Below are 121,929 nucleotides of genomic sequence, written 5' to 3' on the forward strand. Positions count from 1 at the left end.
AAACCATCAAGCCGTGAAAAGACATGGAAAAGCTTAGATGCATATGACCGAGTGAAAGAAGCCAATCTTAAAAGGCTACATACTGTATGATTTCAACTATAATGACACTCTGAAAAAGGCAAAACTATGGAGACAGTAGAAAGATCAGGGATTGTCAGGTGTTGGGGGGAGGGAGGGATAAATATGCATAGCATAGAGGACTTTTAGGGCAATGAATCTATTCTGTATGATGCTATAATGATGGACACACATCATTACACGTTTATAAGACCCGCAGAATATACAACATAGGTGATGAAGATGTGTCATTGTAGCTCATTGACTGTAGAACATGCACCACCCTGGTGGGAGATGTTGGTACTGGGGGGCTGGTGGGGGGCAGGAGGTCTATGGGAACTCTCTGTACTTTCTGCTCAATTTTACTGTGAACCTAAAACTGTTGTAAGAAATAGTCTGTATAAATAAATAAAATTAAAAGAAAGTGACGGGAGAAACCATACCTATAGACGGAAATTACAGCCTAATTTTAATTGAACTGGGGAATAGGCAAAACTGTTGTGATCTGGTGGCAGTGGCAGGGGGCAGTAGCAAGATAGGTCCCTGGCCGTAGAGACGATGTTAATGTGGTTTGACAAGAAACCATAAAGGGAGAACACGGGGCACCCACCCCTGAGTGAATGAAACCCCCTGGGGTCTCGTGAAGGGGTCTAAGATGCTGTGTGAGCAAGGAGTGCCTAAGCCTGACAAATCTGGTTCTTTGAAGGAACCGTGACTTTCCTCTGAAGTTACAGACGGAAAAGGGAGACAGTGAAGAGAAGAAGAGATTAGGGGAACAGAAACTTGAATGGGACTGGGTCCTTAGAACTATACTAGAGAGCAGAGAAGGGAGGTGCAGGAAAAGAGTGGGGGGAAAGGCAGAGAGTAACACGCGGGAGACCGATTTTAGGTCTGTAGTCCTACTTTTAGAAGTTCTGAAAAGAAGGATAGATTATATTAGTATAGAGATTTAATTATCCAAGCAATCTTGTAAAGTGAAAAGACTATTACGACATTTCATCACATGTAAGATGTCGATTATTGAAAAAGCACATTATTTTTGGTGTTATAAAGAAAGACAAAAGCTTGCCAATTAAACTGTGACACTGTTCTGCTTATCCATTGCTGCGAAGCAACAAGCGAACTACCCCAAGACTTAGTGGCTTACTACAATCACCATTTGGTGGTTTCTCCCAGTTCTGTGGGTTGACTCCGCTCACCTGGATGACTATCCCTCGGGGGGTCCCGTGTGGTACCCTCAGATGTCAACTGGCGCTTAAGGCGTCGGAAGGTTTGATGGGCTGGACATTTGAGATGGTTCCCTCACATGCCTGGAAGTTGATGTGAGCTGTGGGTGAGGAACTCAGCTGGGGCTCTTGAATGGAGCACTATGTATGGCTCCACAGGGGGCTGCTTCACAGCATGGCGGCTGTGCTCCCAGAGAGGGCATCCCAAGAGTGAATGAAAACACCCAGGGCGAAGTCCGAGGCTTCTTACCTTGTGACCTCAGAAGTCCCAGGACAACACTTTGGCTGCCTGCTGCTGGGCCCCAGACTGACAAGAAGAGGAGTTAGATCTTCATTCTGATGTGGGGAACAGCAGGCACACACAGGGACGAAGGGCTTGGCCCTCTCTGGCTGCCATGGTCACTACCTTAAAGGTTGACTCAGGAGATACACACATGGGTCATACAAGCCTCTCAGTGCTCTGAGATATCATTCATCTCCTTGAAGGGATTTGGTAATTTCTCCCACTTCTCATTGTACTGCTTGGTGAGTGAAAGGCAAGACTTTCGCATGGATCGCAGTACAGAATGTAACACAGCTTTCTTGACTGTGGGCATCTTCATTTCTTAGGATCTGTGAAGCAATTGGTTGTTGCTTTGCAAGAAGCCATAGAATTGTGAACATAACTGCAGGGATGGGATCGTTACATGGTACCAGTCAAGGATCAATCAGGGAAGCAAAACCACCAAAGAGCAGGGAATAACATAACTGCAGGGATGGGATCGCTACATGGTACCAGTCAAGGGTCAATCAGGGAAGCAAAACCACCAAAGAGCAGGGAATAAGACCCTGCACGGATCTGGGAGACACTGAAGAAGCCAGGGCCCAGAGAGGGAACAGGAATCAGAGAAGATTCACCAAACAGCCCACCTGAACACTGGTGCAGGAGGACAGGTTGAAGCTGTCGGCTGGCTACGGAAGGGGGCTGCTGCAGAATCTGGGAAAGCTGTCACCTCTGAGTGTACTCATGCTTCTGCAGGGCTGAGCTAAGTGTCTCGTGGTAGACTGGGGCTGCTGTTGGACTGGACAGCTTGTCAGCAGCAGGGAGAAAAAGACAGGAATGGAGCTGGGAAAGCAAAGAGCGGGCTGGAATCTGCAGCCCCCTCGGCATCTGCCCCTCACTGCATCTGACCACAAGGGCCACCTGACAGTGATGGCAGCTTCTTCGTTTCTGTGTTTTAAATGTCATGCAGAGTCCTCTTTTGGTAATTTCTAACCTGAAACCTCACAGGTTTAGAGATTCTAAGAAACATACTTCCAGCTTAACTTGATACAGCTCACTGCTCATACACGAATATCAAATCTACACTCCACTGCTCTTTTCTGGGCTTTTCTCCATGCATGATGACTTTTGGTTTCAGTGGTAAAAGAAAGTGTTTTCTCTTTCTGAAGATTTTTTTTAAATGGCAATTTAATTCAACACAGGTAGTTCCAATACAGATATTATCAACCACAGTGATGACTATGAACAGCTGTGACCAAGTTTGCACATGCACAGGTCATGACAACAATGTCACAACTGGCTGGCCGTGTTTATGAGATGCTGTCAGCTGCAAGGCACATCTCACTACAGAGACATTAAAGTGTGAGAAATGTGCATCTTTATGAGTTATTATTATTTCCATTACTTTCATTTACAGGTGAGAAAATTGAGAAACAGAGTCTAAGCAACTTTTGAATTAAGGAAGGTGACAGAAAGATGGATATCACAGAACATTTTATCCAAATTCTTCAATTTGTAGATAAACAAACAGGTCAGAGAGCTTAAGTGTCTTGTCTGTTTTAACATAACTCGGTCAACATTGAGTCAGGATGTAAATCTTTTATTCCAAGGCCAGCTACTGCATTTGCTTGTATTATACTGACTATAAAGCACAGAACCCAAGTTTTGATATGGCTTAACACAGAATTTTTCAGTTTGTTTTGATGATGACTCATGCTAAGAATTACATTTTACTTCTCAGCCTGATACACGATACATAAATAAATACATAACTGAAACAAAAGTTTTATGAAGCAATGTTAACACATCTACACATTATATATTCTAATATTTTCTGATTTGGGGGTAATTCTTTTTAATGTTAAAAATATGCTGGGTACTTCCACTTCCGGCAAAAGAAGAGAGCTTGTTTCAGACCAATCTTCCCATTGAGAAAGAGCAGGAAAACTGGAACAAATATTTGTAAGAGATTTGATTGCCAGAATAAGAGATATCAAAGCAGTGAGGACTTGAGGGGTCAAGATCCCAGAGAGAAGGGAAACCCAGAAAGATGAGCCCTATGTTTGGTGCTGCACCTTCCATTGAGGCAATTAATTATCTCCAAGTAAAACTGCCGCTCAGAGACTGAAAGGCTGAGCAGAGCCTTTGACTGAGGCTGGGGCAAAATCTGATGTTAACAACACCAAGGAAGAGGGACCATGGTGAACACCCCAGATTTTCAGGTGAGACACTAGAAGTGAGAGTGAATCAGAAATAGACCAGCTCTCATAAGTGCTAAAGTTCAAATCCGCTCAGTCCAAAATTATTTTAAAGTCATCCACCCCTTGCCCAATTGCTTGTTCCAAGCACAAGTAAATGGAAGCTGGCATATTGCGCCTCAAAATATTTTTCATACAAAATGTGAACATTCAATTAAAAACTACCTGACGTGAAAAGATATAAGAATAGACCAAAAGCCAAGAGAAAAAAAAAATCACACAATAGAAACAGTCACATAGGAGATACATTAAAATAAGACTTTAATATAACTATGATATATATGTTCAAGAAGTTAAAAACAGTATGGAAAATTTAGTCCAGAGAAATGCAAACTACAAAGGATAAAATGGAAATTTTATAACTAAAAATAATGATTCAAGGAATAGGTTTAACAGCAGATTAGACACACCTGAAGAGAGAAATAGTGAATTGGAAGACAAACCAGAAGAAAAATAACTGAGTAGGAGTAAGAAAAGACAAGTGGATTTTAGAAATACAGAAAAGGAAACAAAAGTCATATGGTTTATAATATATATGTAAATTCAGTTGAAGAATTAGAAAAAGAAGAAGAAGAGGAAGAGAAAGAGGAAGAAGAAGGGGAGGAGGAGGAAGAAGAAGAATGGGAAGAAGAAGGAGAGTGGGAGGGAGAGGAGAAGGGGAAGGGGGAGGGGGAGAGGAAGAGGAAGAAGGAGAAGAAGGGGAAATGGACCTATAAAAAATGTTTTAAGATATAATAGCCAAGGATTTTTCAAGCTGAAGAATAACATCAAACAACTAAGGTAAAAAGCTCTGTGTAACCCAAGCAGGATAAATACAAAGAAAGACACACATAGGCAAGTCATACTCAAAGTACTGAAAACAAAAGACAAAGTCTTCAAAGCACATAGAAAAAATCAAGATATATTTCCTTGAAAGAGGCAATAGTAAGACTGACAGTTGATTTTTCCCCCAAAATAATGGCACTAGAAGACAGTGTCATTAGTCAAATTGCTGAAAGAAAATACTGCCAAGCTAAAATTCTAAGCTTGGTGAAATTGACTTTTAAAAATAAAAGTAAGATAAAGATATTTTAAGACACACACACATAGACACATACTGAAAGAATTTGTCACCAACTTTCGTCCTACACTAAAGGATATATTAAAGGGAGTCTTCAGGCCATAAGCAAGTGATCTCGGGTAGAAGTTAACAAAGGAAAAAGAATGTAGATAAAGAAAAATGAACTATTACTCTAACAATAATAATGTCTGGTAGGATTTCAATATATAGAGATAGAAATAAAAGACTCAATAACAATAGCATGAAAAGCAGAAGTGGGATAAATGTAGCTAAAGTGTTTTAAGGCCTTTGCATTATCCAGGAGGTGACAAAATTAATGACTTATATTTTAATGAGTCAAGGGTGTATATTTTTTTTGTCTTCTTTCTTTTTTTAAAATTTAATTTTATTTATTTATTTTTATACAGCAGGTTCTTATTAGTTATCTATTTTATACATATTAGTGTATAGATGTCAATCCCAGTCTCCCAATTCATCCCACCCCCCACCCCCCTGCTTTCCTCCTTTGGTGTCCGTACATTTGTTCTCTACATCTGTGACTCTATTTCTGCCTTGCAAACCAGTTCATCTGTACCATTTTTCTAGATTCCACATATATGTGTTAATATATGATATTTGTTTTTCTCTTTCTGATTTATTTCACTCTGTATGACAGTCTCTAGGTCCGTCCATGTGTCTACAAATGACCCAATTTCATTCCTTTTTATGGCTGAGTAATATTCCATTGTATATATGTACCACATCTTCCTTATCTATTCATCTGTCGATGGGCATTTAGGTTGCTTCCATGACCTGGCTATTGTAAATAGCGCTGCAATGAACACTGGGGTGCATGTGTCTTTTTGAATTGTGGTTTTCTCTGGGAATATGCCCAGTAGTGGGATTGCTGGGTCATATGGTAGCTCTATTTTCAGTTTTTTAAGGAACCTCCATACTGTTCTCCATAGTGGCTGTATCAATTTACATTTCCACCAACAGTGCAGGAGGGTTCCCTTTTCTCCACACCCTCTCCAGCATTTGTTGTTTGTAGATTTTCTGATGATGAAGGGTGCATATTAATTTAAGATACTCATTAAAGGAATAGTAAAAGAATGTATACCCCAAAACTATTAGATGAGGATCCATGGAGTTACAAAAATGCTTAAACAAATGAAGCTAAGGAATATAATAAAAATCAAGGACCATGCACAGCAAGTATAAACTGTCTGGGGATTCACTTAACAAAGAACTCACAAAACCTACACAGGTAGACAGAACTTCTATGCTCTTGTGAGTATGTGAAGGATCAATTCTACCCCCAAAATCAGTAAATTCATTGCAACCCTAATCAAAATTTAAGCTGACGCTTTTCATATATTTGATAAACTTATTCTAAAATTTATGTGGAGGAATAAAGGGCCATGAATAATATAGTTGACTTTGAAAAAGAAGAAAGGGGTGATTTGCCCTGCTAGATATCGAGGCACAAGTTATGGTAATAGAAGTCGTCTGTTACTGGCCCAAGAACAAACAAAAGGCATCAATGAAGCAGAAAGGAGCGCTCAGAAACAGACTCTTGAGAACGTAATACATTTCAGAAACGCTGTCACAAATCAGTGGGAAAAGGACAGACTAACTCACTAGCGACATGAAGAAAATAAAACTGAACGCTACCTGATATTATAACTACAAATAAAATTAATAGAAGACAATGTTAGTGGCCTAAGAGGGGAAAAGCTCAAAAGTACAAACCATAAAGCAAAAAAGATTGGAGGGTTTGATTGCACCAAAAGAAAGGATTCCTAGTCAATGTAGGTGGGATGCCATGGACAAAATCAACAGATTAGGAGAAGATACATGCAGTATCTAAAGCCAACAAGGGAAGATACCTAGATTAAACAAGAGACTGGCAAATCAGAAGGAAAAAGAGAGAACCCTGGTTGAAGAATCAGCACAGAATATGAACCGGCAATTAACTGAAGGAAACATGAAAGGTAAAGAAACATGTAAAGAGATGGTAAACCATAGTAATTAGAGAAATGTAAATTGAAACAACCGTAAGATCTCACTTTACACTCAGCACATTAATACAAATTAGAAAGGTAGGGGGGAAAAAGGAAGGTAAGAAAGTAGAGAGAAAGAAATATTAAAAAGTGTAACAAAAATTGTAACGTAATAAATTTAATCCTACACATATCAGCAATTAGACACTAGACACTTCAATTAAAAAAAGAAGATTGGCAGGCTTCCCTGGTGGCGCAGTAGTTGAGTATTTGCCTGCCAATGCAGGGGACACGGGTTCGAGCCCTGGTCTGGGAGGATCCCACATGCCGCAGAGCGACTAGGCCCGTGAGCCACAACTACTGAGCCTGCGTGTCTGGAGCCTGTGCTCCGCAACAAGAGAGGCCTGCGCACCGCGATGAAGAGTGGCCCCTGCTCGCCGCAACTAGAGAAAGCCCTCGCACAGAAACGAAGACCCAACAGCCCCAAATAAATAAATTAATTTAAAAAAAAAAAAAAAAAAAGAAACAACACCTTTAAAAAAAAAAAAGATTGGCAAGTTAGGTTTAGGAAAAAACTATATGCTGCTTATAAGGAATCACTTTAAAGAGCAGGCTAGAGGCCTTTGCTGGTCAGCTGAGCCATGGCTCTGCTACCCGGCCCTCCAGGGCTCTCTTTTTCCTGACCGTTTTCCAAATCTTGTCCTCTGCCGTCTTGTGGATTCCGTGCGCCCCTATTGTATTTCCAATAATCCCATTTTTGCTTAAGGTAGCCGGACTTGTCATCTCTTGGTTGCAATAAAAAACTCTGATTAACGCATTTCTAGAAGTCTGGCCTTTGATTCCTAAGCTAATAGATACACACAGCCCCGCCCGCTGCCATCCAGAAAAGAGAATGTGCTGATTTCCCATTCTTCTCAGTCTGATATCAGAAAATTGAAGGGGTAGTCAGTGGGGCCCTCTAACTGGAGAACTCTTCTTAGATTAAAAAAAATTAAAAAGTCCTATCCTTTTATTCCCAGGAGGTTCTGTTTTGGTTCAACACACTCAACAAAATGCCTGGACCCATTTACCTATCACTAGAGAAGAGTCTCCCTCTAACTCTCAGACACTCTGCTCTCCATGTCTGAGCTATGAACACTTTGTTCTATAGCATCTTCATCTTATTTGATTCCCCCCTGCCACACAGACACACACACACACACACACACACACGCACACACACTTATTTTGAACTGAAGAAAAAACTGTCAGCTCCAGTTTCAAACCAAAAACGTGGTTCTACTGAGCAGGGACACCCAGCCCAGGCTCCTGGGTGAGCTTGGTCCCTGACTGCAGCCTGGGGTGGGCAGGGGCGGAGGGTGGGTGACTGTTTAATTGACAGGTTGCAGAAGGATGGTCTGCAGACAGAACATGACAGCCAGCAGTGATGCTACGTTTGGACTGAACCATGTGTTTTGTTTTAGCAAACAACTAAAAGCACATTTTAAAAATCTAGATTTTTGACATCATGACAAACACAAAGCCCATGGAGGGGCATGTCATCGCCAGTTTGCCTCAGTCCTCAGTGCTCTCTGTTATCACCCTGCACTGAGGCTGGTGTCAGCTGGTGTTCATCTGTCGCTCCTGTTGTTTCTGAATTAAAGGTGGAAAGAGCCATTTGTGTGAAGAAGAATGGGGAAGAATATATTAGCAGGGCTGCCTAGTGGCTGGGGAGTCTGTGCCGTGCACAGAGGGCAGGAATCAGGCTGATAAAGGGCCCTCACTTGGCCTGCCACACCGTGCCCTGGGCACTGGGCTGCACCCACCCCAAGGGGGATCATTTTCTAATTTGCTCAAAGACTTCATATAGGCTAGCTGAGGCAGGGCATATATTATATACAATGTATACCTGTGTTGAAAGGGTCAGATTCAGCCTGCTTTGCTTACGTTGCCTGGTCAGCTCCTGTAGACATCTGAATTGGCAATCCTTGGTTTATTTCTTTTACTCCTACTGTTTCATAAGCTACAATTTCACAGGATTTTCAAGACAATCCAGAGCATGAGGAAACATTTCCCACCTAGGCCTTGACAAGATGATGCCTTTTTTCTTGCTACAAATACTCTAAACAGATTTTGATCCTCCCCGTCCCCCGTCCTTTTTATCCTCTGGGTTATCTGCTTACTAGAATATTCCATGCTCATTCCCATTTCTAGGCCTTTGTCAGTGCACTTTCCCCATCTGAGGTGAGCTCACCATTCACTACACCTGTCCAGATCCTGGCCACTCTAAGGTTATAGTGGACATCTATTTGTTTTGCCTGCAAAGCACCTTTCTATGGAAGTGGTATGGGGGACACTGTGGTTTCCACCCCAGACTCCCATTGCAGGGCCCATGTATCTATATCTTAGAGTCTGGAATGTCAGCTGCTGACAGCTCACAGCTGCATCCTTCCCAGCCACAGGGAACAGCTTTGCCCAGGGTCATGTCCCCTCCCAGGGCTGCCCTGCAGCAATGACCTACAGAATGATACAGAATTCCCTGAAGGGTCACCTGAGGCTTCAGTTGCAGCTGCAGGGTGGTGGTTTCTCCCTCTGCCAACCCTTCCCTCTTCACCCCCCAGGTATCTTTGCTGAGAGCACCTACAGAAAATCTTCAGCACAGGGTCTGGTTCTGAGTCTGTTTCCAGAGAAGCCCATCTATGGCCATTGGTACCAGCAGTGGTCGTAGGGAAGTAAACTCTTTAGAGTCATTTCAGTGGGACTGTAGACTTGGATCATTCAGAGTGCAGAGTTGGCACAAAGATACCGTCACCAGTGGTAGGAGAAATGTGGATAGGACTGCATGCTGTAGAGGTGCAGCTGTTATAATTTTCACCAGTGGCAAAGTGGGCCGGGATCCACCAGGATGAAACAATGGTAGCAATAAGGACTACGAAATTGGATGGTTGTTGCTAAGTGCCCTTGATTCATTGATGAAAGGTAATGACAGTCAGGGTGATTAACCATCAATTCAGGGCAAAATGTGAAAGTCAAAAAGTTTCTTTGCAGCATTTAAGGAAACCTTAATCTCTTATAGCAGGAGGGCAGACGGAGTGGAGGGCCAGGCTCAGAACCAGATCCTAAAAGTAGAGGAGCTTCGGAGACATTTGAGTTCCCACCCCCAGGAGGTCTTCTATACCAAGATCAAGGCCTTAATGGGGAAGGAATAGACCTCTGAATCTTGGAATGAGGGTTTCTGGGTAGATACATTTGAGAGCCTTGAATCCCTAGGCCCCCCTGAGCCAGCTGGTCCTGTAGAATCGGTTCATTTCCCCTTCTTAGAAGATGACTCCACCTCTTGTTCAGAGATTGTGCAGGGTCCTCAAGTGAGTTGGTATCTTCTAAGACACTGCTTATCTCCCTTAAGGTCTACTCCACCTCCCATCCTGGTAGCCAGACAGATTACAGGAGTCAAATCCCAACTCGGCCCTCTTGATGGGGTGCTGGGCCTGTTAAGGGAAGAGGGGGACAGAGAAGCAGCAGGGTCTGGCTGACGTGTTCCTGCAGAAGCGGGAGAGTGGATGCATGGCATGGTGTCTTGAAGGTGCTCAGTCAAGGGGAGACAGAAGATAAAGTTGAGTGAAAGGTTGTTTATTAGCATGGGAGCTTCTCCCGTGATAGAGGATTAAGCGCCCTGGAAAAGATCCTGGGAAACTGTGCTAATATGTTGCTATTAGATTTTTGAAAGTTTGGAAAAAGGGATGGCTCATATGAATCGAAACAAATGCCAAGGCTTCTTTGACAGATCGTAGAGGAGGGCATCAAAAGGCTCAGAGACGTGGGCGTGCTAAGATGGACAGACTACGTAAGGCTGAGAACCCAGAGCTGACTCTGTCCTGTGAGAGGCCCGGAGGACACCTGTTTATCAAGACCGCAAGGGTGTCCTTGGGAAGGGGCTCCAGCATTGCTGAGAAGCTCAGAGAAGGCATCCTCTGTCTGCCAGGGTTGATGGTAGCAAAAGGAATGATAGGATCCTGAAATAATAGAGGCCAGAGGGTAATAATGATCCATCAGAAGCAAGATGGGCACAGTTATCACAATGAAAGGCGAGGCTGAATGACAGCAAGGGAGCTGACGTACAGCAAGCTAAGGAGCTGGTTATAAAACACGGGCTTCTCAGAGGTGAGATAAATAGGCACCTGACAAGGGTGTGGCTTAGCTTACGGAATGGAAAGAAAGCAAGGTGGATGATCAGAAAGGCCAAGGCAGCGGTCGCGATAGAAAGTCAAAATCCTTTGCCCAGTTTTGGGGCCTGAGCCAGTTCTCAGATCTGGAACCCAGTGACTGAAGGAGAGACAAAGTCTCTTTGAGGAAGGGTACTTCAACAATGTAGCAAATGTGTTGGATAGTAATTACCCAGATGTATCCATCAAGGTGCTGAAACAAAACAGAGCCTATAATATAATACAGTACAATATAATACATCAATAATACAACATAATACAATACAAGGTAATATAGCGGGGAGAGGGAGAGAGAGATCTGAATTCATCTGCATGGATTTCACTCATGCAGTTGCGGTGGTTGGCAAGTCTGAAATCCATACGGCAGGCCAGCAGCCTGAAAATTCGGGAAAGAGTCGATGTTGCAGTCTTGAGGAGAATTTCTTCTTCTTCACGCAACCTCGGTCATTACTCTTAGGACCTTCAATTGATTGGCTGAGGCCCACCCACATTATGGAGGGCCATCTACTTTACCCAGAGTCTACTGATTTCAATGATAATCACGTCTAAAAAATACCTTCACAGTAACATCTGGACTGGTGTTTGACCAAAGATTTGGGCACCATAGCATGGTCAAGCTGACATATGAGATTAACCATCACACCAGACCTTCTCCCAGTGCGATCTACTGCCATTTACTTGGATACTGTACATTGAGGGCAAAGGGAATTCCCAGCCCTTTCAAAGGTCTGGATTGCCATTGATATCTGGGGTCCTGGCCCTGGTATGATTTACAGGGGGTCCATCAGGGAGGTCATTTTCTTGGTTCCTAAACGAAAAACTGGAATGGACATTCTTGGTAGGTGGCAGCACCCTCAGATTTGTTCTTTGGCCTGTAAGCCGTAAGGTATTAAAGTAGGAAAGGCCAAGGAGAAGCTCTAAACCACTCCTCCCCTGGCAAATGGTAAGGCAATAAGTAAAAACAGAATGCCACATTCCATGGATTAGAGCTAAGTTCAGAAACATAATGAACGCAGGAGTGATGGTTCTGTGATAACCCAATGAACCTCACCAGTCTGGCCTCTGCAAAAATCAGTGGATCATGGCCAATGACAGTGGGTAATGAGAAACCTAACCAAGTAGCAGTGCTACCTGCAGCTGCTGTGTTGGATGTGATGTCTTTGCTAGATTAACCTCCAGCATGTGGTATGTGGCCACTGACCTGCTGAGTGAGTTCTTGTCCAATCTATTCGGAAAGGATCAGAAACAGTTCATGCTCATGTGGCACAGACAAGAGTGTCCATGTATGGTCTCGCCCCAGAACTATCCTAACTTTCCTGCTGTCTGTCAGAATGTAGTCCAGAGAGATCTGGACCATCTGGACATTCTACAGAGTATCACATTGGTCCACTATATCAATGGCATAATGTAAAATAGACCAGATGAGCAAAAAGTGGCATTGGAAGACGAGATGAGTCATTCACTCCAAAAAGTGGGAGAAAAATTGTGTGGGGATTCCGTCCCCTCCCACACTGCAGTGCCCTCCAAAGTAAGAGACAGGCGATTACATCTCATGCCTCCCACTGTTAAGTAAGTACAATGCCTGGTAGGCCTCTTGAGCTGGAGGCAGCATAGTCCATACTTTGAAAGATGCTCTGACCAATTTACTGGGTAATATGGAAGGTTACTAGATCTGAGTGGGGTCCAGGGCAGAAAAGGGCGCTGCAGCAGGCCCAGGCAGAAATACATGCAGCTCTGCTGCTTCAAAAGACCCAGATACCAAAGCTATCTGTGGTGGGAAAGGATGCCTTGTAGAGTTGATGGTAACCTCAGTAGGAGAATCACAAGGCAGACCTCTAAGATTCTGGAGCAAGGCCATGCCACCTATACAGAAAACGGTATACCATTTGAAAAAACAGCTGTAGGCACTCTATTAGGTCTTGATAAATGGAGACCTGCCCATCCTGAACTGGATTCTGTAGACACACCAAATCGTAAGGTCAGGTGGCTCAGCAACAATGCATCAAAATGTGGAAATGGTACATCTGAGACTAAGCAGAAGGAGTGTCAGAAGGTGCATGTAAATTGTGTGCACAGGGAGCCCCAACCTCCATGGCATCCATCACTTTTGCACTGGCCTTGCCTCCAGCTCACAGTGATGGCTGGATGGGAGGTTCCTTTGTGACCAGTGGAAAAGGAAATATTGAGCTTGGGTTGTGGATGGGTCGGCTTGTCAAAAATAGATCGCAGCTGCACTGTTTGGAGGTGGCTCTGAAGTAGCCACTGAATTTCTGAAGGGCTAGGGATCCAGGCAGCAATACCTGGTCACCCAACTATGGAAAAAAAAGAGGCTCAAAATAAGCATAGACTGAGACTCATGGGCAATTGTGAGTGGCCCGGCTGGTTGGTCAGGGCCTGGAAAGAGAAGGATTGGAAAGTTGAGAACAGGGACGTCTGGATGGAACCATAAGAGAACATCACCCATTAATGCCCACTAAAGAGTATCCACCTTGGGAAAGGCTCCAAACAAGCTAGGCAGAATGACTCAGCAAGTGTAAGTCAGCCACTCCAGAGCTGGCACAAGGGCCAAGTGAACAGAGTAGCTCCGCGGCACAGATGGAGTTTATACACGGGCTCAACCGCAGGAGCTTCCACTCACCAAGTCTCATCTAGATACCACTACTGTCGAATGTCCACCCTACCAGCAGGGGGCGCCAACACTGAGCCCTGACACAGCACCATCCCTTGAGGAGACCAACTCTCCACTTGGTACAATTGATTTGAGTGGAAGGACGTACATTCTTCCGGGTTTGCCTTTCCTGTCCATGGGACCTTGGCCATTATTTCATCCATTTACAAAAGGATCCTGTAAATGTTATTGCAGGCCGAGGGACTTACTCTACAGAAAAGAAAGTGTGGCCATGGGCAAAAAGAATCCACTGGTCCTGTTACATCATCACCCAGAAGCCACCAGCCTGGGAGAGAATGCATCTCAAAGATGCAGCTTGTAGATGACACCCTGTGAGGGTGGGATCATCCTCCAGGATGCATATATAACCTAAATCAATGACCATATGGTGTTGTGTTCCTTTGGGACTGAATAGGAGTAGCCACACTTACCAATACTCTCAGTGACCACTTTGGGAGTTTGGGCTTCCCCTTTCCATTACTTTAGGGTCTGAGGGCAAGGGAAAGAGTCACCATCCTGGCAGGGATTGTTGATCCCAGTTGTCAGGAAGAGGTAGGACTGGTGTTGCACCAGAGAGCAGGGAAGAACACGTTTGGCATTCGCGTGATCAACAGGAATCTGTCGGTGCTTCTACGTCTGGTTTCAATGGTAAAGGGCCATCAGCAACAATGGCCTGAGGAGATTATGGTAACCAGGGTCTCAACCCCTCAAGGATAAGGGTCTGGGTCATCATGACAGGCCCCGGGGCAAGGGTGGGTTAAATCTAGAATGGGTAAAGGAAGAGACGATGTAAGTATCAGTTATAACCTCAAGAGCAACCTACAACCTTCTCTTGTAAATTTCTGTCAAAACAAGACCCGGGAAAATTCTGGAGCAGCTGTTCCCATAAGGGACAAATTCATCATAAGAAGCAAGTAGGTCTGAGCCGTGCAAGGGGTGGACAGTCCCGTGTGCTGTGGTTCCTGAACCCAGTACCCTCTGTAGAGACAGTGAACCCCTTCCCTGATGTCTAGGAATATCAGAGGCTGTGTCCTTCACTGGGCATGACCCTCAGCTTCAGAGATCTGAAGGTTGCACCCTCTCCTAGAGAAAAGGCCCAGAACAATGGGGACATGGGGGCTTGGCCCCCTTGTCTCAGCTTGGGACAACTCTTGTAATCGAATTAGGTCATACGGACCCCCACTTGGGTCCTAGCCTGGTTGAGGTCCCCTGCCTCGGTGGGGAAGGTTCTTTTACCCTTCCGGTTTGTGCAACCAAAAGCAAAAAGCAAAGCTGATGCAGTGCGAGCTTTATTCAATGGCCAGTGGGAACTCAGCTCACAAATCAACTTCTCACCTGGGGAAAGATGAAGACAAGATTTTAAGGGCAAAATTAATGAGGGGGAGGCATATGCCTTGGTTTTCTGGGAATAGGCAGGGTTCTTGGAACTGGAGTGCCACCTCTTTTCTGCCCTTTTATGGTCCTTTGGCATCTGGGTTGGAAGCAGGTTGAACCATCGTGGTGCAGACAGGCAGAGATCTTAAACTGACTGATTGGTGGTGAGGAAATAGGGAATCAACATCATCGCCCTCTGGTTCCAACGTGCTCATGGGTAGCAGTTAACTAACTTCTTCCACCTGGTGGGAGTTTCAATGTCTGCAAAACAGCTCAAAGGACATGGCTCAGGAGGAACTAAAGGTTCTTGGCTTTGTTAAATAACTATTATTATTATTTTGTCTTGCTTGACTATTTCCCTTTATTTTTGCATTTTCTCATTTTTCTGATTAAATTTATTCTTTGGGACTCAGGGAAGGCCTTAGAGGCTAAAGTTTTTCTACAAACAAGAGGCAGGTGGAGGACATGGTGGGGGCAGTGTGCTCTGTCCAGGAAGGCCCCATAGGGTCCTGCTTGGTTACACCCTCAGCTCCAGAGCTGCCCGGAGGATCACCTGAGCCTCAGGTGGAACCACTGCCCAATCCTGCCTTGTTTCATCCTTACAGGTGTGTCCCAGGAGCTGTCCAATAAGCCTTTGCATGCAGTTTCCCCTCACAGCATCTGTTTCCAGACCTTGGGAGGGACCTCCCCGCCAGCTGCAGTCATGGCTCTCACTGGAGCCAGCCACCAGAGCACCCTGACCCTGCTGGCCCAGGGCAAGGTTGTTGCCTCCCACTTGCGGGGAAAGACAGTCTACGATAAATGAAGCAAAAATTAAAGAAAAAGAGTCTTGATTTAGTCACTATGGGGGGTATCCCATAGTGCTCTAGTTCCTTCCTTCCTTAGATATATTTGTTTAGTTTTCTCTGAGTCTTGTAGGGGGCTTGAGGGCTTTGGGGTTGATCAAGGAAAAAAGTATGATTAGGAGAGGCAGTAATGCACAAGCTTTATTGGGTGGTGCTCGGACAGACGGGTTGTGTGGGACAGGAAGCATGGGACCACCCAGAAGGGAAGTGGGGCAGGGAAATTTTGAGAAAGAGCAGGTTGGAAGAGGGGGCTCACATATCTAGGTGATGTCGCTCAGCAGCCCAACCGGGTGTCTCTGGCTCAGCAAGCATGAAGGCCCCCAGCAGCTTGTCTTATAACCACAGGTTCTATCGGACCAATGGCCAGCGATGTGGGATGAGATTCCACGGGGGATGCAAAGCAGGCCATCTCTAAATGGCTAAAAATGTGCTCCTTTGGACTATTTTTAAATAATCAGATGTATAAAAATTTGAGTTTGGTGTCGATGGACTTTGAGCTAACAGGTCTCAGCCTGCAGTGAAGAAATAAACAGCCTAGGGCCCAACACACAGGGCATCCTTGGCTCACGTATGGAACAAGCCTGTACGGTCCTAACTATCCTTTTAAAAACATACCCCTGGGACTTCCCTGCGGGTCCAGGGGTTAAGACTTTGCCTTCCAATGCAGGGGGTGCAGGTCTGATCCCTGGTTGGGGAGCTAAGATCTCACAGGTCTTGTGGCCAAAAAGCTAAAACAGAAGCAATACTGTAACGAATTCAATAAAGACTTTAAAAATGGTCCCCATCAAAAAAAAAAAAAATCCCCAAAATACAACCATTCCCCTTTGGTGCTCCAGCCGGTTTGAGCTGAAGTTCTGATAGCTGCAGTCAACTATTAGGTCCTGACTGATACAAAAGCCTAGCTTAAGTCTTCCTGTCTTTATGAAGCCGTGAATGAAGATTTATTCCCCTCCCTGGTTGCTCAGGGCAGTGAGCTCACACCGCCTTGGCACTAGGGTCTGCCTTGCATTGTTCTTTCACAGTTTCATGTTTTGTCTTGCCTGGCCTCTCTAGCTGGTTAGCTCTCTGAGGGCAAGGCCTGGCCCGATGGCGCACTTTTCTCAGGGCCCCGGGGCAGTCAGAAGTGTCCCCTTCCACCTCCCCGAAGGCCTCAGATTAGCCAGCTGGGGACGGGCTTTACTCACAACAGTAGAGATGTGAGATCCTGAGCTGATCCAAAATGCTGCCTGAGTCACCAAGGCCCTCCACGGTTCTTGCCCTTTCATGTATCTTCTTATCGTCAGTTCCTGAGTGCTCACAGATGTCTGGGACTTTGGGCCACCTGCCTTGTTTAGCCCTCTTACCAGCCTGGTACCACAATCAATCAATTGTAAAAAATAAAGCCTGGATTGGGAATCGGGGGTCCTGGTTCTGGTCCTGGGGCTGTGTGGCCTTGGACAAGTCTCTTGGGTCCTCAGTACCTTGGTTTCCCCACCTGCAGCACTACTGGTAACCACGAACATGTGATCCACGCTTCCCATGTGTCGGGCACGGGGCCCGGACTGTCTCGTGTAACACAGCAATGTGATATGAAGTCGTGAGGACCCCTGGGCTTACGAGACGTATGCAACTTGCCTGAAATCACATGCCAGTAACTCCGAAGTCTGCGGCGAGGTCTTGGATGGCCTGCCCCTCGAGCCCACACTGTCTACTGACAGCTCTACTGTCCTACGTTCTCCATCTGGGCTCACTCAGCTGCCCTGTCTCCAAACTCTGCACACGGTTTCTGCCACCCAGCTCCCAAATGCCCTGATTGCCTGAGAACCTGTCTGGAGTCACGACATTCTCATTAAGCATCAGACAAATTTGTGAGATTTCAGGCAAATCACTGTGTCTGGACTTCCTCACAGGAGACTTAAAACATTAAAGAGGCGATGTTTAAAATGGGTTTGGGGACTTCCTGGTGGTCTAGTGGCTAAGACTCCACGTTCCCAATGGAGGGGGCCCGGGTTCCATCCCTGGTCGGGAAACTAGATCTCACGTGCTGCAACAAAAGATCCCGCATGCCACAACTGAGACACAGTGCAGCCAAATAAATAAATATTTTAAAAAATAAATAAATAAAATAAAATGGGTTTGGCTACTTGCTTGCTCCGTTGAGGAGAGTGTTATTTCAGGGAATGGATCTGATTGCCACTTTTTGCTGCCTGAGGAGGACTGTTTAAAAACACATGTAATGGGGCTTCCCTGGTGACGCAGTGGTTGAGAGTCCGCCTGCCGATGCAGGGGACACAGGTTCGTACCCTGGTCCGGGAGGATCCCACATGCCGCGGAGCGGCTGGGCCCGTGAGCCATGGCCGCTGAGCCTGTGCATCCAGAGCCTGTGCTCCGCAACAGGAGAGGCCACAACAGTGAGAGGCCCATGTACCACAAAAAAAACCAAAAAACAAAAAAGAACCAACACATGTAAGAAAGATGGTTGAAAAAAATAATGAGCAAAATAAAATGGTTTTTGGAGATGCTGTGGAGAACAGAGCTACAGAGCGTCCAGAATCACTGTCATTGATTTGCTATTTGCTATGTAGTTGTTTCTCTCTGCCCCATCCATTTCAAGCGGGTGGACGCATGTTCAGGGAGTGCCAGCGGGGTTCTGGGTGGCGGGAGGTGTTGGAAAGGGCTGAGCTTTCTCACTCAGCAGCAGGGTCTGGGGAGCGCAGCCAGGGAGGCTTAGTTTTGGAAGATGCATCGGCCCAGCAACCTCCTGAGTAGGTGAGAGGATGTTTTTTTTCTTTTGAAAACGCTTTTTGTTTTTTTTCTTTTACATCTTTATTGGAGTATAATTGCTTTACAATGGTGTGTTAGTTTCTGCTTTATATCAAAGTGAATCAGTTATACATATACATATGTTCCCATATCTCCTCCCTCTTGCGTCTCCCTCCGTCCCACCCTCCCTATCCCACCCCTCTAGGTGGTCACAAAGCACCGAGCTGATCTCCCTGTGCTATGCGGCTGCTTCCCACTAGCTATCTATTTTACGTTTGGTAGTGTATATATGTCCATGCCACTCTCTCACTTTGTCACAGCTTACCCTTCCCCCTCCCCGTGTCCTCAAGTCCACTCTCTATGTCTGCATCTTTATTCCCATCCTGCCCCTAGGTTCTCCAGAACCTTTTTTTTTTCTTTTAGATTCCATATATGTGTTAGCATACGGTATTTGTCTTTCTCTTTCTGACTTACTTCACTCTGTATGACAGTCTCTAGGTCCGTCCACCTCACTACAAATAACAACTTCGTTTCTTTTTATGGCTAATATTCCATTGTGTGTATGTACTACATCTTCTTTACTGGGCATATCCCCTGAGAAAACCATAATTCAAAAAGAGTCATGTACCACGATGTTCACTGCAGCTCTATTTACAACAGCCAGGCCATGGACGCAACCTGAGTGTCCATGGACAGATGAATGAAAACACTCTCGAATGCCTCCGTGCTCCAGTTGCCCTGGAGCCGAGCAGCTGCTGCCTTTCAGAGGAGCTATAAATAGGCCTCGCCAGTCTGAATAAACAATGCAGCAGAATAAGCGTGGAGAGGGCCAGGTGTGCTGGGCAGCCTGACTGTAGCTGGGGGTGAACGGGGCCTGGGGAGAGGAGAGGGCGTCCCAGGCCCAGCTCCCCAAACCCAAGGGGGCCCCCCGGGGGAACGTCAAACAGGAGCCTGGGACTCTGATGCCTCTCTGCCTGAGTGAAAAGCGCCAGGTGGAGGGACGGCGCTGTAGCTATACTCAGCCTGGGTGTGACAGCTGCCGGAGCTGCTGTCGGCGCCTCTGACCCGAGGGGTCGGTGTGCAGTGGATACGTGCGTCGGCTCTCTCCCTCCGGGCTGGGCGTGCGCGGTGGCCGCCTTGGAAAGGTGCCCTCGTGCATCCAGTGGCTTCATCAGGGGTTGTGATTCTGAGTGTTCTGAGCCGTAGGGGTGAGTCCCTTTCTGGCAAAGATAAACACAGGACTACCTGAGGCTCGATGACCAGGGATCCTGACTTGGAATGTCGACACTTCCGCAGCCCCTGCTTCTCCCCTATGCGTGAGCACCTGTTTCTGTTACCATCAGGACATGCATGTTCTGGACTCACTGTGCTCTCTTGCATGATGTGAGAAGCTAACAACTTGTTTTGGAGAGCTCGCTTCCAACCCAAGGTGACCTCAGCCCAGGAGACAGAGGAACGTCGTGTCCCGAGGTTGGGCCGAGCCCTCAGGGAAGTCAGTCCCGTTCGATCACGTCCATGCCAACCTCCCGCCTGCTTCTTGGGGGAGCCCGGGGACAGCCGGCCCCAGGGGCCAGAGCTGTGGCACAGTCTCCCAGTCCCTCCAGGCCCGCAGGGGAAACGTGATAGAGCTGGCACTGCCAACAGCATTGCCCAGGACAGATGAGCATTTTTGTCTTCCATTTCCACAGATCTCCTGTCCTGGACTTTCTACCACCCGTGTGGAAAAAGACGTTTGATTTTCTGAAGACGTGGACTCCGTAAAAGCCCCTTCAACAGAGCAGCCACATGTATGATTCCAGGTCTGGACTCCAGGTTTTAAAACCAGAAAAATGTAGGTGGGCACAGGGACAAGCTCGGGCACGGACTTGCCCTTTGCTGCTGTGACGTGAGAGTAGTGGGTCCAGGGTGGTTTCTGAAATGAAGCTTGGGGAGCACCCATGGTGACAGTTAGAGGTCATGGGGGGATCTGCTGCCTCTGCCCCCTAACCTGACCCCCTCGTCCACACGGACCCACGCCAGTAATTGGTGCTTGTGTTGTAGGCTGTTTATAAACACGTGGGGAGAAGAGAAACCCGTCTCTGGCCCTGTTTATGGTCGACGTCTTCCTGGAGCCATCTTCACAGGGTCTGGGAAAGCTGCGAGGCCTGTGAGTTCTCTAACTAGTTGTAATGGGAAGGGTTGTTTGGGGTGAAGGTACCCCTAGAGAAATAACAGCTCTCTGGCTTAGACACATACTGAGGTGTGATACCAGGTCTTCCCGCAGGGTTTGTCTGGTCAGGTCCCTGTTAGGAGGGAAACAGACAAAGGACACAGAAGGGGCCTGACTGTATCTGCCCAACCCATGTCCAGCCAGGGTCGGCCAGCAGATTGACCCAAGGGGTACCTTTGGTCAAATTCTAAAGTCGCTGTTCCTCACTGGCCTCCAACCAGGTGGGTCAGAGTAGGCTCCTGCAAACATCCTCGGACCTGAAGGACTACCCGTGAGGACCCCCTGCCCATGGCCCCGGAGGAAGCTCTGTCATCTCAGAGGAGTCAGCTAAGCCCAGCTTACGAAGTGCTGCCCTAGACGAGACAGCGTGAGACACCGGGGGTAAAGCTATGCAGGGCTATCCAAGCGAGGCCGATGCTGACAAGGTCTCCGTGGTCCCGAGCACGCGGCAATATTGACTTTCACCCAGTGTGCCCAGACAGCCGCGGCGCAGCACGTCATGGGATCAAACGAGGCACCCTCCTCGCCCTGACCCTGTCGCCCTCAGAGTCTGGACCCATCCATCCTTCTGCTTCTTTCTCTGCCATTTCTCCTCCTGAACGAGACCTCTGCTGCCCTAGTCAGGTGGATGCATTGCTTAAATTCCTCACACACATCCCATTGGCTTTTTCCCTTTGCTCACACTCATTTTTCTGGTTGGAATCTCCTTTCTTGCCATCTCTACCTAGTCAAATATTCAAACGTCATCTGACTTACTCATCATATTGATTCACATCTGTTCTGTTTTCATGGACTTCTTACTTTGTGCCAAGAGATTTACACATATTAATTCTGGTCCTCTCAACAATCCCATCAGACAGAGATTATTATTCCCACTTTATAGATGAGAAAACCAAGTCCGGAGAAGCTAAGTAACTTTTTGAAGATCACACAGAACTGACAAAGCTGGGGCTCAAATATATGAATAAATTAATGAATTAATAGGAGTCTGTGCTGCCAATAAGCAAGTGAAAAGATGCTCAACATCCTTAGTCATTAGGGAGATGCAGATAAAAACCACAATGAGATACCACCTCACACCCACTAGGATGGCTGGAATAAAAAGCACAGACAATAACAAGTGTTGACAAGGTTGTGGAGAAATTAGAACCCTCAAACATTGCTGCTAAGAATGTAAACTGATGCAGGCGCTTTGGGAAATGGTCTGGAATTTCCTCAAAAAATTAAACACAGAGTTAACATACGGCCCAGGAATTCCACTCCTAGGTATATACCCAAGAATTGAAAACATCTGTTCACACAAAAACATATTCTTGAATGTTCATGAGATCATGATTCATAATTGCCCCAAAGTGGAAATGACCCAAATGTCTGTCAGCTGTTCCATAGATAAACGAAGTGGTATATTAGTCAGCCACAAAAAGGAAGGAAACCCTGACATACGCTGCAACATGAATGAATCTTGCAAACATTATGCTGAGCAAAAGAAGCCAGTCGCAAAGGACTACATAGTGTAATAATACCATTTACAAGAGATGTCCAGAATAAGCACATCTATGTATAGAGAAAGTAGATTAGTAGTCACCAGGGGCTGAGGAAGGGAGAAATGGGGAATCACTACAAATGAGTATGGGGTGAGGGAAATGTTCTCAAATTAGATTGTGGTGATGGTTGCACAACTCTGTAAACAAACTAAAGCCCATTGACCTGTACACTTTAAAAAGGTTAATTTTATGGTATATGAATGTATCTCAGTGAAAAAAAAGAGTCTATGCTACCTGAATTCGCAGAATCATTCATCAAGCATTTTTTGAACACGTGTTATGTTCCTAGAATAGTGTGGCCAAAACCTAGCACATAGTAGGCACTTTAAAATATTTGTTGACTCACTGATTGGGTGTCTGTGCTTAGCCCTAGGAATAAAGAGATAATGAAGATGTGATTTCCCAAGAAGCCATAAACATTACATATCGTATTATTTCATTTATATAAAATTATATGAAATGCAAACTGAACTATAGTGATACAAAGCAGACCAGTAGTTGCCTGGGGATGGGGAGGAAGACCAGAGAGGGGAGTGGGGGAGAGATTACAAAGAAGCACTAGAAAACTTAGGAGTGTTTATTTATCTTGATTGTGGTGATTTTGCGTGTGTGCGTGCGTGTGGTGAGAATGCTTTTATTGCATCTCATACTTCTGGGGACATGTTTTTTCCCTTTCATTTGTTTTGAGATACTTTTAAAATTCCCTTTTGATTTCCCCTTTGACTCAGCAATTGTTCAAGAGTGTGTTGTTTAGTTCCCCTATTTGTGAATTTTCTCCTGTTCTTGTTGTTATTGATTTCTAGCTTCATTCTGTTGTGGTCAGAAAACGTACTTTGAATGATACAGAGCTTCCTAAATTTGTCAGGATTTGTTTGGTGACCTAACGTGTGATCTGTCCTGGAGAATGTTTCATGTGTGCTTGAGAAGAATGTGTGTTCTTCTGCTGTTCTTTGGAAAGTTCTGTATATGTCTGTTAGGACCATTTGGTTTATAGTGTTGCTCAAGTCGGCTGCTTCTTTACTGATTTTCTATCTGGGTGTTCTATCCAGTATTGTAAATAGAATATCGGAGTCCCTTGTTATTATTGTATTGCTGACAGTTTCTGCCTGTGGATCTATCTATATTTGTTTTATATATGTAGCCTATGAGTGTCTTTCAGGCTACGAGTGTCTTTAAATTTAAAGCGAGTCTATAGTAAACAGCATATCACTGGATCTTGGGTTTTTCTGCCTGTTTGTTTGTTTTTATTTTTAATCTGTTTCAATCTGTTCAGCCACTTTTGATTGGTGAGTTTAATTGACTTACATATAAAGTAATTGCTGATAGATGAAGACTAGCTGTTGTCGTGTTGTTATCTCTTCTTCATTTTTGAAGGCTAATTTTGCCAAGTATAGTATTCTTGTCGGGCAGTTTTTCCTTTCAGTACCTTGAATATATCATCTTACTCTCTCCCGTCCCGCAAGGTTTCGGCTGAGAAATCTGCTGATAGTCTTCCGGTGGTTCCCTTATCTGTGACAAGTCACCTTTCTCATATTGCTTTCAAATTTCTCTCTCCACCCTTGACTTTTGACAATTTGATTATAATGTGTCTTGGTGTAGTCTCCTTTGGACTGATGCTGTTTGGGACGTTTTCAGCATCACGAATCTGATGTTCATTTCCCTCCCAAGATTTGGGAAGTTTTAGTTATTATTTCTTTAAATAAGCTTGCCCCCTTTCTGTGTCTCTCCTCCTTCTGGGACTCCCAAATGCATCAATTGGTTCTTTTGTACCAATAAATCTCATGGGCTGTGTTTACTCTTCTCACTCTTCTTGTTTGTTTCTTTTCTCCCGACTGGATAATTTCCATGGTTTCTCTTTGAATTCGCAGACCGTTTCTTCTGCCTGACCGAGACTGCTGCAGATGCCCTCTACTGCATTTTCCATTTCGTTTGTTGAATTCTTTAGCTCCAGAATTTCTGTTCAGTTCTTTTTTTTTTTTTTTTTTGCGGTACGTGGGCCTCTCACTGTTGTGACCTCTCCCATTGTGGAGCACAGGCTCCGGACGCGCAGGCTCAGCGGCCATGGCTCACGGGCCCAGCTGCTCCGCGGCATGTGAGATCTTCCCAGACGGGGGCACGAACCCACATCTCCTGCATCCGCAGGCGGACCCTCAACCACTGCGCCACCAGGGAAGCCCCCAGTTCTTTTTTTCATGATTACTATTTCTTTCTTCAACTTCCCATTTTGCTCATGTTCTGTTTTCCTGACTTTTCTGAGTGTCTGGGTTCTCTTTGTAGCTTGCTGAGCTTCTTTAAAACAATTATTTTGAATTCTTTGTCAGGCAATTTATAGATCTCCATTTCTCTGTGGTTGGTTACTGGAAAATTATTGTGTTCTTTCGGTGGTGTCGTGTTCCTTTGATTTTTCAATCTGTAGTCTTGCATTGCTGTCTGCACATTTGAAACAGTGGTTATGTCTTCCAGACTCTATGGTCGGGCTTCCATGGGGGAAAGACCTTCACCCATGGGTGGGTGTGAGGGCACCAGCTGGGTGGGGTGCAGCAGCTCCAGCTAAAGGAGGTGCTGTGGTGGCTCTGGCTCCAGGGGAGTGCAGTAGCATAGACTCTGGGGAGCTCTATCAGCTGAGCCACATTAGTGAAGGCTGCAGGGGTCCTCAGCGGCCAAGGCTGGGAGTGTCTGCAGTGGTGGTGAAGGCTGCTGGCATCCTTCTGCTCCCCTTTTCTTCTACGAGGGGTAGTCACAGCCAAGGCTACCCCTCTTGGTCTTGGGATTTAGGGCACAGACGTGCAAAGTGGCTGCAGAGGTCCAGGGCATGGGCACGTGGAAGCTGGCAGTGGTGCCAGGGTCTGTATTCCAAACACTTTTGAGTGTGAATTTTCTTTTCAGTCTACCTATCCTGCAGAGAAATGCTCCTATAGGAAATTATTCACTTGACAGATGGAGAGATAGCCATAGGCTTTTTTCCTTAACAACTTAAAGCCCCGATTAGCAATGTGCCTTGGAGAAGAGTTTCCTCCTCATCAACACAATATAGGCTGTGGATATGCACATTTCTGTGAGTGATGAACAAAGTTTCTAAAATAAAACTCTGAAATAAGTAAGCCATCATAAATACTAAGATTAATTTTATGAAGCTCCCTGGAGTTGTTACTCTCCTGGAATCTGCTGATGGCACCCAGAGTGAAGCCTTTTGTTCTGCTAACTTTTGGTTAAGAAAATCTTGTTATCCATTTATAATGCGCTTCACTTGAATAGGGTATGACTCAGGGCCTCCCAAACTCACACTTCCCACGTGGAGCTCAGCGTGACATTCAAAGTAGTTAACCATCAGCAGGCGCAAGTAGTAACCAAGCATACAGACACGAACCAGCACGCCGTGCCGGTGCGCACCAGCTAAATGTCACTGCCACTTAATGTTAACCTCTCGCCTCACTTTTAGGCTCAAAAGGTAAAATGATTTCACAGATACCAAAAGGCCTTCACCCAGAAACTCCTATAACTGCAGTTGTGCACGTGAATTATGGTGTTGCATTTCTAGAAAGCTTTGCCTAAGAGAAAGGATAAAGTAAGTGGCAAAGTCATAGGCATTTTTGTTACAAAAAATTATCTCACTGCAAAGTGGCTTCCTATAATAATGAGGTACATGATGGAAAATTTTGTTGAAAGGAAGAGTAAAGTAGAGTTGGTGAAAATTACTTTTTATTCTATTTAAAACTCATTTTGTTTTGTTCAAATATATTTAAAACATTCGCAGGGAAAATAACTGGTCTCTTTGGTTAATAACTGGAAAATTAACCAAATTTTGGAAAATAACTTGTCTCTTAAGGTTAGCTGCCTTAAAGAAGTTGCAAGTAGAAGCAGTTTGGTAAAATGTGAGGCCCGTAACTTAATAAAGAAATCTTTCTCAATGTTAAAATAAGCATGATTTGGTGGTGGGGGAGATTGGAGTGTATGCTGGGAGAGGAGGTGAGACAGTGATTACAAAGCGGGGGATAAAATATCTTGCACACACCATCTGTGTGTTGTGTACAGCAAATGCTGGGATGAACCCTGAAAGCAACCCACAGATTTCCATGTGCATCATTACAGAGTCAGCCTAGTTTCATAGTGACTTCAAAGTAGGGGATCAAATGTGTGATCATAGCTGATTTGATGCCTCCCTGTCCCTCCTCAACTCAGCCCAATTCCAGGCCAGATGAGGTTGTGAGGGTGAGCGGACTTGGCAGAGGTCACGTGGCAGCTGTGATTGGCATTTTGCAGGCCGGAAGGAGCCCGTATTCAAGGGTGAGACAAGACACAATTTTGGAATTAATGATAATTATCCAGGACATATTTCCTCCCTTTGCGATGGACATTCCTCTTCAGTTTTTTGACACTGACCATTTATGCTTGTGCAGTACAGGGCTAACTCAGCAGCTCTGGGGCTGTTCAAACCCTGCACCTTCCAAAGAAACTAGCTCCTGACCGGCTCCTGGGAGATGAGCTTCAATTCCTTGGAATAGGCTGCCTGATAAGACCGTTTCTGTGTACCTGAAGCTTTGAGCCCCGCCATATAGTTTATGCTAACAGTGTGATTTCTGGCGGGGTCCTTGGGCCATGCCATAACCGTTTGAGCCCTGAAGTAGCTGGAGACTGAGAACTAAGTTCAGCCCTGTGGGCGTTCCATGCTTATGTGCCAAAACCCCAATAAGAATGCTGTACCCCAAGGCTGGGGGAGCTTCCCTAGTTGTCAGTGACCCACACACGTTGTCACACATCTTTGCTGGGAAAAGTAAGTGGTATCTACACAACTTCAGGGGGAGACGACACCTGGACCTTGAGCCTGGTTTCTCCTGGATTCCATCCCCTCACTCCTTTTCCCTTTGCTGGTTGTCATCTGCATCCCTTCACTATAATAAACTGTAACTGTGAGTATAACAGCTTTTCTGAGTTCTCTACGTCTTTCTAGTGAATCACTGGCAAAATTTCTATCCGAGGGTGGTCCTTCTGTCTCACTTGAGGGTGGCCTTAGGGACCCCTGACCACAATGTTGTTCTCGCACAAACCCAGACGATCTTCCTCCAAACAGCCCCAGGCTGTGAAATACATTGCCCTCCACTCCCTTTTATCAAACTTGCACTCCTTCTAGCTGATCTCTGAGTCCTGAAAAATCCAAGACGAGCACCTTCCAGGCCCAGGGTTGCTCTTGGCCAAGCAGTCAGAGTGACAGTGGGTACTTTTGTGATGGAGCCTCATCTCACTCCCAAGTATAATAGTGTGAGGCCGGGGCACTGTGTCCCCACGATGTCCACCCAATCTGTCAGGCAGACAGCTTCGACTTTGATTTTCTAGTTACACTGAAGTCTCACCTCCCCTGCTGAACTGGAGCCCAGCCCTAACCACCAGAGAATGGTTAAGGCCCAGACCATGTTCTTACTAGTTGGTTCCCCTCTGCCCTAGAGCTGGGCCCTCTCCTCCGTGTCCCCAGGGGCCCCCAGGCCATCAGGGGACATGACCACCCTGATCCAGGTTCTGGCCTAGTCCAGTGCCTCCAGATCACTGCTGTGGTTGAAAGCAGCCCAGACTCCCTCCTCTAAAACATACTGAATCAGGGGGCAGGACAGACTAAACCCCAAAAATATATTTTCCAGCCGACTGTCATCCTTACCTCGGCCTCCACCTATAGAGGACAAAGCACTGTGTCCTTTGTTCCTGGAAGACTTGGAGCTCTTAGCAGGATGTGAGTGTCGTGTCCAGGCTCCATGCAGCTCACTTCCTCGGCCACCTCAGGCCGCCCCTCCCCTTCCAGCTGAGGCTCGACTCCCACTAATCATTCAGATCCCGGTTGATGTATTAATAATTCCTTGGGGGAACCTTTCCCGTGCCCCAGTCTAGGTCAGGTGCCTTTGGTCTATGCTGTCATAAAATTATGATCTTTTCCTTCCAAGAGTTCACCTGTGTTTGTAATTACTGGATTAATGTCTCTCCCTTTGCAGACTGGGCTCCATGGATGTTACGTCCCATTCTGCTTACCATGTATCCCAGGACTTAGCAACGTGCCTGGGCTCAAGACATGGTTCTTGGACTACATATGAGGTCTCAATGTCACAATCACCTTGCACTTTAAAAAAATTATGACAATGTTCTCTTCCAGATACGTAAACTCAGTCCTCAAGACCTTTTGCTCTTGTAACTTGGTCATCTGTTCGCAACCTTCAAAAAATTAGAGGAGTGATTGGTTGCCAAGGTAACCCATCTATAACTGGGAAAAAAGTAGCCCTGCAGGAAACAGATGTGCAGGCCTGTGTGGATGAGTCATCCTTCTCCATGCCTTTTCCCTCACCGTAGAAGGGAACGGAGCTAATTCTGGGGAGCTGCGTGGACAACTACACAGAGAACCAGTTCTCCTTGAAAAAGTGGCTGGGAAAATTCTGACACGTGCTACAACATGGATGGACCTGGAGTGAAATAAGCCAGACAGAAAAGGACACACACTGTAGGAGTCCACTGATATGAGGTACCTGGAAGAGTCAAATTCATAGAAACAGAAAGTAGAACAGTGGTTGCCAGGGGCTGGCAGGGAAATGGGAGTTGCTGGTGTGTAGTTACAGTTTGGGAAGATGAGAAAGTTCTGGAGATGGATGGTGGTGATGGCTGCACAGCAATGTAAATGTACTTCATGCCACTGAACTGTACACAAAAAGAGTTAAATTGGAAAATTTTGTCATATATATTTACCGCAATAAAACAAAAAACAAGATGAATGAAGAGATCTTTCTAGTTAATCAGGAATTCAGAGGAAGCAATTGATGCTTTCTTGTTTAAATACTATAATCAAAGAAGTAGAAATTCTGTAAAGACACACAGTGGGAAAACATGGCCCATGAGCAACAGATAGGGGGTCTCCCTGTGACAGGTCGAGGACACTTTGGTCCCGTGCAGCAGTGGCTGAGGATCGAACGTACTCATGTTTATTTAATCCTGTCCCGTAAAGTGTGAGGGAAGAGTCCCTGCTTCCTTTGGAGCGTCTCTGTCAGTGTTCCGTATGTCTCCAGGCTGTACATCGAGAAGACCAGTCAACATGGTGAGGAACGCTTTCCCAGATGCTGGAGAAGGGGAGTGGCACATGCACAGCACCTGCCCCGCACCTGCAGCCTCTTTGCTCTTCATTAATCCTCAGACACAGGAAGCACACCCGCGACCTATCTCAGGAAGGTTATGAGAGAGAAGGAACTGCCTGGAGGTTACATCTTCTAAGAGGCAGAGACAGATTTAAATCCACCTGTTGCTCTCGAGGGCGGCCCCCTCTGAAAGGGGCAGCACGGGTCTGGCTTCAGCTTTCCAGACTGAAGTGTGCTACAACCCCCTGGGGTCCCCTCCCCCTCCATGATTACATCCCAGACACTCCCTCCGTGAAGGATGTTGGCCCTTTCCTTGGTTGGTGATGTGGGATCTGTGTAATCCTGGAGATTTCCTGCAAGAGGAACTCAAATGCCAAGAGGTTGGGCTGAATATCCCCAGTAAAAAGGGTTCACCGGGAGAAGCTAGAAGGGAACCCCCCAAAACAAACACATTCAAGCAAAAGGCAAAGTTCCCAGCATTGCACCAAGCCCTCCCTTCTCTCCGCCTAAAGTTCTCGCCAGGCTGTCAGGCAATGCAGGTGGTGACGGTGCTCAAAGTGAGCTGCCCTTTGGCAGGACATAAGGTGTGGCATTTGGGAGAAGCGGGCTTCCTCCTTCACGCAGGGCCCACTTCAGAGCGCCTCTTCCGGCATCCAAACCCCAGGTACAGTGATGTCCACCCTAACAAGCGGCATCATACAATCCCCTCTGATTCTGGAGCCAGACGCGTCATCACCTTCCTTAAGTTACTCCAAGATCCCCAAAGGGCCACGACTTCTGGCAGAGGGGACCTGATGTAAAGCTCCGGAGCCTCTGTTTCTCCACCATTGCTCTCCAGAAAAACCCGTGCAGATGCTGTTTTTTTTCCAAGCGAAAGAAAGGAGCTGATTTGACTAGACTGGGGAGAAACGTTGTGAAAACACGTCCGGGAACTTCCTGTAGCGCAGAGGCTGGATGCTGCCTCCTGGAGGCCGAAGGCTGTCGGGTGGCGGCAGCTACAGTTCACGTTGTCTCGGCATCAGCAGGGAGAGAAAGCAGGCGAGGAAAGCGGACCAGAGCCCTGGGCCGGGCGGCCGGGTCAGCGCGGGTGGTGGCTGCAGACAGCTGGGTCATCAGTGAAGGGCTGAGATGGTCAGGAGTCAGGGCTGGGGCAGGCATCCGGGGACCCGAGGCGGGGTGGGGCCGGAGAGTCTGCGGGACGAGGCAGCGTGCTCGTGCTCGTGGTGAGATGGGAGGGACTTGGGATCACGCCGAACTGGAAAGCTCCTTCGTTGTAAAAAATAGCAAACGTGATAGATGCTCAATGTCAAAAATCCAAACAACAGAGAGGCGTGAGCGTGAAACTGAAAGTCCCTGCCTTCCTTTTCCAGCAATTTCCCTCTTCTCCCCGGGGATGACCACTGTGTAAATACACCTCTCTGGTCTTTCTTCTAGGTATTTGGAAACACGTAGACTTCAGTCTTCCAAATCAGATGTCATATGAAATGCTAGATTCCTTTATTAGTATTCTAATCAAGTTAAATCTGAATCCAAGCCCCCATCCTCCATCACCGGGGCTTTCCCACTCCAGAGCGGCACAAAGATCCCAGGGTCCTGTGCCAGCCGAGGAGTTATCAGCTACTGTGTGAGCCCACAGGGTCCCTTGAGGTCCGGAGCCTCTCCGGATTCTGTGCCTCGTTGGAGGCTGGGACACTGGCGTCTTTGACAAACAGATACCGGTTCCCTGGGTCCAGCCCCACAGGGCACATCAGGCTCTACCCTCACTGAGATTTGCCATCCTGTGGGCAATATCAAGTTTCCCTCTGGGCCTAAACCCCTACCTCCTGCTGCTTTTTAGTTGGAGGGATATCTCTGTCTTGTTCTTGCCTCTGAGGAGGCATTCTCTCTCTCTCCCTTTTCTTACCTTCAAACCGCGCCCTCGTATAATCTCTTCACTGAATGGGTTGACTTCTAAGAACCTCTGTTTTCTACCTGCAAAAATCACTAAAGCAAGAAATTACCAACCGTCTAAGCGCCTTGAGGAAGGGAGTAAACTGCAAACAATGCACAAAATAATAGAACACACACACAAATATTACAGGGTTACATAAATGGGTCCCACTGTACATAATAGTCTAAAGCTTGCTTCTTTCATTGAAGAATAGACAAGACATATTCCTTTGCCAGTATATTTAGATCAACATCTCCTTTTTCAAACAACTGAGCAGAATAGTATTCCATGATTTATTTAGCTATTTCACGCTTAATGGAGATGTCAGTTTCCCTTAAGAAAAACCCCACATTATCAGTGCCATACTTGTACACATACCTTTAAGTGCACATGTACGTTATTTCTCTAGAAGAGAAACTTAGAAGTGGAATTACTGGATTTACTGGATTGGCGGCATATGATCTTTATATTTAAATAAATATTGCCAACTCCTTAAACATACTGAGCCAGTTTATACTTCCACGGGTTCTGAGCACACCTGTTTCTGTATCTCCTCACTAATCCTGAACCTTATCAGTGATTTTCTTTTTTTGCAATCCATTTTGTGGGTGAAGAATTGCACCTCGTTATGATTTTGTTTTGCATTTCCCTAATTACTGGAGAAGTTGAGCATCTTTTGAAGCTTACTGGCCACGTCTATTTCTTCTTCATGATCTTCTCCTAGCTTTAATCTATTAGTTAAAAAAAATTTCTTTTCTTATTGATTCTAAAGAGAATGCACTTTTCTAATTCATGAAATTAAACCTTTGTCTTAACGTAAGTTACAATTTTTTTAAATTCCAGTTTGTCATTTATCTGTCAGCTTTGTCTGTGGTTGTGATTCTGACTTAACTGGTAAAGGGTAGGAAAAGTCGGTAAACATTGCAAAACTGCATAAGGTAATTCCAATCAGCCAGGGTTGAGAAACACCAGTGCAGAGAATAAAACACACAGGGACAGGGAACCAGAGAAAGCTTCCAGGTGTAGCTGACTTAATGAGCAGTCTTAAGTCACTGAGCTATAAACATGAGGCCACTTTTATACCAGCCCTATAGCCTCCGTAGTTTTGCCTTACTTTCCATTTCATTCACCATACGGAAGCAAAAGGGGACGACCAAGTTTCTCTCCAGCCGGACACCCTTCAGTGGCACCGCATTGCCCTTATAATAAAATCGAAACTTCTTCCCCTGACTCCGTAGGTCCTGCATGATCTGGCCCCTGTCTATTCAACTTCATCCTAAGTCACCCCCCGCTTTGCTCTCATCAGCCATTTCTTCCTGCTCACTCAGGGCCTTTGCACCTGCTGCACCCTCCCTTCCCGACTCCCGCCCACCTCTCACTTGCACGGCGAGTGCCTTCTCCTTCTCTCTCCTTCACAACCCTTCAGAGATGTCTAAGAAGACTACCCCACCCCCTTCTCTACTCTGTGCCCTATTTATTTCCTTCACAGCCTACCACGACTTGTCATTATTTAACGCACTTGTTTATTTTGTTTGGGAAGCAAGTATTCCCCCCGACATGGGGACTCCATGGGGGTGGCCACCAGGATATTCCACTGCCTGGCACATTTTGTGGCACATAGAGGTTGCTCCATCACTGTTTGTTGAGTGATGGAGTTACAGCACGGCCCCCCCAGTGTTTCCTCCAACTCCAGCCCCTCCCCTTGGCATAGAACAACGGCTGAGGAGAAGAGGATGAGGGCCCCCCCCCGGTCCCCAGGTGTAACTTGTGCTGACACTGTCCTCCCCTATGGACCGTGCCTCTTGGTCTCCCAGGTGACTGATGTGCTGGTGAATCTCGACAGCTGGTGGGTGCCGGGGCCTCTGCTCCTGCTTGGAAGTACCAGAGCTCTTGCCCTCCCTGCCTGCCGCCCTTGACGCCCACTCGGCAGCACCTGGACTCCTCTGTCTTGGACAAATAGCTCCTCTTCTGGCTCAACATGGCCTCCTTTCACCTTCTGCCCATCGAAATGTGGGGAGTGAAGGGAAGGTGAGAACGTTCCCCAGAGGCATTTTGTCTCCCTTCGGAAATGGACTTAAAGCCCCAACAGAAGGCAGGTATGGTCCCCCCTCAATTTTTCCATTTCCATCACCACATATCTAGGAAGACCCTAGGACAGTTCAAAGGACCCAGATGCCAGACCTTCACTCTGGTCTTTTCAGAAGCTTTAGACCCAGCAAGGGGAGGGGCGGGGCTCGTGGTCTCAGAGGGAGACACCCCACGGTGCTGTGTTATGGGCACAGGGTCTGCTCAGCCTTGGAGTGCTATCATCCTGTCACTTTAGGTGGCTTAACATGCCAGCCTTGACTGCAACAAGTTGTCACATCTCTTTACAGTGACAGCCTGCAACCCGTCCGTCTGGAAAACAGGAATTTTACATCCAGGTGGATGCTGAGAAAATTGACCACCAAGTACTGCTGGCCACACCTGGCCCGGCGGGAGTTCTTGACTAGGAGATGGCATTGGTGGGCGATTCTACACGCCGCTTCCAGGGGACCACAGACAAGGTTGTGGGTATGATGACTGGGAATTTGTCCCTTGACCTGAGGCTTTTCCTGTTCAATCCTGGGTCTTCTGAGAAGGGCATACATATGAGAGAGCCAAGGTTTGCCCTTTGGGATGTAACCTCTGAAACTTAATCATTCCCCTTTTACTGAAGCCCAGTAGATTTCCTGGTATAACCCACAAGGCTCCCTAGTCCCCAGGGGACAAAATGTTAATTACCTGGAGAGGCCCTTGGGAATATGGCCTTTGTACTGTAGTGATTAGTATCAGTCACTTCAGCTTTTTTCCAATTCTAAACTGTCACACAGCCTTAGGGGAGCACAAAAGAAGTGTCACCAACACACCCTGTCCCTCCTACACTCCTATACCACCACCTGCTTAAATCTCCCTTAGATTAGCTACTCTATAGCCCTTCACTGGGGCTCTGGAGAGGGTCCTAGCTCGACCTACCTTTATCCTGTGCCCCACTGTGAATAATGGCGTCACTCCCAGGCCCCTGCCCCCCAAATTCCTGGGCTCCAGCGGGTCATGGAATTTATTGTTTTAAGCCTAGATTCAGTGCTCTGGCTTAAGGCTGAAAAAAATTTTTTTCATCCAAAATAAAAATAACTTTATTGAGCCTCCTAAAATGCATATCATTTCAATTGAATTACCTATCTTATTGAATAAAGGGATTGAAGGAGAAATCTGGGAATGCTCATTAGCCACTAAAATGTCAAAGTTCTGCTTTCTGCGAGAAGCAATAACGAGGAAGCAGTTTTTCTGGGTTTCGTACAGAAATTAGCTCTGGACTCTCCCAACACTAGGCTGACTGGTGATAGCCCTTTACTGCTTTCCCTGTTCTCTCTTTTTTTTACTTGTATTCTTATAGTTTTTGCTTTTAATTTTTTTAATCTTTATTGGAGTATAATTGCTTTACAATGGTGTGTTAGTTTCTGCTTTATACCAAAGTGAATCAGTTATACATATACATATGTCCCCATATCTCTCCCCTCTTGTGTCTCCCTCCCTCCCACCCTCCCTATCCCACCCCTCCAGGCGGTCACAAAGCCCCGAGCTGATCTCCCTGTGCTATGTGGCTGCTTCCCACTAGCTATCCATTTTACATTTGGTAGCGTATATATGTCCATGCCACTCTCTCGTTTTGTCACAGCTTACCCTTCCCCCTCCCCGTGTCCTCAAGTCCATTCTCTAGTAGGTCTGTGTCTTTATTCCTATCTTGCCACTAGGTTCTTCATGACATTTTTTTTTTCTTAGATTCCATATATATGTGTTAGCATGCGGTATTTGTCTTTCTCTTTCTGACTTACTTCACTTTCCCTGTTCTCTTGGCAATTACATCCACCCCCGTGGAGTCAGCTGTTAACTGACGATGATGGCTGTGATAACTCCAGTTCCTCAGCTACAGCCCAAACCTTTCCAGATCTCCACGTGGATGTCCTGTGGAAACAACTGCTCAGCATGTCCAAGTGACCTCATCCCCTAAGCCTTTGGAATCTGCCACCATTACAGCTGCTGCCTGGGTTCAGACCCTCTACCCTGGCATCCTTAATATCTCTCTTACTGTACCCCCCCATACGGCATTCTAGCCCCTCGATTCCGCAGCATGGTGGGTGTCTGTGTCCTCCCTGTTGTCTCCTCTTCTGCCAGGAGCCCCTCCAGGCTGCCCAGGACCCCCATGCTCCCACGTCTCTGCCCTGGGTCACAGTTCACTTGTCCAGGGTGGGCACACAAGGCAAGCTGGACCACCTGGACTCCTACTCCAGGATCCAAACTGGGCCACAGAAAGATGATTTCTGGTGGAGGGAGGTGTAAGGATGAAACTCTAGAGAATTTCGCTGCCATGAGGAGGAAATGAAGCCAACACACAGAGTCAGGAGGTGGAAAATCATCTCGGGGGTATTTGTATTTTTGAGGCTCAGATACATCCCTGCCCTTCCTTGGTGTTTGTAGGTTTGTGTGTTTGCTTGCTTTGGGGAGGAGAGTTTGTTGTTACAACAAAAAGAGGACAGAAATGTCTTATTTGTCCCCCGTCTGCCCCCTGCCCCAGCACCTAACACAGAGCCTGGCACGTATTAAGTACTTGAGTAGCATTCTCAACTGCTTGTCTCTCCCTCTAGGATAAATCTTTGAAGACATAAAGCCGAGTCCTATTTGTACGCCCTGCACCAAGCACACTGCTTGATACATAGACAATGCTCAAGAATGTTTACTGCCCTTGTCTTAAGTGCAGGAAGAAACAGCTGATGTAGAGTAGCGGGGGGCTGTGATAGAAAAGAGGGTTGACCTGGAGCAGTATTTGATGGTAGAATCAACCCACCCCGATGGGACAACATGGGTGGTCGGAACAGAGAAAAATCGGCAGATCTTCTGGTTTCTGGCTGCCTGGCTTTGGTAGCTGTGTGGATGGTAGCACCCTGCAGTGTGTAGAGAACACAGGGGAGAAGCATGTTTCTTCTTCTTCTCTCAAGGTCGCCTGTGCTTCTCTTTGACCCCAAGGAATTTTCCAACACTTCCCACTGTGCCCCAGGGACGTAACTGCAGCCATCCTCGCGACAAACACCCATGAATACCTGCTGTTTACAACACAAGTAGCTATTTTTGGATTCCTGTCGGTTAAAAAATATAGCCCTCACATTCCAAATTATCAAAATTCTAAAAATGAATAAAGTCTTCGTATTTAACTAAAATTTTTACTAGGAAATAATGGTTTTTAATGTGAAAGTTCAAAATTTTATCAAATGAATAAATTCAATTAATTTCATGCACTTAAGATGCAGACTCAGTCCCTGAGAGACGGGGCTAGAGATGGGACTGCAGGCACGTGAGGGTGTGGACAAGTTCCTGCCACCGCATGGCTATGATTGAAACCCACAATTTTCCTGCTTTTAGAGAATAACGAATCTCCCTGGGTGTGTTTTCTATCTTTGTTTCCATCTGTCATTTGGGGTTCTTTGGAGATAAGTCAAGCTACCATCTCATATGGACAGTATCAGTGCTAAATTGAAAAATAATCATAGGCTGAAAGGAAATTAAGACTGTGTCAAGGTGTGTGTGTGTGCGTGCGTGCCTCTGTGTGGTGAGAAAGAAAGAGTGGACCAAGGAGAGACATCCTAAAGAGAGACTCCCATTTCCCAGCCACTTGTGGAAATCTACGTCAGGTCACCTGGGACCAGTTGTGAGTTATGGCCTTGGGCAAAATTCCTATATGCAGTCAACAAATGAATGGGTGGCACCTTGAGATGGGTTGGCCTTAGCTGAATCAATGTCTGATATGGCAATCTTTCCTCAGACCAAATTCCCACTGAGGTTCCTAGGTGGGAACTGACCGAAGGAATGGATGGATCCTTGAACTTCTCAGTCCTCTCATGTGTTCATTAAATGTTCATTTAGTTAAAGAAAAGACAATATTCTCACAGAGTAGCTCTTTGCATTATGATGAAAGTCTTGGTTTGTAGGTGTTTTCATATAAATACGAAATGGCTATTACTTTTTATTCCTGAAATGCATATTTAACATGCAAGCTACAAAAGTTAGAAAGAATATTAAAGTAATATTTGGGGGGGTTGGTGCCATGCTTTGCTAAGGTTAAAGAGTAACTCTTTCCTTCCCTCCAATTTTGAGGCAATTTTTAAAACCCTCTATGGCATGTAGCTGAACTCAAGCTGCCCTTCTAAGACCTGGAGACCCAGAGGCTAGAAACCAAATTATTTTTACCTTAGAGAAATGAACAATCACACAGGTGCACAAGGAGCTTTGTATAAGGATGGTCTTTGCAGCATTTATTTACGGTAGCTGAAAACAAACAGCAACCTGAAAGCCACATAATTGTAAATCATAGGGGAATGGCTAAATAAACTTTGACTTATCTGTGCCATAGAACACAACAAAACAGTTAAAAAGAACGAGGTGGAGCTCAGGCACTTATTAATAAGGACCCAACTCTAAGACATAGCAATAATAATAATAAAAAACCCATACTGAACTCTTTTACACTATTGGTGGGAATGTAAATGATTCCTCCTTGTGCACCTATGTGATAAGGAAAACAGTATGGAGGTTCCTCAAAATATTAAGAATAGATCTACCATACAATCCATCAACTCCACCTCCGGGTATACCCTCCAAAAAATGAAAGCAGGGTTTTGATGGGATGTGTGCATGACCATGTTTATCACAGCATTATTCACAATGCCCAAGATATGGAAACAACCCAAATACCCATCATCGGATGAATGAATACAAATGAGGTGGGTTATATATACAATGGAATATTATTCAACCATGAGAAAGGAGGATATCCTTATGACAGCATGGATGGGCCTTGAGCGTATTATACAAAGAGAAATAAGCCAGATGGAGAAAGACAAGTAGTGGATGATATCACTTATATGTGGAATCTAAAACAGTTAAACCTGTAAAGAACTGAGAGTAAAATGATGGATACCAGGAGATGGTGGGGAGAGGAATTAGAGTGATGCTGTTTAAGGTCACAAACTTATAACGAGCAGTAAATAAAACATAGAGATCTAATGCACAGTATAATAAACATAGTACTCTTGTACTATAATTATGTAATGTGATAAATACCCCTATATCAGCCACCATACTACAATATATAAATGTATCAAAGTAACACTGTACACCTTAACCTTACACAATGTTACATGTCAAATTTATTCAATAGTAAAACATTAAAATAATGCATACTATTTACATTAAAAGCACACTTACACACGTAAAACAATACTTTATAGTTTCTACGTAGAGGAAGGTCTGTAAAGGAAACCTGATAAACTGATAAAAGACTCCCTTGGAAGAGGCAGGGGCAGAATTGGGATTGAGAATGGTGGTGACAGGGGAGTTTAGCCTTTTATGTAATGTTTTCATTTTTCACAAAGAAACTGTATCCATATATTATTTATATAGTTCAAATTTAAGCCCTTGTAAACAATCACAGTATTACGAGGTTAAAACATTTATTTCCTGCTTTGGTCTATTTAGCCAACCCTTAATATTGTCCTAAAACTCAGCGAATCTTCTCCCTGAGGCTTATTTACTCCAGAGGTTCTGTTGTAGCAGAGCAATGGGAGAGGAAGGGTAAGCAAACTAGACTCTGAACTAACTTTCCACGTGGAATAAAACAGTTCAGGAGGGCTTCCCTGGTGGCGCAGTGGTTGAGAGTCCGCCTGCCGATGCTAGAGGACGCGGGTTCATGCCCCGGTCCGGGAAGATCCCACATGCCGCGGAGCGGCTGGGCCCGTGAGCCATGGCCGCTGAGCCTGCGCGTCCAGAGCCTGTGATCCGCAACGGGAGAGGCCACAACAGTGAGAGGCCCTCGTACGCCAAAAAAAAAAAAAAAAAAGCAGTTCAGGAGAAGCCAAGTCATCTTCAAGGCTGGGTCTTCCCTCCCACAAGACTTCCATAAGGTGACACGGGAGACAGCTTCTTCCTTGCAGGTAAACATTTCAAGTACTGATCTTTTGTATATTTCAAATCTCCAGACGGAGGAACAATTGGCCACATTACAGCAGAATGGAAAATGCAGAGACATCCTCCTGGGTGTGGGAAGCAAAGGAGGGAATGGAAGTGAGATTTGCAGCACCGGGTGCCAAGCTGGGGGAACGCCCTCAAACACCTCGGGCCCCAGAACAAAGTGCCGATGTGTAAGCTTTCACTCCTCACCAAGAAGAGGGGGCCCCAAACCAAGGCCCCTTCTTTATGAGAGATCTGACCCCTTAAAGGTAACCCTATGTGACTTTTAAAGTAAACAGATCTGTTGGAAAAAGTTTCTCTGCTGGATTTGCGACTTTTCACCTTGTTTTCATCAGAGCTTGTCAGGAGAGTTCAAGAAATGCTGAGAAGGCAATAGAATTGAATTTTCTGTGACAACCACGGAGGACAATACCTGTCTCAAAACCTTGAGTGACAGTAGGTGATGATATGGTGGAAGACAGGGCATTGCTGTTAGCCAGGCCACTGTACAGACGTGAAGGCTGAACTGGCTGGAGCAGGACGTACTTCAAGGAGATCACATACAACAGTAGTTAGAGCAAAAACAGAAGCAACGGTAGCAACAGCTAACATTTAGTGAGCATTTACTGTGTCAGATATCGTGCTAAGTGTTTTACAAATATTTCATACAAAGCTGGAGAACTGGGCTTCCCTGGTGGCGCAGTGGTTGAGTGTCCGCCTGCCGATGCAGGGGACACGGGTTCGTGCCCCGGTCCGGGAGGATCCCACATGCCGCGGAGCGGCTGGGCCCGTGAGCCATGGCCGCTGAGCCTGCGCGTCCGGAGCCTGTGCTCCGCAACGGGAGAGGCCACAACAGTGAGAGGCCCGCGTACCGCAAAAAAAAAAAAAAAAAAAAAAAAAAATTAATAAGCAAGCAGGGACGATTCTGGGAAGATGTTGGAGCAGGAAGCACTAGTAATCTGACTCCCCATCAAGACAATAATTTCACTGGCAGAATCTGTCTGATATAACTACTCGGGAACTCCGGAGTCTCTTGAAGGCTTGCAACTTCCAGGGGAATTTCAATTAATTTCAGTCAATTTCAGCTCTCAGCACAGTAGCAGCTGCCCATCACCCACCTCCACCCTGCGGCAGGCAGCTGTGCAAGTGTTCGTGGAGCAGCCTGCCCAGAGCTTGTGCGAGCCAGGCTGGACAAAAGGGACCCTGTCCTCCAAATATTGGGGATGTGTGCTCTCGTTGATGACTGCTGCTTGTGATTACAGAGGTGCAGACCAAGCAGAGGCAGCCATTGGTATCCCTCCCCTCACTGCTTCAAGCTCCTCCCCATTTGGCTGAAGTGACTTCTAGGGGATTTTAAGGGCCCTTCCTTTTCTCCCTTCATTTTTCTCTATTTTCCCGTTTGGGAGCCATACATTAAAGACTAGGACATTCAAAAACAACTCCGTATCTGGGGGTGGGGGGGAAAGAAAGAAAGAGAAAAGAAAAGAAAACAAAACTCAAGACAAATAATGAGAACAAAAAGAAAAACAACAAGGGCTTCCCTGGTGGCGCAGTGGTTAAGAGTCCGCCTGCCAATGCAGGGGACATGGGTTCGTGCCCCGGTCCGGGAAGATCCCACATGCTGGGGAGCGGCTGGGCCCGTGAGCCATGGCCACTGAGCCTGCGCGTCCGGAGCCTGTGCTCTGGAGCAGGAGAGGCCACAACAGTGAGAGGCCCGTGTACCACAAAAAAAAAAAAAAAAAAAAAGTAAAAAACAAAGAAAGCAAAAAACAAGAAAACAACCAACCAAAAAAAAATGCCCCCAAACCAAAACAAATAATAAAAACAAAACTAACAACAACAAAAAAAGAAAAAAAAATAAATGAAAAATAGCAAAGAGAACAGGAAGCAAACACACAAAAATGACAAAAAAAGAAGATAAAAATGAAACAAAACATCAAAGAAACCAAAACAAAAGATAACAGCAAAAAAGAAAATACAAAACAAAAAAAACAAGCTAAAAAGAACACATAATAAAATAATAATAGAAAAATTAAAATATATTTAAAAATGATAAAACCAAAAAAACCCACAACAACAACAAAAATTCCCTGGGGCCTCCACTATCAGTGTCCTTGACCCCATGGTGAGCTACAGCTAACCACCACCTCCCCAAGAGGCCCTCCAAGGCCTCTACGTAGGTCTCTGGACCCTCTGTGTCAGCCCCACCTCTGTGTGCATTCCTCCCACCACTGTCTGCTCCTGAAGCCGTCCCGGAGCACACGTGCCTGAGCAGGCGGCAGGGGCACAGGCATCGATGGGCATGGCTGTTGGGGCCGGAGCAGCTGGAGGAGGCTTTCATGGGGGCTGCTCATGGGCCTACCTGGGCTTGTGCAGAGGGAGCTTTGGTGGGGACAGTGCTCAGGCCCCCTGGGGCCTAGGTGGGCAGGAGAGGCTTTGGCTTGAGGGGCAGATGAGGCCGCTCAGGAACGCACCCCTGCTATTGCCCGTGGAGGCTAGGGCTAGCGGGTTGGGAAGGGCATCACAATGGCGGTCCTGCCCCTTGCACACCACTCAACCATGGCGCCTTGCTTCTATGGTGGCCCGGGCTTCCTCCACATACCTTCCTGGCTCTGGAGCTCCTCACTCCCGTTCTCTCAGGCTGTCTCTTCACCACCAGCAGCTGACCCCTCCCTGTGTCCACTCTCCAAACCCCGCTTTCCAGAACCCAGCCCTCCTTCACACCAAGAGACACAAGAATCAGACTGGGTGCACAGGGCTGCAGCAGGGACCATGCACACAGGTCTTATTCTGTCCTGCCTTCCACAGACCAGTTGCTGCATTCCCCTCTGATCCCCCAAAGGTCTCTCTCTGTCCCAGCTGATACCCGCACCATGAGGGGGCTTTTCTGAATGTGGATACCTTTCCTCTCCTTCAGCTCCTCCCCAGGGGTGCTGGTTCCATCTCATTTCCTCTTTTCTTTTTTTTCTTTCTTTCTCCTACCCAGTTGCATGGGGATTTTTCTTGTCCTTTTAGGTGTCAGAGGTCTTCTGCTAGTGTTCAGTAGGTGCTCTGTGAGAATTGTTCCATTTGTAGATATATTCTTGATGTACTTGTGAGGAGAGGCAAACTGCATGTCCTCCTATTCTGCTATCTTGACTCCATACATGAAGCATTAGCTGTAAATCCTCATTCCAAGTTTTGATCAAGATGTAGCAATGAGATTTTGGACCACATATTGCAACATGTGCAATCATTAAAGGTACTAGGATCAGCTCATTTTGAATTTAATAAATCTTTTAATAGTTCAATGCCAGAGTTTTTCTACATGCAATGCCCACCCAATGTTACTCAGCAAGCAGAAGGCAAAGCCAGGATTCAAACTCAGGACCTCTGATTCTCCCCCTCGGGATTTTGCCATCAGCCTTTCCATGAAATATGTGACAGCAAAGATTTAGAGGCTAGGAAGTCCAAGAGCAGAGTGCCAGCATGGTCAGGTTCTGGTGAGAGCCCTCTTCTGGTTGCCGACCACTGACATGGTGGAAAGAGTCGTGTCTACTTTTTGTATCAGGGTAACGTTAGCCTTGTAAAATGAATTTGGAAGACGTCCCTCTTTTTCTATTTTTTGAAGAGTTCTAAAAGAATTGATATTAATTCTTCTTCAAATGTTTGGTAGAATTCACCTGTGAAACTGTTCCTGGACATTTGTTTGTTGGGAGGTTTTTGATTACTGACTCAATTTTCTTACTATTAATAGGTCTGTTCAGATTTTCTATTTCATCAAGATTCAGTCTTGGTAGGTTCTATGTTTCTAGGAATTTATCCATTTCTTCTAGGTTGTCCACTTTGTCAGGATATGATTGTTAATAGTAGTCTCATGATTCTTTATATTTCTATATTTCCATAGTATCCGTTGTAACATCTCTTTTGTTTTGGACTTTGAGTCCTCTCTCTTTTTTTCTTGGTAAGTCTAGCTAAAGTTTTGTAAATTTTGTTTATCTTTTCAAAGAACCAGCTCTTAATTTTATTGATCTTTTATGTTTCTAGTCTCTATTTCATTTATTTCTGCTCTAAATAATTTTTGTTATTTCCTTTTTTGTACTAACTTTGGGTTTCTGTATTTGAGACATTTTTTGTTTCTTGAGGTAAACATTTACTGCTGTGAATTTCCCTCTTAGAACTGCTTTTGCTGCATTCTGTATATTTTGGTATGTCACATCTCTATTTTCATTTGTTTCAATGTATTTTTTAATTTCTATTTTGATTTCTTCTTTGAACCATTGGTTATTCAGTGGTGTGCTGTTTAATCTCCACATATTTATAAATTTTCCAGTTTTCTTCTTGTAATTGATTTCTAGTTTCATACCGTTGTGGTTGGAAAAGATGCCTCATAGATTTCAATCCTCCAGTTTAAATTTATTAAGACTTGTTTTGTGGCCTAACATATGGTCTATCTTGGAAAGTGTTGCATGTGTATCTGAGAAGAATGTTTATTCTGTTGCTTTTGGATGGAATGTTCTGTAAATATCTGTTAAGTCCACCTTGTCTAATGTAACATTTAAGGCCAAAGTTTCTTTGTTGATTTTCTGTCTGGATGATTTATCCATTGATGTAAGTGGGGTACTAAAGTCCCCTACTATATTGCTGTATATCTCTCCCTTTAGGTCTATTAATATTTGCTTTTTATATTTAGGTGCTCCTCTGTTGGTTGCAAAATATTTATAAATGTCATATCCTTTTGCTGGATTGACCCCTTTACATCAAGTAATGCCCTTCTTTGTCTCTTATGACAGTTTTTATTTTAAAGTCATTTTGTCTGGTATAAGTATAGCTACTCCAGCTTTCTTTTGGTTTCCATTTGCATGGAATAACTTTTTTCATCATTTCCCTTTCAGTCTTTGTGTGTCCTTTCATCTAAATGGGTTTCTTATAGGCAGCATATAGATGGGTTTTGGGTTATTCTTTCATATGTATTCTTGTTACTAATTAGCATCCTTTCTTTTCAGCTTAATGAAGGATCTTTAACATTTCTTGTAAGACCAGTTTAGTGGTGATGAACTCCTTTAGCTTTTGCTTGTCTGGAAAACTATTTATCTATTCTTCATTTCTGAATGATAACTTTGCTGAGTATTCTTTAATGGAATGTTTTCCTTTAGCACTTTGAATATTTCATGCTACTCCCTTCTAACCTGCAAAGGTTTTACTGAAAAATATGCTTATAGCCTGGCTGCTTTTAATCCTCTTTTTTTTTTTCCTTGAATTTTGAAATTTTCATTATAATGTGTCTTGGTGTGGATATCCTTGGATTACTCTTATTTGGAGCTTTGTGGGCTTTCTGGATCTGGATGTCCATTTCCTTCCCCAGCTTAGGGAATATTTTCATCCATTATTTCTTCAAATAAGATTTCTTCCCCTTTCTCTCTCTCTTCTTTTTATGGGAGCCCTATGATGTGAATGTTCATCCATTTGATGTTGTTGCATAAATCCCTTAAGCTATCTTCACGTTTTTCATTTTTTTTCTTTTTGCTGCTCTGAGTGAGTTCCACTGCCTTGTCTTCAAGCTGACTGATCCTTTCTTCTGCTTCATCTAGTCTGTTGTTGAATTCCTCTAGTGTATTTTTCAGTTAAGTTATTGTATTCTTCAGCTCTGTGACTTCTATCAGATACTTTTAAAAAATATTTTCCATACCTTTTTTGAAGTTCTTACTGTGTTCATCCATTCTTCTCCTCAGTTCAGTGAACATTTTTATGTCTGTTACTTTGAACTCTATCAGGTAAATTACTTATTTCCATTTCATTAAGGTTTTTTTCTGAGGTTTTATCTTATTCTTTCATTTGGAACATATTCCTCTATTTCTTCACTTTGTTTGACTCTCTGTGCTGGTTTCTATACAATAGATGAAACAGTTACTTCTCCTAGAAGTGAAAGTGTGGCACCATGTAAGAGATGAACCTTGTTGTTCAACCCTGCCCCAGCTCTTGGTTGTCTCTCAAACCTTTGTGTTTTTCCAACCAGCCTATTATATTTTTAATAGCTCCCAGTAGTTGAGGATGTGCTAAACCTGTCAGTGTCCTAAACGGGAGGACCTCAGCACCTATATTCAGGCTGACTAGAAAGCAGACTCTTAGGCATCAGCTTTTAAAGGTATGTAAGTATATACAGTCTTGTGGGACCACAAGCTTAAGCCCTACTGGCCACTGGAGCCAGGCAATCTGCCTTGGGCAGCAGTTACAGAAATTGGGGCTCTAGATGAGTATATAATCTCTTTGCTGGGTAATACTGGTGAGCTGGGGCAAGGCAGAGAGATGGCACCAAAAGAACATCCACAGTCTATGTTCCTGGAGAGCAGCTCCATATGTCCCTAAATGTGTGCCAAATCTGAAGCCTGCCCCTCCAGCTGAAGCTCCAAGATAAGCAAAGAGACCTCCTTCACTGAAAAACTGTGTAGTATGCTTCATTCCGCTGTCTGTGCAGTACTCTGGGGGCATATCCTGCCAAGAACTGTCTCTTCAATTGCCACAGTCTTGTGGGACCCCAAGGAATGCAAGCCCACCTAACCACTAGAGCCAGGTGATCAAGGGGTGTTATTTGGGCTGCAGCTACAAACACTGGGGCACCAGATGCATAAAAACCAGGACACTAGACACATAGAAAGCTTCCGCCCCATCCCCCAGAAGGCAGTGGTGCTCTGGAGTGTGGCAGAGAGTGAGTGCAAAGATAACACCCCCCCCCAAGGTTTCTGGAAAGGATTTCAATAAGCCCCTAAATGTGTGTTTAATTATAATCCTGCCCCTCAGGCCACAGTCATGGTGATCAGCTAATAGACCTCCTTCAAAGAAAGACCCAGCTCCTGGGTCTGCTGCCTCTTGCTGTGCCCTGGGGATGATAGTTGTTTAAGAACTCTTTCTCCATTGGTTACAGCCCTGGTGACCCTTTAGTATAAACCCTGCTATCCACTAGGGCTAGATGTACAGGTGTCCCCTGACAGCAGTCATAAAATCAGGGCACCAGACAAGGGTATGAGTGCCTTTCAGGTGACACCAGTTATTAAAGTTCCATGGGACCAGGAACGCAAGCACCCTCAGCCTCCAGAGCCAGGAAATAAAGTGGTGTCCCCTAGGACACAGCCACAAGAATTGGGGCACCAGATAATACAATAATAAACTATCAGAAAGAGAAATTAAGGAAACAATCCCATCTATAATTGCATCAAAAAGAATTAAATACTTAGGAATAAATTTAATAACTACATGACATTAATGAAAGAGACGAAAGAAGACACAAATAAATGGAAAGATATTCCATGATCATGGATTGGAAAATTAATATTGTTAAAATGTTCATGCTACCCAAAGCAATATACAGATTAAATGCAATCTTTTTTCTTTTTTTTTTTTTTGCGGTACATGGGCCTCTCACTGTTGTGGCCTCTCCCGTTGTGGAGCACAGGCTCTGGACGCACGGGCTCAGCAGCCATGGCTCACGGGCCCAGCCGTTCCGTGGCATGTGGAATCTTCCCGGACCGGGGTACGAACCCGTGTCCCCTGCATTGGCAGGCAGACTCTCAACCACTGCACCACCAGGGAAGCCCTAAATGCAATCTTTATCAAAATTTTAATGACATTTTTCATGGAAATATAACCAAAAAATCCTAAAATTGTATGAAATCATAAAAGACCACTAATAGCAAAAGCAATCTTGAGAAAGAAGAACAAAGCTGGAGGTATCACACTCCCTGATTTCAAACTATATCACAAAGCTATAGTAATTAAAACAGTATGGTATTGACATAAAAACAGACACACAGATCAAGGGAAAAAGGTAGAGAGGCCAGAAATTAACACACACTTAAATGGTCAATTAATCTATGACAAAGGAGTCAAGAATATATAACAGGGAAAAGACAGCCTCTTCAATAAATGGTGCTGGGAAAACCGGACAACTACATGTGAAAGAATCACACTGGACCACTTTCTCTCACCCTATATAAAAATGAACTCAAAATGGATTAAAGACTTAAACATATGACTGAAACCATTAAACTCCTAGAAGAAAACATAGGCAGTATGCTCTTTGACATCAGTCTTAGCAATATTTTTTGGATATGTCTCCTTAGGCAAGGGAAACAGAAGCAAAAATAAACAAATGGGACTACATCAAACTGAAAAGTTTTTGCACAATTAAGTATTGGGAAAATGAAAAGGCCATCTAATGAAAGGGAGAAGATATTTGCAAATCATATTCCTGATAAAGGGTTAATATTCAAAATACACAAAGAACCCATACAAATAAACATCATAAAAACAAACAACCCCATTAAAAAATGGGCAGAGGACCTGATAAGTCACTTTTCCAAAGAAGATGTATGGATGGTGAACAGACACATGAAAAGATGCTCAACATCACTAATCATCAGGGAAATGCAAATGAAAACTACAATGAGATCTCACCTCACACCTGTTGGAATGGTTATCAGCAAAAAGACAACAAATAACAGGTGTTGGTTAGGATACGGAGAAAAGGAGTACTTGCGCAGTGTTGGTGGGAATGTAAATTGGTGCAGCCACTGTGGAAAGCAGTATGGAGTTTCCCCCAAAAAGTTAAAAATAGAGCTACCGTATGATGCAGCAATTCCACTTCTGGGTATTTTTCTGAAGAAAAAAGACCACGAATTCAAAAAGATATATACACCCCAATGTTCATTGCAACGTTATTCACAACAGCCAAGACATGGAAGCAATCTAAGTGCCCACCAATAGATGAATGGATAAAGAAGCTATATATATATATATATGTATATCTTCTAGTTACAAAATGTCTAGTTACAAAATAAATGAGTTGGAATAGAGTCAATTGTATAACATTTTATGGTGACAGATGACTACTAGACTTATCATGGTGATCATTTTGTAATTTATAGAAATATTGAATCACTATGTTGTACATCTGGAACTAATGAAATATTGTAGGTCAATTATACTTCAATTTTAAAAAACTGACAAAGTCATCTAAAGCAAGGAAAGTTTGAGAAACTGTCACAGCCAAAAGGAGGCCAAGGGGACATGACTACTAAATGCAATGTGGCGTCCTGGATGGGGTCCTGGAACAGAAGAGGGGCATTAGTCAAAACTAAGGAAATCTGAATAAAGCACGGAGTGAGAATTAAGGGTACAGGAGAGAGGTAAGAAATCTGAAGGGGACAGCTGGCCCCTGCAACCCAGGGACAGGTGTTCAGTCTTTATTCTTCGGTTTTCCTGCTAGTAAAGTGGGCGTAGTACTACCTACTTCAAAGGATTGTTGCAAGGACTAAATAACATGAAAGTGCCGCATACTCCATGAATATTAGTTTCTCTCCTCTCAGAATCTTGTTCAGTTAGTCCTTCTTTGTACCTCTCAGGCCTGATTTATTCGTATCAGAGTTTGGGATCAAGGCTTCATTTCATTCATTCATTCAGCATATTTGAGTGCTTACTGTTAGTTACTAGCCCTGTGCTCGGCTGTGGAGGTACAGGGGCAAGCGTCTGGAGGGCGTGCAGACCCAAGTGTGATGTGCGCTGTGCTGTAAGGGGCGACAGGGGGCTGGGGGAGCACCTGCACAGACCTCCACGTCTCGGACCCCACAGGACGGGAGGAGTGCGCAGGCCAGGTGAGGGAGGCCAGCACAGCCAGAGTGGGAAGATGCTGGGTCCGGTGGAGGTGCAGAGGGAGGGGTCCGCTTCAGGCAGGGCCTCCGTGAGGCTTTTCAGGGAGGTCAGCCCCACGATCCCCAGCTCAGCGGTGGTGTGGCCACACTGAGACAGCTCAGTGCACACGGAGTCTGGGCTCTGTCCTCAGGCCCTGGGGAGATGCTGCGGGTTTCTCAGCAGAACGTGTGTGATCATATTGGTGTGTGGTGGATGCAGTGTGAGGACTTGGTCACGCAGGCTGCGGCGGGGGCGAGCAGTTAGGACGCTACTGTAATGACCTCGGCGCGCTTCCACGTGACCTGCCCTGGGTGACGGCATGGAGGTGGCACAGAGGCAGACTGGACAGGTGCGCGGAGGAGAGAAACACCAGCGGTTGTGATGGATTAGATGGGACAGACGAACACCGGGGAAGTGACCTGGGCCACCAGGGTGGCCATGGATGAAAGAATGGATAAGGAATTGTGTCATATATTTATAAAACAATGGGATATTACTCAACCATAAAAGAGAATGAAATCTTACCTTTTGCAACAACGTGGGTGGACCTTGAAGGCATTATGCTAAGTGAGATAGGTCAGACAAAGACAAATTACATAGGACCTTTTATATGTGGAATATATATACACGTATATGTATGTGTGTATATATATGTGTGTGCATACATATACGTGTATATATATATATTTTTTTAATATATATACATGAAAACCAAACTCATAGATACAGAGAACAGATGAACAGATTGGTGGTTACCAGAAGCAGGGAGTAGGGGATGGGAAAATGGATAAGCTTTTGTTTTTTTTACTTTAAATAAATTGCATCTTAAAAGGGGGGAGGGGACATTATCGACCACTTACTCTCATGGTTTTCACTGCAAATCTTGCAGTTTTGGGTCCAGTTAGATAGAGAGAGAGAGAGCTAGAGATAGAGACATTAATGCACACACACATATATTTACCAAAGAGAGACAGAGAGATTGATTTATTATAAGGAACTGAGTCATGCGAGTAGGGGGGCTGAGAAGTCCCAGGCTCTGCCATCTGCAGGCTAGAGACCAGGAGAGCTGGTTGTGTGATTCAGTCCGAGCCCAAAGGCTTTAGAACCAGGGGATTTACCAAACTATAAATCCCAGTTTGAGGGAAGGAAAAAATGAGATGAGATGCCTTAGCTTGAGCAGTGAGGAGAAAAGGGGTGAATTCCTCCTTCCTCCACCTTTTGTTCCGTTCAGGCCCTCAACGGATTGGACGGTGCCCAGTTGCACTGGGGAGGGCCGTCTGCTTTACTGAGTCCACAGATTCAAATGCTCATCGCATCCAGAAATACCCTCACAGACACACCCAGAAATAACGTTTGATCTGGGCACCCCATGGCCAGTCAAGTTGACACATACAATTAGCTATTGCAGTATAAGTATATATGTATATGTGTAAATATATATATATACCTATCTCTACCTACATATACACACACAATATGAATACATATACTGGGTCTCAAAGTAAAACTTATTTCTTACTGTTAAAAAACAGATCGAGTTAAAAAACAGAAAGCCGAGGAAATCCTGACATAGCCCCAGACAAGAGGGGCCAGGGTTTTCTGTAGCTCCCATGACACCAAGTCCACAGCCTGGACTAGGTAGCACCCTCTTGTGTCCCTTGGGGAGGGAATAAAGAAGAAAAGAAAGGTCATGGAAAGGGTTTACACTGGGTCAGTGGATGGTGGTAAGATTCATTTCACATTTTAAAAGATCACTTTGGCTGCTATGTAGAGAACAAATAGAAGGAAGGCAAAAATAGAAACAAATTATTCTTCAGTATTTATGCAACACCTGCCCTGTGCCAGGAGATGGAATAACGAAGAAAAAGTTGCTGCCCCCCGTGAAACTTCCATTTTAAGAGGAGAGCCAGACAATAAGCAAAGCAATGTACATATCTATCAGGGAAGGTATGTTAGGGAGCATTCTAAGACAGCCTTGTGACAACTGTCCCCTTCTGTTATAGGTCTTTTGAGAGTGGACAGAATCTAGGACTTCCTTCTAACCAGTAGAATTTGGCAAGGTAAGGGGCTGTCACTTCTGTGATTACATTATATTATATAAGACTGTGTTTTTGCTGATTGGAGGGAGAGGCCCTCTTGCTGGACTTGAAGAAGCAAAGAGATGTGTTTCAAACCACCTGTGGAGTGAGCTGTGTGGCAGAGAACTGCAGGCAGCCTCTAGGAGCTGAGGATGGTCTCCACTTAAGAGCCAGAAGAAGGCCCCCTCCGCCTCAAATCATACAGGTCCAAGGAAATGAATTCTACCAACACCCCAAGTGAGTTTGGAAGAAGACTCTTCCCTAGTCGAGCCTTCAAATGAGAATGCAGTCTGGTCAACATCTACATTTCTGCCTTGAGTGAGACCCTGAGCTGAGGACCCAGTTAAGTGTGCCCCGACTCCAGGCATACAGAAATTATGAGACGATACATGTCTGCTGATCAAAGCTACGAAGCTTGTAGTCATTTGTTATGAAGTAACTGTTAAAAACAGGACAGTAGGCCCCAAATGGAGTCGCTTATGCTAAGCCCCATGTCACCAAACCAAAACAACTTAATTACAACGTCTGCTCTCCCTGAAGTGGAATCTTAAACCAGTCAGTCAGGAATCGCGTGGTCAGCACTAGTGAGGTCATCTGTCCGATAGACCCCTGCCCTCCCCTAAAGGAAAGCCACCTTGCAATAACCGATCCCATTTTTGCCTAGAATAACTTCCTTGTTCCCGCTCCCTTCTGCCTATAAAAGTCTTTTACTTTGTACGGCTCCTCGGAGCTCCTTTCTATCTGCCTGGTTGGATGCTGTCCAACTCGCAAATTGTTGAATAAAGCCAATAAGAGCTCTAAAACTTACTCCGTTGAATTTTGTTTTTTAACACCACAGAAAACTAAATCTGAAGGCCCTCATCCAGGGCACACCGATGTATAAAGGCCGGGAAGTTCCAGGAAGACCAACAAAGAAGACTGAAAGGGACAAAGTGGACACAAAGGGAGAGTCAGAAGCGCCAGGTGCACACAATATAATCACATATAGCAAGTTTAAATAAATGGACTGCCTGTCGTTTAGGACCGACAGGTGGAGTCATATGAGACCTGAGAATTAGATCCAGGGCCACTGGATTTGGCCCTGTGGTGGTTATTAGTGACCTTGTGAAACACCTGTGTAAGCGTGGTAGCAGGGCCAGAGCCTGACGGCAGTATGTGAGTTTAAAAAATATTTGAACGGGAGCAGTGGATATGAAGAGCAGCGGCAGAGTCTGAGTTCTGTTTTGGAGGCAAAATCAAGATAAGGGAAAGGGAGGAATCGTCCAGGGGGCTGAGGCTTTGGCCACTAAGCAGGTGGGGTTACCAGGGAGACTGGGAGAAGGCCAGGAGGAGGAGGAAGCAGGTTAGAAATTATGTTGAAAGTAAGATGGCTATTGTGTATTCGTATGGAGCCACGCTGTGGGCAGTGGGGCATACGGGTCTCAGCTCCAAGGAAAGGCCAGGGTTTGAAGTACTAACTTCAGTTTATAGAAAGTACTTCAATCAACGACACTGGATGGAATCATCTAGAGCAGTGGTTCTTAAACTGGGGGCTGAGGGTAGGGGGGTTGTTGCAGGGCACGTGCAGAGACACTTTGGGATGTCATAGCTGAGGGAAAAGGTGCTAGAGGCATCTGGTGGGTGGAGGTCAGGGACGTTGCTCAACACCCTACAGGGCACAGGACGGCCCCACAACAAAGAACAATCCAGTCCCAGGTGTCAACAGTGCCCAGGTTGTGCAACCCTGATCCAGAGAGAACACGGCTACAGGAGAAGACCCAGGATCAAGCTCTAGGGTATTTAAGAGTGTAGAGGCCAGTTAGAGAACAAGGGTGAGAATGAAAGTCCAGATGGAGGGAAGAGAAACCCAGGACAAGAGGGCACTAAGGAGAGAAGGGGACGTGAGTGCCTGGAGCCCCGAGTGCCTCCCTGTGCTTGCTAAGAGAATCTGTGCACCACTGCAAACAGTTCTAGGTTGACGCCTGAAATTTTTCATCACAAACTTTTCATCGTAAGTTTACATATTCTTATTGATTAGAGGTTGAAATATTAAACATTAAAAAATGAAATAGGAAAGGATTGACTTAATTGAAATAAAATTTTCCTGTTACAATTTGAGTTTTTAAAAATACCAGCAACCTAGTTTTCTACTGTATCATGTACTAAGCCACACTGAATCTGAAAGAAATCAGTTGAAATGCTTGTTTGTGTTTTTTCCTATTGTATCTGGAAACATCTTAATCCCTCAAAACAATAGAGTTGAAAAGAATCAGTGTCACTGACCCAAACTGGTTCTGCTTTTCTGAGTTCACAGCCTTTCAACATTGGCCCAAATGCCCTTTTTCTAATGCTAATTTTCAACCTTAACTAGAAGGAGAGGAAGCCCTAAGGGTGGGAGTCACCAAGATTAACCGCTGAAGGAGGTTACTTGAGATGAAACCAATATTTCAAATTTGGGGTCACCCCAAGGCACACGCTGTAATAAGATTTGGAAGGAAGGGGGTGTACTGCTCTCTTGTAAAGTGAGAGAAGGAGAATTGTGATGCCTGACTTGGGCATATCAGGTTTACTAAAGAGCATTAGAGGAGTAGAGGATCTGGAAATGGACTCCCTTAAAGTGATCTGTGCACAGGATTCTTTTTTTTTCAGTTGAAGTATAGTTGATTTACAATGTCGTACAAGTTTCAGGTGTACAACACAGTGATTCAATTATACACACACGCACACGCACATATATATTACATATACATTCTTTTTCAGATTCTTTTTCCTTATAGGTTATTACAAAATATTGAGTATAGTTCCCTGTGCTACACAGTAGGTCCTTGTTGGTTATCTATGTTATACGTAGTAGTGGGTATGTGTTCATCCCAAACTCCTAATATATCCACCCCCCCTTTTCCCCTTTTGTAACCATAAGGTTTTTTTTTCTTTCTATGTCTGTGGGTCTATTTCTGTTTTGTAAATAAGTTCATTTGTCAGATGCCACATATAAGTGATATCATATCATATGATATTTGCGTTTCTCTGTCTGACTTCACTTAGTACGATAATCTCTAGGTCCATCCATGTTGCTGCAAATGGCATTATTTCTTTTTTATGGCTGAGTAGTATTTCATTGTATATATGTACCACATCTTTTTTTCTTTTTGTCTGCCCTGGGTCTTAGCTGCAGCATGTGGGATCTTTGTTGCCATGTACAGGATCTTCAGTTGCGGCTTGTGGGATCTTTAGTTGTGGCATGCGAACTCTTAGTTGCAGCACATGGGATCTAGTTCCCCGACCAGGGATCGAACTCGGGCCCCCTGCATTGGGAGCACAGATAGCCACTGGACCACCAGGGAAGTCCCTGTACCACATCTTCTTTATCCATTCCTCTGGCGATGGGCGCTTAGGTTACTTCCATGTCTTGGCTATTGTAAATAGTGCTGCTATGAACATTGGGGTGTAAGTATCTTTTTGAATCGTAGTTTTCTCTGAACATATGCCCAGGAGTGGGATTGCAGGATCATATGGTAGCTCTAATTTTAGTTTTTAAAAGAACATCCATACTGTTCTCCATAGTGGCTGTACATTCCCACCAATGGTGTAGGAGGGTTCCTTTTTCTCCACACCCTCTTCAGCATTTATTAATTGTAGGCTTTTTGATGATGGCCGTTCTGTCTGGAGTGAGGTGATACCTCTTGTAGCTCTGATTTGCATTTCTCTAATAGTTAGCAATGTTGAGCATTTTTTTCATTTGCCTGTTGGCCATCTCTATGTCTTCTTTGGAGAAATGTCTATTTAGATCTTCTGCCCATTTTTATTAGGTTGTTTGATTTTTTTGCTATTGAGACTGTATGAGCTTTTCCTATAGTTTGGAAATTAATCCCTTGTCAGTTGCATCGTTTGCAAATATTTGTTCCCAGTCTGTAGGTTGTCTTTTTGTCTTGTTGATAGTTTCCTTTGCTGTGTTCACAGGATTCTTTAGAGAGTTTTCAAGTGCATGTTACCCTAGTTGGGCAACCACAGGTATAGGCAAACATTTTAGAAGTTATACTGTGAATGAGAAGATGTTGGGTCAAAGGAAGCTTTTTGTTTTTTTTTAAAGATGGAAGCTGGTTTGTATGCTGATGGGAATGCTCCCTTAGAAAGGAGACGTTGATGCTAACTCTGGGCGTGGAAGCCTTGAAAGGGTTGGAAGGAATGAGTCCTAAACACAAGGAGGGCCCCCCTGGTGAGAGCTGGGAAATATGCTCCCCCATAATAGTCTATCACGGCTCTTCTCCATCAACCTGCTTTATCTTTAGCAAACACCCTCTTTTTCTTTGTTTATGGTATGTTTCTCTGATTACAACGTAAACCCACGATTTTCCTTATTGTTCATCCCTGAATTACCAACACTCAGGGCAGTACCCAGCACACAGTGGGTGCTTAATAAATATTTGTTGAATAAATGTTAAAAAACAGATTAAAATGGGTACCGATGCCGCTCTAGATTTTATCTGATGGTGAGGATAAGGGAATTCCTGGCTAATTTGCTTTTATTTTCTCCAAGTTGACACTAGGCATGAGCTGAGAGTGACGGGCGGGGTTAGGTGTTGAGGCAAACCCCTAGGTGGGAAATGGTCATTTCCATTAGAAAGGAAGCAAACCACTGGAGAGAGAGGGGAGTCTACAGTCAGGGCTGAGCATCTGTTTGAGGTCATGGTACAGCAGGTTGGCTCAGTTGTGTGAATGATTCCTGGGTGTCTGGCCTATGCAGCTGGCATCTGGTGAAGCCATTTATCAAGAAACAAAATGAGGGAGGATAAGCAGGTCTTTCCGAAAAGATGATGAATCAAGAGTTGAACGTGCTGAGTTTGAGGCACCGGTGGGACATCACCGTGAAATAGCACAGGTAGGTGGTCCGTTACTTGGCCATGGTGGGGAAGAAAGAAGTGGATAGTGGGGAGGCAATGGGAGAGGAGCTGCCTTGTGGGTGGGAGCTGAAACCAAAGGCATAGTTAAGATCACTACAGGAGAGGGTAGCACGGAAGAGGAAGGTTAACTGAGCCTGGAGGAACACTGATGGGAAAGTCACATCATTGGTCATGCATGACAATGACAAAGCAGGTCACAGCTTCCCAGGGCCAGATGCCAGGTCTGGAGCCTCATTCATTCCCCACCTCTGGCGTAGTGCTGGCCGCACAGAAGTTAATTCTAAAATTCACCCTGATTTGATTTCTCTGCACTTTCATTTACTAGAATCCTATCACAGCTTATTATCTGAAATGCTGCTAGGGGAAAGCTTTTTTGAAGGTAAAATTATGACTTTCATACAAATATAAAATGAACACTTGTAAAGATTTTATTTAATTCATTAATTAACAAGGAAGTCAGTAAGACATTACCACCACTCCAAGGGAGAATCCAAAGAGTAGACACATAAACAAACAAGAATGCTTAAAAGAATTTGCTTTTATAGATGCAAATAGATGCAAAACTGGATTCCTCCAAAGGAAAGAGGGGGTCAATTGTGCTTCCCATGGACAAAATTCATTTGTATAGCTACAGATAAGAATAATTTGCATTGATATCAATTATCTACAGTTTACAGGATTGTCCATAGCTCAAAGACAAGGCACACAACACTCCCACAGAATCGGCCCAGAAGGGTGTGCTAGAAAACACCTATGTTTCCTTTGAAGACTCTATATTCTTTCACGTTTATTTCAAAGTCTTTCATGTTTTTCCCTATAACGTTAAAAAAAAAAAAAGAGTTATCCTTACCACTTTTATTAGTTGGGTCTGTTACAAAATACACATGGAAGAATACTCCAGTACTACCATACCCAAACATGGGTACTAATTGATTAGGGAGATGAGGCTAAATTTGGGATACCTTAGGATTAATCTGTCTCTTAGTTAGAATGGGAAATTCTAAGATTCAAACCAAACCACCTCAAATCTACTGTGGAACGTAGTGGGATATCAATCAAATACAGAAGATGTTGAAATGGTCCTGTGAGCTCACTGCGAGCTTGCCAAGTTGGTTGGAGGCCTGGAGCGTGATGCTGGTTCCACCCCCGCCCCTGCCCCAGCCCATGCCTGCCTTCCTCTTGGAATGGAAGAGTGTCAGACTATATACGTAGCCTTCAGTTCAAGCATATGATCCATATAAAAATGGAAAGCCTCCTCTCCTGCAGTAGCGAACAAAGATGACTCCGGTTGCTGTTGGAAGCTTTCGCTTCTCTAGCACGACAGTTCAGGAGGGATCAGAAAGAAAGCACATTGATGATTACTGGAGAAAATGCTCATATGAATTCCCTGAGCACAGTATTTCTCTTTGCAAATTTTAAGTGTTCCATGGCAAGTCTGCCAAAAGTGTGAGAAGTATAAATAGGGAAGAGTGGGAAGGAAAAATGGGGACCTGTCACGACGCCACTGAAAATAGGGAACTAAGAACTTTCCTGAGATCCAAAGTCAAAGGGGGCTAATATTTACTTGGAGTAGCAGGCATGAGCTTTAGCATGAAACGAAAGGCAGAAGAGTGAAATTAGGGAATAGAAGAGAGAAACCTGAAGATAGAAAATTGTGTCAAATTGAAGTCCTGCTCTTACAAAAAGTACAGATCAAAGAATGAGGGAAAAGGGGACTTCCCTGGTGGCACAGCGGTTAAGACTCCATTCTCCCAAGGCAGGGGGCCCGGGTTTGATCTCTGGTCAGGGAACTAGATCCCACATGCATGCCGCAACTAAGAGTTCATGTGCCACAACTAAGGAGCCCTCGAGCCGCAACTAAAGAGCCTGCCTGCTGCAACTAAGACCCAGTGCAACCAAATAAATAAATAAATATTTTTAAATAAAGGAGAATGAGAGAAGAAAATTAGGATACACTGACTGCTTATTATGTCTTGCACTGGTTAGGAACTTTATATCTACTTTTAATTTAATCTTTCAGTTCCTATTTCCTATGAAATAGCTATCTCACTAAAGACGATATTCAAATGTTTAGCAGCACAGACAATGAACAAATCAGAAGCTGGACAGAGGACCCCTGCTGAGCTAGGCCTTAACCCTTCATCAATCGGCTTCCCAGGTCACAGTAGGGATCTTGGGAAGGGCTCAAGGCAGCAAGGGGACAGGAAGCAGGCTCTAGACAAAGGCCACGCACCAACATTTGCGTGAGTGAAATGATGTGTACCAACTGAACATCAGCTCTGAGTGACACCTGTCCTCTGGGCAGGTTCAGGCTTAATCTCCATCTTCACTTTGTCCTTTCCATGATGCTCCACTAGCATCAGGGGTCTTCTCTGCCGCTCCTGTAGAGGCCGGAGATAGATGGGCTCCAGACTAGACATTTACAACCGGCCTCCAGTTCACACCTCCTGGGGTGAGAAGAAGATGGGCCGCAGGCCTACTGTTCACTACCAGCCTCTTATTTACATTTCCTGAGACAAGAGACAAATGGGCTCCTGGCTACGTATTTATGACCAGGCTCCCGTCTGCATTTAAAGACCTGCACTTTGATATAAGAAACAACAACAGGAATAGGGTAGATAACTGGACATTGGACACTTTTATGGCAGGAGGAGAGAGGGGCTAAAGCCTGTTAAGAGATCAAGAGATCACACATTTCCCGTCCTTGAGGCAAGGGAGACACTACCCATGCCCTAATGGCCTCATGGGGTCAAAAAGGCAGGGGTGCCAGACCATAATAAGTGTTGCCTTTGCCCATGCCAGGCGCCTGTGCGATGAAATCCATCTTGACTGAGGGGTGCATGCTCACCTAGGGGAGGGTCCCAGGACAAAGTAGCCATGGGGTCAAAGCAAGACGATTAGCCAAGAAGGCAAAGACCCAGAAGACTGACCCCTTAGAAAGGATTTAAACTTCCCAAAGGCATGACTCTCCTGACTCTCTCGCTGAGTTCTCCCGTGCGTCTTTCCGCATGTACTCTGCTTTTCTAATAAACGCTTTACTTTCCTCTATACCTTCCTTCTCCTTGTCAGATCCTTCCTTTCAAGGTAGACAAGGACTGGGGGTTTAAATTCTAGCCGCTGGCCCCTGTGGTCTAGCGCTTAGGATTCCTGGTTTCCACCCAGGCGACCAGGGTTCAATCCCCTGGTCAGGAAACTAAGGTCTCGCTTCAAGCCGCTGCTCGCTCACTGCTGCATGCGTCCAAAATCACGGCGGGCAGCACTAGGGACCCTTGTTCTCCTTTACCCCCTAATCCCTTCAGCATCCCCATGATTAGCATGCCAGCCTGTATAAATTTAGGTTCATTTCTTTACTAAAGGCCTGGGAACAATTTCAGAAGGCAATTATAATGAAGGAAGGAAAGAGTTCAAGTTCTAGTTCATTTAGACTTCTAGAAAAGGCAGGGTTTCCCAGACATTTTTACTTGGTCTACCCAGCACCTTCCCCGCAACCCCCCATCTTGGTGCCTTGGTTAAGGGTGTGGGCTTTGCAGTCTGGGCTTCCTGGGTTTGCAACTGTCACTCAGTAACCTCGTGGCATTGGGCTAAAAGTCACACCTCTCAGAGCCAGTATTCGAACTGGTGATTTTTATTAGGTGTGGTGATGGCATTGGGGGCTTGTAAGGAAGTATCTTTTTTCTTCTTTTTCTTTGATGTGTAAACAGAGGTATTTGGGGAGCAGGAAATGATGTGGTGTTTGCAATTTGTCTCAAAATACATTCCAGATGAAAAACTGGGAGTGGTAGTGCCGCGGTAGGAGAAAACAGTTGATTGTTGAAGCAAGGTGATGAATACGTGGAAGGGGGTGAGGCATCTTGTGCTCTCCAGACTTTTGTGCGCGCTTGAAAATTTTCATAAAAGGAGTAAACAAACCAAAAACAAATAATGAGCCTTTCTGGCTCCACATTTTAAAAAGAATAGCAGGATGTACTTTTCATGATTGCAATTTATTTTGATTTTCCAGATATATCCCACCTCTCATCCTATCCATCAGCTTCTCTAGACATTAGCAGGGAACATTCCCTTTGACAAGACTTGCCAGGCCCAGTGGTAGGGAGTATATTGTTTTGGATTCTATACCTACATTTTAAAAATGTCACGAGTTTCCTATTTGCAGTAACTTGAATGCAAGTGTCTTATCTTAAGGTGTTGCTTTCCTCTGTCCCACTCCTTCCCCCCCCCCCCGTAGGCTTGCCATTTCTTTTTTTTCATTTTCCTACACCTTTATTGGAGTATAATTGCTTTACAATGTTGTGTTAGTTTCTGCTGTATAACGAAGTGAATCAGCTATATGTATACACACATCCCCATATCCCCTCCCTCTGGAGCCTCCCTCCCACCCTCCCTATCCCACCCCTCTAGGTGGTCACGAAGCACTGAGCTGATCTCCTTTTTAAGGACTATTAGGGGTTAGCGTTATCTCCAAGGAGAAAATAGCCTTGGGAGGAACAGCCTACACCCTGGTGTATAAAGGCAACGGGCTGCTGGAAGGAAAGACGTGGCAGGGTGAAGAGTGTTTACTGAGGTTCGTGGTTAGGGTTATCAGGGTCTCACGGAAAAAAAAGAGAAATGAATCATCATCATTTGATCATGGTATTCACAGCCGGAGGGAGGGACAATGGGAAAAAGAGAAACACAAAGAAACCGTCAAAATAAAACTGGGATGTACGAGGGCAGGAGGAGGGAGAAAGTCTGAGAAACGGGGGGGGGGGGATGTAATCGCACCGATACTGGCCACAAACACAAAAATTTGCCCATTCCTGGTTTACATTAAAAATGAATATGTATGCACATGTATTTGTCGGCTGTGTCCCGACTAGGCAGGTGATGAGGCGCTCCTTTAAGAACCTTGAAGACCCAAAGTTGCACTCAGACCGCCCACCTGGATCCGAGCCCAACCCTGGACCTGAGAACCGAACGGCCGACTGCGGCCGTGGCTGTTCCCTCCGCCCTGGAAGGGCTTGCAGGTCGATTTTTGTCAGTGGATCGAGAGGGAGCCCCGGAGTCCTCCAGCCCGTGCTCTTAGCGCTCAGCCCCCGCCTGGACCGCCCGGTCGGAGCCGGCCCGAGCTGCAGGGCCGCCCTCCGCCGCACGGGGGCAGCAGCACCTGCAGCGCGGCGGCGGCCGTCCCGGCGCCCCTCTTGGCGGCGGCGGGCGGAGGCCGGCCCGCGGCGCGCTCGTTGATTGGCCGCGGCGCGGGCGCTGCCATGTTGGCGGAAGCGGCGCCTTCTGTACCGTGGCTGCGGCTGCCGAGTCCGTGCGCTCAGCGTCCTGTTCCCTCGCCTCTTCCGGGTCTCGGCGCTGAGAGGCGGCGGCGGCCGGCGGGATGGAGAAAAGTAGGATGAACCTACCTAAGGGGCCGGACACGCTCTGCTTCGACAAGGACGAGTTCATGAAGGTGCGCGCTGGGGCTCCGCTTCCCGAGCCGGCGGCGGGGGGCCTGCCCTCCTTTCGCTCCGGGGCCTCCTCGGGCCGCGCCCGTTCCGGACCGGCCCCCGGCGGGACCTCGCTGCTCCTCGCAGTGGGTCTCTTGGCCTCAGGTGTGGCCGGGGCACCCTGGAGAAAGCACCACTGTGAAATCGTGCGTAGTGAGCGAAAAGGCCTCGAAGTTGTGTGCCAGTGGTTTTGAGCTAAGTATAGTAAGCCCCTGTTATTACCCGACCCCGTTAGCATGCAGTGCAGTAGGATTGCCAGTCCCCTGGCCGGACAGAAGCTTGTTGACCAGCGCCTTGCGCCTAAAAGCTCAGTACTAATGCATTGACCAAATCTCTGAACCCACGTCCATACCGAGGGATCAGGTGGGGGGGAAAGGCACTAAATCGAAAGATTTTCCTTAACGTTCACCTAAAGCTTCTGAATGAGATATTTAAAAGATGAGAATCTTCTCATTTTGTTGCGATACAACAAAGCAAGCTATTCTCTTTTTCTAAAGTTGCCCTACTGCTCTTTATAAGGTGACCTCGAAGTTGGTCTGCATGTCATTGTAGGACATAAACTTACATAAACAGAATAGCAATATAAACCGAAAACATTTTATGGATAATAAAGGTTCATCAGGCACAGCCTTGAAAATATCCAAGATTTGAATCAGAGCTAGGAGGAACTTTGCATACCTATTTGGTGTAACCCTCTCGGTCTGTACTTAAACTACCAAGAAACATATTTATGTTTTATATTTAAGGATTGGGGGTTTTGATACCACTAAGTGGCTGTTTTCAGTGTTAAAAAGATAAACGTTTTGGCTCAGTAGACGCTAAACTTTTAAGGAAGTGAGTGTAAGTCCCTTACTGTTCTTTTTTGATGACTTTAAGTCATACTATGTTTTTTCTTATTTTAGGTTCATCACTCTCTCTCTCTTTTTGATATTTGCAGTCAGATCACATCTCTGGTTTTTAAAAGTATTTATATCTGTTTTCTTTATGGCTGAGCAATATTCCGTTGTATATATGTACCACACCTTCTTTATCCATTCCTGTGTTGATGGACATTTAGGTTGCTTCCATGTCCTGGCTATTGTAAATAGTGCTGCAGTGAACATAGGGGTGCACATAACTTTTCAAATTATGGTTTTCTCTGGATATATGCCCAGGAGTGGGATTGCTGGATCATATAGTAGTTCTATATTTCGCTTTTTAAGGCACCTCTATACTGTTCCTAAAAAAGAACGAAATAACGCCATCTGCAGCAACATGGATGGACCTAGAGATGATCATACTAAGTGAAGTCAGTCAGACAGAACCACAAATACCATATGATATCACTTATATGTGGAATCTAATTTTAAAAAATGATACAAATGAACTTATTTACAAAACAGAAAACAGACTCACAGATCTTAAAAGCATACTTATGGTTACCAAAGGGGAAACGTGCCGGGGAAGTGATAAGATGGGAGATTGGAATTGACATATACTCACTACTGTGTATAAAATAGGTAACTAATAAGGACCTACCGTATAGCACAGGGAACTCTACTCAATATTATGTAATAAACTATATGGGAAAAGAATCCAAAAAAGAGTGGATATAAGTATAACTGATTCACTTTGCTGTACACCTGAAACTAACACAACCTTGTAAGTCAACTATACTCCAATAAAAAAATTTTTTTTAATGTGGTAAAAAACAGTATTTCCATCTGGATTCTCTCCAGTGTGGCCATATCATTTTTAGTATGCGGGGCTGTCTAGACCCAGGAATAATGTAATGTACTCTTGTTCTCGTACAGTGGTGTTTCTGCTAAACCACGGGAAGGAAGAGCGTAACTTGTCAGGGATGTGTGAAAGGGACCGAGGAGTGAACTTGCTGATCCAGGAATGCTTTGTTCCACCCCCTGGCTGAGAGCTGCCCTGGAGCGAGGGTAGAAAGAAAGACCATGATGAGAAGAGGCGCACTAGAAGAAGAAAAGGCACAAGCAGAGATCAGGGGCTTTGTTCTGACTTCTGATTTCAGGAGTCTCAGAATACAGAAAACTTAACTTGTCCAACTTTTGCCTTCTTCAAGGCTTCCTTCAGGCTCAGTACCAGCATTCTTTCGGACTTGCTAGCCCCACCATGTTTCTTGCTCTGAGATGGCAGAATGCCTTTGGCAAGAGCAGCTTCAGAAAGCAGAAAGCAGAAACCTCAAAATATAAGTTCTAAAGTAGAACCTGCAGTAAGGAGAGGGCAAACTGGGAAGGTGGCTGGAATGGCCATATTCTTTCATGGCTCCTAAGCCTCTGAATGTGCCCTGCAATTTGTAGTGCTAATAAATGTGACCACTTCACATGTAGAAGAAAAATACCTAGGACAGCTATCCTGTGTTAAATGTTTTTGATTTTCTAGGTGAGACCTGGAGATAAAGGTTATTTGTGATCTGTGTTTCCTTCAGAGAGACATTTTATAAGTTTTAGTTCCATGGCAGAAATGGTGGGTGGAGAGCTTGCTGTCGGGGTTATATTTCTACCTCTGTGTCTCATTCAGCACATTTTGTAATTTGTTCCTGTGGGAAAGTTAGGGAATGTCCTATTTGCATTAGGAGAGTTGAGATTACTTGAAATCCAGTCGTTGGGTTGGAAACTGTGTCATTAGTCTGCCACACATGACGAGGGCCTGTTAGGACAGTGGTAGCAGTTGCTCACTTAATAAACAGTCATTCATTGATCACCTGCTTTGTGTCAACCAGCAATCTAGACGGGATAGTACAAGGGTACATAAGATATGGTTTGGGCTGTTGAGTATGGTCACAGGAAGACCACCGTGTGTGCTGAGAAACTGGACCTAGTCCAGAGAGGCTGGAAGGCTGGCCAGGAGTGAGACCGGAAAGGTAGGACGGCAGCTGCCGTCACGTTTAAAGCAGGAGATTACATGGGCATGTCTGTTGCATTGGAGCAGCATTAGAGGGCGCTGTGCCACTGGTTACTTCAGGTTAATATCGGATTCCAGCTCAAGGGAAAATTGTGTTGGATTTGAACTGATGAGCTAATATTTTGATACGGACCGTTCTTGCACATGTGTTTCAGTCCTAACTCAGTGCCTTAGTGGTATCTCAGACCTTTAGGAAAGTATTTAATAAATTCTTAATAAATAGCAAACTACCTTTCTGAACACAGAAAAAAAAAAGAGGCTACTAAAAAGTTATTTCAGTGGTCCTTGTGAGATCTAATGAGAAAGAGGAGGGGACAGATTTGTGGAAGATGGAGGTGATCAAAAGACAGGAGTGGCAGATGGAAGAATCACTTGGGGCAGAGGTGGTGATGACATCATACCGTTAGCTTCGTCACCTTGCAGAAATCTTTAGCGCGCGTTGATAGTCAGCTATCAGATGAAATATGACCTAAGATCTTGGTAGCAGGGAGAGAAAGTGGCCTACTAACAAAGATAAATTAGATCCCTTTACCTAGGAGTGCTGTTGGAATCGTAGCTTTTCCCTTCTAGCCCAGCGTACGACTTCGCTTCCTGTTTTATAGCAAAAATAGTGTCATCGAATGGGAACTCCTTCATCTTGCTGACGATGACGGCTCATTCTTGTATTTGTGCCCGTTCTCTTTCTCCTCCTCGCCTGTTATGTAGAGGGGTTTTCCTTCCTTCCTTCCTTCCACCCATGCTTGGAGCCCAGGCCCTCCTGCACTCTCCCCACTGGCTTTCAAACACTCTTGCTTTAGTCTCTTCCCCTTGACCCTCCTGCCTCTAGTCTGTCCTGTCACACTCTTCCACATTACAGCCAAATGCTCCAGTTGTTGTTACTTCCTTCCGTGCTTTTCGGCCATTTGTGTGTCTTCTTTGGAGAAGTGTCTGTTCAGCTCCTTTGCTCATTTTTTAATTGGGTTATTTGTCTTTTTATTGTTGAGTTGTAAGAGTTTTTGTATATTCTGGATATTAGACCCTCATCACATATATGACTTGCAGATATTTCCCACCATTCAGTGGGTTGTCTTTTCACTTTTTTAATAGTGTCTTTTGACACATAAAAGTTTTTATTTTGATCGCGTTCAATTTTTCTGTTATCTTGATGCTTTTTGTGTCATATCTAAGAAATGACTGCCTAATTCAAGGTCACACGGACTTTCACCTGTTTTCTTCTAAGAGTTTTATAGTTTTAGCTCTTCTATTGAAGTCTTTTGATCTATCTTGACTTAAATTTTCGTTTATGGTGTGAGGTTGGTGTCCAAATTCATTCTCTTCCGTGTAGATATTCTCTTGTCTTAACATCAGTTGTTGAAGAGACTCTTCTTTCCCCATTGAATGGTCTTGGCGCCCTTGTAAGAAATCAGTTGACTATAAATGTATGGGTTTTAAGTTCTTTCTTTTTAAATGTTTAGGAAATCTACAGTGTAAAGTAAAACTATTTCTGATGAATGAAATGTGGCAGTTGTTACATACCACTGAGTTTGGGGTTGTTTGCTGTCATAGCAAAAGCTGCCTAATTCAATATTCACAGATGTTCTAAGTAATTTAGTCTTGTGCAATGCAACGCTTGTTTATCTAAGAACAAATATATAATTGGCAAGTTGAGCGCTAATATTACCTAATAGCATTTGTTTGTGAGAGTTGAGTTATATGATTTAGAATGTCACCATGAAGTTCATACCTGAACTTCATCCATCTGAAGTTCATACCTTCAAAGATTATGTACTCAGGCAAGCAGAGTGCTCTGCACAGTCATACAGCTGGTTAACAGCAAGGCCAGGATGTCAGGCTGAGGCCTGCCCACACGTTCTTGCTGCGATTGCTGTGTAACTATGGATGTAAGGTGTTACCTGGGGTCGTCTCAAGCAGCAAAATGTCTAGGCTAATTCTGGCTCTAGGTAAAGAAGCAGATGGTTTTCACTAAGTGGCTGTGAAATTACAGTTTGGTAAGAAATCCTCTTATCTGACACTATCAGAGCAGGTGTTTGGGTGATTAATTAAGAAAGTCAGTTTTTAAAAGTACTCAAGGGATGGTGCTTGAGTCCTTAACGTTTTATTTTCAATCATACATGTGTACATTTATTCTCCATTGATGTGGCACCAAGCTCTTTTCTCTGAAAATTTGTCTGCTGATTCGATTTCTAGATTGTCCTTTAAGTCGGATGAGAACCCTAAGGCATCTGCAAAGAATCTGGTATAGGATCCTCCAAGATTTGTATGACCCCCCTTCCCGCTGCCCTACCTGGTTCATGGTCATGTGATAGATAATTGAGTAAAAATTGTCTTATCAATTTCTCAGTATCGGGTCTTCACAGAGCATCATAGTTTTCATGAAAACAGTTATCTTCTTGCACTTATATTTTGTTGGTTTATATAATGTTTAATAAAATTTTGTAATTTTGATGATAAGTACAAGTGACCTTAACAAGTTCGGGAATCATCACATCTGATTCTTGATGACTAAACAGCTCAGCTAGTAGCAGAGTCATAGGTGCAATAGACAGTAACCTGCTGGCTGTATGCATGTCTGCCTACCAGGGGCATCAGAATGTTATAAAGGGAGATGGCATAGCGAACCTGTGAGACCAGTACTTGGAAGTTGGCTTTGAAAGATTCTGAACATCTGTTCAGTGGAATACTCAACATCCATATAAAATGTCAGTACAGATTTATATGTATTATGAAAAGACATTGAAGTTGTATTTTTATATGGGGAAAAGTAGCTTAGAAAAGGTTTATTAAGATTGTGTGTGTGTGTGTGTGTGTGTGTGTGTGTGTGTGTGTGTGTGTGAACACAGGAAGAGGTCTGGGGTTTCGTTGAAGATGGTGACGTAGGAGGATCCTGAACTCACCTCCTCGCATGGACACACGAAATCGACAGCTACTTAATGGAACAATTTCCTCTGAGAAAACCCCCCAAAACTAGCTGAGCAACTCCTGCACATCTGGCAAACAAGCAAAAACCCACATCAAAGTGAGTAGGAGAGGCTGAGACACAGTCTCACCATACACCCCTCCGCCAGTGTGGTGACCCACAATCAGGGGGAACTCCCATCCCAGGCTGCTCCCCGAGGAGCGAAGGGTGTGAACCCCACCGCTGGCACCCCTACTTTCAAGACTTGCACCTGAGAGATGAGCCCCCAAAACATCTAGCTTTGAAAGTCAATGGAGCTGGCATCTGGAAGACCCATGAGGCTACAGTGACCTGAGAAACAGTTCTTGAAGGGGCAGCATGAACTTACCCTCCCCAGGGCCTGACACAGACACAGCATCTGAAAAGGGCCCAGACTTGCTGTGAAAGAGGCTTGTTTATCTTAAAGCATCGGCCTGAGGGGCAGGCTTCTAACTTCGCCCGCCCACGTCTGGGGGCTTGGAGGAGGCCGGCAGGGCCATCTGTGCTCTCTCTCTCCTTGCTCCGCTCAACAGTATCTCCTGGAAAGGAACGTGTGTACTTGGTCTGGCGCCCTGATTTTTGCAGCTGCTGCCTGGGGACACCTCTTAGGTCACCTGGCTCTGGTGGCCAGTGAGGTTTACGCTTGTAGGTCCCCAGTGTTCATTGCAGTATTATTTGCGATAGTCAAGACGTGGAAGCAGCCTAAGTGTCCATGGATGGATGAATGGATAAAGAAGCTGTGATACACACACCACACACTGGGATGTTATTCAGCCATGAAAAAGAAAGAACTCTTGCCCTCTGTGGTGGCACCGTGGATGGACCTTGAGGGCATTAGTGCTCAGTGACATAAGTTAGAGAAAAGATGATCGTGGTCTCACTTGTGTGTGGGATCTAAAAAGCAAAGCAAGAAAAAATGGACCCACAGGTACTGTTCACATGGGTGGTTACCAGAGGCAGCCGGTGGGGAGTGGGCAGAATGGGCGAAGGGGGTCAGATGGTACAAACTTGCAGTTAATCAGGTAAGTAAGCCTGGGCATGTGGTGTACAGCGTGGTGACTGTAGTTAATACCGTGTTGTGTATTTGAAAGTTGAAGGGAGTGAACCTTTTTTTTTTTCAGTCTGTTTAGAAAAGTCATTAAACAATAACAACTACGATAAGCAGCAACAGCGACAAGTCCTCGGCAGTGGAGGGTTGGTACAGTTATTATCGCCCGAAGTGCATCATTTACATTAAGATTCGTTCCTGGTGGTGTACATGGTGTGAGTTTTGGCAAATGGATAGTGACCTGTATGTACAGCCACAGTGTTGCATGTAATAGCCCTAAAGCCCCTCTGTGCTCTGCCTGTCCATCCTTTTCTCCCTCCGACCCCAGGCAGCCGCTCATCTTTTTACTGCGTCCATAGTCTTGCCTTTTCCAGAATGCCATATAGTTGGAATCCTATAGGATATACCCTTTCCAGATTAGCTTTTTTCACTTTGTAATCTTAAAAGTTCTCATAGCAGGAAAAGGAAGTGTGTAACGGTGTGTGATGGATTTTAACTAGACTTACTGTGGTGATCATTTTATAATAGATACAAATGTGGAATCATGTTGTGCACCTAAAAGCCATATAATGCTATATGTCAACTGTATCTCAATTTAAAATATAATTTATATTTTAAAGAGAAAGTCAAAAAAAGTCTGGAAGGATGTGAATCACGATGTTAAAAGTGAGAAAAACATTAATAGTGCCTATCTGTAGAGCATCAGGACTGAGTGATTTTTTTTTTTTTTTACTCTCTGTCTTTTGTGTCATTATAGCCCACCCTCCTTCTCCTCGGGTTCCACATCTGTGGATTCAACCAACCATCCATCAGAAATATTTGGGAAAAAAAATTCCAGAAAGTTTCAAAACGCAAAACTTGAATTTGCTGAATTGGCAACTATTTACATAGTGTTACCATTGTATTTACAATTATCTGCATAACATTTACATCTTATTAGGTATGATGTAATCTAGAGATGATTTAAAGTATACGCAAATACTGCGCCATTTTATATTAGGGACTTGGGCATCCCCAGATTTTGGTGTCCTAGGGGATCCTGGAACCAGGCCCCCATGGATGCTGCGGGATGGCTGTATTTCTTTGTTGGTTGAAAGTTTCACAGTGAACATTTGTTACTTTTAAAACTAAGGGAAAAGGAGCAATTTCTGTTTTGTGAGGAGCCTATTTAACGTGTGTAGTTAAAAAAAAAAACTAAATCCCTTGTAGAATGTAGGCAACAGGAGAGAATGCTCTTGGTCAGGGGCCACCCTCTTGGCGCCTTGATAGTGCACAAGCACCTTTATGTCACGTGTACTTAAAAGGACTTTCTCCCAACGGCGGTAGCCTTTCAAATGAGTAGAATGGCGTTTATCTCTTATTCTTTCTCTCCTTTTATTTCTGTGTGTAAAATGTGATATCGTTGCAGTAATTCTTTATTCTGGTTTTATTTTCAGGAAGACTTCGATGTCGATCACTTTGTGTCCGACTGTCGGAAGCGGGTCCAGCTGGAAGCACTGAGAGATGACCTGGAGCTCTACTATAAGCTGCTTAAAACGGCCATGGTCGAGCTCATCAACAAGGACTATGCAGACTTCGTCAACCTGTCAACGAACCTGGTAAACTTTAAATCCAGAGTTCCTACCAGTCAGTGTATTTACATACGTACTACACACTCTCTTTCTCACTCATGTTTATTCTTAAAAGTGCTGAGTGTTTTTAGAAACCTTTTAGTTGATTTTTCCCCCAGAAACTTGGAGAGATTACTAATCTTATTAATAAAAGAACTAAACTTTCTTGATACACATTTTTTGTTTTGAGTTTAGTTTGATTATATTTTGAATGACTTATTAAGAAGTAGTGAAAAGTAAAGGATAACAATCTCAAGAGTGGTTGTTTTTGTTAGTTGCTAAGTGATTACCATGAAATCTCACTGGTTTAGACTAATTTGCTAGAGCAGATACCAACTATTCCTAAGGAAGTGCTTAATTTACTTTCAGGTACTGTGCTAGCCAGACATAGGTTGAGGAAACATTGGCCAATATTGACCTTTAGGTGGCCTGGTTTTATAAAAACATAGGAATGGTTTGTGAGAAGCGCATCAGTTACTTGGAAAAGTTGTTTAGAAATGCTTGAGTTTTAATACTTGGAAAAGTCTTCTTGTTCATACTTTATTTTGTTGTTAAATCTGTTTATCCAAAGAAGTATAGAAAGTCGCCATCTCCATGGGAATTTCAGGAAGCATTAAGAATAACGAGCTGTGTTTGCTTTTGGGAAGTACACCAGTAAGATAAATGTTCCAGTAGGATTAGAAACCCTGAAAATTTTATTTCCATTCTATTTAATTTGTATTTTTCTCAAAGGCTCTAATAATACTTAGGAGAGATATAGCTCATCAGACTTTCACATCAGCTGGCTGAACATCATAAGTATAGAGATAGCTATTTTTCCTGTTAAAGTTTTTTTAATTCATTTAAAATTTCATCCAGAGGCAAACTGTACACGAGGAATCTTTGATTTATTACGACTTTCCCTATTTGCATAGTTTCATGTATATCAACAGATTTTTTCACTTTCTGTGAGCAATATTTGTGGTAAGATAGCATTTCTGTTATTTATCTAGTTATTAGCAATATGTGATTGTACGGAAAGAATAACCTAAGTCTAGTACTGCTTTGCTCGTTAAACAGAAGCTTCACTGTCACTCCTGACTCTGACGTGCTTGTGCCAACATGATTTTGCCTTTAGGTTGGCATGGACAGAGCCCTCAGCCAGCTTTCTGTGCCTTTGGGACAGTTACGGGAAGAGGTTCTGGTAAGTCCCCAGGTGCCGGTAAACAGTCTATATGTATAAAGCACGTTACGCTCGTTTGCCTTCTCCAAGAAGAACTCCTTTAATGTGTTAGGTTGTTGTGGTGGTGGTTTAATGGTCCATGATTATGGTACTCACCTTCAAAACTGGTGAAAATGATTCTCTACTTTTTGCATGTGATATTACAGACTAAAAACGTGTTTGGTTTGAAGAAGACAGATCGTCAAAGAGTAGACACTTTTAAATGTCAGGGCAGAAAAGAAGGGTATTTCAAAATTTAACTTGTTAATACCACCTCCCCCATCTGTAAGTGGTCTCCAACTTAGAACTGGCTGACGTATAGTTTAATATTTGTAATTTTACAAGTGTTTTCCCAGACAGTGTTTTACATGTGGTTAGGTTCCTGGACCAGTCTACAAAAGCTGTTTAACCCCTGTATGTAACTGAAGGATAATATAAATAGCATGTAACGCCTAGTTTCTGGGAGAAACTCTCTCCCGTGGGAACGGGAGTGTCTGCCTGTAAGCCTTGAGGACAGGGACCCCATCTGGATGGACAGTGGAGCGGGAGTTTTGGCATCACCTCTGACAGGAGACCGTGTGGCCTGCCCTCCCCTCACCCGCTCGTCTGTGCTAGGCACCCCGACCTCCATTGTCCCTTAGTTGTGATGCACTGCACCATCGCTTCCTGTGTGTGTCACCACTGGACCACGCCAGACCAAGTGGCCTCATGCACCTTGCCCCCGAGACAGCGCCTGGCACGTGCGAAGCTCTCAGTAGGTAACGTAGGTAAAGAGGCCCTGCCTGGATAGAACTGAAGGAAATGCAGGGTAATGGGAGTGTCAGAGCTGAGAAGTCCCGAGGAGGGGTAGGCGGGAAAGACTTCATAAGAGAGATAAGTGTTGAGCTGTGCCTTGAACTAGCAGATGTGTTTGAAAGTGTATGTCTTTGAATTTTACAAAAGCTCATTACAGTGCTTTTCCTTGGAGTGGAAGGAAAGGGGTTTGTGGCCCGCTGCTGGGCTGCGCGGCAGCTTCTGCGTGGCTCTCCTGCCTCCTCCTCGGTGCTCCCTCACCTCCCAGCCTCGTGGCTGACGTCTCCTGGGCCTCAGCCTGTGGTAACCTCCCACTCTTCTCTGTGCGCTCTCTCCACTCTGCTGACCTGTGCTTTGAACTTCCTGGGCTGCTCTCACGCCTCCGGGCTCTAGTCCTGCCCTGCCACCTGCCAGTACCACGTCGCCTCCCTTATTCTGCAGCTGTCTTTATAGCCACCTTTCTCCTCACCAGCCACAGACCTCACCTGCCTTTTTGACCTCAACTCACGACGCTGCTCTGAGATTCTACGATCATTGAGGGATAAGACTGTTTCTGTCTAATTCATCATTGTAGCCTCACTGGCTACCACGGTAGCTGACATTTAATAGACATTTCATAATGTTTATTGAATGAATGAATTCACCTCTCCATAAAACGTTTGTGATTTATCTAGTTTATTCTGATCGTTTCCATTACCTTCATTTTGGCCTCAATTCTTCATACTTGGCTTAATTTATTAGCTTCTGGACATGTTTCTCCACCTATGACCTCTGGCTTTTCCTGGCCATTCTGTTCCTTACTTCTTGATTCCTACCATCCCCCAAACAGCATTTCATCAGGAAATATCAGTGCTTCGGGATTCTCTAGTTCCCTAAAATGTGTAGAATCTAAAGTCCTCCTAAATCAACCCCTCCCTGTTTATTTCTACTCCTCTGCAAAATGAAGCCTGCAGTGCACCCGGGTGCATGCCTCACCCACCCTGAGTGTGCGCCGTCAGTTGTGTCTTCCCACCTTTGTCTTCTGATAACCTCCTCTCCACCATCGTCAGCTTCCACAGGTTCTCAGGGTCAGACTCAAGTCCCATCCCCTGTGCCAGACCCTCCTATCCTTTGATTCAGATGATTTCTTGAACGACATTGACGGTACATGTATTATTATTCCTTCGGCCGTTAATCCTCCATAACCTTGGCTTTATATGTCATTTTGCCCCCAAACCATGAGTGCCCTCGACAGCAGTTGTATCTGATATTATGTATTTTTGTCCATATCTGCATAATACCGGCCCGAAGATAAAACTAAGTTCTGTGGAATTTAATTAAATGTGCAAGTTTCGTAATGTCACAGAACAGTTTCTGCTGTATGTTTTCTTTATTCTTTTAAAGAGTCTTAGGTCATCTGTCAGTGAAGGAATTCGGGCAGTAGATGAACGAATGTCTAAACAAGAGGACATTAGGAAAAAAAAGGTAGGTTGCACATGGCTTCATGGTAGCACCTTGGAGTTAACGGCACTTCCGTGCATGTGGTCTGATTTATTTCTCTTGGTACCTTGGCAGAGAGGAAGTGTGGGGTCTCTCCTTATTTTTAGGCATCAGTGTTCAGCAAAGTTCGCGAGGGGTCGAGGCAGAGCTGGAGCCCAGGTCTTCTCACTCCTGGGCTGATTAAGGTCCTGTTAATAAGAGAGGTGTGCTAAGGTAACTAATAGAAGGAAAAGACGAAGAAAATCGCGTATTCTTCTCGTGCGTTAATTTATTCATGACGGCATTAAAACTTTTAAAGAAAACTGTAGATTTCTTATGCTGCATGCCAGCTAAAAGCCCTTCCCTCGTGTCTTCTCACACTTTTCAGTACTATGAAAGTGGTTTTTCTCAAAGCCTTTTTCTATGTATCTATATATACTTACGCTTATAATGTCATGTCAACTGTTTGAAATAGTAAGACAGAATTTTAGATGTACCCAAGTGGTCACAAAATTAACATTCCTCAATTTTTCCAAAAGAAGAAACAGTAATAACTGGTATCCGTGAAACACTTTACAGTTTAACAGGCATATAACTAATTTCTCAGCACCCCTATAAAGAAAATATTAAAATTTTAGACATTAGGGAGTAAGTGGGCTTTCTAAGACCAACTCTTCCAATGTTCTACTGCAGGTTGAAAAACTAGTGTGTTGCTCTCATTCTGCCACGTTTATTTCTTCTTTTGTTTCCACTTGTTAACTGTACCTCTGCATGCACTACTTTTACATTTTACTGGTCCTGTGTTTTAATTTTATTATCTGACTTTAAGGATGTAATGGCAGAGTTAGGATTAGAATTTGAGACTTCTGATGCTAGCCTGGTGCTCGGTCAGTGTTTTCTAAATTTATTAGCATATTTTTCAAAATCTCAAGGGAGAGAAGCCTATTTTGAAACCTTCTGTTTAATTCTCCTTTAAATATCAGCTTCCGTCCAGAGATTTCAAGAATGCAGTGCCTTTCTAGAAAAGACTAAGCTTTGTGAGAGCAGGGGATTTTTGCCTGTTTTATTCACCCATGTCCTCACTGTCTAGAAGAATGTCTGGTGCACAATAGGTGCTCAGTAACTATTTGTTTAATTTTTTTTGTCTTTTTTTAAAATTAATTTTTATTGGAGTATAGTTGCTTTACAGTGTAGTGTTAGTTTCTGCTGTGCAGCAGAGTGAATTAGTTATACGTATATCCACTCTTCTTTCGATTTCCTTCCCATTTAGGTCACCACAGAGCATTGAGTAGAGTTCCCTGTGCTGTACAGTAGGTTCTAGTAACTGTTTGTTTAACGAATGACCTTCTTTTTGTTCTTTTAAGGATGAGAGTTTTTATAATATTCCTCAACCTCTTTGATAATATTTATTGTGTAGTAATGTCTTCAATGAATTGACGCTTAGGCATATAATTGTGTCGTATACATGTAAATAGGATAAAGATGACCAGAAACTAAAATTGAAACATGAGAAAAGGGTCATAAGAAAATAAATGTAGTGCCTATACAGGGGTTCATTTAAGATGGGGAAAAGAAAGAAGAAATAAAAATGCAGGAAATGAGAAAACAAAAAAAGTCTAGTTTTTTTTCTTTTTTTAACTATTAACTTGTAATAGAATATTGAAATATGCTTCTTCTGGGCAGCTAAAATTAAGTTTTACATTCTTGGGAATTCAGTGTTATGTAGAAGTTTTCAAACTGTAGAGTGCTCTGCACACTTTAAGTTGACTTTTGGCTTTGTATTTCCCTGCATTTAGAAAGGGGAAATAAGATAGTTAAGATTGAACATCATGGTAACTTCTTTTTGGCTTCATTTTTATTTTTATAGATATGTGTGTTGAGGCTTATACAGGTTATTCGATCAGTTGAGAAAATTGAAAAAATCTTAAATTCTCAACATTCTAAAGAAACATCTGCACTGGAAGCAAGCAGGTAAGTATTTTTTACTAAATATCACATAAATTAGTACTTCACACCCAGGCTACTTTTTTTTTTTAGTTAAAACGCATTTCTGATAAAGAAGAAAAGCCAAGTGTATGGCTCAGTGTTTTTGAACGTAGCTTATGAAAAGTGGAGGGCGTGAGGCGGTAGAGTTTATAGTACGTCCCTCTGAAACCTTTGTGGTGATGGACCACTGTTCCAACACGTCACCTTACAGGGAGTCAGAGGAGTGTGCTTTCAGTGGAAGATTTTTATCTTTGGAATCGCCTTGTGTAAGCACTGGCAGAATCCTTTGATCTTCCAGGTATGGAATGGCTTTCATCTCTCGTAAGTTTATGTAGACATTCCCAGAGTATCACCATTCATGTATCTTGCACTAGCATTGTAGCGTTAAGGAACGGTATAGGACACATTTAGTTAAAATTTATAAACAGGGGAAAGAAACCTTGTGAAATTAGAAAAAAATGACCATTTCCTTTGTTACACTGTGACCGTCTTATTACCTTCCTAGTGTGAATTCTAAATCAGCCAGGTAGATGAGTGGCTCAGAAAATGAGTAGATCACAGCAGCACCGTGGTGCCATGGGAGGAGCACAAGTTTGTGCCGCGTCTACCACTGGGCAGCCTGAGTCATGGAACCTCAGCTCCCTGTGTCTTGGGCAGCGTAAGGCTAATAGTAACTCCACTGGCAGGGCTGTCTGACAGTCAGCTCGGTAGCCTGCACCCGGCATGTCGTAGGCCCTCACACATCTAATTTGGGTCTGACAAGAGCTTCTCCTAAAGGCACGTGGACAGCCATAACATTTTTCCCTGAGTAATATTGGATAATCTGCTGCAAAACCAACCAAAGCCAAATTGAATATACCTATACCAAAGTCTTACCGTACGATAAAAGCATGTTGGATTTCTTAATTTTAGGAATCAAAATGTTAGATTTGGGAGCACCTTAAAGGCAGTATGCTCCATATCTCTCGTTGTATAGATTGAGGAATGCGGCATCCAAAAAGGAAGTGATTCTCCTGTCCTGGGTCTCTACTTCCTTTCATAATCAAGATGTACAAACAAGTGGTCAGCACTTGCTGTCTCTGTCCCTTCAGCCCCCCGCCCTCGCGCTCCTGCCCTTACCTCCGCTGGCCAGCGTCTCCGCTGCTGTCCTTTCTGACCCGTCCCTTCTGACCCGTCCGGTGGAGCCGTCTGTCTTGAGCTGCTCCGCGTCTCTCTCACCCTCAGCAGCATTGGCAGCTCCTGCCAACTTGTCCGCACTCGACATCCGCCATACCTGCCTCCCTGTTTTCTTTTCACTTGGGTCCGTTCCTACTCCCTTCCTCACTGATGTCTTTTTCTATGATACTATTCCTTTGCGATGTTCCATCTTTTTTTTTTTTTTTTTCTCCTTTTTGGCCGCACCACATGGCATGTGGTATCTCAGTTCCCCAACCAGGGATCGAACTGTGGCCCCCTGCAGTGGAAGCGCAGAGTCTTAACTGCTGGACCGCCAGGGAAGTCCCTCAATGTTCCATCTTTAATGTAATAGATATTATGCTGTTTCTTGCTCAGAATCACCTTTGAGTACTTTTAAAAAATTCAGATCAGCAACTTTGAGCTGTAGAGAAAGGAAAACCAGGGCAATGTAAGTGAATGGTAACCACAGCATGCTTCCTAGTCCAAGAAACGTTTAGATAATTTATAATTAATAGATCCACACTAGGTTACTCAGGAAAGAGGGATTGACCTTTTGGGTTGGTCTTGCAGGGGAATTGCTCTTCCTCTAAACTAGTTTTCTGTGTGTTTTTTTGTTTTGTTTTGTTTTTTGCGGTACGCGGGCCTCTCACTGTTGTGGCCTCTCCTGTTGTGGAGCACAGGCTCCGGACGCGCAGGCTCAGCGGCCATGGCTCACGGGCCCAGCCGCTCCGCGGCACGTGGGATCCTCCCGGACCGGGGCACGAACCCGTGTCCCCTGCATCGGCAGGCGGACTCTCAACCACTGCGCCACCAGGGAAGCCCTAAACTAGTTTGAATGCTACAGATACAGGACTGGATAGACCTGAAATGGATAGCATCTCATTTCCTTGTGATGTGGATTTTTTCCCCTCACTCACTGATAGGTCACCATTAGATATAGGATGCCTCAAGAGAAGCCCAGCAGATGCTTCAGTGCCTTTACATTTTTCTTCTTTTGCTATTTAGCTTCCTTTTGAGTGGTATTGTTGCAGTGTATTTTAGAGGAAAGAAGTGCATTTATTACACTTTGTGGCAGATACACAATGAATGTCCTTTCACTAGGACCCAGAGAATACAGATTGACTGCTCTTTCAGCTCTTTGGTAAATGAAAATGTAGAGCTCTTCTGACTTATTTGATGTATTGCCGCTAGAGGGCTGCTTTTATTTTATCAAGGAGACAGCAGTATTTGGTATTTTAGAAGTACTGGAGGTATTTTAGAGGAAGAGAGAATGAGACAGAGCAGTAGAAGGGGATTCAGGTGTAAATAATAGGATAGGGCAAGAGAGGGAAGGGAGGTTAAAGATGAAGAAGGCCATGGACAGGAGAGCCTGGGGGAGGAGGTGGAAACACCCGTCACACCCACAGTGGCCTGGTCCAGCTCCTGCTTCTTGCTTGGACCCTGTGGCTGAGGCCAGGCAGCGTCAGTGGCTTATACTGAAGTAGTTGCCCACTGTCCTAGAACATGCTGTGCATGTGACTTATGAAAGCTGATGGCACGAAGGATGCTTTAGCTTCTACCTTGTAACAGGGGGCTGTGGAAAAACACAGTGGGTGCTAAAGCATCACCATTGCTAATCATGTGATGTGTTCTCTCGGAAACTTAAAACCTCTAGGAGTTAAATTTCTCTAATTGTCTCTACTAGCCCACTTCTGACTGGACAGATTTTGGAGAGAATTGCCACAGAATTTAACCAGTTACAGTTTCATGCTGTTCAAAGCAAAGGCATGCCTCTTTTGGACAAAATAAGACCAGTAAGTGTTGTTTTAGATTTTCACACTTTGGTATTTAGGAATTTGCTAAATAATTTTGGTTTTACCTGATACAGGCATACCTCATTTTATTGCCCTTCACTTTATTGCCCTTCACAGATATGTTTTTGTTTTGTTTTGTTTTTTAACAAATTGAAGGTTTATGGCAACTCTGCATCAAGCAAGTCTATCAGCCTACCAGTGCCATTCCAACAGCATTTGCTCACTCCATGTCTTTGTATCACATTCTGGTAATTTTCACAGTATTTCAAACCCTCCACCAGCAAAATGATTACAGCTCCCTGAAGGCTCAGATTATGATTGACATCTTTTAGCAATAAAGTATTTTTTAATTGAGGTAATTAAGGTATATACCTTGTTTTTTTAGACATAATGCTATTGCAGACTTAATATACTGCAGTATAGTATAAACATTTCTTTTACGTGCACTGAGAGACCAAGAAATCCCAGTGCCCCGCTTTATTGTGGTACTGCTCGATTTATTGTGGTCTGGAACCACACTCGCAGTATCTCCAAGGTATGCCTGTAATGCCTGTGATAATTGTTGATCTGCAGGATTTTGAAACTAGCTTTGAATTTTTTCCTTCAGTTTTTGTTTTTTGGACCCCCTGCCCCCTAAGTGTCACACATTGTAGATTTTGTGTAAAGACACAGGCACATTCTCCGAATTATAAGGGTAAAATTAATTCTAAATTTCATGTAACTTGACACACTGTATGATGTAGTCAGAGTTAATTTATCCGAAACTCTCGACTGGGCTTTAGATTCATGATGTTTGTCAGATTTACTGTGTAGCTTAAGAGGAGAATAACTTCTTTTCTCATTCTGCAATTCTGTCTAAATCCTCCTTTGATATAGCAGAGATTTACTTATAAAGAGATGTGGAGTGGAGGAGAGATTCATTGTTACGCTCCAGAAAATGTTAAGATTTTAATTTTACACATATTCTCTTCTAGTGCCGCCAGAGATTTGTTATGTATATATTTGAGTCTTTAGAAATTGTTCCAGCTGCTTTCTTACCTGTTTTTCTTGCAGCGTATAGCTGGCATTACAGCCATGTTACAGCAGTCACTGGAAGGCCTCCTTTTGGAAGGTCTGCGGACTTCCAGTGTCGATGTAATCCGGCACTGCTTACGGACTTACGCCACGATTGACAAGGCACGGGACGCGGAGGCGTTAGTTGGTCAAGTCCTAGTGAAACCATACATGGATGAGGTTTGTGCACCCCCAGGCCTTCATTCAGCAGGCGTTCATAGAGCGTCTGCTGTGTCCTGGATGCTTCACTGGGCGTGAGGGTGGATCAGAGGTCCTTCTGTAAAGAGCCTCATAGTTACTGCACCATCAGTTGTAAGAAAAGGTTGGTCCCTGGTGGTTACAACCAGCATGCAGGAGTCAGGCACCCTCTCTCGTATTTTCTAGTGATGCCGTAGCCCAGGGATTATCTTAATTTAGTAGGGGGCAGGTCTTCCCTAGGGAGAAGGTGTGTATCAGAACATTTTTAGGTCAGTTTTATGCTATGTAATATTTGCCAATAAAGTTTTTAAAACGAATCTTTAACTACTGGTCTAGTGGGTAGAATGGAACAAGTAAAGCAGATGCCAGCACCGCAGCTCAAGTGCCTCGTGGTGGGACAGCGGGCCAAGAGCCCTGAGCGTGGAAGGTCTGCGTGGAGGGCTGTCTTCACAGACGTGCTGAGGAGTGTGTGGGCCAGGAAGGTGGGAGGGAGGGAATATTCACAGATGAAGGGCTTTCATAGGCAAATTAGCAGCGTAATACCTTAAATCCAGAACTTGGCTATCCAGTGTTCTTCACCTACGAGGATACAGTTAAAATTTGGGAAGTGAGCATGTTCTGCCTTTGAGCAGCCAGAATATATTACAGATTGTACCATATGAAGTTGCCAATACTCAGCATTTTCCGACACGCAAAAATGGCAGCTTTGTCTGGTTCAAACTGGTGGAAGTCACAGGCCCGTCCTCAGTGTTTGCAGACTTTCTTCAGTGCCACATCAGTGTGGACGCTCCTTCTGTCCAGTAAGTACAAAGCCCTACTCACCGTGACTTTGGGGTGAAAGTCTCCCATTTATAAATGGGGAAAATTGAATGTCATTGATAAAAATGAAACTTAAGGATTAATTTCAGTAGTCCAGTCAGCTTTCATTAGGATTTCATTAGGATTTCATTAGGATTAGTAAAAATAAATGATCTGTCAACTTCCTCTGTTTGTATCCTGTTGTACTTCATAGCTGTCTCTCTATAGGAGTGAAAAAGACAAATTACCTACACTATTTCTTTATCACTAAGTGAAAATGGTTACTAATTTATGCCTTTGTTTTTCATTGAACTGAAGCTAATGTGCTAAATTAAAGAAACGTTTGATGTTTCAGTGGCATATTAAATAAACTGTGGCCACATTTTAATTGTATTTAAATTCGTATGCTTGTCATTCGCCTCTTGATTCTCAACCTTAATACAAAAGATAAAATAATAATAAAGTAAAATAAAATATACTCCCTTCCATCTTCCTCTGTCTCAAACCTTCCCCTAATCTGAATAATGGTATTTAGAAGAAGAGGCCACGGTCGAGACAGCAAGGAGCTGTTGTCATGGGAAATCATCGTTTTATTTCGTTTTCAAGCTCAGGAGGGAGACAGGCGAATGTGTCTGGCTTTTCAGCTTCAGGCCAGTCTCTGTCACCCAGCCTGTGTCTCCCCCAGGTCAGAGCTATGCACCCGAATCCTGGAACTAGCTCTGAGTGAGGCTGTTACTGTTAGGAAACATGTCAGCTGGGGAGGAGGGGGGCGAGAGGAAACACACTTTTAAGGTTTTCTTTGTTCTTTTCCCTGTGGTATGTAACTCATACTTGTCTTTTTTAAAAATGATGCTCCTTTTACTAGGTGATTGTAGAGCAGATTGTCGATGCTCATCCGAGTGATCTTCAGCTCATGTACAGGAAGCTCCTGGAGTTCGTTCCCCTCCACTGCCGCCTCCTTCGAGAGGTCACGGGAGGAGCCACCTCAAGGTAGTCTGAGCAGCTGTTCTCAGAGCTCCCGCGGTCCGGGGCTGCGCCTGGGAGCCGCTCGTGCCCTGCTGGTTATTGCTGTCTCGTGTGGACCGGGTTCAGATGCCCTTTCCTGTCTGTGTGTTAGCACAGTGCTCTGAGCTGGGCAGGGGCCATTAGCCTCGTCTTACAGAGAAGGAAACTGTAGTGGGTGGAACGGAGGTGAATGGTGTGTCTCTCTTGAATCCACAGCCCATGCTTTGCCCTTTCCTACACTGTCATTTCCCTAAACTAGGTTTGAAATAAAAGTTGGTTTCCTTCCATTATCCTAATGTCATAATCTGTTAATGAATATCAATTCAGTTTAATTCAACAAGTTTTATAAGATGTTAATTGTGGTTAAAGTCCTCTTCAGTTTTCCCTCCTTTTGTCTGATTTCCATGGTTTTCAGTTCTGTTTTGTAAATACCCCACTGCCTTCCACCACTGCCACTGTCCTGGTCCAGGCCTTTGTCATTTCTCTGTCCACAGTAACAGGTTTTCCCCACCTGCTCGCACGTCTCAGTCTGCCCCTCTGCTGGCACATTTACCCACAGTGCTGAGATTCATGCCCTGCCTTCTTCCTAAGTCTTTAGTGGCTTCCTATTGCTCATTGCGGAAAATGCAGGCTTCTTGATCAGCACACAAGGCCCCTTGTGCTCTAGCCCCGGTGGTCCTCGGGTGGGGCCCTCTGCTCTGTGGTACCCTCGCCCTGGTGTTCTCCAGCACACAGCTGCACTTGCCCGCCCCAGCACACGCTGGGCGGGTCTGTGTTTTTCCTCGGAGTCCCCTCCGCCTTTCCCAGTCCCTCTTTTTGTTGACCTGTCACTCCACGTGAAGCCCCAGCTCAGATGCCACTTCCTTCAAGAGACCATCTTTTACCCTGATTCTACCTTTAATCCTGTTCTCTGCAGGCCATTGCACGTCGCTCTCACTTTTTCCATCTCAACAGCGTGCTCCCCTCCCGCACGGCCCACACCTCCCTCCTGGCACGGTGTCTTGAAGGCAGTAACTACCCAATGTTTGCAGGGTGAAAGACTTAACCTCTTTACAGCATTAGAAAGGCAAATGAGGTCCCTGTCTTCATGGAGTGAACGTTATATTTGGTCTTGAATTTTTGTTCTTTGAAAAGAAAATACACTGCTTGACTTGTGAAGTACCCTATTTCCACTACGCGATTTCAGATGAAGCCGTGTTTTGCCACTTTTGCTTAGTAACACGAAGATTTAGTTGGATTTGGATTTGGGGTAAGAATTTAATAGAAGTCATGGGGTAAAATTAAAGAAGCCACAGTTATGAAACAACCAGTCATTAGATTTGACAGGCCTAGTCTTGGTCCTGAAATGTCAAGTTGCAGAGCCTCACGTGCTCTTTTCCATGGTTTCCAGTGTGGCAGAATTCATGTAGACGCCTCAGAAATCTGAGGAATCTAAACTGTACCTTGGTGGGCCACCTGCATTTGCTTGAGGCCCCGTCGTCCCGCCGCTCCTCACCTTCCCTTGCTCATCTTCTGCCTCCAGGTGCCCTTTATAGCTGGGGACACCAGCGATGTTCAAGATTTATCTTCCGAAGAACGTGGATTAGCTTTTCTAACTGTTGATCTCACAGATTTAAGTTTTCTCTTTGGGGCTTTAGTTAGACATTTACTTTGGGAATGAGGTGATCTTGTCCTTCAGTGTTGTTCAGATTATGTGCATTTGTATTTTAAAATCTTCAATTCTGTTCCTTCTTTCTTCCGATACCTTAATAGAGCTACTTCTTATTACGATTGAAAGTATATGATATGACACATGGAATTGGGTATGTGGGACACAGGCATCTTCTTTCCCTCCTGGACCCTCCTCCAGTCCTGCCAGTAATTTCTCATCAGTTCCTACCTGTTATAGAATGAGATTATCTGATAGCTCTTTCTGAACAGTAAAGCTGAATAAGCTCTTTGTCTTGATAGTTTTTGCTAAGCAGGAAAATTATGAAAACTTTTTACTGTTTATTTTTAATTCTTATCAGAATGTTAAATGCCAATTTGTTATCACCACTTAGCTACACAACTCCCCGTTTTGCTAAAAAATAAGACCGTATATTGCATGGATGATCAATTTTAAAGACAGTTATCTTAATATAGAGCATATCAATAACGGAGCAGTCAGAGTGGGTCGATCAGTGAGATGGTGTTGCTTAAAGCTACTTACAGGTCTTTAAGTTCAAGAGAAACTTAAGGAACCTGCTTTTTTTGTTTATGTACTTGTGTATTTAACCACTGTTAACATAGCACTTATTGTATGCTAGGCACCATCCTAAATGCTTTACAAATATTAATCCATATAATGACCCTGTGAGGTACGTATCATTATCATCCCTGTTTTGAAGATGAAGAAACCAAAACACAGAGAAGTTAAATGACCCAAAATTTGAACTCACGTACTCTGGCTCCCGAGTGCATGCTTTTATCTCAGTGCTGTCTCTCATCTAAGTTTGTGAATTAGAAACCCAGAGTCCAGCCTTTTGGCTAAAAATGCAGAATAAAGCATGCACACACAAAAAACATTACCGTTATCAGTTTTTTGTATTAAGATTTGTGATCGAGATTTTACGTAAAATAGTCATAGAACTTTAGAACTGAGGGTAATCTTAGGGATAGCTGAATCAGAAAGTTGTTAGTAATTGGGCAATTAGCGTGATTTATAGTGCTTTAGAGTTGAGTGGTGTTAAGGTTGAATACAAGACTGCTTTTCTTTTCTTTTTTTTTAAATATATGTGCTGTCCTGTAGGCATTATTGTTCCATTTACAGAGCACAGGCAGAGTAGATGTAACATAATTCTTCTTTTTTTAAAAAAATTTATTTATCTTTGTCTGCGTTGGGTCTTTGTTACTGCGTGCGGGCTTTCTCTAGTTGCGGCGAGCGGGGGCTACTCTTTGTTGCGGTGCGCGGGCTTCTCATTGAGGTGGCTTCTCTTGTTGCCGAGCACGGGCTCTAGGCGCACGGGCTTCAGTAGTTGCGGCGCGCAGGCTCGGTAGTTGTGGCTCGTGGGCTCTAGAGCGCAGGCTCAGTAGCTGTGGCGCATGGGCTTAGTTGCTCCACGGCGTGTGGGATCTTCCTGGACCAGGGCTCGCACCCGTGTCTCCTGCATTGGCAGACGGATTCTTAACCACTGCGCCACCAGGGAAGTCCCACAAAGACTGCTTTTCCTGTGGTATTAAACTGCTTCTTTTTCAAGACAGAGTATAAACATGGTAGCCCATTTTAGGGGAGAAAATTGTGCCAAGTTAAGTCGGTGTAGTTTTCCATTATCCTTGACCCCAGCTTGCTTACTACTTGATAGATAGATGTAGGAGTCAGGACACAGAGGATGTGTCAGGTTCAAGGTGAGAATGAGATCAAGGAGTGAAATAGAAGTTTGGGTCTAAGAACAAACTAATTGACAGATACCGTTTTTTTAAAAAGGTTGAAATAAATTTTAGGCTGAGGAACTTCTATTTTAATAAAAGCACCACAGTGGAATTTTGCTTTTTGGAAGTAGAAGATTCTGGTGTATTTGACTGAAATTTTCCTCTTATCTTACAGTGAAAAAGGCAATACTGTTCCCGGATATGATTTTTTGGTGAATTCTGTCTGGCCAGAAATAGTACGAGGATTAGAAGAAAAATTGCCCTCACTTTTTAATCCTGGGAATCCCGATGCCTTTCACCAGGTACCTTTTCCTCCATCGTCTTGATTCTTGAAGATGTTAACCTGAGACTTTAGGATAATCATATCTTTTCTGCACAGTCTTGGTTCTGTGGTTTTAGGAAAAACCACAGTCTGAGTTACGTAGCAAGCATTTACCTTAAAACACGCACTGTTTTATTCAAGTCATAGTCTCTGATAACTCCAAGGACTAAGAATATTTTTTAGAATGTAAAGTAAAATTCAGTCTAGATGCAATTGGGACTAGATCTGAATATTCTAATTTTTAAAAAGATCCTAAGGACCATTAAAAGCAAGGCTGTTTGCAGTTGTTTTCCATGAAAAATTAAGTTTGTAGATATCTACTGTATCGTTTTGAAGGAAAACGAAGGATTGGATTTTAAAATGCAATATGTAAGTGTCCTCTATAATTTGAAAGATTAGGAGGCCTCGATATTTTCATTTTTTTAAAAAAAAACATCATTTAAAAGACTTCATGGTTGATATTTCAGTAGACTCATATGTTAATTTTCCGTTGTACCATTTTTTAAAGATAGTACGTAGGGTCCTGGAGAAGAATAAAGGCTCTTGGCCAGGTGGCCTGAGTCCATGCCCAGCTCCCCTGCTCAGTACTCTGTGGCTCAGCCCCTCGGCGCCTCTCCTCTCCTTCCTGCTCTGGATTTTGATTTTTGGGTTTTCGATTGTTTTATTCAACATGACAATCTTTGTCTTTTAATTAGGTAATTTGTTAAATTTACAGTGATCGTAGTGACTGATATATTTGGGGTTTCTTTGGTTCTTCCTATTTGTCCCATTTTTTTTCCTTCTTTTCCTTTCTCCCTTCTTTTTTTCTTTCCTTTTCCGCCTTCTCTGTATTTTGGACTTTTGGGGATTTGTTTTCCTCATTTATTCTGTTTTTCCCCTCTACTAATTTGGAAGTTCTACCCTTTATTTCTTTATGTATTAAGTAACATTAGTGGTTACTTAACAGAATCTAAAGCTCACTGGTGTTCTTCAGCCTCCCAAACAGCACAGGGATCTTAGAGTACTTTGATGCCAGTCACCCCATTCCATAGTATCTATTACTGTTTCCAGGGTCTTATTTCTATTTTGATTTTTTTTATCCCCCAAATTGGGCGTTATTTTTATTGTTTTACGTGGTCGTCATTCTCCTCTCAGAATTATTCCACGTGCTTATCATTTCCTTTGCTTCCTGTTCCTTCTTGGATGTTAGACCTTTTTTCTTGGATCATTTTCCTTCTTCCTGAAATTCATCTATTAGCAGGGCCTGTTGATAATAAGTTTCACTTTTTTGTGATAAACCCTCAGTTTGTATGTCTGACAATAACTTTATACCTTTTGTGTTTGAAAGGTAGTTTTGATGGAAGTAGAATTCTCTGCACTTTGAACATTGTCTCTTGACTTCCGTTATGAAAATAGTTATTGTTGTTTCTTTGTAGTTATCATGCCGTCTCTCCCAAATCTTGCCTGTGACTCTAGTGTGCTGTTTCATTATGAGAATCTAGTGTGGGCTTCTTTTTCTTTATCGTATTTAGGATTTGTTGGGTTTCCTGAATCTGAGGATTGGTGGTTTTTTAATCAGCTCTGTCTCATTTTTATTCATTAACGCTTCAGTTGTGCTTTTCTCTCATTCCTCTATTATTTTCTTCTAGAACTTTTGATTAGACTTCCTCACTTTATCCTTTGTGTTTCCTGAATTCACTTTTTAATTTTTTGTCTCTTTGTGCTCATTCTGGATAATTTCCTGGGACTTTGCTTCTAGTTCACTGATTCCTTCTTCAGATTTGTCTAAACTCCTTTTCACCTGTTTCCAGTTTACCCTTATGTTCGTTTCTAGAAGTTCTATTTGCTTCTTTTTCTAACTCTGCTTGGTCAAATTGCATATTAATTTTTAAAGTGTAGAGAGGCACAAGGTGAGTGTGGTGAGCCTGGGGCCTGGTAGACTTCAAAACAGGTAAGACAACAAATTGGGAGCTTTATTATCCCAGAAATACCACTGATCTGTTCTCTTGGCCCGTGTTACAGTGTGTTGAACAATATGAGGTCTTAAGCATTAGCTGTTTAAGACCCTTTTCATTCCTCTTTAGAGAATCATTTTGATCGTGTTAGGCTCAGGAGATTTTTCAGCTCAGAAATGAAGCTTTCTGATAGAGTGTCGACTTTAGAATTCTAAACCGATACTTAACGTTTGCGGGTACAAACATTTCTTGCAAGAAATGCTTTCAGCTTTCAGTTTTAATGGGACATGCTTTTGTGAAGAGAAAAATATTTTTGTATTTTTTCAACACCCATTATATGCAGGGGTATAGTTTTATCCCAAAAGGGATGAGTAATACCTTTCTTTGTCTCAGCTCCACACATGTAGACCACACTCAGGGGATTCAGTAAGTGTAGCTCAAAACCAGTTGAAAGAAATGGAACACCTGTGGTAGTGTTACTGCACTAAAATTCCCACATAAGCACAGACATCATCATATTCAGGTGATCAGTTTGGTGACCCAGAACAGAGTCCCTCTTAATGAGAAGCGCGTGGGAAGTCCTGCGGTGTCCTCCCCAGAGCCTGGGGACTGGGGAATAGAGCCCTCGCCGAAGGAATGTGCAACTGCAGTTTTGCACTGCTGGCTGGCGAGGGTTCTGTTTCCTGTTTCCTTGCTTTGTTTCTGGGTAAATTCTCTCTGAGCCTAAGCAGAAGAGGAAGCGTCATTTATAAAATGGGGGATGGTATAGAAGTAGTTACCGGGTAGGGCAGTTTTCTGGGTTAAAGTAAGTAAGACACTTAAGCGCTGTGTGAGGATGATAAATATTAAGTAAGTGTTAGCTTCTGCTCTTAATGGTGGTGTTAGATTCCTCCTGTCAGTCTTCATGCTGTGCCATCTATAAAAAGGATGTAATTACTCACATGGTTTGAGTCTTTCTTTCCTTTTTAAAATTTTCTACTTCTTCTTCTGGAGAGGCAATGAAAATTATACCACTTAATCTGCAATCTCTTGTGATTCCAGTGGACTGGGTTAGGGGTGCCCTAGAAGATGGGGGAGAGCTGTCGCTTAAAGACCACTGGACTTAGGATGCCTGGGTCTCCTGACGGGCTTGCCACCTAGGACCTTGAGCACGTCACAGAACCACTTTGGGCATTACTTGATCTTTAAGCGGGGACCTTGGAAGGAAGATCCCATAAGGTCCTTATCAGATCCAGAAACTATGATTCTGTGTGTTGATCTTTATCTTGATTACAGCTTTTTTCACTATATGATCCCAGTTCTGGTTAGTTCACTTAAAATGAAAATGCCACCTGTTTGTTCTTATTTTAGAAATATACCATAAGTATGGATTTTGTAAGAACATTTGAACGGCAATGTGGATCACAGGCCAGTGTAAAAAGATTAAGAGCACATCCCGCCTATCACAGCTTCAATAATAAGTGGAACTTGCCTGTGTATTTTCAAATAAGGTCAGTAATTTACCCACCCCCACCTCCACCCTTCTAAAATAGAATTTGAGCACCAGTTAAGTATGTTGGCTCCAGCTAACAGCCCCTTCTTGATCATCATACTGTTCTTTGGGAAACAAAATGTAGAGTGGAAGTGCACAGGAAGTATCGTGATTGCCAAAGTTCTGGCTTGTATGACAGAAAGATAAGTCTTACTCCTTGGTCATTAGACAACTGAGAACACTAGACTCAGAGTGAGCTAGACCAGGCCTGGCTTCATTCCCACGTGCTACGTCCTCGTTCGTCATGAAGAGACAGAAAGAGCGGGTCAGCTAGCAGCTCTTTCTCCCCGTTTTCCTCTCTCATCACCTGCTTCAGATAGCAGTCCTACCCTGCATTTGTTGTTTTGCTCATCTGGAACATTTTTTGTCCTCAGAGGGAGTCGGGAGAAGTATTCTCTCTTAAAGTAGTCTCTGTAGCTGATTCCGTCTTAGCAATTGATAGTAATTCTACCTATTGTTTTGGATTCCTTTATAATACTTTGTGACATTTTTTCTCTCTATCTGGAAAACGGTGACACTTTTCTTCCAGATGTCGTAATGATATCACCTGTGTCAGTAAGTGGTTCTGTAGACTGGGGAAATTTAGGATAAATTCTTAACAATACGTGTTCCCTTAGAAGAATAGGTGATAATAGCCATTTCTGCAGATTCTCTTGAGTGAGATCACGGTAAGCTCCTCCATAGAACGGCATTAACGAGAGCATTTGAGCTAGAATGCTCTTTAAAGACTCAGGCTTTTTGTTTAAATTGTTGGATGTTTTCATTAATTATGATGCAGTCCTTCCCCAGGGTTCTAAGGAATAATTACAGAGGGAAATATACTAAGAACTAGATACCTTGATTTGTAATTACTCACCATGATTGAGAATGTATGTAATCACCTTTTGATAATGGAATCGTAACTGTCAGACTGTTAGTAAGATGCCCTTTTACACACAATACTGGGTTTTATGCTTAATTTTTCAAGGTTACATTATCCTGTAGGTAGGAGATTAAGTATTTTTTTGTGTGTAAGATACTCATGGACTGCATGGGAAGTAATCATTACGTGATGATCAAAACTAAGCCAGGGCAAGAAGCCCTTTTGGTTTGTGAGAAGAATTTAAAATGGTGAAGCATCATTTTATAGTGTAAGACTGCAGTAGAGAAATAATGTTTCAACTGTCCCATGTCTTTTGTAGTCCAGGTTCAAAGTTAGATTGCTTTAGATATCCAATGCCATCAGCCCATACTCCCGTCTACTGCCTCCGAACCCCTCTTTTCTAGTCATTTTCCCCGGACCCCAGGGCCCCATGCTTGGTAATCTTGCACTGTCACCTTGCTTCCTGGAGCTCTGGGCCCCGCAGGGACGGCACAGCCCGGCCTCGGCAGGTTCTCCTCTCATTATACGTTCTCTCAAATCTGGTGATTGAGCCTTAAACTCTGTCGGAACTCAGCCAGTTCCCTGAAAGACGTTTTCACCTTCAGCAGATTTTAGCCATAGCATTCAAAGGGATTGGTTAACTTTTCTTTGTAAACAGTTTTATTTAAAATGTATAAAATTTTTTTTTTAATGTATAAAATTTTTAAAAAATTATGTTTGAGTTATGAAGTGTGGAACTTCATAACTTTCAATACATTTGTTTTTCCATTTAAGAAATAAATTCAAGTAATACTTTCTAGGACACCGTTCTGTTGATTTTTATCAGGCATTAGATTGTTTATTCTGAGGGATTACAGTGTTTTGCGAACACCGCTGGGGTCAGAGTTGTAGTGTTACCTGATTCACCTCAGGGTCATTTAAAGTAAGCCTAAAGCCAGTGGGGTGATGATGTGTTGACGTTTCTAGGAAGAAGTATTAATATTGCACCCCCAGTAACAGGTGGATGCTCCCGGCTCTGACTCTATGCCTGCATCCCCGTCACCTTCAGGAAAAAGGCAGCCCTGGCCCACACACACCGTTCTGTGAGCACTTGTGCACCCCTCCTGCCCCTGGTACCCTACTGTGTCTGCGCTTCATTTGTTCTTACAGGAGTATCGGAAAGTAGGCTTAGGACTCCGTTTCTCATAGGAAGAGATTAAATGTACATGTGCGCGGAACAGTCTCAAATGGGAGCGAATCAGTGGCTGCCTGGAAACTGGGCTGGTCGCCCTTTAAATGCCACAGGCAAAGTGTTAGGTCTTTTTTAATTGAAATCTCGCTAGAATGTTATATGCTCCCAGGACGGTCACATGTGTGTTCTGTGTCTGTCACATTCAGCACGCGCTGAGCATGGTGTAGCTCCTTTATGACGTGGAGTCCGTGTGGCACTAACGTACCTTCCTTTCCCTCCACCCTCCGCAAGTGTGTGCCTGCGCGAAGTAGAGACATGCGTTGGGAAGTGCGTCTCCAGACCCTCCCCAAACCCAAATGTAAGAATTTGGGAGTGTTTGTATTTGGGGTTGCCTTTCTTACAAATCTCCTATCAAGAGTAGAATAGCATCCCATGTACACATGAAGACTACAGCACAGCTTTTCAAATTCCACCAAAGTAACGTCTCACTTTACGTATCACTTCAATCCTGGAAGTTACTGCCCAGCAAGGCTGTGCCAGGGGCTGGTGCTGGGCTCCTGGCCCTTGGGGGCTAAGGGGACAGCTGGGTCACGTGACATAGACAGCTTTCCTTTCAAGGGTCCAACAGCTGGTCCCACACAGTCAGCCCGTCTGTGTGAAATGTGCTGGTGTCGGGTCTGCTGCATTTTTCTTGCACTTTCTCGTTTGTGTGTTTATCAGAATTGTCACAGACGTACATATAATTTTATCCCGTGTCTTTACTTACACTGAATTATACCTGCTCTTCTCATGGCTGCAGAGCTTCGAGCTGACCTCTCTTCATGCTGCGCTCAGCATGGATGTGCTGCGCGTTTACAGGCCCTACCCTTCCTTGGGGCCTGGTGTTCCCTGTTGTAAATGGTGCTGTGTTAGCTGTCAGGCCTTTTCCGTGTTTTGCGTGGATTTGGAGGAAAGGTGGGCTGAGGGTCTGAGGCTGACGCAGGTGCTGGTTTGCTCCCTCCACTGCGGGGCAGCCCCTCCCCGTCCTCACTGTGCTCGGGGCCACCGCCTCCTTCGCTGGGCCCCGGCGCTCTCTTCTGTTCCCCGCTTGCCTTCTGTCACTTGCTCTCTCTCTGCCTCTCCCTGCTGCTTGGAGAGACTAGCCTTTCGCAGGCTTCACGGGGCAGAGGGCGAGTCCTTTCCCTCCCTGTGGTGTAGGGACGCTGCAGGCACCGGCCAGCTCCAGTGGCCAGGGCGGTCCAGAGTCCTCCGCTGTCAGCCACTCGCACCTTTGTGGCGGACGGGGCGGCTGCTCCTTGTGTGAAGTGCTTTTACTCCTGAAAACCAGTCTCTGAACTGCTTTTAAAAAGCACGTGAGTGCTATCCAAAAACCATAATTACGACTTCAGTAAATTGAAGCATGGGTCAGAATGTATTGCTAGCAAAGGAACTAGCGGGTGACAGAAGAGTGTGTGGTAAAGAAAGTATGAAGACGGAAGAGCTGTACAGTTGGGAAGAAAGGTGCTGCGTAAGCAGCCAGTTAAGGAAATACGCACACACACAGTTTTCATTTCAGAGTCACAAAAATGTGTCCACACTAGTCATTAAAATAGAAGTCTGTGACAGGATGGTATGAGGGGACAAGTGGGCCAGCAGAGGAAAAAGAAAACCCATCAGGAAGCAGATCTTGAGCCTCAGGGCCAGTGGGCCAGTTACCATGACAACGTGAGAGCCCCGCAGCAGATGTTGGAGGAGCGCCAGGCAGAGAGCTGTTCTGGTGTAATCGCCTCCACCTTCAGTGATTTTTCTCAAGCTGCGAACGAAGACACAGAATGCAGCTTTCCCATTTCTTAGTTTGGGGGACATTCACTTTCTTCTGACAGGGCTGATGTAAGGGGACTGGAAAAACCAGTCTTACGGCCTTGAAGTGATTACCTGATTATAGCCGGTGGGACTTGCCAGAAATGGCTTCGTAGTGGATTAATTGAGACACGTTTTATTTCCTGCTCGGTAAAAAAAAGTCTGGAGAACAGGCATCAGGGCTGGTGCGGCATCTCTGACAGCGCTGGCCTCACCAACAAGCCAGTGGAGGAAGGTCCTGTGTCGTGGGGAGAGGGGAGGATGGGTGGGACAGCCGCCTGCAGCAGAGAAAACAACAGTTTACGCTCTTGTTTTTCTCTCAGATTTAGAGAAATAGCGGGATCCTTAGAAGCAGCACTTACAGATGTCCTGGAAGACGCACCAGGTAACTTCCTCAAAGTGACAAATGACAGGCTGTCACTGAGTTAAGTAGGCTCACCAAGTCATCTTGGGGATCTCAGTACCCTGGGGGCACTTTCACCTTTTCCTATCTTCCAATAAGTTAGACCCAAAGATGTACTTTAACTTCTTTTTTTAAAAAGGGTTTATAGGGCTTCCTTGGTGGCGCAGTGGTTGAGAGTCCGCCTGCCGATGCAGGGGACACGGGTTCGTGCCCCGTGAGCCATGGCCACTGAGCCTGCGCTTCCGGAGCCTGTGCTCCGCAACGGGATAGGCCACGGCAGTGAGAGGCCCGCGTACCGCAAAGAAAAAAAAAAAGGTTTATAGAGCTTCTTGCTGTACAGAGATGATAAAAACGCTGCTTTAAGAACACAGGAAGGAGACCTCATTTTCATTCCTCAATATAACATGTCAAGGGGATATAACTGCTGCTGTGCTTAAGGGAGCAGCCCTTTTTGTAGCCAAGTGGCCACGCTCCGCTTCTCTCCGAAGCTGAGGTGAAGGACCAGGGTGGCCTTCCCTCTGGGGCGGGGGGGGGGGGGGGGTGGCTCACAGCGGGGGCTCCTTGCCCCGGGCCTCCAGAGCCCTTGGGCCAGTCCTGGGACAGTGCGCAGGTGACCAGGGTTAGGATACACTTTGCAGACACGTTTGCATCATTTGCATCCCTACAGCCTCGTTCACCTGTGTCACGTTGTAGCCATGCCCGGTGGCCACTCACCTAGTAGGTGGCTGTTCCTATAGCCACAAGGGTCTTGGGGCAGCTCCACTCCACTTTCTGCTCCCTTTCGTGCAGCCAAGTTCCATCTAAACTGCACTCTTTTAGCCTCAAAGTTAGTTTCCAGCTGTTTTTGCCAAAAATGGCCATATGTAATCGACATCCTGTGTTGAAATAGCATATTCAGGAGGGAAGGAGAAGACAGGACAAATTCAGAACCGAAGATGAAACCCTTGCCAGTGACTGCCTCTCCAGCTTGTGTTTGTTGATTTGGTATGAAGTGCCTGCCGACTGACGATTTCTGAATGCCGTTCACGTTTAATGCTTATCAGATGCCTGGGAGGGGGAGCCATGTAAAATTAGAACCACCTCCCTAAAGCTTTGCTGACAACATAGGGTTCTTGAGAAGGCCGCTGCCTTCACTCTTGGGGTGTACGTTGAAGATTTTAGCCGTTAGCCCTTCAGCTGAGATTCCTTAACTGTATGTTTTTTGTCTAGCTGGAAGTTCGTATTGCCTCTTGGCTTCTCACAGGACGTGGAGCAGCCTGCAGAGGTGTTGGTCTGACCAGATGTTCTTGCCGTTGCTGGTGCATCGTCTGTGGAGACTCACTCTGCAGATTCTCGCGCGGTACTCCGTGTTTGTCAAGGAGGTGAGGGCTGGCGGGTGGCTCATCCCTAATCGAGGCCGAAACGAATTAAAGATGGGTGAAGCTGAACGTGCTGGGAGTCTTAAAGGCCGTGTTGTCATGAGAGGTTGATGCGGGGACTGCAGGCCAGCTTCTCAGTTGCTACCCAATTCCGCTTCTGGGTTTCCTTTTCACTCGTGCGTGTGGCCTCGAGGGGCGTCTGCTGTCACGTGGTCAGTGCTTTGTCGTTTGGAAAAGCCCACACTGGCCACCTCGTTTTTCCCTTCTGAAAACCAGGATCTTTGCCTCCAGACTAAAACAGAAATGCTCATTCAAATGAAAATGATTTTTAAAATGCGTACTTTAGTACCTAGTCTTTGGAAGTGTAAAAACTCCAAGTGGTTGAGATTAAAAGGTAGTAAAATTAATTAACCTTCCCTCCATTTCAGAAGTAGTAGTTGGATGCATTAAGCGTCCGCACACCTCTGATGGTTTATTAGATATTGTGCGTAAAGCCACGGGAGTACTCGTGTGGTCCGCTGCTGAGCCCCCAGCCCTGCCAGGCCCTGCGCCCATGTCTCAGAAATGCCTGCTGCACGGACAGCTCAGTGACAGACGCACCCCCCGGCCACAGCAAGGTGATGAGTATAAAAGATGTGAGCGGAAGCTTAGGGAAGACGACACGAGGAAGGCCTCATCCATGGAGGGGAAAGCACTCTGCCAGCTGGAGCAGAGGGCCTCAGTGGAAAGAGCGCAGGCTTGAGACAGCGTCAGACCTTGGCTCTGCCGCTCCTTATCTAATTTCGTGGTCTTAGGGAAATTGAGTCTCAGATTCTTCATCTGTAAAGGAGGAAAACAGCTTCTATCTGTGCTTGTCGTGAGGAGTAGAGAGAGGTTTGACCAGCAAACTGATAACCAAGGGGCCTGGCAGACAGGGGTGCTCCACGGCAGTTCCTTTCCTCCTCCGCCTTTGCCTCTCTCTGCTCAGAGGGGTCTCAGGAGGCCACCGTGCTCCATGAAACTGTTCACGAAGACCGTGCAGCTCCTGGGCACGGTCGGGTTGGTACACTTCTGTTAGGCCTGGGCCTGCTACGCCACGCCCAAGCAAGATGCTAGCCAGCAGTTCTTCTCACATCCAGAATATTCCATTCTTTTCTCGATCCCAGTGCACGTCTCGTAGGTTTTTTCCCTTGTAGCAAAAATCCATTATGCAAAGAACACTTGTGTCGCTTGTGTTATTTGAAGCATAATTAAGGTTTAGATTTTGATTTTTTTACCCTTACGATGATGATAAATTTATTAAGCAGATACCGTAAATTATTTACCTTAAGCAGTTAATTAATTTTTTAAAACCTATGATGTTCCAGATCTTAATTTTCCTTTAGTTGAGGGGCCTGTTGTTTCATTTCTGCCTGTTACTTAAGGAGGGGAAATGCACATGGGGTTGCAGTTTGTCCTGTTTCTCTGTTTTCCACACCTGCCTGGGGAGAGGGTTGTGGTGTTTTGTCATGAGTGAACTTTCACTGAATCCTTTGTAGACAGCTGACATTTTATGGTGAGTCATTGACCTGTATAAATGCTCATGTATCTTGCTGGTGGAAACACATTTAATCGTTGAAACCCTTTTGTTCAGCTTTTACTCAGGCCCATCTCTAATGAAAGTGCCAAGGATATTAAAAAGCCTTCGGTAACTGGCAGCAAAGATCCTTCCGTCGCCCAAGGAAATTGCGAAGACCGAGGAAGCGGCCCTTCCGAGACGAAGCCCGTCGTCCCCATCTCCAGCACTCAGCTTGTTTACGTGGTCGCAGACCTGGACAGGCTTCAGGAGCAGGTGAGCCTGCATCCTGGAGGAGTTCGAAGTACCGGCTTCAGTGTTTGCAACGGCTGGCCTCACGGGGCTTAGAACTGTGGGCCCAGGGCACCCTGAGAGCACGTCCGTTCACCTCGCTTCTGGGTGTTGCTCCCGTTTCCCTGCCCGGCGTGCTCGCTCCCCCGTGCTTGCCAGTCCCGCCTAGGATGTGCTAGCCCGGAGCCTCGGCTTCCCTTCCAGCAGTGACGCCACGGTCTAGCAGCACGCCAGGCACCGCCGTTTTTTGCATTAGCTCCGCTTACTCTGTGCAGGCATGACCTTTAGTGGTTGGATTTTAATCGTTTCTAATTCACTTACCCAGTATTTCAGGGTAATATGTAATCTTCAGTTATACTTTGAAAGTGTTGACCTATTAACACTTCTTCCTGTTTTCTCCAAATAGATTCCATGTTCTTGCTTTTACCATTAACAGAACTTTGTGGGATGAATGTGTTTAAGTGCTGTGATATGTAATTCTGCTTTTCTCAAGTTTGAATATTTTGTGGTGCTTGGACAGATATTGTATGTTTGGAGCAAAAAGGTGGTCTTTACCACGCGTTTTTTTGGTACTGGGGAGAGCTGCAGAATAGAAAAGGATTTCGCATGTTTTCTGGGTCTGTTAATAGCCGTGAAAATGCTGTTTTCCATGCTGTTGGATTCTTTCATAGTGAAAGCATTAATTAGGAATTTTGTTTTCTTCTGATGAAAACCACTGGAAGTTCTGAGTTTAGTTTTATCGTTCATTAGTAATATTCTAGAGTTCGTAGATGCATAAAGAATTGACTCTTCCTTTGATTTATAAAAAGTAACTGAATATATAAAGTGCATATTTATTTCAGCTTCCAGAGCTCTTGGAAACAATCAGGCCAAAACTTGAAGTGATTGGCTTTAAGAATTTTTCTTCTATCTCAGGTAAAAATGAATCTTTAGATTCAGCAAATCTTTGAATAAGAAATAATTTACAATAGAATTTTAGAGACTGTAGGATAAATTTTAACTAACCATTTTCTTCTCTAGTTGTAAGTCCTTGGTGGCTTCTGTATTCTGTTCTGTGTTTATAACTTCCTTGAATGAGATATTTTGTTTAATTCTAATAATTTGATTTGATTTGGTTTGTTGTAGTATGCTCTCTAAATATGTTGACGGTATTTCAAATAGAATTCACCCCTGGGCCTGGATAGTGTGATTAAACACATGCTTCTGTGTGTGCAGCAGCCCTGGAGGACTCCCGGCTATCTCTGTCTGCCTGTGTGCCTGCCTTGAGTGACAGAGTCACCCAGGACTTGAGTGAGTCTTGCTTCAGTCACCTGAAAAGTGCCCTGGAGGTTCCCAGGCTGTACCGAAGAACCAACAAGGTCAGTGCCCTCGCTGAAAAGGGTTTCGAGGTTGGGAAATATATATCAGGAAGGCCAGAGAGGGAGGAAGTGGTTAGGCGAGGGACAGAAATAGGTTCTCGGGGGGAGAATCCGTCTCATGGAGAGAAACCCTATTCGTGAGAAGGGGGCTCCTCAGTAGATGTGGCACAGACACAACTTAGGTAGTTGGACTTGCACAGCACGGACTTCTGGCCTTAAGGAAAAATCGTATTTTCAAAGAAAGCATTTTAATAAAATACTTTTAAGTCTTACCCTTCTTTTGGTCTTCATATCTTATACTTGAAAAGATTTGAATTTACCTTATTTCTTTTATATTGTCATTGGAAGTACCTGCTTTCTCCTGTCTTTTACTGGGTAAGGTATAAAAAAAAGCTGCATTAAATAAAGGCATTTATAAGGTGAAAAATTAAGCTCACACTGGTGTTCAAAGTCGAGTTCTGTGTCCTCACTTTGTAGAATGGGGATTTGGGCGGATTTGTTTTTACCAGCGTTTTAATTTTCCCTCTTGAACTCCCATTTTCATGCATTTATTTATGCTCATTTCATTTTTGTCAGTTCTCACTTATTTTCCCTCTAGATTTTCTTTTCTCCCAGTTGGATAGTTGGATTTTAGGCCATTTACAACTGAAATTATTCTCAGGAACTGTGAGAATCTCCTGCAGCATTGTGCTCCTTTGGAATATCCCGGAGTTCCTACAGACACGCCTGGGCGGGGCCGCGTCTTTGTTGTGCGCCGAGCCTGCGGCCTGGTCTGCTGCTGTCTGGTCTGCTGCTATCGGGGTTACTCATCCTGCCCTGCCCGTGTTCTGGGTGCAGCGAGCGGCTGGGCTGAGTGCTGAGCTGAGACCCAGCTCACCTCCGCTGGGGCTGTTCTCCTTTTCCTTTTAAAATCTGGGACACTCCAGCGGAATTCCCGTTTCTAGCAAGAGTACCTTATCTCCCGATTTTCTGGTCTGAAGTGGGAGAGACCTATTTTATTTTGCCAAATTCATTACTTTTCCTTTAGGAATCTAGCAACTTTCCCCTTTCTCTTCAAAGGGGTGTTACATTTACCGAGCGCTTGCATCGTAGGTCAGACACCGTGCTAAAGACTTTATACCCTCATTAGTCCTACAGGGTGAGTGCCCGTGTCCTTACTCAAGGATGAAGAAACCAAAACTAAGAAAAGTCAGACACCCTAGATCCTAACCTCTCACATGGTGGTCTGTTGGCCAGCAGCGGATGGTCGCTGGTGGGAGCTTGTTAGAAATGTGCCATCTCAAAATTTGGCCCCGTTCCCCTCCCTGCAACACACACACCGAATCAGACCCGGAATTAACGGGGTGGCCAGGTGATCTGTGTGGACAGCAGGTTAGGGAACCTGAGTCCAGTCGCTCCGGGCATCGTACTCCCCGGCTGTCTCTCCACGGCTCCCTCTTGGTCTCCAGGGGTCATTCTGTGGACAACGCTTGTATGTGTCTCAAAACTGGTACCTGCGTAATGCCCTTTTGAACGTGAGGTTTGGGTAACTTACTCTCTTCTTTTTTTTTTTTCTGTTCATCTTTAACCCCTACCAACGTTATTCCAGGAGGTGCCAACGACAGCCTCCTCTTATGTGGACAGTGCTCTGAAGCCGTTGTACCAGCTTCAGAGCGGGCACAAGGATAAGCTCAAACAAGCCATAATTCAGCAGTGGTTAGAAGGCGCTCTCTCTGAGAGCACACATAAGTAAGTAACTTAAAAGAGGACTATTCTGGACTTGCTTAGAAAAGCCCTAAGTCAGACATCACTGGGACCATCACAGGCTGCTTGTAGATAAGGTAGTAAGAACATCCATTGGCCTCATCGCTGGACAAGGCAGGGTGCGGGCACTCAGTCCCTCCCCGACTGTGCTCGCTCCACCCCACCCAAGGCTCTGCCTGGCCTCTCCCAGCTCACACACCTTTCGGGGCCCAGGCACATTGCACAGTCCCCCTGGCACACTGCCTTGGACTGTCCTTAACGTCGCTTCATGCAGGAATGTTCTGCGAGTCCGGGCACGCTTTCTCCTTTCAGGTCCTTTCTCTTCAGCTCTGTCAGTCCATGATGGCTCCAGTCATGCCACATAATCAGCAGACTTGCGCTGGGGCGACCCGTGTAATCAAGGAAGCGGAAACACTCATTGTGCAGTAAAATTACAACTGTTGAAGGATGGGTGTCAAAATCCTAAAACTAATGAGAACAGGGGACGTGTTCAGTATCACTGTGGTCGAGCATCTCTTCATTTCCGATTCCCCCTACTTTTCCCCAAATCCAGTACAGAGTTATGTCAGAAAGTATATTATTTGATTTTATTGTTGGATTTTGTTTAATTATTAATTTTGCAGTACTATTTTGTTTCTTTCGACCAGTTATGAGTTAAGCAGCATGTGTGAGTTAACTTAGAACATAACAGTGAGTTATAATACTCTTTCTGTGGGGAAATGTATTCCAAATGCCAAATAACCAGCTTGTAAACAAAATTTTGAAATATAACTCATTTATAATTTGGAAATTATATTGAAGATATTTAAAGGCAATTAGTTTTATTTAAAAGTTCTGAAATACTTTTTAAAAGATGAGCTGTTCCTAGAACTGATGGTAAATGAGTTTGTTCCTTGCATTTGGGGAACGAGCTGCAGCTGTTCACCCTTGATATGAGAAAGACAGTTTGGCCTGTGATTCTCGCTTAGTGTTCAGGACTGAAATTTTAGACAGAATTCATGTACATAGTTGTTATGTTCCGAGAGGATGCAGTGCTAGACAGTCAAGACCCTGTTTTTCTTCCAGTCTTGAGAAACAGTATTTACCATGGCTGGTTGTTTTTTTTTTTTTTTTTTTACTGGAATTGAATTTTTATCTTAAAAATCCCTGTTTTGGTCCACAAAGCTCGCGGGCGTGTTTGGTGTTGTGTCTCTTTCACCAGTCTGTGTGTCTCGTGCTCAAGGTACTATGAGACCGTGTCGGACGTCCTGAACTCCGTGAGGAAGATGGAGGAGAGCCTGAAGAGGCTGAAACAAGCCAGGAGGACCGCTCCCGCCACCCCCGCCGGGCCCAGTGGCGGCGGCATGAGTGACGACGACAAGATCAGGCTGCAGTTGGCCTTGGACGTCGCGTATTTAGGAGAGCAGGTGACCCGAGCGCCGCCGTCCTTCCAGGGGGCCTGACTCCACATTCCGAGGGCCCGGCAGCCAGCCGGTGGTGCGCCTGAGCCCAGAGATGCTGGGAGGAACCGGGAGTCCATTCCCGGTGCTGGAAAAGAGGGCCAGGGCCCCAGACGCTTGAAGGAGGAGGATGGGCCCCTAGGGAACATGAGAAAGAAAAGACAGACTTTTTGAGGTCCAGGGAATTGACATCCTCTTGGCTCGCTGGCATTCATGTTCCCGAAGCCACTGGGGCTGTACCCATGGGCAGAGATGGTGTCCTTTTGGTCCACTGCCTGGAACGTGTCTGATACGTCCCGGGTGCCAGATGAGGGTCTTTTGAGATATTTGTTAGTTTGACTTTAGGATAACTAGAGAAGAGTTAGGCCGTTGACTTCTCAGTGCGGTGCTTGAAAAATATCTCAGCACAGCTTCTTTGCTTCCCTGCCTGCGTTTTGTAGGTTTTCTATAAAACACAGATTTTGGTGTCACAGCGTGTGGACATTCGCGTACGTACCGTCACGTAGGGGCAGGTGTGGATTCCGCGCACGGCCTTGCGTCCTCACAGACTGTCAGAGCTTTGGGGTGTTCAGAAACTGGCTTTGTCAACTGCTTAGGTTTTCTATAGCAGTAGATCCTCAAGGAAGACCTTTTTGCTAGAGAAAAAGTGGGATCATAACATTCCCATCAGAAGATGCCTTGTTTTCTAGTCACTCTTTCATACAGTTCAGGGTCATCACTAAAAATCTCAATTTTTCCCCTTTCGGGTGAATTTAGAGATGCATTCTGGCAGAAGTCCATTGCCTTGTTTCTTTATTTCTCAAGAGAAACTTAGAAGTCTTTGGACAGGCAGGAAAGTTGGTTATAGACACGTGAAGAGCAAACAAGCAAAGGAGTTGTGGGCCGGGGAGGGAAAGAAAAGGCAGTCCTCGACCCCAGCCCCCAGACGAGCCACAGCACGCCGGCAGAGACTCGATACTCTGTCTGGGTTTTGCCAGGTCCGCTTGTGCACGCGTGCACGTGTAGTTCCTGACGGCTGTGGGGTTAAGGTGGGAGGGATGCTGCGTGCTGCATCTCTGGCACTGAAATAACCCACGGCAGCTGCTGTGCAAAGCTGTCTGACTGCACCCGCTTCTAAGAAAGGCTTGTGGACGACACACTAAGGCATGAAGGTCTCAGGCTGGTTGTTTTTTGAGAATGATTCAGTTAAAAAATTACTTTATTATTTCTCTTAGTGTGAATTTTCTCTTCCAGTCCGCAAAAGAGGCTCTTATCCTGGTGAGAGTCTGATTTAATGAACTGAGATAACTTAACACTGGCTTCTTAGAATGACCCCCCGAAATAAATTCTACAATAAGGAAATTCTTTTTTACTTCATTTATTTGAAAGGAAGAAATACCCTCCCAGTCACTAGGGAGCTGCCCTTTTCTGGTTCCGTGGAGGGTGAGGTGAGGGTGCATGTTTTGTTTCCTTCTTTGTAAGGGTCTTCTCCACGTTCAGCTCACATCTCAGTAACTTGATTCATCCCCGTGGCCTTTGCAGATCGAAAAGATAGGCCTGCGGACAAAGGACATAAGAAGCTTTCCAGCTCTTACAGAGCTTGTTGCCGCTGCGAAGGACCAGGCAACGGCGGGGCAGCCTTAAGCATCTTGGAAGAGCCCAGGGGAGAGGAAGTCGGGCCTCGCGCCTGCACGGAAGAAAGCGGCTCTGTTCTCTCACGGCCTGCAGCCAAGAAGCGCTTGCACAGGGTCCCAGCAACGCGCCAGGACGGCCTCCCACCGCAGCGTATTTGGGTTTTCTTTCACCCAAAAAGAATACAAAAGCCTTTTTCCGTTGTATGGAAGATAGTTTTTAACTAAGACATTTGAAACTTTCTACTGTAGTTTACAGAGCAAATTATTTTATTTTTATCGTAAATCTTAGCGTGGCAGAGCTGATTTCTAAAATATGATTGAAGGAAATATATATATGAATATAAAAAGTCATCTCCCTGATCCTGCAGTTAGAAGTGGCCGGCTGCAGAGGGGTGACCATACTGTGTGCAAACGCCCTTCTCCACGATGCAAGTAACTGCCCACTTGCTGACTTTCTGGAAGACGCAGTCCTGGTGGCTCCCACTCCCCCGTTAGGCGTTCAGGAAGAGTGCAGGTCACCCAGGCCTCTGTCGGGAGCGGGAACCAGCGGGGGGATCGGTCTCCTAAATAAAAGAAGAGTCTGCCAAAGCCTGTGTACCTCTAATGTGTGAATTCCGCACAAGTCAGATGCTCCTCCGCAGTCATGCCTCTGACGGCACGTCTCCTCTTCTTGGCACCTGCAGGGTCCTGTCCACCCAGAGCCTCCCTTCAGGCGCGTGGCAGTTCTGGTCCAGGGGAGGGTGACCCGACGCACCTTCCCGGCGACCGACGCCTGCGTGTCGGGGAGGGAGAAGAGTTGGGAGTGCTGGAAAGAGGTACTGAAAGCGCGTGGCTGGTTCGTCGGTTCGCAGGTTCACACGCGCGTGCGAGCGCTCGTGCCGAGCCCGCCGACGATGCGAGAGCAGGTACGCCTCCTGCTCTGCCTTTGCGTTTCCTCGTGGCTCAGTCTGGTCGAAGGTTAGCTCTGTGGGGGAGAAGGGTGACCGGGAGTTAAGGGAGCAGACCTGGGAGGCATCAGCGGGGATTGGGCAGCGGAGCCAGAGCAGGGGCGGGGGAGGGGAGGGGAGGGGAGCCCCCGGGAGGGCAGCGGGCGCAGCTGGGCAGCGCTCTGGCCTCCTCCGCTCCCCGCAGGGTGGGCCCCGCCCTTGGATGGATGGGCATCCTAACTCTGCGCAACATGAGGAAGCTGGCCAGAGGCACAGGAGGGCGAGTGAGACCGTGGGAGGGACTGGCGCGAAGGGGCTGAGCCCGCTTGGCCGGGGGTGCCGGCGCCCCATTGTGCGGTGCTGGGCCCCTGGGCAGCAGGGGCCGGGGCGGGGAGAGCCGGCCCCTCGGCGCCGCCCCGGAGCTGCACGCACACCTGGGAGTTGGGGCGCGGCCTCGTGCCAGGAGGCGAGCCTGCAGCTCGGCGTAACGGGGTGCGCTGCACGCGCTGCATCACTGCCTCCGCATCGTGCGGGCTCCCTCGGGGCCTCGGCAGCCTCGTGCACGCCTGACACAGCCTGCCTCGGCAGCCACGTGGCCCGGTCTCAGTCAGCGATACACTCCGGTGCTGTCGCCGTCTCCCCGGCTGCTTTGCCTTTATCGGTTGTTTCAGGACGTGGTGGACAGGGATACAGTTTATTAGCCCCTCCAACTCCAGCACTGTTGTTCCCAGTTTGCAGGTGAGGAAACAGAAATTAAGGAGTTGAGTCGGTAACAGGTTTGGGATCTGATGACATCCCTCGGGAGCCGTGAGGCGCGTCCCCTGGCCGTCCTTGGGCCGGGGCTCGTGCGCAGCTGGAATGTCAGATTGAAGGGACCTGTAGTTGTCAGATGACCTTGTCACTGGATAAGCACTTCGCAACCCCAGGAAGACGCACGGTTGGCTGCAGAAATGTGTAAGAGAAACAAACCCCTACCGTTAATCCGTTAATCCTTTTGTGTCAAGTGGTGCACAAGATGCCGGGCCTGAGCATCCTTGCAGCATCCTGAGCCTTCTGCGCGTCTGTGAAAGAGCTCCGGAGCGGAGAGCGGCAAGTCCGTTAGTGTCCTGCCGGTTGCTTTTGGAAATAAGGCCAGAGCACAAACATCCTCGTCCTCTGGCCGCCGTGGTGGGGCTGCCCCAGGTCTATCCAGGCGACTTCACCCAAAGCTGGGCACCCAGCAGCCGTCACAGATATTTGTCAGATGCAGGAAGGCATGTGCTGGGAGGATTGTTTTGAAAGGCAGCTCTGAATCCAGTAGTCAGCACCTGTTTTGAAAATAAAAACCGTTTTTCGCCTGAAGTTGTTTTAGGAATTACAGGAGACACCACGATGGTTGTGGTTCTGATTTGCAGGTGCTTCTGTCCCCTCGAGACCCTAACTCCAAGTGGTGGGTCCTGACGGGTGGTGGCCACGTTCCCGTCTAGAAGCATGTGCTTGGAGGGGGGGTTTTGAGCATCGCATAAAGCAGTGCTTCCTAAATTCTAGGTGATCCCCGGGCCTCCTGCAAAGATACAGATTCCGACTCAGGAGGTCTGGGCGGGGCCTGCGGGCCTGCCTTTCTCCTAGGCTCCCAGGGCAGTGCTCCCCCGGACGCTAGCGGAGGACCCTGCCCTTCCTGTGCAGCTTCGCGGGGCTGTCCTCACTCCTTGCCCCGTGGCCCCGTGTCACATCTCCCTTCTCCTCCTCCAGTCTCTCTGTTCCCCCCTCTTACAAGGAGACCTGTGACTGCACCCAGGGCCCACGCAGATAATCCAGGATCACCTTCTCGCCTGAAGACCTTTAATCACATCTGCAAAGCCCCCTTTGCCATCTAAGGTCACATTCAGAGGTTCTAGGGATTGGGACCTGGGCGTCTTTGGGTGCCATTATTTAGCCTGCCACAGCTGCCCACAGATAGGCACCCCCTTCCTGCCGTACTTTTGCGGAGCAGGACTTCCAGACAGGGAGGTCGTGGCCTTTGTGTGGACTGAGGGCCATTGACGTATTGGTGGTGGTTATTCAGTTTTTCGTTCAGGTGTTTCCCATTTTACAAATAAAGGCAGGGAGGCCCAGAGAGGCAAAGTAACTGGATCTGGGGCACACAGCAGTTCGTAAGTGTTGGAGCTGGGCTTCCTGCCCAGCCGCCCATCTCTGGGATGCCTCTCATGTGCCCGGCGCAGCAGACGGCTGGGAAGGACAGCGGTCTCCCCTGACATCGCAACTAGGGAGAGGTGTTTAGACTACAGAGGGGGGCTTGGGCGTGTGGGGAGAGAAGCTGAGCTGCTGTCCCCTGCTGGCCTCGGTGGTCGGAGGAGCAGACACCCACCCCGTTGCCACAGTTCCGTCCGGAAGAGCCGGGCCCTTGGAGCGGCTGCAGGGGCCCAGTCTGGGGTGGGCGGGGCAGCTCCTACAAGCAGAGCAAAGACGCCGTCCACTCCCAGCCCTCGAGCCTCCGGCTCCCTCCCCTGCTCCTTGGCCCTTATGGGTAGTGGCCACACTTCAAGACAGCTTAGTCCTTTCAGTGTTCATGGAAGGCAGGGACCGAAGGTGCTCTGCGTGCATTTCACAGTTCGGGGCGAGCAGCATGGGCCAGCCTGCGAGGGCCCACCTCCCTCTCGGGCTCTGTCTGAGACTTAGAAAGTGGGGGACAGGCAGGCACTCAGCAGACGGAGAGGGATGTGCCCACGTTCACGGGTGAAGGTTTCTCTCTCCGCCTTCCAAGCCCAGCCACTGTAAGTAGCAATCCCGGGACGTGTCTGGGAGGAAGGGCCTGGCTGTCTGCCGCCCGGTGCTTCCCAGCGGGCTCCGCGCAGCTGGTCTGCGCACCTGGAACTTGTCCAGATGAGGCGAGGACAGCCTGTGCCTTCCGTGAAAGCCCCGTCCAGACACGGCTCCAAGGCCGAAAAGGCCCTTTTGTCGGTACAGCCTGTCAGCTGCCTTGCACACATTAGTCCCGCTGCTGCTGCTGAGTGAAAGAGGTTTTCATTTTTGCTTACTGTTGCAAGACATTTATTAACACCGCAGGGATAGCCAGCCATGGGATTACAGTCTAACGTACATTCAGACGCTTGTGTTGTTTTTCGTAATGTGTTTTTCAAAAACCACAAGTATCAGGGGAAAGAAAAGCTGAGAAACCCAGAGAAAGGAACGCATCGTGGACCACTTGCAGGTCATCGTCACACTCAATAAGCCAAAGGTGAGCCTGGGGCAATGAGAAAGGGATGTTTTAATCTTAAAGCCCGATTTCTGTCCTCGATGATAAAGGAAACCATTTTGGGTTTCAAAAACAAGCTGGTGTGTTCAAGCTCTTCCAGGAGCAGTGGCCTGCACCGAACACGGGCTCATGGCCCTGCATCCCCCCAGCCGCCTGAGAAGGATGCTCACTGTACACAGCGCGCGTTTCCCAGGAGGAGCGGCCGCTCTCGGTGGACTCCGTGGAAGAGAACGGGGACGGGTGGTGACACCGGCGGTGACACACGGGCAGCGGGCCTCACGCAGCGCTCAGCGGGTTGGACACGCGGCCCAGGAAGTGCAGGGCAGCCGAGTCTCGCTCCAAGACGGCCAACAGGAATGGGCTGTTCAGGGTCACCTCCAAGACCTCGGGCCCAGCTGGCTGTGGTGCAGACTCCGTGGGCTGCTCTCCCTCGTCTGCTTTTAGCTCAAAGAGAACGCTGTTCAGCACCTGCAAAGCAGCGAGCCTGGGGGTCGCTCCTGAAGGCCCGGGCCCGGGGGAGGACCGCTCTCCAGCCTGCCTGCCCTCCCTCGGCCCGACTCACACGATGTGATGGCTCCTCCCCAAAGCGTCCCCCAAACCCGCCCGTCTCCACCTTCCCCTGCTGTCCCGGGCGGGTGCTTCTCTCTGCGAACTCAGCGCAGAGGGCTCCGGGCCCAGGACTGTGAGCCACCCGGCCTCCCCTCCCTCCCAGCGTGCAGGCATTTCTCGGTTGCGGGCGTCCATCGCCCCCTGTGCCCCAGGACCGTCCGTCTGCTGCTAAGTGCGTCCCTGAAGCCAGGAGCTGTGTGGCAGGGCCGGCAGCCGGCCTAGAGGCACTAGTCCCCGGGTCCCCGTCCTGACCCTGCTGTAGGATCTGGGGAGGACCCGAGGCTGGGCAGGTGGGACAGAGCCCAGAGCACGTGGTGGGGAGAGGTTTGCCGCTCTCCAGCTGTCCCTGGCAAGCCCCCGAGAGCTCCGGTCACTTCTCTGCCACCCTGGGCCTCCAGCCGCCCGGCCACGCCCTCCTCTCTCTCCTCCTGCCCCCGGGCCGCCTCTGTGTCCCTCCCACCCGTGCCTCCCGACTCCGGGAACACAGAGCCCACGTCAGGCACAGACACCGGCGGCACGGTACCTTTCCAACTCTGAGGTTGGCATCGCTGATTTTGCCCAGGTTTGCCTCGGCGCCCAGCAGGGCGGGCAGCTTGGTCTGGGCAAGCAGGTCCTGCAGGTCGTAGGACCCTTTCAGTGTCAGCTGGGGCATGGTCAGGCGGATGGCCCTGGGGAGATGACACACGGTTACCAAGCTCCAGCTGTGAAGCCCCAGGCCACACCGGACTCACGGAAGACCCGGGAAGCCGGGTGGCGTGTGTCCCCGAATGAGGGGGCGTTTGCTAGCCTCACCCAGCTAGGGTGTCTCGGGAAAATTTTCAGCAACAAATACAATTTAAAAAACCTTCATTTTCTTTGAAATTCTGCGGGAGGGATGTACAGTATTTAACAACGGTGCTCTCTGGGGGTTGATGTGAATAGTTGTCTATTCTTTTTTCTGCTCCTTTTTTAGGTTGGCTGCATTGAAAGCATACTCGTTGGTTAATTTTAAAACGATGTCCTCTAAAATAACATGTCGTGTCTTACTACCTTTCAGTGGTGATCTCCCCGTGGGAGGGGGAGAAGGTACGATGTCAGCCTCTGTGCCAGGCATGTCACTTATGTCAAGTCAGTTCACCTCCATGTACTACCTCTGCCTTCCTTGGGCAACCCTGAGAGCCCATAGATGTTTCCAGCAATGCACCAGACCCTTACAGGGTTGACAGTACACCCATGTCCAGAGCAGCGCTATTCACAACAGCCAAAAGGTGGAAGTGACCCAGGTGTCCGTCAGCAGATGGCTGGATAAACAGACCGTGGCAGATACCACACTGGAATACTACCCAGCGCCAAAGAGGAAGGACATTCTGACACGTGATACAACATGCATGAGGCTTGAGGACATTATGTTCAGTGAAATAAGCCCAACACAAAAGGACAAATACTCTGTGATACCACTTACAGGAGGTACACAGAGGAGTCGAGTTCATAGAGACAAAGTAGGAGGGTGGTCGCCAGGGCCTGCAGCGGGGGGAAATGAGTTGTTAGTGATTAATGGGGACAGAGCTTCAGTTTGGGAAGATGAAAAGTTTCTGGAGACAGATGGTAGCGCAAAAACGTGAAGGTATTGATGCCACAGAGATACACACTATAAAATGGCTCGGCTGAGCCATAAATTCTATGTTATGTGTTTACCACAGTTTTTAAAAAATGACTTAAAAAGACTTGACCTCAGGAGGCCCTCCGTGCCCCTTGGTGCCTGTCTCAGAATCTGGACCCGCTGCTCTGGGCCTGATACGTAAGCAAGTCTGATGCCACAGTCGCAGTAGGAAAGAGGAACAGATGACCCAGGCAGCAAACTAGGGGAGTCCTGGAGTCAAGAGCAGCACCCGAGAAAGCCTGCCTACTCCCAGGGCTCTTGAAGGAGTCCCAGGGCTCCTGGAAAGGTAGCCCCCAGGAAGCTGTTGGAATGCAGTGGATCACACATGGCAAAGGTCCCCTCTCAGAGGGAGTACTGACCGTGGGCCACCCAAGCCTGCGGGTAAACGGAAGCACGGGGAAAAGCGGGCCTCCTCCCCTACCTCTCCTGCACCCAGAGAAGGACCCAGAGAGCTGGGTCCACGGATGGAGGGTGCACTGGTGGGTGGAGGGTGCTCAGGCACCATCGCCACCCTACCCTCTGGGTGCCCAGGGCTCGGCCCACACCGCGCCCGTGGCCACCCATGCCCCCCACCGCCCGGGCAGAGCCGTCCATGCAGCTCCCCACTCCAGGGGCGCAGCCCAGGAGGGTCCAAGCGGTTTCCCGGAGCCGTACCGGGGAGAGAGATTCTTCATCCGGGTCAGGAAGTTGTGCTGGAAGGTGAGGGCCTCCACCTGCCGCAAGTCGGGAGCGCGGTGCGGCTGGATGAGCAGCAGGCAGGCATTGGCGCTGAGGGGCACGCGGGTCACGGAGAGGTTGTTCTGGGTGTCGCTCCAGTAGTGGAAGGTGCCGATGCCCAAGAGCATAGGGACCGACACTGAGGTGGTGTTGTCCACCCAGAACTCCTGGAGCCCCGGCAGCAGGGAGAACCCCTTCATCTTTCCTGGGGACCCGGCAGGAGACAGGAAAGGAAGAGTCAGGAGAGGGAAGGCGTGGGACAGGGCTGGGCCGCAGACCCCCTTCCCCTCCCCTCCCCTCCCGTCCCCCTCCCCTTCCCCACCAAAGCCTCGCCCCTGCCCCAGCCCCAGGCTGCTCTGCACTTTCCCGGCCCCCGAAGTTCACCAGCCCCAGGACCCCTGACCATCAATTCTTCCTCCTGCAAAATCCACCAACGGCCAATGTTGAAGGCGTAGTCCACACCAGGCCCCAACCTGAGGCCCACAAAGGAGCCGAGCTTGAGGATCCTCCCGCGCTAATAACCAGGTAAACTCAGACCCAGAGCTGTCCTGGCCCCAAGCCTGAGCTCTGCCATGCTCACTTTAAAAAACAAACAACAAGCCAGAAGAACCACTTTATTCCTTAGAGCCGTTTAGGTTCACGGCAAAATTACGAGAAAAGTGCAGGTCTTTCCTGTATGTCCGCTACTCCCCCCTCCCCAGCACACAGCCCCCCTACGACCAGCATCCCCGCTAGACGGTACGTTGGGTAACACTGAGGAACCGATGTGGCCACATCATCGTCACCCAGAGTTCCAGAGTTCACACAGTTCATGCCTGGTGCTGGACGTTTTACAGGTTTGGACAAACGCTCAATGGCGTGTCCACCGTTACACTAGCATACGGAATCGTTTCACGTTTCTCGGTACTGCTTGCTGCTGGGGACAGACAGATGATCCGGTGACCAGTGGATGTGAGCGGAAGTGCTACGTGCTACCTGTGTGCTGCGCCCTGAGGGGGCCGAGCCCTCCCTGCCCCCTGCCACCCCCAGGGGCGGGCTGTGGCATGGGGGTTGCAGAGCTGAGCTGTTGCTGAGCAGCTTGCCGAAGGCGCTGGCACCTGGGGGTGCACCAGCACATCCCTCCCTCTGCGGTCATCCCAGTGCCCTTGAACGGCCCAGTGTGGTTGTCCCTGGGAGAACAGGTGAGGTTGAGAGATGAGCCCATCGCAGAGTGGCCCTGGGGCACCTGGCACTTGGGAGATCTGAGCAGATGTGACTTAAATGAGTCAGGGGTCCCTTCTTATTGAGCCCGAGGTCTCCAAGGAAAGAGGGGTGAGGGAGCTGGGGACAGGGAGCCTGGGTCTTGTGAGGAGGGAGTGGCCAGGGCACCCAGCCCCTGCCCTATCCTCCATCCTCGGAGCCCTGTGTGTACAGACAAACTCGGCTTCGGGAGGGCTGCTCACGAGGAGCTGCAGTGTCCGTCCTCTGGCTCCCCAGGGCACCTCCACGCCGGCCCACAGACCTGGCAGGCGGCTGGTTTGTGTATAGGGAAAGAAGGACTAAATTTTTTCCACCAACAAACTAAAAGGGAAAGAAGGATGCTGCCTCCAAAAAAGATATGGGAGTCTGAAACAAAGGTGGCTGCCCGCTACTCTCTGCTCGACTGAAGAACACAGCACCCTGTTCTCATCCAGAGATTAAGGACGTCTCGCCAGGTTAGGAAAACTGGTGAGGCCCTTTCTGGCGCCAGTGGCTCTCTGGCTCTGCCTTTTGGGGGGCAGGCCTTTCGCATTAAGCTCTCCTCCCAGGCTCCTCTTAGGGACGGCGGGCCGAGCTCACAGGCCCCCTCCACCCTCCATGGGGTGCGGCCACCCATGGCTGCATGGCCCCTGCCTGGACTCTGCTCCCGGAACCTGTCAGCGCGGGGACCTGCGCCCTCCTGGGGTTAGCACCATCCCCCTGCTCCCAAAGGCAGGCTGGAGGCCTTTTCTTTGTAGATTTTCAGCCTTCCAGGATATTGTCAGAGTAAGGAAAGGACCGCGCTCTGTTCAGCCTTCGCCTGTCCCCACAGCCCTGCCCTCCGACCGCCTTCCTTGTCTCTTGGCTCTGCTAGGTTGCACGTCCTGATAGCACCTCACGCGCAGCCCTCCTCAGCCTGCCCCTCCGTTCACAGAGCCGAGACCTCAGGGCCTGCTCCCAGGAGAGTTTGCCGGGCGATTGCATAACCTTCCAACCACTCTCCCAGCCTCCAGTCCCCACAGTGCAGGCCAGGGATGACCTCTGCACAGAAAGTCTGCCACTCAGCTCCCAGACACCCACAGCTCCAAACTCCCAGCATCACATCCAAAGTCTCAAAGTCTGGCCCTGACCCATCTTTGTGGCCTTGCCTAACACTGTCCCATTCTCTCCTTCTGAGCTCGGGCCAAACAAAGCCACTCCTGTTCTGGTTCCTCGCCCTGACCTTGGCAGCCTTGTGCCACTTCCCAGGCCTTCCTTCTGTCCTCTCCCAGGTGACGCCCCTCGCCGAGTGCGCTGAGCCCCGGGCCACCTTCCCAGAGCACCTTACCTGCAGCTCTGGGGCTGAGGCACTGGTCCGGGGGATCCAGCTTTCTGGTAAACCACAGTCAGCAAGCTGGGGGCGGGGCCTGTGCAGCCTCCCTGCTTGTCCCCTCTGAGGCGCCAGCTCAGAGTCCTACAAGTACTACATCCTCAATGATTGTTTTTGAATGAATGAACAGCCTGTGTCTTAGGCATTTTTTTTGGTAATAACCTCTCTCAATATGAAAGTGATGTAAGCAAACTGGTTATATTTGCATGGGACAGTGACCTTCTCAAGGACGAGAACCCTTGATCTTCTCAACAGACAGGCACCCGTCCCTTCTGAGCGTGGAGCTGGGCCACGGCCACGAGACGTGAGTTTAGAACCTGGGACCGGTCCCTTTGTTTCTCTGAGTCTGTTTCCTCACTGGTAAACAAAAGCAAATCACACCTCTCACCGCATCACGTGGGGATTCAGCGATGAATGTAAAAGGATGCAGTGCAGTAGCTGCACATAGTAGGGCAGCAGCGGGGGAGGCGGATGCTCGGCCAGTGCCCATCCAAGGAGCCCAGTGGGGCAGCCACTTCGTCCTCCGTGAGGGTGGCCCCAGGTACTTCTCCACATCTGCTACCCTGCCCCTCTCCAGGCCCAGCCCTGCTCAGCTGAACTGAGACGTCAGACATGAAGTCCGTACAGACAAAGAACTGCCACCCTCCTGCACCGGCCGGGGGCAGAGCCCCCCCGAGGGCTGGCCTTACCTTGGAAGTGGACGTAAGTGTTGAAGAGCAGGGTGCTGTCTGGATTGACCCCTGTCAGGGGCCTGCCCATCTCCCACCCTGTCACAGCCTGCATGAACCTGTTGATCTTCTCAGCAGCGAGATCTGGGTCCGTGGACAAGTCTAGCGAGCGGGAGAGGGTGACAGGGGAGATGGAAGACAGGCCCTGCACGAATGGCTGCTTCAGGCGCAGGCCAGGGGCCGTGAACAGCCCGACCACCGTGGACAGGAGCAGTCTGGCCCGGCTGCCGGCCCCGCCCTGGGCCACCAGGAGGCCCTGGATGGTCTGCAGGGCGGACAGGACCTTGTGACCATCCAGCCGGGAGGTGCAGCCCTGATCCTCCCCCGGGACGCCCAGGAATGCCTGTAGTCTGCTGGCCGTGGGGTCCAAGGCCCCCAGGTAGAAAGAGGTCAGGGTGCCAAAGAGAGCCACCGGGGAGAGCACAGCCCCGCTGGCCGCGCTCCGTGTCTCGCTCAGCATCTTGTACATGTGGAAGCCCATGAAGTTGAGCAACACCCCCACCTTCACGGCCCGCAGCCGCTCTTCGGCCTCCAGCTGCTGGGTGGCTCGAACCAGCTGCTCCCGCAGGGCCTGCTCGTCCACGGCGGACGACTTGGCCTGAATCGGGACAGGTGTGAAGGTTGGGTCTGGGGGCGACTCCGCCCTGGGTTTCTCTAGCTGGTCACAGCTGCTCTTGCTGTAAACAAGGAGGTGGAAGGGGTGTATATACACCCGGTCTGCAGTGGCCAGGCGAGCCCAGGCCAAGAGGCAAAGGACGGAGGCCCCCAGGCTCAGGCCAGCAGGAGCCATCTCTGACGGGGTGCTCACTTCTGCGGACCCTGAAATATTTTGTGAAGGGTGAAAGAGGATTATTGAATGCCCTCTAGCCATATTCCCTACAACCAGTCAGCACAGGAGAAATCCCTCCACATCTTAACAAATGTCAGAGAGGAAGTGGTTCAAAGCTCTGCGGAAAATATCTATGTCTATGATCCAGGTGCAAACTGCACTGTCATGGGCTGAGTTGTGCTTTCGTGGGGTTTTATTTTGGGGTTGGGTTTGGGTTTTGTTTTGTTTAAATTTTAGAGTGGTGAGGATGCCTGAATACGAAGGCATTTGTAGATTTTAAAGAAAAAATATGAAATGGCTCATTAAGTCAAGTAAAAAATGTAAACAAATGTTTTCACAAAATATCGCAAGCATTTTTCTTCAAGAATATGTGAGTGGCTTGTATTATTTTTACCTTGTGCTAACTAGTGATATGATGCTTTGGTCAATAATTGCATGGTTAACAGAAGAGTGATCTGGAAACATTTTAACTTATTTTTAAAGGAACACTTTGAGTCACAAAGTATCATGATATTTATGCAAAAATTTAAAAATCCAAATGTTGAAGTTGATGGGAGAAATGTTTACATACTGAGGTATGGGGAAGTCATTCTGGCTTATCCAAAGTGGAGCTGGGTGGCCACTGCGGTTGTGGTTTCAGACATGTTCGTGCATCACTGAGAACTTGAATTTTCTGAACTCTATCAGACTCAAGGACACCACCAGCCATTCTCAAAATCCTATCAGCTAGCCGTTGCCAGCTGCCGCCTTATGGTCTCAAGGTCTCCCCTTGTAACTATGCAACCTTTTTGGACCCCAACCAATCCTTGCTAAACAAACACCCTTACTTCTTGCCAGTGCCCATCCTAATTCTTGACAAACAGCTTATGTAATTTTGCAGTTTTTGCCTTTACAAGCCTCCTCTATTTAGTTGCCTGGTGGAACCCAATTCAAGTGCTTCCTGTATCCGTGTCTCCCTGCTATAGTCCCCAGTTTGGCTCAAATCAAAGAGTTTTTTCTATTCCTAATATAGATTGTTTATTGATTATTTTCTTCAACAAAGTTCTGACCCCCAGTGCCTCAAAGTGTGACTATATTTAGGGACTTCCCTGGTGGTCCAGTGGTTAAGAATCCGACTCTCAGTGCAGGGGACGCAGGTTCGATCCCTGGTCGGGGAAATAAGATCCCACGTGCTGCGGGGCAACTAAGCCCACGCACCGTGACTAGAGAGAAGCCCGCTCGCCGCAACGAAAGATCCCACGTGCCGCAACTCAGACCCGACGCGGCCAAAACAAAAAAAAATAAATATTTAAAAAAATATATCTTAAAGTGACTATATTTGGAGACAGAGTCTTTAAAGAAGTAGTGTAGGTTAAATGAGGCCATCAGGGTGGCCCTAATCCAATCTGACTGGTGTCCTTATACGAAGAGGAGATTAAAACACAGACAGGGAGGACCACTCGAAAATACAAGGAGAAGACGGCCAGGAGACCGACCGCCTGCAGGCCAAGGAGAGAGGCCTCAGAAGAAGCCACCCCTGCCAACATCTTGATCTCGGACTTCCAGCCTCCAGAATCAGGAGAAAATAGATTTCCGTTGTTTAAGACCCCAGCGTGTGGTACTCGTGGCAGCCCACGGCACTAATATGCCCACATGGTTATGGCTATCAGTTTTCCCCAGAGAACAAAACGTGGGGCAGACAGCAGGTCTTTGTGGGCCTCCAAGCCCCAGGGTAGGTGGTACACCAGCTTGGAGTACAAGACTAACACACACAGAGGTTCTTCCTGTGTTATAAATCAGCCTGGCAAGAGCAATCCAGCTGTGTAGTATCCCTGGGGCATGTTCCCCTCGTTTCCCAGCTATGGTGTATAATCTAAGAAAGGAGACCTTATATTTGTTTGGTACGTGACAGTTCACCAAAGCCCTTTCCCATAGATCATCCTATCTAGTCGTTACACGATAGCGTAAGGAAGGAATTGTTTCCCTCCTTTGCAGACACACAAAGGGGAGTTCTAAGGTGTGGAGAAATGTTCCCAAGGTCATACAGCAAGGATGGAACAGACAACCGATTCCACCCTACTTTACTCTCCCCCGGTTCTCAGGGGACTCACCCGGGAAGCCTTAGAAACTGTGGAGCCCTGGGCCTCACCACCAGAGATGCTAGCTAAGTGGCCCTGGGGAGGGGTCTGGGGAGGGGATTTTAGTCTCCCAGCGGTCTCAACATGCAGCTGGGATGAAGCACCATGGGCTCAGCCCGGGGAAGCCCAGGCATCCCTCACCTGCGTCAGCCCCACACCAGCTCCCTCTTCCCTGCTAGTGGAATCCCCGAGGAGCTCTGTCACCCCGCCAAGCCCCACCCACCGACAGCCCAATTTCACTGGTCTGGGTCGCGTTCTCCCAGGCGACACGGATGTGCCGCAATGGTTTAGAGCCTCTCCCTAGACACGGGTCACCCGGGGCGGGCGGGACAGTCTCCAGCACCCTTTGGGCTCAAGAGCCCTGCGACCCTGCCCCAGCCTCACCTCTGGCCAAGAGCACGGCAGTGGGCCGAACCCCTGGGAGAGGAGGCCCCTGGGCAGCTCTGCCCGTTGATTCTGTGATGGTTCTCACTGAGAGGGCGAATGCCGCCTGTACGGCTTCATTCAGTCCTAGCCATTTTCACACGACACCTCCCTCGTGGCTCTGAAGGGATGTGCTGTGCTACCAGCCTACTGCTCAGCTTCCCCACCCCACCCCGCTGCCCTCCCAGAGCTGGCCTGGGCCTCCTTGGAGCTGTGGGACGTCACCTCCGCCTCCAGGTCACCTCGAGACCTGGACGCTTCCTGCACACCCATGCACGGCCGGTCAGCGTGCTGACTGCAACTGCCCTCGGTATCCAGCCCCCGCGCGTTGTGTGCTCGCCCTGCTCTAGGCGCCGGGTTGCCAAGGGAACTTTGACCTCTGGTCTCAGCCCCTGCCTCCCCTCCTTCCAAGGCATTTGACACAACCCACTGTCCTCACGAGGAACCACGCGACACGGAAACAAGGGACAGAAGATTCTCCCCTCTTCATAGGCCCTCCTGGTACGCCGGCCCAAGTTGCCGGCTGACGTCTCGTGTAAAAGGATGTAAAAGGCCACAGCAAGTCAGGTCGCCGGGGAAAGCGCTGGGGCCCGAGCGTGCGGCACTCCTTCAGTGACAGGCCTGAGGGTCCCAGGTGGGGGCCAGGCAGGTGATCGCAGCCCCATGCTGGCGTCCTGGAGGCACAGCACCGTTCCAGGTGATTTCCGAGCCTGCCGCTGGCTCTCACTTGTGGTCCGTGGCCGCAGCCCCAGTTCTAAGTCGGCACCCGGCCGGCCTGGCCTGACGCCCTCTCCTTGGGTTCCATTCTCTTCCACCCACCCGTCCTTGGCCTCCCCCTTCACCAGCCCCTCCTTCTAGGCTTCCCTACTTCTCAGGGCCCCGTGCGTAAGGGTAATGGTGAGGACGGCAGCTAAGGCATGTGTAAGGAGGATCACTGTTGTAGCGATTTCAAGGATCGTCCTCTGACCCTCACAGCAGCCCTACCTTCCTGCCCACGCCTTGCCGCCGCCAGATTTCATGCTGCGACTGGCCACGCCACGCCTGGCACTCTGGACTCACTCCCCCTGCCCTCCTTTCCCTTCCCCATGCCACTGGTCACCTGCCACACTCTGTATCACTGAGTTATTCTTTTATTTCTTCTGTTCAGCGTGTACTGCAACGCTAAACGACGAATGCAAATCCCACAGGAGTGAGGCTCTTGCTCTGTTTTGTTCACGGATGTGTCCCACATTCCCCAAAATGTGTCAACAAGTACTCAGCAAGTAGTGGCTAAATGAATGGGTTAGTGCTGTTGTGCAGAGGAACAGAGAGAGGTTCAGAGACTTGCTCAAGGTCACACAGCCAGTAAGAGACAGATCTAGTATTCAAACCCAGAGCCCCTGACTCCACAGTCCACACTCTTAAGCACTAATCTATACTACACGTGAGCCAAAATAATAAGGCCGAGTCTTTTTCGTTTATTCTAAAGTTTAGGAAGCACTTTCAGGTTGTATTAGCACTCTTAATTTATAGCACAGTCCCTGAGCAAGGGAAGCCAGGCGTTGCCATTGGTTCCATTTTATAGATGAGCAAACCAAGGCTCAGGGAGCCCGGGACCAGAGCCAGCACTGCCTCAACAGAGCTGCAGGAGACGAGGCCACCGCTCCCCTGAGCCCTGTGCGGACACAGCCCTGGGTTCACTGAGCCTGCCCTTCCCCCCAGCTCCACTGCCTGCACAAGCCTTGCTGCCCCTCTGGCCAGAAGAGGACCCAGTGGACTGTTGACCACAGTGAGTCTTCTCCCAGGCCAGCCCCGCAGGACCCAGCCCTGCTCAGAGGGAGGCCAGCCTGCCTGTCGCTGAGGGGAGCAGGCCCCCTGGTGAGACCCAGGGTGGGCTCAGAGGAAGGACCGCCTAGGCCTGGGGGAAGAGACAGCCTCAGCGTCTTCAGTGGTAATGTCCGCCACAGCCCAGGTCGCCACTGGCCCCTGGCGCCTGCGTCCTGGGTGCTGTTTAGCCGTGGCCTTCCAGCAGCTCTTCCCCTGCCCCCAGCAGAGCCCCCAGCTTTCTTCCCACAGCGGACAAGCCCCCCGCAGGGAGAGAGCTGGGGAGGGGTAGGTGTGGAGAAGGCTCCTGCTTACCTTCTGCTCTCGTCCCCAAGACAGGGGTGGCCTCTTCCTCTGGCTGGGCCACTGAGGCACTATTTATGTCTGAAGGGTGGGGACTGTGCCGTTCCCAGGCTGCCCCGTGCTCAGGCTCGGGGGAGGGGTTGCATCACGGCGCCGGGCCATGGGGGTGGGAGCTTCAGGCAGCTGCCCGCCTAGGCAGGCCAGGCGACTCTCATGCTGGGCCTCCGTCCAGGAAGCCAGGGAGATCGATGCACGCTGTTGCCTCTGACAGACTGAGCCGGTACACGGTCGAGTTACACATTTACTGAAGTTCTCCCGAGCAGAAGCTGTTGCTATGGGACACAGGAGTGTCCCGTGTGGTGGTGTGATGCATCTCGGCCCCCAGATGTGATGGCCCGAGGCCAGCCCCCCAAGCCTTGGGCCGGAGTCCCCTTGGGATGTGCTTCTGAGAGGCCCCAAGAACGTGCGGGCTCATGGGCGCAGCGGGAAGGGGAAAGCCCCGCTCAGGTGGCCTGGGGGTGGCCTGACCCGACGGCCTTGAGCGGCCCAGCCGTTGTCCAAATAGCCACTGGGCGCCCACTCCACGCGAGGACCTCTGACAGGCGTAGGGAGAAACACACAACCAAGCAAAAGCATCTTCTAGAATCTCGTGATTTACCTGGGAGACCATTAGACACTAACTAGACTTAGACAGGTGGGAAGGTGCCCACAAAATGCTTTCAGATTGTGAGACACATCAATCCCTCAAAGCTGGGGAAGGTCTCAGGGTTCTCCCTGTCAGTTGAGTCAAACCTTGAAGGATAAATAAGTTGGGCTTGGAGGTTAAAGAAGCACTTTTCAAGGGTAGAGACAGATATGACAGTAACAGAGGTGGGGAAGCATGGGGCTTGTCTGGGGGTCACCAGCCAGCCCAGGGGCTGGAAGCGGGGGGCAGTGATGGCAACCAAACTACTGCTGCTCCTGGGCTGCCCCCCACCCCCCGGGGATGGCGAGAATCCCCCAGACACAGAGTTTCAGGCCAAAGTCTGCAGGAACTGGAGTTGACACACAAGATGCCAGCCTGGGTCTGGGCTGTGTAAAGTGAGTGACAGGGAAGGAAGGATGCTGGTTAGAGCCCGAAGACCACTTCGGAGGGTAGAGGTGACGCCCGGAGAGGGAGGGATTGAAGACCTCTGAGCAAAGCGGGGGGCATGATGCTGGACTTCTCCTTCAAAAAATTCACTCTAACAGCGACACCGTCATAGGAGGTCTGGAGGAAAAACGAAGAACATACAGGCATCACATTTCCAAGCTGAGGCTCCTGAGAGAATGATGAAACCAATAACCCCCGAGAGGGACACGGGAGGTACAAGAGCTCTGGGGAAGGACTGCGCAGAGTTTGAGTTTGGATGGGTTTCTTCTGAGGTGTCTATCGGAACCCAGTGCTGAGCACTTGGGGAGACGGTTCTGACACTCCAGAGGGCGGTCCAGGCTGGGGACACAGACGCGGGAGACAAGTGCACCACCAGCACGTAATCCAAGGCCAGTGGGAGGAGGTGTTTTACCCAGGGAGAGTCAAAGTGAGGAGAGGAGCCACTAGGGAAATCCAGGGGGACAGGGAATGGGATAGGAGTCAGCCAGCCTAGGAGGGGTCCAAGGGGGCAGTGCAAGAAGCTTGAGTGGAGTTCCAGAGGCCAGGGGGCAGTTCTGATAAGTGAGGAGTTACAGCCTGAAAGAGGTCTTCTGAGCAGGGTGTCACATGGCTTAGAGTCATTGGTACTGAGATGTGTCCACACAAAGCATTTTTGATCAATCATTTACTAACCCTTTAGCGTTTGTCAAAGGCCAAGAGGAGGTGGGTTGAGGTCATGGGCAAGTTGGAGAGTGGCCTCAGGGAAAGACGAGGGAGGGACCAGGCTCAGATGGTTTGAGAAGACAGTGGAAGGAGAAGTGGGCAGATTGAACTGTGAGCTCCTTTTTTTTTTTCTTTTAGATTTTTTTTTGATGTGGACCATTTTTAAAGTCTTTATTGAATTTGCTACAATATTGCTTCTGTTTGATGTTTTGGTTTCTTGGCCGCGAGGCACGTGGGATCTTAGCTCCTTGACCAGGGATCGAACCCACACCCCCTGCAATGGAAGGTGAAGTCTTAACCACTGGACCGCCAGGGAAGTCCCGTGAGCTCTTTTATTGAATGTGATAATGAAAGAAGAGGCATTATTCTGTATCCTCAACTCTAAAAGAGAAGGAAGAGAGAATTAATATTTATGGAGCAGCAGCTGCATGCCAGGTATATAAATCTTTCAACATGGCTGCAGTATAAATTCTACTCTACCCACCACCTAGGGAGAGAAAACTGAGGTCCAAAGAGGCTCAGCTATTTGCTAAACGTCACCCAGAAGGAATCCAGGTCTGTCTGACCCCAACGCCCATTCTTTTTGTACCACTTTTGTTCATTTGCCCAACAACTATTTATGGAAAACCTATTAGAATACATGCCAAGAATGGAACTCATCTCTGAGGTGACAACTGGAAACAGATCAGGCACAGTCGCCACCCGCATGAAACCTACAGTTTTGCAAAGTGTCAAAATTAATCCGTAATTGCATAAATAATGATTTATTTGCAGTTGGGATAAACGTTAGGAAGAAGAAGAGTCGTGTGCAACCGGAGGATAGAACAGGAAGCCTGGTCTAGGCTGTACGGTCAGGGAGACTCACTTTGAGAAAGGAGAAGGCAGGGCAAGGCCTTGAGGATGAGTGGGTGTGGCCCCGGGAGCAATGTTGGTGGGGCCCGGACCTGCACTGGCCGGGGTCAACCTGGACCCACGTCTAACAGTCTACGACTCTCTCAGAGACAGGACGGACCAAGGGACAACATAGTCCTCTGGGCAGGTCTCTGTCCTGCTGGGCTGGGAGCTGCCCCTCACTCCTCTCTCTGTCCTGAGTGACCACAAGCACCCTTCTAGCCCTAGGAGTCCCTTATCTACGTGTCAACTCACCTGGCCGCACAGATTTCCCTGCCCTGAGAGAAAGATGCACCCAGCCCAGGGGAGGGTCTGGGCTGAGGAAAGAGCTCTCCCACTGAGCACCCCACTTGCCCCTCAGGCACTTAGTTTGGGCATTACAGATAAAATTTAGATTGTGCTTGTTGATGTCGCATTGAAATGGGTCTTAGCCCAGCTCTCAAAAGGACCACAAGTGTTTCACAAAAATGACAGTATCAAGAGGCGGTGGGAGACATCTGCTATCTAGACAAATCATAATGCACAGGTTTTTATTAAACTAGTGAATTTGGGGGAGGGGCCCTGAACCCCAAATATGTGTGTAACTAGGTTTTACTGCATCATCTCAAAATAGCCCAACAGCAGTGGGAAAACTGAGGTGTGAAGAGTTGAATCTTGGGACCACAGAACTGGAAGGGGCCTCCCGACAGTGCCACCCTTAGATCCCACAAGCCACGCTCCAGGGCACCTTCCTCTAAGTGTTCCAAGCTCTCTGGTGCCTGGGACCGGCAGGGTGGCAGGACCATGACCTGTGTGGCCCCTGGTGGCTGCTTTTCCCCTTCAGTGCACTCATCCCTCAAGTGGCACCAGGGGTTGACCAGATGTCCAAGTAGCTCCAGGACTCTTGCCTATGGAGTATCCCAGTTCTAGGAAAGCCATCTAGTAACGGGGTCACTCTTGCTGCCCAGCACAAGGTTTCCTTCACTGT

At 46.6% G+C, this 121,929-nt stretch overlaps 2 protein-coding genes across 6 annotated transcripts; one reads left to right on the plus strand and one right to left on the minus strand.

Annotated features, from left to right (window-relative positions):
• Window positions 1-61,318: 61,318 nt before the first annotated feature.
• COG2 (component of oligomeric golgi complex 2) lies at window positions 61,319-102,909 on the plus strand. Of its 2 annotated transcripts, none has more exons than XM_029244920.1 (18): window positions 61,319-61,533; window positions 69,900-70,061; window positions 71,191-71,256; window positions 73,450-73,530; window positions 75,392-75,495; window positions 78,371-78,479; window positions 79,533-79,712; window positions 81,394-81,518; window positions 85,099-85,225; window positions 88,530-88,669; window positions 92,906-92,967; window positions 94,195-94,346; window positions 95,956-96,153; window positions 97,011-97,083; window positions 97,387-97,526; window positions 99,115-99,254; window positions 100,492-100,675; window positions 102,230-102,909. In XM_029244920.1, the coding sequence occupies exons 1-18, from the start codon at window positions 61,462-61,464 to the stop codon at window positions 102,329-102,331; spliced, it is 2,217 nt and encodes a 738-aa protein (XP_029100753.1). In that variant the 5' UTR covers window positions 61,319-61,461; the 3' UTR covers window positions 102,332-102,909. The 2 variants fall into 2 exon arrangements, with proteins under 2 accessions (XP_029100753.1, XP_029100752.1); XM_029244919.1 differs by having other exon boundaries at window positions 61,343-61,533; window positions 97,384-97,526.
• Window positions 102,050-118,291, minus strand: AGT (angiotensinogen). 4 transcript variants are annotated; one of them, XR_003796979.1, is made up of 7 exons: window positions 112,724-114,816; window positions 109,385-109,652; window positions 108,533-108,591; window positions 107,615-107,759; window positions 103,682-106,950; window positions 102,920-103,285; window positions 102,050-102,244 (listed from the first exon to the last, which is right to left on the minus strand). XR_003796979.1 is itself a non-coding variant. In XM_029244924.1 (5 exons), the coding sequence occupies exons 2-5, from the start codon at window positions 113,550-113,552 to the stop codon at window positions 106,759-106,761; spliced, it is 1,434 nt and encodes a 477-aa protein (XP_029100757.1). In that variant the 5' UTR covers window positions 113,553-113,581; window positions 118,250-118,291; the 3' UTR covers window positions 106,261-106,758. The 4 variants fall into 4 exon arrangements, 3 of the variants coding, with proteins under 3 accessions (XP_029100757.1, XP_029100754.1, XP_029100755.1); XM_029244924.1 differs by lacking the exons at window positions 102,050-102,244; window positions 102,920-103,285; window positions 108,533-108,591 and adding an exon at window positions 118,250-118,291 and having other exon boundaries at window positions 106,261-106,950; window positions 112,724-113,581; XM_029244921.1 differs by lacking the exons at window positions 102,050-102,244; window positions 102,920-103,285; window positions 108,533-108,591 and having other exon boundaries at window positions 106,261-106,950; window positions 112,724-114,063.
• Between the last annotated feature and the right edge of the window lie 3,638 nt (window positions 118,292-121,929).

This window comes from Monodon monoceros, unplaced genomic scaffold, assembly GCF_005190385.1.
Source record: "Monodon monoceros isolate NGI ecotype Baffin Bay Population unplaced genomic scaffold, NGI_Narwhal_1 Super_Scaffold_4, whole genome shotgun sequence".
Classification (NCBI taxonomy): Eukaryota; Metazoa; Chordata; class Mammalia; order Artiodactyla; family Monodontidae; genus Monodon; species Monodon monoceros.

Coding starts and splice junctions, on each gene's coding strand:
- AGT (XM_029244921.1), bottom strand. CDS start 113,633: ATGGCTAGAGGGCATTCAATAATCCTCTTTCACCCTTCACAAAATATT. Junction 109,653..112,723: donor CACTTACGTCCACTTCCAAG/GTAAGGCCAGCC, acceptor CCGGGTCCCCAG/GAAAGATGAAGGGGTTCTCC. Junction 107,760..109,384: donor ATGAAGAATCTCTCTCCCCG/GTACGGCTCCGG, acceptor TCATCTCCCCAG/GGCCATCCGCCTGACCATGC.
- COG2 (XM_029244919.1), top strand. CDS start 61,462: ATGGAGAAAAGTAGGATGAACCTACCTAAGGGGCCGGACACGCTCTGC. Junction 61,534..69,899: donor ACAAGGACGAGTTCATGAAG/GTGCGCGCTGGG, acceptor TTTTATTTTCAG/GAAGACTTCGATGTCGATCA. Junction 99,255..100,491: donor CTCTCTGAGAGCACACATAA/GTAAGTAACTTA, acceptor CTCGTGCTCAAG/GTACTATGAGACCGTGTCGG.